At 37.8% G+C, this 144,179-nt stretch overlaps 1 protein-coding gene across 6 annotated transcripts; it reads right to left on the bottom strand.

The window, feature by feature from the left end:
* Window positions 1-30,754: 30,754 nt before the first annotated feature.
* Window positions 30,755-124,048, bottom strand: COL11A2 (collagen type XI alpha 2 chain). Of its 6 annotated transcripts, XM_072429577.1 has the most exons (67): window positions 123,802-124,048; window positions 93,279-93,446; window positions 92,610-92,820; window positions 90,088-90,250; window positions 86,870-87,001; window positions 84,154-84,270; window positions 81,334-81,549; window positions 80,343-80,489; window positions 79,769-79,957; window positions 78,756-78,815; window positions 77,810-77,851; window positions 77,652-77,714; window positions 77,468-77,542; window positions 77,028-77,114; window positions 76,883-76,939; window positions 76,372-76,425; window positions 74,952-75,005; window positions 74,584-74,637; window positions 74,438-74,491; window positions 71,440-71,493; window positions 71,298-71,342; window positions 67,470-67,523; window positions 67,336-67,380; window positions 67,141-67,239; window positions 66,986-67,039; window positions 66,098-66,142; window positions 64,663-64,716; window positions 64,416-64,460; window positions 63,976-64,029; window positions 62,091-62,198; window positions 61,948-62,001; window positions 61,803-61,856; window positions 59,672-59,716; window positions 58,839-58,892; window positions 56,412-56,456; window positions 56,069-56,122; window positions 54,603-54,656; window positions 54,458-54,511; window positions 54,178-54,285; window positions 53,660-53,749; window positions 52,594-52,647; window positions 52,368-52,475; window positions 50,008-50,115; window positions 49,432-49,485; window positions 48,071-48,124; window positions 46,852-46,959; window positions 45,450-45,503; window positions 45,309-45,362; window positions 44,619-44,672; window positions 44,122-44,175; window positions 43,869-43,976; window positions 42,550-42,603; window positions 41,239-41,292; window positions 40,803-40,856; window positions 40,666-40,719; window positions 40,456-40,563; window positions 38,532-38,585; window positions 38,397-38,450; window positions 38,182-38,289; window positions 38,023-38,076; window positions 36,539-36,574; window positions 36,287-36,340; window positions 35,326-35,575; window positions 34,057-34,169; window positions 33,601-33,669; window positions 32,897-33,130; window positions 30,755-31,904 (listed from the first exon to the last, which is right to left on the bottom strand). In XM_072429577.1, exons 1-67 carry the CDS (start codon window positions 123,908-123,910, stop codon window positions 31,758-31,760), a joined length of 5,628 nt encoding a protein of 1,875 aa, XP_072285678.1. In that variant the 5' UTR covers window positions 123,911-124,048; the 3' UTR covers window positions 30,755-31,757. The 6 variants fall into 6 exon arrangements, with proteins under 6 accessions (XP_072285678.1, XP_072285674.1, XP_072285673.1 ...); XM_072429573.1 differs by lacking the exon at window positions 81,334-81,549; XM_072429572.1 differs by lacking the exon at window positions 84,154-84,270.
* Between the last annotated feature and the right edge of the window lie 20,131 nt (window positions 124,049-144,179).

Genomic DNA, 144,179 nt, shown 5'->3' with positions numbered 1-144,179 from the left:
ACTTTGATTAGCAGGTTGGGTTAGAGTGAATCACACTGTGATTCTGATTGTATTTGGTTGAGATCAGCTAGAAGAGCCAGACCCTCTACATTGTAAATCACAATTCCAAAAACAATCCCTGAATCCTTGCTGTATGTTTCTTGAGAATAGTGAATTTTGTAGGTTTGCACAAAGTGTATGCAGGGAATGATGAGTAGGAACAAACACAGGGAAGTTTATAAAACTTGAAAATATTTATCTTCATCAAATTAGATTGTGTGTTGTATACCAAATTTATAGTAATGCTTTCCCTGGGTAGAAAAGAGCAGCCCCCTGTATTATAAAAGGCTTTAGGCTAGCTTACCCATACTTATTTTGATTGGCACTTAAAAGTATTAAAACATTTCTAAAAATGGTCCGGTGTAGAGTGACCTGGAAGGTGCAAGTCCTGGAAGACAATAGAAGCCCATTCAAAAAGGCAATGCAAGCAGTACAGCGCTTGTGCTTCTCACTTCATAGAGGTCTGTACATTGAAACTTCATTCTGTTAAAGGGCTTCAATGTGTATTAGATGGCAAACCATGGACTCTGTATGTCATTACTTTTTTTTATTTCTCAAATAGTTTTTATTGTGAAAAAACATCAAGGATCATACAAAAAATAAAACAATCATACAGTATGGGTCAAAGTAATACAACCAAAAATACATGTAAAGTGCAATAATAAAACCATAAACATGATTGTTGGAATGGAAGCTGAGTAAATTTTTAATTTTTTTTTTTTGTAAAACAAAGGAAGGGTATATAGAAAGGAAGGAGAGAAAAAGTAGAGATGGGGAGGGAGGGGGGATAAATCTGATCAGTTACATAAATCTACTCACATTCAATACATTAACCACCAAAAGTATACCATTTAGTTAGCAGAGGTATGTAGTGAAGCAGGCTGAGGGGGCTGCAACAACCCATTATATTCCACTGATGTAGAGAAATGTATCCAGTGGTACCAAGTCTGCTCAAATTTGTCCGCTCTCTTGGGTTCAGTGGATATCATATCTTCCATATGATAGAGATCAGTTACCCTTCTCAGGTGGGGTGACATAGAGTCAGGGGAGAGGAGCTCTTCCAGCAAGCAGGTATAAACGCTTTAGCAGCGTTCAATAGATGTCTCAAAAGGGAATTCTTGTACACCTTGAGCGAGAAGTCAGAGACATGAAGAAGCGCCAGGGCTGGTTTGGCTTTAATATCGAACATCCGTAAGTTTAAAGATAAATTCAGCCACATTTCAGTTCTAATAAAATTGCAATTTGAGGCACTCCAGAAAAATATGCAGCAGCGTGCCCTGAGCTATACCACATCTACAGCAAATTCCGTCAGTATGTGGAAAGAGCTTGGCAAGCCGATCAGGTATCTTGTACCAGTGGATAGCCAGCTTGTAGTTTGTCTCCTAAAATATATTTCATATAGATGCCTTAAGACAAAAGTGCAGCATCATGTCTTCTTGTTCGTCTGGGAAGCGCATGTTTAGTTCAGCCTACCACGTAGACACAAATGGGGGGGATTCAGGGGCATCTATGGTTAGCAACGTCTGGTATGCAAAGTGTGCCCCTCTGGGATCATTTGGAAATACATAAAGACTCAATAGGCAATAAGGACCGGGCGAATAAACAAGCCCTCGTAAGTGACCGCAACACGTAAGAGAGTTGTATTTGCCTCCAGGGGGACAATGATGGCAGCTCATTATCTGAATGCAAGGTCGGTAAGTGGGCCCATTTCCCGCTGTGGAGGAAGTGCATAGCTCTGTAAATTCCAAGTCTACGCCAATAACGAAATATCGGGTTGGAGAGTCCAGGAGGAAACTCCGGGTTGCCCAAGATTGAGAGGCAAGTAATATGTAACTACTCTCTGGGTGGTAAAAATGTGGAAAATATTCTTACTGTCTCACCAATCAGAGGATGTCTGGACATAGTGGCCTTAACAGACATCGGTGCCCACACCAATGAGTCAACTGGGGTTTCGGAGCATGCGTCTTCTAACTCCACCCAAAAACTGGATTTAGCGTTTGTGCACAATACTGTTTTCTGTAGGGACATATCAGTGAGCAGTTGGGACTACGGTTTCATGTTGGGGACACAGGCATCTGACACTTCTAAAAATGTTGGATAGAAGGGGCAATCAAAGCCTGCCCGAGAAGCAAATATAAAGTTTCCTATTTTAGGGGGCTGTTGACTTTTAAGTTTTTTGTTTGTTGTTAATTTGAACTTCAAATCTATGCTATGATGAGACATCATAGGAATAAAAGAAAAGGTATTGAGCTCTAGATTTCTTAGACAACTTCCTCCATAATGGTGGTGAACGGAACAGCTTTGTGCTCCAGTAAGGACTGTGTTGGCAAGAAGGCAAGCACCAAAAATAGAAAGTCCATATTTAAATTATCTTTATAAAAAATCACAACAAAACTTTTATTACTTTTTGAAGTGTCAGTTTTGTGGGGTGGGTTTCCCCACTTTGCCTGCACCTGCTAACAAGTCTCACTTACTAGAAGTGAGATTTCCAATTATTAATCTCTGCTAACAACAGCTTAATGAGAATAAGTCATTGTGCTCATTCAGGGCAAACTGATTTTTCTATAAAGTTTACCCCCTCATTCTACTTATACTCACATGAACAAAGAAAAGACAAGAGGATGGCTTTGTGGCAAACAAATTAATGTATTTCACAAACTCAAGTCATCAACTCAAGTCAACTCAAGTATTCAAGTGAATGAATACATACATAATAACGGATGATCGATTTATGAGGATTTCCCAATGCGTTTAAGGTTTATTATATTCACCTTTACATTGTTCCCCTGATGCTTTTACTCCAGTTTACACAAGTTTAATGACATGCTCCACTTTAACCAAATGACAATCTTTAGGCTGGTCATTGGCAAACACAGAATCCTGGGAGAAAGGGAAAAGGGTCAACAAGCTCTATTACATGTTTAATTATTTTTGTTTTTGCTATCAGAAGTATAGTTTGTAACTTAAATAAATGTCTATCCTACCTGCATTTGTATATGGAAGAAAAATATGTGGTTATCATAAAACCTTGGGTCTTTGCTTATTATGTTTACATCACACTGTTTAAACCATGATTCAAACTCCATATCCATCTTATGTGGTTTTCCACCAATAAAATGGTGATAATCTGTGGCTAGAGGACAGTGGATAGCGTCTTACATATCTTTTACCCGCACTTACCCGGGCACTGTGAATGTTGACATACAGGCATGCTTCATCTCAGTTGTAAAGGGGGCAGAGGAGACACTTTAGCATTTTTTTGTTGGGTGCTAGAGGACTATGTACCAGGCCTGATGCCCATCTGATACAGTTACACAACCTACTCCTCTGTTCAGTGTCTACAGTTGGCTCTGTATTTACTCAGGGTCCCCAGGGAACCCCTTCTATATCTATTATATCACAGCCCACAGTACATTAGTGTGGTGGTCAGAAGGAAGGTTCCCTTTTACATACCTGGCCAATGGGAAGAATGTCACCCTTAGCTAAAAGGATCATTAGTTTAATTTAAACTGACCTGAGAGGCACACATTGCTCATCGCTTAAGGAACCCCCAGTATCCTCTGAAGGAACCCAGGATGAGAAACCCTGCACTAGAATGTTCTCAACACTAAAAAAAAAAAAAACAGAACACCTAAAAAATGTAAAAGTAGTCTAAATTAAGGATGATTAACTTGGTTTTAAAAACGTACCCGAATAACAACTTCTCTAATGAGCAGTCAGGTGTATTGTGAAGGGAATTTAATCTGTTTAAAGAGAAGTTTAACCACTTACAAATAAAGGGTGTGCCTGCCACCATTTTATTATTACTGTATTATATAATATTCCCAAATTGGTATCTGGGACTGTGATTGATGGTATAGTTTTGTATCATGTGAACTTGGGTTTTATTTCCAGCTGTGGTGTTGTCTGTATGGACTTTCTGTGGGTTTCCTCCCACGGTCCCAAAACATACTTCTCATTTATGTGGCTTGCATTGAAACTGTCCCTAGCATGTATAAAGTTTGCTAGGGATGTTAGATTGTAAGCTTCTCTGGGTGAGCCACTGATGTGAGTGGTCCATCTATTTTGTGACTAATATGTTAGTAATATAAAGAGATAACATTAACACATGCATTTCTTGCTTACAAATTCTAGATTCCAGATTAGCTGTATACATTTTAGGGATATAAGAAAGCTCCACTGCTGTTTCCTGTATTAGTTCTCTAAATATTGACATGGAACATTCACAGGCATTAATACAGTAATTTTAAACAATGGAGAATTGTTAGGTTTTGCCTTCATAATATCCAGATACAGAGTGCTCCAGGGTTTTATCAAGTGATAATGTACCTCAGCAATCTCTTTTAAACATAGGATATGGGGGGTAAGAATATTCACATAGAGGTAACATAGATGGGAAATGCCCTGAGCTGTGCTGTGTAGCATTCCAAGCCAAAAGCAAACATCCAGAGTCCCTCTTATCAGCTTGGCTGGGAATATAATATTGTGTTAGTTGACATTCTAATGCCAAAACAAAATGTGAAATTTCCCACTCCAACCTCATTTTTTAGTTTGTGTGATGGCTCCCCCTATTTGTCCCCACTGGAACAGCAAAAAAGGCTCAAAAGATGCAAGTTGAGTCAGCCTCCTGCCTAGCAACAGGTGACAAGTTAATGTATTATTTTCCCTATTGGTTACGAGGCTTTGCGTTATTGTTTTCACAGACAATGTAGTCACATGGTGGACTAGGTGTGTCTGTGCCTTTATTTTTAGCATGGGACTTTTCGCTTGAAAAAGCACCTTCCTTTCCCGTAAACCGCAGACTGCAAGAAAGTGCAGCTGCCTTCCTTTTTTATTGCACAATTGTAGAAATGAAAGTGAGATGTTTTTCTCCAGAAACAAGAAGTCTTTGATTTACTGTATACTTTGTAACCCTTAAAAGGAACCATGTTAAAATATTTAACGGAGACCTACACAGAGAGAAATAGGTGGGATGTCATTGTTAACAGTCCAAAAATGTTACCAAATGCTGCTGTGACTGAGTCTACGTTCCAGATGTGCATAGTGCATAGCTAGCAATCCAACCAGTGGAGCCAGACACACAACATTTTTGAATAGGTCAGTAATGTTAGCCAACAATTTTCTTAAAACAGGTTTTTCTCAAGTATTCTTTGACTTCTTTCTGGTAATCCTCAGCCAAATAATTTATTCTAGCTCCAATCTTCTTTAAACATATTTGCCTGTCTGGCCTTTTTTCTGCATTGCAAAAAAAAGTGTACTGCTTACAGAATTCAATAGCTCAATAGATAGCTACAACGGAATCCGAGTTCACCAGTCTTCTCTACTCAAATGCAGAATGTGGAGTTTTATTAAGTGTGACAAGGTCTAATGGAATATTGAGCGGTGAAACCTATGCTTTAGGAAGCAGAAATAATCATAAGAGCTGACTCCTGATTGGTCACAATACAGATGCAGGAAAAACTCAGCAGCTACATGCCAGTGAAGAGAACCAGTGTTGGATTGCAGGATTGCAAGAGAAGTACTTGTTACATTAACAACCCCCTCCTTCCCTCTCCAGAGCCTACCCACCTCTCAAGGACTTGCTTTAAAAAATCTTTACCAGATGGGGGCTGATAAATCAAATGACCAGACCCAGGATTCTTCTTAGGGACCAAAACCTCTTTATACCAAATATCATGTAACAGATCTGGAAAAGTACAGAATTTGGTGAACCTCAAATTTTGAAATAGGCTTGACAGCAAAAGTAGGAAGAATAGAAAATCTCTTCAGGACTAGCAATCTGAGCAGTGAAACCTTTTAAGAATTTGGCCAATTTTGAGATGCCATTGTAGATAAAGCTTGTAGCAGATTGAATCAATCTTAGCAGGAATATTGTGGAGAAAATGTAATGGGGGATCTTAAGATGAATGTTTCAAATGCTGTTTACAGAATGAACTAGAAGTAGAGAAAGCAGATTTCCTGTTAGCTGTGGCCAAGGGCAGAAATTGAAGGGGCAATCAATTTTGGAAAAGCAGAGTGCCGCTCCTGTCCAAACCTGGAAGGAAGAAGAAGCTACTACCTGGACTAGCCTTGATGGGACCGTACAAAGCACCCATTTCATCTTCTCACCCTAAACTTTTCTAACAAAAAATGCAGAGTACAAATCCCTCTTTGGCTAAATAACTGTATGGCACAATTACAACCCTTTTCAGAACAGTCACACCTTCTACTTTTACACAACCCCTGTTGCCACCTTTACGCTTCTTCAGGGATCATAAAAAATAGCTGTGCTGCATCATTCAATTAAAAACTTCAGCGACAAAACTAACCTTCAGGTCCTTCAGATCAGACCTTTATTATTAATATTAAACAGGATTTATATAGCGCCAACATATTACACAGCGCTATACATTAAATAGGGACCTTGGCTGGAGTGTTCCCACTTTCAAAAAAATTAACCTGTAGCCAATGACATTGTGGCAATTTTAGGTTTCCTTCAAAAAAATCTTCAATGTACCAGGTCGAACATATGAAATTCTTTCCTATGCCTCCCCCAAAGTTAACAAAGTGGCCTGTGCCGGGGTTTACTAGCCTGGAACAATATAACTCTCACAGCTACCTTTAGGCATGGTTTGTTGGAGCTAATTAAAGACAGACTGGCTGGACATTAAGTTCCATCTACATTTAATGACCTGGTCATTTTTGGCCATACAGGGTGATATTAGCCAAAACTGCACTATTCAGCAGTTTCACCAGCACAAGGATATCACTATTAATCTGATACATGCTTTCCAATGTTACCTTAAGAAGTAACTAAACTCAAAAATCCCCCAAAACAAAAAAATACACTTACCTTCAATCCCACAAGGCATCATCCCGGCATCCATCTTCGGGCCGGCGCGCCAGGTGCTGACATCTTCGCCTCTTCTTCCAGGTTCTTGTTCCTTCCTCACCCAACCTAGGCACGAGATCCAGTGATGTAGATGGGTAAAAAACTTTTTTTTTAATTTTGATGAAAGGGCTCCTTCTGCGCATGCCTAAGATGTGCAGAAGGAGCAGCCAAGAGTGCTGACGTAGGTATCCAGGGAGGCTTTGTGCCCCTATTCATTCTCAATCGCCTGGGAGAAGAGGGGGTGCTGCAGCCTTTTTTTTTTTTTTTTTTTTTTTTTTTTTTTTTTTTATTTTACTTAAAATAATAATAATAACAAACAGAATTTTTACATACATAAAAGGATTGTCTACACTTTAATGTAAAGTGAAAATTCTGAGTTAGGTATGCTTTAAGCAACCTAGAGTTTCACTTCACTTTCACTTGAGAGGAGCCTATGCGGCTTGGCAACTCAAAACTATCATTTGACCCCACTTGAGACTCAAGGCCTTTGTATCCATTTTAGGAAAAAGTTTGTACTCCCAGGGATTACTTTCACTTTCAGTTATGAGATACACTTTATCAATTCAAGGAATTCTTTATTGCCATCTTGTGGTGACTTGAGATATAATTTAGGCCACATTTTAAAAATGTTTTAGACCAACAGAGATTTTATTTGTTGGTCAGATATGGTTTGTACATGTTTAAATGTGATTGGTCTTGCAAGAGATTCGTTTGCTGCCATTGCTGACCTCATTCTGAATATGTAAATTGCCAGGCTGTCATGCTGACTTTAACAATTTATTAAAATATGTTTAACTGACCTGAAACAATAATTAAATAAATAATATAATAGATTTTCTATGATACTAATAAATATAATTTTCTGACTTACTTGCTATATGCCTGAAGCCTACTAGTTCTAATATGTTATTCAAAAATTGAAATATAAATTAACCGAGCTGTGTATTATCTGGGGAATAAAATATAAGTATAAAAGTATATAGAATGTATCTTTTATGGGCCAAATTTGTTTGAACGCTGTATTATAGCTACAGAATAACTTCTTATCTTTGGATTCAAGCAATGGGGGGGGGGATTAATCAAATGTGACCAGGTAACACCCAACGTGAAAATGTGTTTTTACACATTTAGACTTTTAGTCAAGAGAAGGAGATACTGATAATGTACCAGGCCCTGTCAAAACAATGGGTCACTGCACTTACAGGGCCACTATGGCTAAAATAAATTCTAATAGCTGTATAAATGTCAATAGTATAGTAAATACCTTTTTTTAATTCACAGCGTTGGATATATTGTTTCCTCCAAGTTTCTATGCAGATCAAACTGTCCAGATAGGTGACATAAACAGCAGAAAGGTACTGATGCCAGGATTGCCAGGATAGGTACTGATGAAGGATTTCTGTATGTCTACACCCTGTCTATGTACCATGATCCTTATGAAGGTGTTGGGATAGATGAACTCCCATGCATCACAACATGTTGACCTCACAAATCAAAGAGCCAGAAAGAGTCGGTTGTAAGTTAAAGCTCCGGTTCCCAATTGCACCTGATTCTCTTGCTCGCTAGACTGGATGCACCTGGCTCCCTTGCTGGCTAGCCTGGCCCACCTTTGCACCTGGAATCCCAATACATGCAGCACCTGTCTCCCTCACTCTTTTAGCTCAGACGCTCCATTTGCACTTGGCTAGCCAGCAAGGGAGCCGTGTGGAAGTGTTTAATCTGGGCTAGCAAGCAAGGGTGCCAGGAGGAAGTGAAGGGTCTGCTCTAGCCATAAAGACAGCCAGGTGCAAGTGTGTTTAGCCAGCAAGGGTGCAATGAACACGTGGATATCCCAAACCTAACAATTGCAACTGGCTCAAAAAAAATTCTGATGCAGAACAAACCTGATAAGAGTAGTCAAGGAGTCTAGCCAGATTTGCTCCAGAGGTAAAAATGATAAAGTGCATGAAGAGACAAAACATATTTTGCTTTTGTTTAAGTTGTGAAGAGATAAGATATTTAAAGTAAAATGCATGAATTACAAAACTAAAAAAAAGGTTACAGAATGGTGGTCCTGAAGTGCTTAAAATGGAACTAAACTCATTGGTGGTTGTTGACTTTCTGCCATAATCAGCAAGTATGTACAGCATCCTTGACGATTATGGTACCTTGTGCTGTCGCTTTGCAGTGATGTCAGGTTCATTTGATTCAGAGCAAGTCAGGAACATCTTTACAATGGATGTTGGTAAAACTGACTGACTTTTTCAGACTCCTTCTTTTTCTTCTAGAATAGGTTTGCTATCCTTTTTTTGGTTTAACTCGCTCATCTCTTGCCCCTGTGTTCCTATAGGCAACCGAACTGCATGTTCTTTGGTAGAACAATATTTTTCATTGGTATACTTTATACTATTAACAATATTTGTCATAGCTGTCACACTTGTCATACGAGTGAAAAAAATAAAGTGAAATATGTTCCTAAGATGCCCTCTAGTCAACAGATTTTACCAGTTCATAGTCCTCTGCCCCAAACTTTGTTTCAAACCTAATATTGATGGTCTGATCATACTAATGTGATATTACAATACACTGCATCTAGAGAGACACAAACAGTGATCCCCCTTTATCACTTTATAGTTAATCATTGGTATTTGTTTGCAAGGACTACTGGATGTTATAGCTGCAAATGCTCTCCTATCCAGGGAGACATTGTTGTCCTGGGACACAACTCCACTCCCAACATTCCACTCATTACTTTTATGTCCCACATTTTTAGTAAATATAAGAATTTTGGCAGTCTCAGATGAACTCCTTCTGCATATTGGAATAGGGTCCAGGTGATGTGGAGTGGGGGGTACCATCTCTCTGGGCCCATTCTTTGCTGACATCTTCTCCATGCTACTATAGATTCTTTAAACAGATCATTTGGAGCACCAATGCCCTGCCTGTAGTATCTGTAACACAGCTCCCTCTGCTGGTCAATGCACCACTTGCTCCACGTTAGATGGTTACCAACAGCAACAGGCAAGACAAAGGATATGAACAAAGAGGCTTAACAAAGTCGGAATATCTTAAGGCAACATAATAATTCAGTTAAAAATTAAATATTTTTTTTTTTCATTTCATTTAAAATACATCAAAAATGTGCTTTAAGAAGATACAAAGTCTGCATATTCATAATACAAGGTTGTAAGGTAACCTTACAATCGTGAGTCCATATATAACCCCTCTAGAATATCAGTCATGGGAAAATAATTCAGTAGAAGTTTAAACACTTTCACTCAATGCGTTTCACAGAACTTAGGCTGCTTACTCAGAATTGAATTGTGTATATTGAGGAGTCTAAATAAGAACATACAATGGTAAGTATATAAACAATGAAAATATAAATACTGACACCAACAAACACAATGGTACCTGCTTGTGTCCAAGGAGCATAGGTATAACAGCAACAGGCAATATAGAATTCCAAATGGCTTGCAGATAATTTGCGTTGGGCCCCTGGCCATGATCCTCTCACACTGCTGATCCTAAAATGGTAGGTTCAGGTCTGGATTACACTGGTTGCCCCTAGCAACAGTAACCTGGGTATGCAGTCATGTGCAGTCCCAAAACCCTGGGACTGCACATGACTGCTTCCATCTATAAAATCCATGGTGACTTTGATGGAAGTCATGTGTTAGGGATGGTGCAAACTCAAGTCCCTTCGCACAGCTGGCTGCAATCACAATGCGAGGCCTGTGTCTCTCAGAGTTTACAAGAGTTTACTGTGAACACTCAAATGTCTCTTCTGGGAAGGATTCTCTCTGTCCTTTATGTTCCATTTCTTTTCTCTTCATTTGTATACATAGTCTTGCAAACCCCAGCCAGTTAAACAATGGTCACCTGATTGGTTTATGACATAAAACTTTATATAAAAGTCACTTATACAACAATGATGAATCTTTGATGCCAAATAAAATATCAGTCAGGTGTTCCTCCTGCTAACCTACCCAGATGGAAGAAGGTAATCATAAATTGTGTTAGGTATAAAGCATTTTCAACCTAAAATGAGTTCATATACAGGTCATTTTTAAACCCCTTTAAAGTGTACATTAAAGGGTTTGTGGTGTATATACCTTTCAATAGTCTTTTTATCTCTTCTTTCCATTTGGTTGTAATATTTTCCAGTTCCTTTTGAGCATTGGGCCATCCTGGGTTATATGATGTCCAGTCTTCCCCTCTAAGAAGAGTCATTACAAACGCCTTCTGTTTCTGCTTAGCTTATTCCTGTAAGATGTCCTAAGTGATCTGAAGCAAAGTGTTTACATTCATCTTCCTATACTGCTCCGATTCTGATTCATATTTGCAACCAAATGATGAGAGGATGGGATACAGCTTTGATTCCCAAAATACAACCACAATAATAAATAGAAGAATTACCATTAGGCCAATAACCTGCAAAAAAGCAACATTTTGAATAGAATTGCACACTTTCAATATTTTGCAAGAAAAGAAATATCACACACTTGTTAGGATGTGTGGAATAATTTAATCAAAATAAAATTTGCCCCAAAAGTATGGATTTTGATTAAATCAAAAGTGACATGGTGATTACAAGAACGCCTCATCTTTTCTTCCACTGTTACTGGTCCAACAGTTTTTTTAATGTGTGTGATATTTTTCTATACAATACATACAGGTATTTACTTTATGGGTTTTACTGCTTTCTCATTGCGCATGCCCAATCATAGTCTTTGGAAAGTTCATTCAGCTCACTACTTCCTTGTCTGACTTTGCCTGAGTTATGGGTTGATACACTGTTTGATTCTTCGATTGGTACAATCTGTATGCCCGTACTGAACTCTGCTTCTCTTATTTTGGTATCCCCATCTGAGAAATCTGGTTTGTTGCTTCCAAGGCTAATGTATGGCTGCCAACTAAGCCATTGGCAAGTTAAAACTTAAGCTTACCAAAGGCCAATACCCAGCTTGCCAATCAAGAGATTTGGTGAGGTAAATTGAGTTGGTCTGGGGCCACAGCTGAAGTATAATTGCTTGGCACGCCAAGCAACATTTACAAGCACTGCCCACTGTGTACATTGTTTTTTCGTCAGTTTTTACCAGTCCTGTGCCTTAACGACAACCAGACCATGAAAATGTCATCACCATTTTTACTCGACTATAAGCTTACATTCCGTTTTTTAGCTTAGCAATGAGCAGTCAGCAGCTGCCCACTGTGTACTAAAAAAGCTAACTTCTCTTAGATTTAGATTTGTGTTGGTTTATCAAAAAAATCACTGATCCACAAGTCATTGCCAATGTTAAAAAAAACAGTGCCATGTGATTTCACGCAAATTTCAACAACACAATTAAAGATAAATAAATGACAAATATGAAAAACATTTTATGAAAGTATGACATCAGTAATTTTGTTGCAAAATAATTTGAGCATAATCACTCAATTTTGGAAAAGCAGAGTGCCGCTCCTGTCCAAACCTGGAAGGAAGAAGAAGCTACTACCTGGACTAGCCTTGATGGGACCGTACAAAGCACCCATTTCATCTTCTCACCCTAAACTTTTCTAACAAAAAATGCAGAGTACAAATCCCTCTTTGGCTAAATAACTGTATGGCACAATTACAACCCTTTTCAGAACAGTCACACCTTCTACTTTTACACAACCCCTGTTGCCACCTTTACGCTTCTTCAGGGATCATAAAAAATAGCTGTGCTGCATCATTCAATTAAAAACTTCAGCGACAAAACTAACCTTCAGGTCCTTCAGATCAGACCTTTATTATTAATATTAAACAGGATTTATATAGCGCCAACATATTACACAGCGCTATACATTAAATAGGGACCTTGGCTGGAGTGTTCCCACTTTCAAAAAAATTAACCTGTAGCCAATGACATTGTGGCAATTTTAGGTTTCCTTCAAAAAAATCTTCAATGTACCAGGTCGAACATATGAAATTCTTTCCTATGCCTCCCCCAAAGTTAACAAAGTGGCCTGTGCCGGGGTTTACTAGCCTGGAACAATATAACTCTCACAGCTACCTTTAGGCATGGTTTGTTGGAGCTAATTAAAGACAGACTGGCTGGACATTAAGTTCCATCTACATTTAATGACCTGGTCATTTTTGGCCATACAGGGTGATATTAGCCAAAACTGCACTATTCAGCAGTTTCACCAGCACAAGGATATCACTATTAATCTGATACATGCTTTCCAATGTTACCTTAAGAAGTAACTAAACTCAAAAATCCCCCAAAACAAAAAAATACACTTACCTTCAATCCCACAAGGCATCATCCCGGCATCCATCTTCGGGCCGGCGCGCCAGGTGCTGACATCTTCGCCTCTTCTTCCAGGTTCTTGTTCCTTCCTCACCCAACCTAGGCACGAGATCCAGTGATGTAGATGGGTAAAAAACTTTTTTTTTAATTTTGATGAAAGGGCTCCTTCTGCGCATGCCTAAGATGTGCAGAAGGAGCAGCCAAGAGTGCTGACGTAGGTATCCAGGGAGGCTTTGTGCCCCTATTCATTCTCAATCGCCTGGGAGAAGAGGGGGTGCTGCAGCTTTTTTTTTTTTTTTTTTTTTTTTAAGGCTATTTTACTTAAAATAATAATAATAACAAACAGAATTTTTACATACATAAAAGGATTGTCTACACTTTAATGTAAAGTGAAAATTCTGAGTTAGGTATGCTTTAAGCAACCTAGAGTTTCACTTCACTTTCACTTGAGAGGAGCCTATGCGGCTTGGCAACTCAAAACTATCATTTGACCCCACTTGAGACTCAAGGCCTTTGTATCCATTTTAGGAAAAAGTTTGTACTCCCAGGGATTACTTTCACTTTCAGTTATGAGATACACTTTATCAATTCAAGGAATTCTTTATTGCCATCTTGTGGTGACTTGAGATATAATTTAGGCCACATTTTAAAAATGTTTTAGACCAACAGAGATTTTATTTGTTGGTCAGATATGGTTTGTACATGTTTAAATGTGATTGGTCTTGCAAGAGATTCGTTTGCTGCCATTGCTGACCTCATTCTGAATATGTAAATTGCCAGGCTGTCATGCTGACTTTAACAATTTATTAAAATATGTTTAACTGACCTGAAACAATAATTAAATAAATAATATAATAGATTTTCTATGATACTAATAAATATAATTTTCTGACTTACTTGCTATATGCCTGAAGCCTACTAGTTCTAATATGTTATTCAAAAATTGAAATATAAATTAACCGAGCTGTGTATTATCTGGGGAATAAAATATAAGTATAAAAGTATATAGAATGTATCTTTTATGGGCCAAATTTGTTTGAACGCTGTATTATAGCTACAGAATAACTTCTTATCTTTGGATTCAAGCAATGGGGGGGGGGATTAATCAAATGTGACCAGGTAACACCCAACGTGAAAATGTGTTTTTACACATTTAGACTTTTAGTCAAGAGAAGGAGATACTGATAATGTACCAGGCCCTGTCAAAACAATGGGTCACTGCACTTACAGGGCCACTATGGCTAAAATAAATTCTAATAGCTGTATAAATGTCAATAGTATAGTAAATACCTTTTTTTAATTCACAGCGTTGGATATATTGTTTCCTCCAAGTTTCTATGCAGATCAAACTGTCCAGATAGGTGACATAAACAGCAGAAAGGTACTGATGCCAGGATTGCCAGGATAGGTACTGATGAAGGATTTCTGTATGTCTACACCCTGTCTATGTACCATGATCCTTATGAAGGTGTTGGGATAGATGAACTCCCATGCATCACAACATGTTGACCTCACAAATCAAAGAGCCAGAAAGAGTCGGTTGTAAGTTAAAGCTCCGGTTCCCAATTGCACCTGATTCTCTTGCTCGCTAGACTGGATGCACCTGGCTCCCTTGCTGGCTAGCCTGGCCCACCTTTGCACCTGGAATCCCAATACATGCAGCACCTGTCTCCCTCACTCTTTTAGCTCAGACGCTCCATTTGCACTTGGCTAGCCAGCAAGGGAGCCGTGTGGAAGTGTTTAATCTGGGCTAGCAAGCAAGGGTGCCAGGAGGAAGTGAAGGGTCTGCTCTAGCCATAAAGACAGCCAGGTGCAAGTGTGTTTAGCCAGCAAGGGTGCAATGAACACGTGGATATCCCAAACCTAACAATTGCAACTGGCTCAAAAAAAATTCTGATGCAGAACAAACCTGATAAGAGTAGTCAAGGAGTCTAGCCAGATTTGCTCCAGAGGTAAAAATGATAAAGTGCATGAAGAGACAAAACATATTTTGCTTTTGTTTAAGTTGTGAAGAGATAAGATATTTAAAGTAAAATGCATGAATTACAAAACTAAAAAAAAGGTTACAGAATGGTGGTCCTGAAGTGCTTAAAATGGAACTAAACTCATTGGTGGTTGTTGACTTTCTGCCATAATCAGCAAGTATGTACAGCATCCTTGACGATTATGGTACCTTGTGCTGTCGCTTTGCAGTGATGTCAGGTTCATTTGATTCAGAGCAAGTCAGGAACATCTTTACAATGGATGTTGGTAAAACTGACTGACTTTTTCAGACTCCTTCTTTTTCTTCTAGAATAGGTTTGCTATCCTTTTTTTGGTTTAACTCGCTCATCTCTTGCCCCTGTGTTCCTATAGGCAACTGAACTGCATGTTCTTTGGTAGAACAATATTTTTCATTGGTATACTTTATACTATTAACAATATTTGTCATAGCTGTCACACTTGTCATACGAGTGAAAAAAATAAAGTGAAATATGTTCCTAAGATGCCCTCTAGTCAACAGATTTTACCAGTTCATAGTCCTCTGCCCCAAACTTTGTTTCAAACCTAATATTGATGGTCTGATCATACTAATGTGATATTACAATACACTGCATCTAGAGAGACACAAACAGTGATCCCCCTTTATCACTTTATAGTTAATCATTGGTATTTGTTTGCAAGGACTACTGGATGTTATAGCTGCAAATGCTCTCCTATCCAGGGAGACATTGTTGTCCTGGGACACAACTCCACTCCCAACATTCCACTCATTACTTTTATGTCCCACATTTTTAGTAAATATAAGAATTTTGGCAGTCTCAGATGAACTCCTTCTGCATATTGGAATAGGGTCCAGGTGATGTGGAGTGGGGGGTACCATCTCTCTGGGCCCATTCTTTGCTGACATCTTCTCCATGCTACTATAGATTCTTTAAACAGATCATTTGGAGCACCAATGCCCTGCCTGTAGTATCTGTAACACAGCTCCCTCTGCTGGTCAATGCACCACTTGCTCCACGTTAGATGGTTACCAACAGCAACAGGCAAGACAAAGGATATGAACAAAGAGGCTTAACAAAGTCGGAATATCTTAAGGCAACATAATAATTCAGTTAAAAATTAAATATTTTTTTTTTTCATTTCATTTAAAATACATCAAAAATGTGCTTTAAGAAGATACAAAGTCTGCATATTCATAATACAAGGTTGTAAGGTAACCTTACAATCGTGAGTCCATATATAACCCCTCTAGAATATCAGTCATGGGAAAATAATTCAGTAGAAGTTTAAACACTTTCACTCAATGCGTTTCACAGAACTTAGGCTGCTTACTCAGAATTGAATTGTGTATATTGAGGAGTCTAAATAAGAACATACAATGGTAAGTATATAAACAATGAAAATATAAATACTGACACCAACAAACACAATGGTACCTGCTTGTGTCCAAGGAGCATAGGTATAACAGCAACAGGCAATATAGAATTCCAAATGGCTTGCAGATAATTTGCGTTGGGCCCCTGGCCATGATCCTCTCACACTGCTGATCCTAAAATGGTAGGTTCAGGTCTGGATTACACTGGTTGCCCCTAGCAACAGTAACCTGGGTATGCAGTCATGTGCAGTCCCAAAACCCTGGGACTGCACATGACTGCTTCCATCTATAAAATCCATGGTGACTTTGATGGAAGTCATGTGTTAGGGATGGTGCAAACTCAAGTCCCTTCGCACAGCTGGCTGCAATCACAATGCGAGGCCTGTGTCTCTCAGAGTTTACAAGAGTTTACTGTGAACACTCAAATGTCTCTTCTGGGAAGGATTCTCTCTGTCCTTTATGTTCCATTTCTTTTCTCTTCATTTGTATACATAGTCTTGCAAACCCCAGCCAGTTAAACAATGGTCACCTGATTGGTTTATGACATAAAACTTTATATAAAAGTCACTTATACAACAATGATGAATCTTTGATGCCAAATAAAATATCAGTCAGGTGTTCCTCCTGCTAACCTACCCAGATGGAAGAAGGTAATCATAAATTGTGTTAGGTATAAAGCATTTTCAACCTAAAATGAGTTCATATACAGGTCATTTTTAAACCCCTTTAAAGTGTACATTAAAGGGTTTGTGGTGTATATACCTTTCAATAGTCTTTTTATCTCTTCTTTCCATTTGGTTGTAATATTTTCCAGTTCCTTTTGAGCATTGGGCCATCCTGGGTTATATGATGTCCAGTCTTCCCCTCTAAGAAGAGTCATTACAAACGCCTTCTGTTTCTGCTTAGCTTATTCCTGTAAGATGTCCTAAGTGATCTGAAGCAAAGTGTTTACATTCATCTTCCTATACTGCTCCGATTCTGATTCATATTTGCAACCAAATGATGAGAGGATGGGATACAGCTTTGATTCCCAAAATACAACCACAATAATAAATAGAAGAATTACCATTAGGCCAATAACCTGCAAAAAAGCAACATTTTGAATAGAATTGCACACTTTCAATATTTTGCAAGAAAAGAAATATCACACACTTGTTAGGATGTGTGGAATAATTTAATCAAAATAAAATTTGCCCCAAAAGTATGGATTTTGATTAAATCAAAAGTGACATGGTGATTACAAGAACGCCTCATCTTTTCTTCCACTGTTACTGGTCCAACAGTTTTTTTAATGTGTGTGATATTTTTCTATACAATACATACAGGTATTTACTTTATGGGTTTTACTGCTTTCTCATTGCGCATGCCCAATCATAGTCTTTGGAAAGTTCATTCAGCTCACTACTTCCTTGTCTGACTTTGCCTGAGTTATGGGTTGATACACTGTTTGATTCTTCGATTGGTACAATCTGTATGCCCGTACTGAACTCTGCTTCTCTTATTTTGGTATCCCCATCTGAGAAATCTGGTTTGTTGCTTCCAAGGCTAATGTATGGCTGCCAACTAAGCCATTGGCAAGTTAAAACTTAAGCTTACCAAAGGCCAATACCCAGCTTGCCAATCAAGAGATTTGGTGAGGTAAATTGAGTTGGTCTGGGGCCACAGCTGAAGTATAATTGCTTGGCACGCCAAGCAACATTTACAAGCACTGCCCACTGTGTACATTGTTTTTTCGTCAGTTTTTACCAGTCCTGTGCCTTAACGACAACCAGACCATGAAAATGTCATCACCATTTTTACTCGACTATAAGCTTACATTCCGTTTTTTAGCTTAGCAATGAGCAGTCAGCAGCTGCCCACTGTGTACTAAAAAAGCTAACTTCTCTTAGATTTAGATTTGTGTTGGTTTATCAAAAAAATCACTGATCCACAAGTCATTGCCAATGTTAAAAAAAACAGTGCCATGTGATTTCACGCAAATTTCAACAACACAATTAAAGATAAATAAATGACAAATATGAAAAACATTTTATGAAAGTATGACATCAGTAATTTTGTTGCAAAATAATTTGAGCATAATCACGTCTTCCCTGTAATGGCAAGAAATAATAAAAAGCATATGCAGAGAACAAAAAAGGTAATGAATTGTGAATGTATAGAGTTGAGGATGGGCTATGCGTTTTATCCGGAACACACATCTATAAGTAGACATCTATTTGCCACAAAAACTACACACAGAACACACACAGAGCAGCATTTCAAATATTGGAGAAAATATTTACCCCATACTATACTCTATGAAAAGATAGGGATATTGGAATGCAAGCTTTACTAATGCAGAGACAGATATGAATGGCTCACTGTTCTCTGTACAGTACTGTGGAATGTATCAGAGTTTATATAGCTCTGATACATTCCACAGTGCTGTACAGAGAACACCTGGGATACATGTATTAAGTAATTATTTCTCACTTCTGTCCAGCTCAGCAGAAGTTCTGTAGAGATATTTGATTTCTTTATTTCTATCATTTCATTCAGAATCAGTATCCAGAACACAACAACCTTAATTATAGGAAAATGAGTATTTATATTTTCACAGCATCTGCTTTTTTACTTTTTGGCTTTAGCCGTTTTTTCTAAAGTTTCCAGAATTTATAAAGACTCACTGCTGATTTTAGTGTCATCTTCCCGAATGCTGGTTATGATTCTACTGTTATTCCCTTTTATTCTTGATTTGCAGCACATCCCTTCAGGGCTTAAAAAGCATGCCACAGTCCCGACAATTGTAGTTGGTATGATAAGAAACAGCATGCTGTACACGACTGCCAGGAGTTTGTCAGGGGGCATTTAAATTCCAGGTCTTCTTCTTTCTCTTTTATTTCCCACCTTTTTTGCTGTAAAATATGACTGCATAACCGCCTCATCAGTCACACTTTCTGAACCACTATGACAATGCTGCTTTTGCCCAGCCCTACCTCTATATTCTCTTTTTTGTCTATTCCTGCACTTACACACCATTACTCTTTTGCCCACTTCTTTTTTCAAAGTCGCAGGTATGGTAGCCCTATTTTTTCCAAACATACCTACTCACTGTTGTGGAACAAGCGCGCAGCTGTTAAACCCTGAACATTATATTCTGCACATTTGTTCACTATTTCATTATATGTTAAAGCAAGCAATAGAAGAGAATATAGCCTGCAACTTTAAAAACAAGTCAGCAATATCAGCTCCATTATTAGTGTACTGAAGGAATTCATACAACTTTGCTGTGTTCTGCCCAAACATGCAAGATTAATACATGTTGTGACAGACATTAACATGCATTGCATTAAGGCACATTTATTTTTTTTAAATGGGCAGACAAGGCACAGGAATGGGCCATAAAACAGAAATATTTGTTTTAAACACGTGTGCTGGAGTTGCATTGGGTTAGAGTGCGAAGGTGCATTCAAAAATAATATCAGTGCAACAAAAGTGTAAATTGGTATATTATAGTATACATATAACTAATAGTCCTGCAGAGGAAGGAGGTCACAATCTAATCTAAAGAGAGTTTCATGGGGAATTCCAATAGTCTTTTAGTATATTTTTGAAATGTGGGAGATAACCTACACAACAACAAACTTTAGGAGAACATAGAAAAAACACCAACCGTTTAAATGTCCATTCCTGGGAATTGTTTTAAGGCAAAACAATTAGGGAATGGTGGCTATGAGAGGGTGAAGAGGGGACTAATTGTCTTCCCTCTCCCTTCAGCCACTTTCACCTTTAAGGAATAGAAGTACAAGAGCGTGTGTTTGTTCAAAATCACTAAATTAAAAAAAAAACTGTCTAGGTTATCTTGTTGGTGACCGAGTTCTGCCACTGACTGATTCAATAACACTATGTCAAAAACAACAAAACCAATGCGTATGCAGACTCTAAAACAGTACAAGAACAAAGAGACCTGATCAAGTGTATTTTCCTGGTCCTAGATTATCGTCATACAGCAAATACTCCTAGTAGTAAAGAGGAAGATAAGCCAAGATAAGTGTCACCTTCAAACCTTATAATTAAAGGGAAAGGAAAACTAAAATGGGAAAAAATATGCAGTGTCTGACACACCATGGCAAAAAATGAGCATGCCATGTGCTAAATGTTGTGCGTAAAAGAATCACAGACACCCATATACCTCAGAACAAAGAGTAATAAAAAAGAGTAGAAAATAAAATGAAAGCTAACACTTTAAGTTTGGTAGCTCCCCCAAGGTGGCACACATACCAAGTATAAAGGTCAGATCCCTATTGCAGTCTGAAGACCATACCTGTGGCAACAAATGTGTTGCTTTTATTTAGGTCCCTCAGAATTAAAGTAATAAGACATTTTTAGGACCTCAATCAAAAGCACTTTTATTATCATTCCATAACAGAAGATAGTCAGAGTGGGTAGCCAAGATAATCCTCAGTGTTAATAAGACCCAGGCATCTAAACCAAAGAGTCAAACAGGGAAGTAAAAGGGATATCTTGAGCACTACCTATGTCCAGGTTCTCTCTTTAGCAATACAGTAGATGACTGCTATAGTGATCTATTGCTGCCATGTTGCAATCAGTGGAGGCTGGAAGTTTTTAATGATAAAATCAAAACCTCCAAAGAAGGTAAACATTGAATTTACTACACAAATTTGTAATATCTTAGCTATTTCACTGCCCTCTAGACATGTCAGGGGTGGCTCCTAAAAACCGCTATGTTTAAGTTGACCACTACTTCTGAATAGCGTTCAACCCATTGGCCAATGTTTTTTTTTATATCTTTATATAGGTATACCAGTTGTACAACAGATTAAAACAATTGTGATTACTTTGCTTCTTTTTCTAATAACAGACTGCTGTTTACTGCTTACAAAACCTCTGGTCCAATTAGAGACATCAGAGACCATAACTTGTGATTTGGCCTGTGTGTTGGAATGATTGGAATCATTGCAGGTGTTATTCTGTTCATGAACAAGACACGACCCAATACTGAAAAAAGAAGGAGTAAAAACTACCAACATACCCCCCAGAAAAACAATTTGGCAGGGTCATTTATTAGGAATACAGGTCAACAAGGATGAAGTGCATAAAACAATCTTCAATTAAGTCTCTGAAGGTTCTAGTTTATTTAGATCACAGTATACTGTATCTAGTAGTAGGTAGTATGTACAACTGGACTTGTTCTCCTGTAGTTATCCTGTGTGGTGCAAAAAGGGCCTGGTGGGTCCTGCAATAACAATACCGAGTGGCCTAAAAAATAAAACCCTTTCCCCTTTACATTGGTGATTAGTGGTATTGCTACTAACTCCACAACTTATTTGGTGCTCAGTGGTAGGTGTAGTATCAAGCCCAGGAAACAGGGCTGCACACCAAAAGTCTCTCCCCCAGTTTTATTGACATCTCAATGTGAATGTCCTATGCTGACTTTCCCTGGAGAAGCAAAAACTTCATGATGGCCCGTAACTCCAATGACATGAAACGTGCTTGTGCCTCTGCCATCACAGCTTCTCACTAAAAGAAAAAACTGGTTAAAAAATCGCAAAGACCTGATATTTGCACAGTAACATACTAAGATATTGGGCTGTCATATGCCCCCACACTAATTTTTCTCTTTCATCTGGAAGGAGGCAAAGGAACTTCTCAGCACCTCCTCTTAAGTTTAAATCCCCTTTAGGCAATTTGGTTGCAGTGAGGTTTTAGTGCAATTTTAATATGTTTGTGCAGTCTCTTAGGGCTTCTTCAGCAAACCCTAGCCAAAATCGCTATAGCAGTTCCTGGGAGTGGTTAAATATGTAGTTGACAAATGACGATCTGATCTTAGCCTTACCTGGAAAATCTACCCACTTCAGAGCTGAAACGGTTGCAATGTTCCCCCTTGTTCCATTCTTGTTGCTGACATCTTCACCCAGTTCAGCCAATTAGCCTTTATTATCTTTGTTGGCCCAGGGCAGGATGATGTAGTTCATTTATATAACAGAGGTATTTACCATCTGAATGCACAAAATCACAGACTAGCAGTAAATAAGGTGAGTCATTGTAAAGTGGCCAACACAGAGACAAGAGACATTCCCTCCTTGGGACCTGTGTGCAAACCTTCCAAGCTCCCAAAGTGCTATATGTATGAATGAAGGTTGTGCACTGGTTGCAGTCTTTATTCAATCATCTCTTTTGTGATCTGGAAAAACTACTAAAAGTGTGTAACTTTTTTTTTTCATTTTTTTAACCGTTGTGTTTTTTGTGCTTTGTAGTAAAATTATAATACATACAGACAGAAAATATCTTCACTGCTTTGTAAAAAAAAAAAAAAAAAACAGAACGTTAATTCCTATTGCAATGCCTAATTTATCATAGTTTGTGGACAGAGCAATTTTTTGGTTAGAAAAAATGTTAAAAAAACCTGTGTTCAATATGTGTCAATCACAGTTTGTGGAGGGCTGGGGGTCATTGTGGAACCTTTTTCTTTAGTCCCAAAGGACCTTGTTGAGCACTGATGATAAGGATGTCTATCTGATAAAGTAACAGTGCCCACCTCTCTGTTCAATGTCTGCAGCTGGCTCTATATACACATGTAGCAGAAGAATGAAAAACTATGACTATAAATTAGGAAAACAACTTCTCTGGTGAGCATTCAGGTGTATCATGAAAGCAATTCAAAAAATTCACTGACAAGTTCAGGCAAAGCTAAAGGTGTGCAAACTGACTTTCTTTAACAAAATCTAATTAGGTACAATCTCACTATCAATATGAATGGTATATATCATTTTGCAACATACCTACAATTAGGATCTGTGACTGTGTTTGATTGTTGGTTTTGGACTTTGATTTCCAACTGAGGGTGCTGTCCTTATAATATTTCTGTGGGATTCCTTCCATGATATATATAAATATACTCTAGAATATATAATATAACATCAAATTCTATATATATAAATATATATAGACTGTGACAATAAATTAATACAGTAGCCAGTTTTAGAAAACACACATTTGGGTGTTTTTTTCCATCAGAATTATTTGAATCTCTATTCAGTACTCCCTTTAATGCATATAACAATTAGGGTTCATTCTGCCACCAAGTGTCCAATTATTAAAAAGTGCAGCAGTCAATAAAGTTATAATAAATAAATAAAGCCCTAAGGTTGTCTATATACATTTAAAAATTTTCAGTTTTAACATTGTGGCATTCGTATATGTCCCTTGCTGCACTGTGTACCGTATTTTTCGCCCTATAAGACGCTCTGGAATATAAGACGCACCCAATTTTAAAGGAGGAAAATCTAGAAAAAAAAGATTCTGAAAGATTATTCCCCTTCTGATCACTCATGTGCCATTCATACCGGTATTCCCCTTCTGATCACTCATGTGCCATTCAAATTCCCTTTCTGATCACTCTATGCCTTTCAAATTCCCTTTCTGATCACTCTATGCCTTTCAAATTCCCTTTCTGATCATTCTGTCATTCAAATTCCCCTTCTGATCACTCTGTGCTTTTTTTCCACTGTACGGCAGTTAGGACAGGGGAACAGCAGGTGGCGCTGTGCCGGCTTCTTTCGCTCTGCTTTACAGACAGGAGAAGACACGTGCTGCTGCCAGAGAGAAGAGGAGACAGACGCTGCTGCAGCCAGAGACACACGCAGGATCGGGTATCGGGTGAGTATATTATTTTAGTTATTTTATCACACCTTTGTCGTATAGAACGCACTAACTTTTCCCCCCCAGTTTTGGGGAAGAAAAAGTGCATCTTATACTGCAAAAAATACGGTAGCTTTCTTCTCCTTCATTCATTGAAACTGCATTCTAACAATGGTCAGAGTAGAATTTACAAATATGGACCCTGCAGACTTCTCCACAGTCCGTGCAGTTTTCAAACATCAAGCAAAGAGAAGCAACCCAAGCAGAATTGATCATCCATTTTAGACATTAACAGAAGATGGTACACAGATTGCTTGAACCAGGACATTTTTCTTTTTGTACAGTATCTTGAAAAAGACATTGGCCCAATCCAGGAGCAGAGGAATAGTTTGGGAATTCCTGTTCACCTAGTTAAAATAAAGAAAAAGACTCCCAACATCTTTGAGCAATTTCAGTCCCATATTATAGGTTGCTTGAAGTTGCAGATTAGTTATTAACTACCTGAATAAATGAAAATATACAAAAATGGCCAGCATTGGTGGTAAAACCCCACACTTTCCTGTATCTAATTCCAAGCCAGCAGCAAACATTCTGAAACCCTTTGTCAGCTTGGCTGGGAATATTATATTTTGGTACAAAACTTTTACAGTTGACAACCAAAGTATCAGGAAAAAAACGTGACCCCCCCCCACACACACACACACTTCACACACACACACAATGGCTTCAGTTTTCAGTTTAGGTTCCGGCTCACCCTATTTGAGTTTACCGGAACACCTAAAAACCTATGCAAATTGAGTCTCAAGACCCTTCACAGCATTTTGCTCCTAAGTGGCTAAGAAGCTTTGAATTGTTTATATGCACAATGTAGTCACAAGGTGGACCAGTGCATCAGTATTTTATTTTTAGTTTGGGGTTTCCTGCTTGAGAAAGCACCTTCCTTTCCCATTAACCGCACACACTGCAAGAAAGTACAGCTGCATTGCTTTTTCATTGCACAAATGTTGAAATGAAAGTGATATATTTTTATCCAGAAACAAGACACCTTTAATTCACTATTTACTGTGTCTGCCCACACTTACAGGGAGAAATAGGTGGGCTGTCATCACTGACCTTGCAGAGGTGGTATAAATGGTTCTGTGATTTTGGTACTTTTATTTTTAGAATGCAGCAAGTGAAGTCTAAATTACAGTTCTGCATTTATATGTCAGTAACAGATTAGGCATTGTAGCCAATAGAGCCTTGTGGCAGCCAAAGTTTCAGTTAGAGAGAGAAGGTCAAAAGGCAAACAGAGTTCTTTTTTTTAAAAAAACAGGTTTATTAAATCTGTCACCTGTTTCTGCATTGTACAACATTAACACAACATCATATTTCATTCAATATAATTTCATCTTGCTTCCTAAAAAAAAACATCATTTGTTTAGTAAATGTTGCCTTATACCCAGGAATAGGCTGTATTCAATAGGCTAATGAACTCCTGATGAAGGGGACGTTGTTCTAAGAAATGTGTTGATTATTCATTAGCCTATTCATTATGTACTAACTTCTGGATTGAATATGTACCAACCAATTATAAATTAATAAATCATTGGATTATTTCTAAATATATTGTTTGAGGTGTTTAAGAAAATTATATGCTTTAAACGTCCCAAGGCCAATGACCTAGCCAAAACAAAGTGTCTTGCAATGTTTATTATGTTTAATGCGTTTTTGTATATTTTATGTATTTTATTAATATAATATTTTAGGTTTTTATTATCGTAAAAGAATACATTTTGTCTGAAGTTTAAAATGAACATTACAGGTTGAGGTTAAATGCTTCAAGCGTGAGAACACATGCAATTTAAAATCATTTGTGTGGAAAACACAAATGTGTCAATTTTGTAATGGAACTCCCCTGGCACATTACGCACATGATGGTTTTCAAAAGTCTAAAAGTAACACACCAATTTATTTTTGTCAAAAAATCATTTCCATTTATTTATTAAGCTTTTCTGAGCAAATTCCTAAACTAATTTTCATCATCTGGTGACTACGATATTACTGATAATTAAAAATATTTGCCAATTTATCATGCTACCAGAAATATGGTTTACAAATTTTCTTTATTCCACCCATAAAATAGCCTAAAACTAAAGTTGTGGTTTAAAGCTAGAAATAGATGCATAACTGGTTCTAATCTCATTTAGCTGGTCTTGTGATTCAGCAATGGAAAGGGTCTTTAACCCCCTAACCGCTAAGCCCGTAATTTCTCGCACTAAATATTTTTGCTCTTTTGGTTAAGCCCGTATTTTTTCGCCTACACTAAAATCCCCACTTACCTGGTCCCGCTGTGCTAATCCAGCGTCGGTTCCGTGTTCCAGCGTCGGGTCCATGTTCCAGCGTCGTCCTCCAGCGTCGGGTGTCCCTCTCCTTAAAAGAAAAAGCCGGCCGGCTTAGAGGAGAAAGCCAGCTGGCTTTCTTTTTTAAGCCAGCCGGCTTCCTCTCCCTCCTGTCCCTGTCCCTATCCCTGTGCCTGTCACTGTCCAGCGTCGATCGCTGGACAAAAAAAAAAAAAAAATACTCACCTTCTCCCTCCGCTCCTCCGGACACGTCTGTCCTCTTCGGTGTCCAGCCGGCGAGTGCAGAGACGATCACCGGGGTTTCCCGGTGACGTCGCTGCGTGCGTCGGCGCGGGAGGGAGGCGGGGCGGCAAATTCAAAATTTTGCATTGAGTTCCTTTGTATTGAACTCAATACAAAAAAGCTGTATTGAGTTCAATACAAAGAAATCCTTATATAATATATATATAATTGTACTATATATATATTATATAAGCTACTGTACATTACATTTTACACTTTTTTTTTTTAACTTTTTTTAGTTTTTTTTTAAGATTTTTTTTTTTTATGTTTTATAAAAAAAAAATTTAATTATTAAATTTATAAAATTTTGGACATATTTTGGTGAGTTATGCGGTAATTCGGTGAATTAGAGCCTACAATCCAAAATAAATTTCCATGCAAAAAATGTAACACTTTTTGCATGGAAGTTTGGAAAGAATTAGAATACCCGGCATTTGCGTACGCGTCCCTCGGCGATTCCTGATGATGCGCGTGCGTGCGCCCGTCGATGAGGGTCGTAGCGGAAAATTCAAATTTTTTGTATTGGATTTAATACAAAGTCCTGTATCCAATCCAATACAAAATAATAGAAAATATATTTATGTGGTTTTGTCTATAGGTATGTGACGGACACTAGGGAGGTGTTTTAGAAAAATATATTACTATACATTATACCGAATTATCGCATTTTCAGTATTTTTCATTTATTTATGTGTTCTTGTTTAAGCTGATTTTTGTGTTTTTCCTTTAATTTTATTAAAAGTATTTTTTTTTTTTTACATGATTGTGTGTTTCAAACATTTTTTATATTCATGATATCTACTAGAACCCTATTCGGACATATTTCTGTAAGTTACAGGTCTACAATTTAAAAAAAAAAATTTCATGAAAACCTGTGACGCTTTTGGAACAGAAATCTAGAAATCAGTGTAACGCTCAGGTGGTTAATGTCCTAAATGATGCTGGGTGTTGCCTAATCTGGAATACTGGGGACATCTTGGGGCAGAAAAGTAGTACTGCAGGAGACAGCACTGGGGAGTAAGTACGTATTGCATTTTATTTTAATCAGATTTGTGTATAGCACAGTGTATGTTTTGGTTTAATGTCACATTTCTTGGTACATGCGCATTTGATTTCCTACTTTACCAGAACAAAAGGCACTAAAGCAGGATTTGTTGCTTACAGCACAGCTGTAACAACAAAGTACTACAATGTGCTCATTAAACATTAGTATACAGTTGTTTAGATTGGTTGATCAAAACTGAATATACATAAGACCACAATGGTCCTATTTGGCCAGTTGTCAATAAGCAGTTTGTGTGACTTAAAGGAGAACTGGGCTTAGGAATGGGGAAAGGGGCAAATGTCTGCTGGCACAGCATTATTAGGATATGTTGGGCTGGTGGCCTTGAGTGGTGCTTTCACTGACCTCTGATCAGTTGGAGCAGTCTGAACCTGCAGTCCATCACACGTTCCAGGCATTAGATATCTGGTGGAGATGAGTCTTCAGCTCTTTATTTGTGTCACTGAGATGTCACATAGATAATTGTGGAAGATGCGTCAGCATCAGAGTTGGTTTTTGGTAAAAAGGAGCTAGGCACTCACCAAAGGCCTTTATGACTTTAGGGGCATTTTGGCTCTTTGATGTCTGATACTGGACCCAAGTAGACAATGCCTAAGGCTTGCTGTCTGTGGCACTGTGCCCACTTTCGATTCCATCTGCAAATCTCTTCAGTGCTGAGCTGGCATTCCTTTCATAGGGGTACAAGTATGATTTAGAGAAAATCGCTTTAGGTAATTGAGGTAATTTTTCATTACGTCTGGTCTGTAATTACATTAAGGTCCTGATAACATTTTTTTCTGTAGGTTTCAATCAGCATCCCATAGAATGTAAAAATTAGCATTTAGCAATATTTGCTAAAAAAAAACTTTATTGAAAACCCCCTTGACCTTCTTATGTGTTTCACCCCGGTCAGACTTGGTTATAGCACTTACAGGGAATTGCATGGGCATAGGAGAAAATTAAAACCCTTGTAACCAAAAATAACCTTACCATTAAGAGATGCCCATGTTGTAAACTTAATCACTTTTTGACCTCATCTGCTTAGAAGCAAACCCATATTTTTGCAGCATAGTGGAACACAAGATTCATTCTATTTTTAAACTCACCTTAGGCCCTATTGTTCTTTAGGTCGAAACGCTTTTACCTATCCAAACCCTTGTCGTACCACAACACCCTACATAGTTCCCATAAAGAGAGTTGTTTTAGCCCCAGACATTAAATGATTCCAGCCTTCCCTGATGTGACCTTTAAAAGATAAATATCAATAAATAGCTAACCTGCAGGGACATCGGTCAATAGAATCAATTTATAAAACATGGGAAAAGTGTCTTGGTAAAAACTAATAATTTCCGAGATGATTATTGTTCACACTTACCTGTAAGGATAGATGGATACTTCAAATGTGTCAAATGCCACAGCAGAAGAATCTCTAATACAGAATAGAATCTGAACTTCTCTGACCCAGGGTCTCAATAAGTACTGTAAGTAATGAGTTTCAGATAACTGAATTCATGGCAAATCTATTGTTCATGAAAACTATTTTGACAAGACTGCTGAACGAAGACACATAGAATGGTGTACAGGGCACAGATACAACAGTCTTCATCAAGGAATAACAATAATATGGTCAAATATATCTTGTTTCATCCTATTTCTTACTTTCAGGTTGGATTTTGTTAATGACTAATAAAACATTTAGGAAACCTTTCCTAAATTCCTAAACTCTTCCCTTAATGAACCTCAAGTTGGGATAGGAAGATATCCACTAAAAAAACTGACAGGGTTTTAACCAGTCTTGACCACATATTTATTGAGTTGTTACTGAGGTTGCCTGTCTCGGTCACTGCCACAATTAGGACAGGATGAGAGTAGAAATATAGCCACATACAGCAATCTGGATGGTTCCAACCATTTACCTTTTTATCTTATACGTAAATATAATGTGGGTGCTGATGAGCTTCATTTTAGCATTCACCTACTTGTAATACCTGGAAAGCAAACTGTGTAGTAAAATGTCACCTTCTGCAGTACCAAACATTTTTTAAATATCTACACCACTGATAAACTCATATAATGTTTGCTTATTCATTTGTAAATTGGACATGTGTTTTCTCCACTGAACTTTGGCACCCGAGGAAAAGTGCTGATCTCTGCATTTTTTTCCCCTCAATGTAATAAAGTGTATTCAAATATATTAAAATGTCCCTTCTGCACATATCCTTCTTGGATGTACCTAGGTGATCCACTAAACCTGGACAGATTTCATAAAATGATTTCCTATTATTTGTCAAATGTTTTCAAATCTTGACCAAATCCATTCCGAGTTTGCTGAAACACCTAGGTTCACCCTTGATAGTCTATCTTCTCCATTTTTGGAGAGCTTTAGGAAATCAGGCCCAATGATTGTGCTTCCCATAAAGAAGTCTACGAGTCTGCTGTTTTAAAAAACAGTGTATTCCTTATGTGGTTAAAACTTCAACCGTTGATAACCACTTGGTTAAAATTTCTGCCCACTGAGAGTAAACCATACCTTTCTTTTCGACAAAGCTTTGTGTAAGGTGTTCAGTAAGTAGATTAAATTTTCAAATGTCAAATTTGATTTCTGACTTGATTGTGTAGGGCAAAGCCCAAACTATAGATGAACTCTAAATCTTTGGCCAAGTAGTCCCTCAAAGCTAAGTAACGAGATTGACTTCACTCCAGCAGCATTAAGTACTTAGCACTGCAACACTGGTGGGTGTTAATGATATGGCAAAGGCCATGTAACTTTTTATTTACTTAGTTGATGATATCTTCTTTTGGATACCTGCCACATACATTTGGCATTTCTTTTTGGAAAAGGTTCATTGCAATAAAATGTGCAACCTGCAGCAAGTTGTATTTCCAAATTCCCCCCGGTTATAAAATGCACTCATCCTGCCATTTTATTCCTCTGTGGATTTCACCTTTTGCACATCATTTATTTAAATAAAAGAGAAAATGGGAGACACAGAGCAGGCTAGGGTACAGGAAGTGGCAGTAAACAGGTGGTGGAGGGGGACACAATGGACAGGCGCTGACAGGAAGTTGATAGTCCAGGCAGGAAGTCATGTATAGACATGCGCAGGAGTAAGAAAAAAAACAAATAAAAATAAAAAAGCAGCAAAATATAGATTATATATTACAATACAAAAAATACTTACAAACATTACACAGTAATACTCTGAGCACCTGTGAGGTTTTTTTTTGTTATATATATATAATCTTGTTGGTCAAAAAATAAGCTTTACTCCAAGCACCATAGTGAAATCTTGTTCACAGATAATTTTGTCTTCATTTCTGTTCAGGACATTTGTTTCAAAAAACATTTTCCCATGTTTTTTTTGTGCCAGGCAGAAGGGGAACTTTATCACAAATTTTATTATTTTTTTAAATAAAATTTAAATCTTTATATCCACAGAAGAAAAAAGTCCTGTTTGTATGCATCTGCATGTGTTCTTTTTTTTTAAATATTGGAGACGTAAGAGCTTGAAAGAAAATGTAAAGAAAGAGACAGCTCTGTATGGGTGAAAAAGTGGCTTGCAATGTCCTCTATGTAGATTTTGATAGGACATTAACACCATTTTATATTTTTTCTGCATGGGAATGGTGTTTCATTTACCATTTATTAAAAAAAAGCCTCAAATAATTCTATCTAAAAGTCTATGATAAACTCTTTCTTTGGTCATCAGAAGATCCACCCAGCTTTAGGTCATTGTCACGAGTTGACCAGGTTCTTTTGGTCTCTTGTTCCATTTTGTTGGAGGGGCTTCCATTCAGCTCCTCAAAAGCTGAGCTTCTTCAATACTGGTGTACAGGAATAAAAAGGGGAGGGGGTCTTCTCCTTTTTTTATTTTCAAAAAGGGATACAAATGGGTAGGGGGAATGTCTCTAGTTTTGTTTTGCCTCAGCCCAGAAAACATACAGGTCCCACTTCAAAGCCAAATTTCTGGTTTGGTTCTCCAAAGTCCATGAACATAACGTCTCTCAAAGGAAGCTGATCCACAATGGGAGTGTGAACTTCTAATACTGTCTTGTCTGTGCCCTTCCTTGCCTGTAGCGGAAGAAAAGAAATTATCATGGTGAGAATTTGATAAGTTAAGACCCCATGGTACATATGGCATCTCTATACTTGATAGATTATACAAAACTTTCACCTCCACATCAGGACAATGTCCTCTGGCACCGGACTAGGATGCCAAAATTCAACCACCTCTAATACGCCTGAGATCCTTTTTTTACAATAGTAGTTTAATTTTTAAATGAATCAGGGCCAGAGTTGTCAAAATGATAGTTCAGTTCTAAGTACTGAACAACTCTTTTTGTGTACTCATCAGAACTCCATGACAGCCGGGTGCTGTGCTAATCAGAACGCTGGAGCACGCTGAGCTCCAGGCACAGAATGACCGGCTGTCATACTGACAGCTTAGTGGACTGTTGTTGATTACAAATGGGGAGCAGTAATCTTACAATGTAGTTTCGTGGGCTGTCTGTTTGATAGATCATTCCTACACAGTAAAGGACAAAGGTGAGAAATTTAGAGGCTCAGCTGCCCCTTTCTCCCCGAACTTGCCCTATAGTGCTCTAGGCAGGTGGTTATTCGTCCATGGCCTGCATAGAGACATAGTGTTTAGGAATCCAGTTTGTTTATGAACACACGGGTATACAAGCATGCTAAATACAAAATCACTGTAAAAATCTTTTTAGCCCCAAGTTATGCCCTCTTACACATTATGAAACATTACAGCTACACGATTAAAGTACATGTCCATCCAAAATGTTTTCTTGGATAGAGTGAACATTTAGACCCCTGGGTAGAGTTTGAATTTTATCAGGGGCTGTGATAGAGTGATTTGCCTTTACTTCCTGTCTTGCTCATAATGTTTTACCAGACAGGAAGCAAGAGGAACTCCTCAAAAGCAACACAGAAAGAAATACAATTTTTTTAGCAGGGTAGATACAACCAATGTTAAAATTTTCTCTGCAGATTTCTCTCCGTATCGGTAATGTTTTCTATACATAGATCCCATGTGTCTCCCTACTCACCGCACAGCCATCTCTGAGGGCCTTGATATATGGACTTGTGTGGAAGGAGAGATCCTCATCATTAGAGCCCATGAAGTGCAATGCCTTTTGATAGGTGTCGCCTGAGGCCAGGTGCCAGGCGGCAGAGCGGTGACAGTGATAGGTGAAATTCTGGCGAGCGCCTACACTTAGCAGGCGAAGGAAAGTCAATTGTACCACACCAATGGGGTTATCGTCTAAGTCCACATAGGTGAACTGCAAGAAATGAGACAAAAATATGAGTAAGGTATCATAAAAAGTCAACATTTTACAAACAAAACATAAAAATCCCAGAAAAAGGGTGTTATTTTATCATGGGAATCCTGACTACATGAACAAAGTGACTGAAAAGCTTTTACACTTAGTATTATCTAGACTTGCCCAGTTCCTCCATCATTCCTATTGATCAGTGAGGCAACCAAATATAGTGAAGGCACAATACAGTTTTCTAGGTAGGGCATAGAGTAGCATTGCTTTAATACTACCCGAAGATGTTGAAGCCTTAAAAATCCGAACAGCTCAAAATTTATGGAAAGCAGAGTTGTATTTACTAAATTATCCATTATGTACACATTACAGCTTTCCTACCATAATAATAGACTTTTCATACAACTGAAGGGGATACAATGTGCACATTTACAAATACCATTGTACAAAGCATTTCTAAAGCATTAATATTCTCTTACCCTACTACCACTTCTGAATCTGCTGTACCAAGTCTCTTTCTTTTCAGAGCTCCAGGGAGACATCTTCACCTAAGTGACAAAGAAAAAGTTAGTAAACGGGCATTGTACTTCTCCTATCCTAACCACCAATGTTTTATATATGATTGTTAAAAAAAACAGCCTGGTTAAAATCTTTTTTTAATACTTGTGTAAATTTTAGGTGTATAATTTTTAATTTTTTATGTCCACAGAAGGAGTCATATTTCCTCATCACATATATACGCTATGTCCTGCATAGGTTGCTACATATAGTTACCGTCTACTGCTTCTTGCAATTATGAGCAATGGCTGACTTATTGAAAACAATGCAGTGACAATTTGGAAAATGTGAAAGTAACAATAACTTTAACATTAATTTACAGTGCTCCAATAATTACTACAATATATGAACTCAAAAGTTCTCATTATTTTTCTTACCTTCTCCATGCGCTTGCTGGGGTAGATACAAGACTCTGCCCCTGCAGTAAAGTTACAGAAGACCTTGAAGGAATCCCGTGCACAGCCCTTGTTAGGATCGATCCAGTATTCACCTAAGAGAACAAGAGGAGTATATTATGGAACATCACTATATTTAATAGAGCTCAATTTTAGTTTTTTATAGCTTTTAGGATTCTGTTTGGCTGCCCCTGGCACAGAACAAGGTAAGTATACCAAACCAGAGGTTAGTGTTGTGCTATGAAACTTAATGCAAACGTTTTAAGAAACATTTTTTCATTATCTTATTTTAGTCAGGTTAATATTGCATATACATAGTCCATATTTTCATTTTAAACCAGCAGGTGGAGCACTCGGCTCTTTTTCACATGTTTCTAGGCCATCCTTTTCTACTATTAGAAAGCTCAATAAAGAGTTCAAAAGCCCAACTGAGCTCAATAGTGCACAATTACATTTACATACATAATTAATCAGAGTAGTAAATCCTCCTATTCCCTTTCCTTCTCTATTGCTTGCTGTGCTGCTTGCAGTCATCTCAGTCTGAGGTTTCAATTAGAGAGAGGGACAAACATGCAACCAGTTCCTCATGTTTCTTGTGTAAAAAAAACTATAATTCAGTCATGCATTGAATGTAAATGCACTGTGTAAAAAAAATGTACCTGTTACCCTGCAAAATGTAAAATTTTTACCTAAAACAATTAAAGTTTATTTCAAGGTGCAGATAAAGGATTAAGTATTGGGAGGTTAGGTTGGGATTGGGTTTATGCAGGTGGATGATCAAAGATTTAATAGACTCAAAACTTTTCGTTGTATTAAATATGTTTTTATATCAAAACTTTTATTTGGATAGAGTAAGGAATCTTTGGATCTTCTGTCAGATCATTTTGTGTGTCTCTTTGGGCATACCCTGTCCAATAAAAACAACTGGAAGTAGACAAAAATCAAGGTGCGAAAAATTTCCTCCTCATCACCCAAAATTTTGGAATCTACATACTTTTTTTGAGTGCCATAGCATCATTATCCTTATTCTACTGCAACCTAAATGATTGAAGGAACACAGCAGATAAACCTAAATCCCAGAACATACATTTCATAAATATACCCTTCAGATTATCTACAGCAAAGTGAGAATAATGATGCCTTATAACTGTCAGAGCAATGCTCTCACCCTCACAGGTTATTAGCCATCAGTGCTCGTATTAAGATTATTATAGGCAATGCGTGCACCAAATTTTGCTTGGTTTTACATACCATCTGGGAGATCTGGATTGGACAGTTTAAGGTCCAGACATGTCCGACCTGGATGTTCCTTTGTTCCCTTTGGTGTCCTGAATAGTTCAATGTCCTTCTTTATAGCATCAAGAGATCCATAGATTTCCTGCATGCCATCAGCATACTCTACAGCTGGTTCTTCTCCCATGATCTGACTGGCATCAATGGAACGCTTGTTTTTCTTGGGCATTTGGAAGGGCAGTGGTTGGATGACCTCTCCTGGGGGGCCCTGTTTATCAGGCACCGACAGTTAGCATTAAAATAAGTTTGCTCTATGTTCCACAACAACAAAGTACAATAATCACATGTACTATAAGATATTTTATTAATTCTTGAAAAACATACAGTATGCACATGAAGGCAGCCATATTTGCTTATCAAGTATGCAGGCTTATTTACAGTGCAACTCAGCTGATTCTTTCAAAACAATGTGCTACCTTTGCCGACTTTTTATCCCATCCAATTAAATACCAAATTCTTCTGTCCCTTTGTTTCAGGTGATGAGCTAATTTACAAATAAAGAGTAGTATTGCAGATTGAGACAAAATGCAAAAGGTTACTCAGTACCATATATATCCACCCATACTTAGTATCAGACTGAATTAATCTCTGTACATGTGTAAATTACCTAATTCCTTAATGGCCATTCAAAATAGCTGAAGATATTGTTGCCATAGAAGGAAATGAATTTAGTTCCACTTTAAGGGAATACATGCTATTTAATGTACAAGTGTGCAGATATTTATGACCTCTCGTAGAGCTCACATCTCTTCCTATGACTATGCCTTATTAAGCCCTCTTTTTAGGATGGCGGTGCCATCTTTGTACTAACACTGTCCAGGTTTATTACCTACTTTCTGGACTAATATGTCTGTGCAGTTCTTGCTTGTGCGCACACATATCTAACACAGATTAACCAATTCTGCAGATTTTCACTTACCGCAGGTCCAGGGGGACCTTGTACACCCTTCTGTCCCTTGGGTCCAGCTTGTCCCTATGTTGGCAAAAAGAAAAATGTTTAAGATAATGTGATATGGATGGGTAACTGAAAAGATGTAAATGAACACCTTTTGCAATATATTATTGAAACATTCATCACGACGCAAAAAAGGTATTGTTTGTAAGCTGGTGACATACTGTAAAAAATGAAGATGTGAATCACATAATTTAGAGGCGGAAAAATCTTACTTACCGAAGATCCTTTAGAACCTTTAGGTCCTTGAGGTCCCTGGAAAATGTAATAAAAGAAATCTTAGAATGTATTAGCAATAAGTTAATTATTTAAATACATCTAAATACTTTTTGTCTTTCAGGTAACAAGTAAAGTACAGCAATGACCCATGAGGCCTTGCAATTGTGCCTAAATATCAGTTCACCTGGTTTAACCTCCTTAGTGGTAATGCTGAGTGTGGCTCGGGGTGAATTATCCATACCAAAAGCGGTAACGCCAAGCCACACTCAGAGTGGCATTCCCAGGGAGTTCAAACAGCTTACCTGGTAAGCGGTGCCCGCTGCGTCCCTCAGTGGTGCCCGGTATCTTCTTCCTCTGGTGATGCCGATCGGTCATCTGTGTGCCTTAGCAATGCCTAGCCAGCATTTGCGTCCCTGGTGTGTGAACGTTGGGGATGTAGGGCAAGGGGAAGCAGATGCTGGCCAGACATCTGTGTGCGAGTGTGTGGCTGGGGGGGCGGGGCCTTGTTGCTGGGAGGCCGGACCAATCGGGAAATTTAAAATACTAAGTATTTTTAAATGTACTACTTTTACATTTAAAAATACCTAATATTCATACCACCAGGAATGTTAACTAAAATCTGCACTCATCTGCACTCAGCAGGTTAATGAATAAAATAGTGCAACATTTTTGTCCCATAATTTTATTTTTGCTCTAAATCCTACTATGTTGCATTGTGTGTGGGTGAAGCTATAGTAGGCCCAAAGAGAGAGAGTAGTATGTGAATCAGTGAGTATATTTGTAGCTAAATTCAGAAATAGATCACACAGAGGAAAAACAGGTTTAAGACTGTACCAAGACCTATTACACAATTTTGTGCTCAACAGATTTACCAGTAATCATTTGATGGTTAGCCCCAGAATATGGAACGCCCTATTGGTTGTTGAAGGTGGAGATGGGGTGAACCACATGGCTATGCTGGGGATGCAACAACCAACTCAGAAACAAATTTGCTTATTATTGTGCACTTGGGATAACTCCACATTCACCACTACTGAATATATCATTTACAGCAATATCCTGGCAATCCAATAATTTTATTCAATGTGAAAACTGGCCTATGTGTACTAGGCCTAACACATTGAGATCTGCTAGTTTGCATCCAGAATGGACTGGGCAATGTCATTCTAAAAATTGGTTCTCTTCAGCCAACGTTCCACATTCCATTGGTAACTCTAATGTAGATAGGTCTCTTGAGCCAGTTTAAAAAGAAAATGTTCATGTCCGCCTGTAGTGTAAAATCAATTCCCCACTTCTGTGTATTATGCTAATAATAGATGCTTAGTTTTGTATGTCTGTTTGGTTAATAAAAAAGATAATGTTTGATACAACTTATAGTTCACATTTAGCAAAAGAGCCAATCCAGCTATTTTTTGAATACTCGCAAACTTCTTTCAAACTTGACAAATGGTAATAGTTTGTTATTATCAGAACAAGAAACTTACAGGGGGGCCAGCAGATCCACCAGGACCAATAGGACCAGTAACACCAGGAATACCCTGTAGATGGAAGGGAAGCAGAATCAGACGCCATTGTTTGTAAATCCATCAAAAACATTACAATGACACAAAATTATGCCATCGAAATGATAATGTAATACTCACAGGCTCTCCCTTTTGTCCTGTTGTTCCCTGTGGTCCTGGAAGGCCTCTGTCTCCTTTCTCTCCTTGCTCTCCAGTTGGTCCAATAAGACCAATAAGTCCTGGGTGACCCTAAGGAAAGAATGGAACATATAGGTAAAGTCAAATGATCAATGTAGCAATGGCATAAACATATTATGCATCTTTGGAGCATACACACCGTGATATTAAGGTCTTACCTTCTCTCCTTTAGCTCCGGAGTCTCCCTTCAGGCCTGGCAATCCAGGAGGTCCCTGCGGAATAGCCAGTTTAGTATATATTCTCCTAAATTATACATAAACATAACAATATGGAAATTCAGACTAAACCCTTACCACTGGACCTGGAGGTCCGGCTTGACCTGTTGCACCCGGACGACCTGGTTGACCCTGTAGGTAATGAAAGAAGATGTAAGAAGAGTTGTTCTGTACACTATTGGATATTAACACCATTTGCAAATATTACACCTTTTCTTTACCCGTTAACATATAAAAAAAGGTTAAATATATTTTGATATTACTCTTAAATATTTAGCTTTTTTTATTAAAGCATCACAAGTAAAAACTGGTTTATGGCATGATAATAGCCATATAGTTTCACACCTTGCCAAAAATAATTATAGAATAAGGGGTTTAAATTTGACTGCTGTAAAGCAATTCAGAGAATATGATAACTGAAGGACACTCAGGTATAGCCCCTGATTTCTAGGTCACACATATTATTTAGTAATTATAATGCTACAGAAGGTTGTCAAAGAATTTAAACATGACAAAGGAGATGGTCAGACATTCAGACATACTATAGGAATTGTTGTAAAAGGAAAACATGCTTCAAGAGGGAATCATAGACTGGAGATCAGTGCTTTTTGAGCCCCTATAAAAAGCAATGCATATATGTGCCACCTACAGCACAATTAAAAACTACTTGTGCCATATGATGATATACATATGAATCACTGGAACTGTAAAACACAGACAACAAAGGCAGTCAAAAAATCTAATCATTCCTCGGTTATTTCCTTTGTTTCCTATGAAAAAATGTTATGTTTTGTCTATTCAAAATACAAATTAAAAACTTTAAATGTAGTTGGACTTTAGTATATGAAAACAGTATGCAATGATGGAACAAAATCAACAAAGAAATGGAGGTGTTGATCAGGTCAAATGTTTCTTTTTAATGAAGCACTAGGGTTGCCCCAGAAAGAATTGGTAAATTTTGGTAATGTTTAGGTTTTTACATCTTTGTTGTGAAAGTTTAGGTTGGTGTTTTAGAAAAAAGGAAATAGGAACACATTTTGCAGCTGTAATCATTGTCAAAGATGTTTAAAGAAATAACTCCATAGTAATCAGACTGTTCGTTTAGTGAGATTCTGGGTAGTGGTGGTGACTAATTACAATTTTTGAAGAGAGTTCACCTAAAACAGTGGTGGTCAACATACTGAAGGGCAGGGGGGCTGAAATCTGTTCCCTAAAATTGCTAGATAAGTGCACATAATATTTAGCATATGTAATGTGGTTAGAGAATGCAGTTATGCTACAGGAACAAAAAAGCTTTCAGAGAATGCAGACATGCTGCAGGAACGGCTCAGAGATTAAGAACATTCTATAGAGATTGTGGGAGACTGGCGTCATGCAATAGGAGTTCTTGGACACTGGGAACATGCTTCATACACTGGGGACACATTACATAATGCTAGATTGCATTAAAAAAGAGCCAAACCTTTAAACCACCAGAAGCAAGTTGGCATTCATAAACATCAGAACTATTTTCTGTAGGGGCCTGGGGGCTAAAAGGGCCAAAGGGCTGCATGTACAACCCAGGCAGCAGCTGAATACTAAAAGGTCCTAAAAGCTAATCCAACTAATATTCTAATAATACAAGGAATGGCTGGGGATTAAACCAAACCTTATATACCATAACACATTATGCATAGATAAAAATAATAAAGTGTTACAGTCTGACTATTGGATCTGTCCTGTAGATCCACCAACAACTAAATAACATCAAGTCCTGTTTGAACATTACATTGAATTTTTTTCAGTCAGGTAGGTTCCCAATATTACCTAGTTATTAGTAAAGGCAGATTGTAACATGAGTGGTCAACAAGTTTCGTACAGATCTTTTATTATACCCTATAGGCCTAAAAAACAAAATTACTACCATTTAGATGTTCCATTGCTAAGTGTAACCTGTACATTGTTTAAATTATTCTTTAAAACATAAAAAATTAAAAACATTTTTTTAGCATATTTTACTTACCACAGCACCGGGCAGGCCTCTCAGTCCTTCAGTACCTTGCTTTCCTGGAGATCCCTGAGGTCCAACGGCTCCTGTCTTTCCTGGAGGTCCCAAAGCTCCGGCTTCTCCCTGGATTGAATTATTGTGACAATTAGATATTTTATATATTAACAAAACTATACACACATGTCATTAATTGCAAGCTTTAGAGGTAAAATACATAAAAAATACCTTAGCTCCCTTCTCTCCCCCACGTCCTTCAGGACCAGGTGGACCAGCGGGACCCTAAAAGATGAGCAGAGAGTAAGACCCAACAGCACACAATTTGAGAAAATTAAAGTATAAGGGTTTGATGTTTATCCACTTACTCTCTTGCCAAGAGGTCCTGGGGGTCCATTCTCACCAGTTGGACCAGGGGATCCCTGTTAAAGAGATTAAAAGAATATCCCTAATGAGAACAACATAAAACATGAATGGATAGACAAAGAGTTTTTTAGATGCCCAAGGGACAACCTACACCTGCCTGGTGCAGTGCTGTGCAATAATACACCTCATTAATGCACCGTATGTTAATATTCTGCTTCACATTAGAGCAGTCTATTCCTTTAACTCGGCTGTCCAACAAAGCAGCAATTAGATTAGTGATATTTTTATCAGCAAAATCCAATACATTTTTGTACCCAGTAGATTGCACGCGTAAGGTGCATGCAAGATATCTTTTTATCATCATTCATAGAGAATATACCTATATATTCTACATTTATTAAATGATATAAAAGGTCCGGAAATGTTTATGTCACTTACTGCCTCTCCTTGTTCTCCATCTTCTCCTCTCTCACCCTTGGCTCCATCTTGTCCCTGTAAGATAAAAAAAAACATGAATGGGTTAATGTTCCAAAATATTAAAGAACCCAAAAATACCACTATAGAAAAATGGAGGCAACCCTGAACCATGTACATTACATTGTTATGTAAGGCTTGTGCTGTAAGCCCCATGGTCTCTCCTTATCGTAGGCAGAAGATTCCTTTAACCAATGCTAATCTTGGAAACTTCACTGCTCTGTAGCAGCATTTTAATGATACTCAGCCCTTTATTTTATTCAGCGAAAACAAATGCATTGTTTATTACAAACTGTGAGGAGTTCTGAAAGTTATCATTGTAGACCTAACTAATAACTAAATTATAATAATTTAAATTGTTTCCACATTGTCTTGTTTTCAGCAACTACTATAGATTGCTATAAATTATAATAATTTAAATTGTTTCCACATGTGGTTAATGACTGGAATGAGGGTCATCAGAGGATCAGCAAAAGCTGACACTTTTCTGTCAATTTACCAAGAATGGGTTTATATACTTTTCCTATTTAAGAAACCTTTAGAACTATATTTGAAAAAGCATAAAAAAGTTGGGCAATGGTTTGTTGACAATGTATCTATCACCCTCAAAAAGGATTTTCAAATATAAGTGTTATTAAAAACAGTAAAGTGAACATTTAAAACTTGCTGTGTATCTTACTGTCATTTATATTATCAGCAGTAAATGATTGTATATTGGATTGGTAGTAATCAATCCTGTTAATTTAAGGCTTGATTAAGCCTTTATCTGAAGTAGTATTGTCAATGTCATAAATTGTGTATTGGGGTCCTTTTTGCATGTCAGCGACATAACGTTTTTTGCCTAAAATATAAAGAATGCTGCTTGTCATATGTGCTAATAGTGCAAGTATTATGAAATGTTCTGAAGTTTAAAAAAAAGATAAGTAATATATATGACTTAAAAATCAACACTGAATTTTTTTTTTAGACTATATACCAGTGTTTCTCGACCAGGGTTCCTTCAGAGGTTGCTTGGGCTTCCTTGAGCCATAAGCATTTTGGACCTCACATATCAAAATAACTGACACCAATGATTTTTTGGCTATTTGTAAGGGTGACTTTCTTCCCACTAGTCAGCAATATAGGAGGTGTTCTTTACATTGACCACCACACAATCTGTGGATACAATCATTATATACGGGGTCCTGTAAGACCTGAAACTTATTTCAAGGGTTCTCCTATAATAAAAAAAAAGATTGAGAAAGGCTGCTCTATACATTTAAAGTCCATACTTACTCTAGGTCCCATCTCTCCAGGGGGTCCGGGATCTCCAGGGAAACCTACAGGACCCTAAATTAGGACAGAAATAGAAAAGTAAATTACCTAAATTCATTAGAATAAAAAACTCCTAAATAAATAAAGAATATGTTTAGTTTTGTGAATATCCAGTTCTACATGTTGGGCCATTTCTTTGCAATGCCACTATAAATCCGTTAGACTTCCATTAGCAGTTTCCCTGTCCAAAATGGGTGAGAAGTCCCAATCACCTAATCTAAATGATCATTTGTAAGGCTAAAGATAAATAGATAAAGCTGCAATTTTAAATGTGGTTTTAATGCTAACCCCAGAATTTTATCATAATCATTTTTCAAGAGAGATCTTTACCCATGTTCCAAATCAGGGGTGTCAAACTCAGGCCCGCACTGTAATTATATTTGCTCCGCGAGTAAATACCAAATGTCTACTAGAGCTGGTCTGCCGGTAGACAGTGCATACACCGCTAATACTAAAAATCCCAGAATGCTTTGCTGGCGTGTCAATCAGGACCCACAGGCACCCCCCTCTGTTGACACTTATTAGTGATCAGTAGATATTTAGTGATCATAGTGATATCACGGTTGGCCTGCAACATTGTCAAAATTTTTCTTTTTGGCCCACTGTGTATTTGAGTTTGACTCCCCTGTTCTAAATGAAAAGACTCCAAAAATTTGCAAGCATCCTACAATAAAAAATATAAGAAACCTCACTTCAGACTATAACTGATAATATTCTTCAATACAACTTTTAAAAATCAAATTGGAAGTCCAAAGGCAAATAATGAGGACAAGGCTATATTTAGATGCCATGTACTCCTGAACGATGAAACAAGTTCAGGCTTCTGTATCATGTGATTATTTTAGTGACCTTTGCTGGATTGTACTTTTAGAGGCAACATATGCTCGTCTGTATAGGCAGATATTTTTATTATTTTATTTATTATTTATCTCTAATTAGGAGAAAGATTAGTTACTTCCTACATGCAGTTACAAGTATCAAAAGGTGAACAGAAGAGGGTATTCAAAAAAGAAATGTTAGTATGTTTGTCATTTTTGAGGCTGATCCCTCTTATCATGCTACCAGTAATCTATTCTGTGTCCTGGAAACTCAAAAATTCTATTTCTACACTGATCAGCTGAAGTGTATATTGCTGTATTTATATCAGTTTTGTATTGATAGGCTAGTTAAACTTTTTTTTCTACAGGAAGACATTCTGTACTGCACTAAATATTTAACTAAGTGCTAATTTCTAAAAATAAATTGATTTCTAAGATGTGGGGGTGACCCTTTATACTAACTGGGTTTCCTTTAGGTCCATCATCACCAGGAGGTCCTTTTCCACCTGGAGGTCCAGGGTCGCCGGGTTGACCAGACTCTCCCTTTTCACCTCTGTCTCCACGTGGTCCCTATAGAGCAAAAAACAAAAAATCATGGTGATTTCAAGGTAGAGAATGGTATAGGACACACGTTGTAAAAAAAAAAAAAAAAATATTATGGTTTTTCTTTACATGTACTTCCAATAAAATGACAATATAATAGAGAAAAACTCACCTTAGGTCCAGGTTCTCCTTGAATACCAGGAACACCTGTCTCACCAGGTTCACCCTAAATGGAAAAAAGGAAGGTTACTTTGATATGATGATATATCACATGAGGCATAAATTATCCATTACATTCCCTTTCATTATGATCCACATTCATTTTTAATGACCAGCCACACCTAACATTGATTTTTATGCAAGAAATTATATGACAAGAAAACCTTCCAATGTAGAAAGTATTTTTATCAAGGCTGACTACAGGTAAGAAAACACCTGTCTTCGGAATTTCCTGTAAAACTATGCTTAAGAGACTTCTGTTTGAAATCTAACTTGTATGTTCCAAAAACAAAAACACTTGTAGATCATCTAATGTTTTTATTGCAAGGACATATGTGCCTGTCTATGTTTGCATTCTATATATATATCAAATAAATATATATCATTCCACCATTTACCTATACCCAACTGTCAATAGAAAACGTCTAAAATGTGGATATATGATCTTACCTTCTCTCCTAGAGGTCCCAAGTTTCCAACTCCACCAGGGGGTCCTTGTGGACCCTATAAAAGACAAATGAATAAATGAATGCTGCCATGATACATCAGGATAAGAAAAGGTGAGGAAAACAGGAGATGGAACTGACAAACTTAAACTATTAGGATTTCTTTGCTAAGGCAAAATTATTTATGCTCAATACAGCCTGTTTAAAAAAATACAAATGTTTGCCAATCAACAGTACTCAGTGGAAAGTATGAAGATGTCAAAAGACATATTGGGTTGTAACCTATGCAAAGTGGGGAGAACTGTCTTTAAAAATTCTTCTTTTTACATTTTTTCCATAGGTATTTGAGGATGGTTGAACATGCAAACACAACCTGATCATCCAAAAATTCTTCTTGGCCATTTGCAGGTATGAATAGAAATTTGGAAGGAAATGGCGGATGCAAGCCCATGCACTTTCAGGAATAGTTTATCATGGGAAAAACAACAAAGAGTGGACCAGTATTTTCAACAGGCCTGATTGCTAAAATTCTTCTAGTCTCCTGATCTGCGGGTGTCATAGGATATAAAACTTTATGTCTATCCAACCAAAATCAGAGTAATTACATTTTTAGGTCTATGGGAATCTGTAGAGTGTTTTGATCATGCAGATAAAGGAAGTATCAGAAAAGTGATTGTAATAAACAATAACTCACATCGGCTCCAGATGGGCCAGCAGGTCCACGTGGTCCAGGTGGTCCGGGTGGGCCCTAAGTTGAGAAAGAAGAAATATATCATATAAATATTATCTGTATTGGAGACAAAGAAATACACGTTATTGAAAAATATGCACTTACCATAGGTCCAACATCACCAGTCTCTCCCTTTTCACCTGATGGTCCTGGCAATCCCTGCAATACAGCAACTCATGTGTTATTAAATAAATATAGGGCAATAGATCTAAATTTGTAGCTGTCTACATTACCATATCTGCTAGATAAACTGTTAATATTTTAAAGGAATTCTACTGTATTTTAAAGATAAGCCTTTTTATTATTACATATTGTGTTTCTACAATTTTCTTTTTTGTCTTATTTTTTTTTAGCATTTTTACAACTGCAAAAATTGTATTCATTAGTTATCATGGGTGCCAAAAAATAAGTCCACTCGACCAGCATGTAGCGCTTTCAGTCTAGAAGAGTGTATAAGGTTGAATTCTCCATTCTGCCACCACTTAATAGGCGGTTAGATGCAACTGGCTTAGTTAGAGGCTGGCCGAGCTTTGAGACTACATGGTAATGGCTTGCCCCAATTCACTTAATAGTGCAATATTTTGATGCAATGGGCCTGATTTATTAAGCTTTAACTAGAGAAGATAGACTATCATGGGAGATCCAGCCAACCTGGAAGAAAAATCTATTTCAGGTTTGTTTGATCATCCATGTTCTCTTTTGATGGTCTATCTTCTCCAGCGTTGGTGGACTTTAATAAGTTAAGCCTGATATATGTTTTCTTACACATTATACAAGATAGAAGGCATTAGATCCTAAAAAGACATAACCATTTGTCCTGATATATTGCTGTCTTGATACCTATAAATAAATGTAGCTAAACATTGTTTTGATCCCCTATTACAGGGGTAGGTAAACTTTCATGTCCACTAGGTCATTTCAGGGGTCGGCGGGAGTACACTAAGTCGGACTCTAGGTCCTGCCCACCACCAGGGAATGCCCCCTGTAGTGAAACCCCTAAGCATCCATATGCATTACGGAGGAAAGGGATTTCCCTTCAGGGAGCCTTCCCTATATACCGCACCAGCAGAATATCAACGCCAGCCGCCGTAAATAGGGGAGCAGCAGGGGAGGCGGCTCCAGAGCTCCAATGGTTCTGGCTCCGGTAGTTCCCAATGCCCCCTGGCAGATCCGGCCAGCTCCGGAGCCGCAGGTTGCCGGCCTGCGTTTGGCCGAATCGGCCAGGGGGCGTTAGGCCAGAACAAACTACCAGCTAGGCCCTATCTGGCCTAAAGGCCAGAGTTTGCCGACCCCTGCCCTATTAGGTCTAATGTATTATACTGTTTTCCAGGCACACAGATGTGCTGCATGTAAAAATAAAAAATGAGTATAAAAAAAATAGAAACTTTTCTTTTCATACAAAGCACACCAATTATTTTTTACAACTACTGTCCCAATAAATATTTGCAGTAGAAGCCTGCCATAACTGAACTAATAAAGTTAAACCCAAGGGGTGATTTTGTCTTACCTGCAGCCCAATAGGTCCAGGAGACCCTGGGAATCCTCGAGTACCTTCATCTCCTTTGGCTCCGAATATTCCCTGCTGACCACGTGGACCAGGCTCTCCATCAGCACCCTTAATAAAAGAAGATTTTGTTTACTGTAAATGTTTTTAACACAGAGGTTTCTTTAGTAGTACATGTTGATGTAAATTACAATAATTATCATTTTCAAAATCTTATTGTCCAAAATTACCTATTTTTTTTTAAAAAAAGGAACCTTTATTTGTTAGTGGTCTATTTATGCTTTCACCCAAATTTCACCTAACTTTTACACACAAATCAACATTTTTAGCATTAACTTAGTTAATATGGGGTAAAATAGTTAACTTTGGAAATCATAAATGTACTATGAATAGAGTTGATCCACCCTTTTCTAATTCAATGCATTATGACAAATATTTAAATTTTGGTTGGGTAAATGTTGGGTGAACACATTAAAAATAGACCCCCTTAGAATATGTGCAAGTTAATTTATTAATTACTATGTTTAAACATCGTAAACGCTCCAATATTCTAGTCAATCAATAACTGAATGGAATTCTTAATATATTCTGTGATTTTGGAAGTCCTGAAGTATGTTTGTGCTTGGCTGTTCAGTTTGTAGGATAATAGGGAATTTTTCTTCTTTTTTCTTTAAAGCTTTTGAAAGGAAGAATCAGATTATCTAACTTTACCTATTAGCGATGAATCGTTGATGTAAAGTCTGATGCAAAGATTAAAAAATTGTAGATATTGGTTGTTTCTATTCATTGTTGTTATTGGTATCACAACAGAACTGAATTATCCAAGTGGTATAGAAGGTCATTGCTATATACATCAGAGAACAGGGATAGGCAATATTATCTAAGTTAGGGATCCACCTTCCTCTTCGAGAAGAATAAAGATGTCACAGCTCAGATAGTCTCATGAGGTACAAGATGATTGACCAAGACAGTTTCTAATAGAATATCCAATTTTTAACCATCTGAATATATTAAGCATTTTCATACTTTTCAGTAACAAGTTATTTTAACCACGATTCTTGCTTTGCCCTGATAAACATTATATAGATTAGTATTAAATGTAATTGCATTGTCATCAGTATCCTTTAAACTTAAAACTACGGCACAAAAATACAAAAAGTATATTTACAAATATTTTACATTTATTTATATGTGTAAAAGTAAAATGTCAAATCATACTCACCGGAGTACCTGGCTGTCCCACAGGGCCAATACCGCCGGGTGGACCTGGAGGACCCTGAGTAAAAGAAATGAAACATGTCCAATGAATTATCATAATAAAATGCAAGTGATCAGTTATCATTTTGAAGTTTCCATTTGGGATCCAGGTCTCTTCATTCTTTTTCATAATATCTCTCTTCTTTAGATAGATATATATAGGTATTATAAAGAGTTTTTGTCAGTTTTTTGTTTTTTTTTGCTAAACTCTCTGCCTTTCTCAATAGGACTAAAACGGGAAACATTGTACAGCTGCCACCATGATTATGTTCCCCATGTTATGGGGGGGAATCATTTAATGATCACACCTATTCCAAGGATTCCAGTATTCATAATGACTGGAAGAGATATCTTCTCACTTCCTGTCATATTTCCAGGATAACAGGAAATTAAGTGAATCTTCTAAAGGGATCCAGATAGCATAAAAAACATGATATAACACATACTTGTTTCTTACACTTCCAATATATATATATATATATATATATATATATATATATTAAAAAACTTTTTAAGCTGTGTCCAGCTATTGGCAGGTGAAACCTGAGTACAACAGACATTACTATACCTTTGTGCCTTATCACCCTTTATTTGGTTGTCATAGACTACTATACACTTGTATGGAGGCAGGAATGGGCTGTCTCCTTAGATGGGTGGTGTCCATATGGTCTAGTTTTTGGCTTTTGCTATATATGGAGGGAAGGTTGTTTGGATCTTTTCCATAACGCTGGGATGCATGCCCCAGACATATAGAAAGAGAATAGGGAAGTTTCCATAGAACAGAATGCAGGCCCAAGTCATATATATAGAGGCAGGATTGAATGAGTTGTTTCCATTAGGCCCATGGGCTGTGTAAGTGTTCAGACCATGGCCATGTACTGAGTGAGAAACGTGTTGTCTCTGTTAAACCACAACACAGACTCTTGCCATGTATGAAGGGAGACGTGGGCTGTTTCAGCAGGCCAGGACAGCAAGCCCTGGACATTTATGAATGAAGGGATGAATATATTGCCAATGTAAGGCCAGGATACAAACCCTGACCAGCAGGTGAACTTTCAAGAAATTTTTTATAGCTTTTATGGAAAAGAAATTCGGACATGGGATAGGTAATAATTGCAAAGGTAATGTTATAAAGGAAAGTTAATCAGTTAAGGGTTCAGGTTGTAAAGGCTTTTGGGAGCTATAGGGCTGCACAAGAACATTTTGGGCCACTTGAGAAAATACTGGAGTCCTGGCCCCAAAATGTAAATAATTATCAATTGGTATATATAGAAGATCCTTTAACATTTATTTATTCATAGCTCAAAAACAGGCACAAATACTCACATGTTCTCCCTTGTTACCCTTGGCTCCCTTCTGACCATGCTCTCCAACTTCACCCTGTAAAAAGCAAAGTATTACACCATTTGTATAATTCAAAAATCTGATAAATTAGACCAACTTTCTATGCCTAGACACAGTCAGCATCTCTTTATGAGTAATAGCAAAAAAAGGGGCTGTACATTTTATGTTGATCTTCATTCCTAGCTTATTTAAGCATGCAATGTCACAAATAGCAAAATAAAGATTTGGGACATGCTATTCATATTTACTGGGCCAGGTTTAACATGAAAGCACAAAATAAAACTAAATTTGGTATATTAGTAAAATAAATCTTTTGGTGGTAGTAATACGCTTTACTTATTGCCCCAGTGTGGCTAAGGCTATTTTTAAAGACAAATGAAAATTGAACTTGCCATTTTAATCAAGAGTCAACAAAAACAATCAATAAAATCCAGTACCAGAATTGGGACCAATAATTATAGAAAACTTTATGTTAAAAACACTGAATCAACCTAAAGGCTGACATTTGGGATGCTGTCATTTGGACTAAACACACAAAAGATGTGCAATAATCTTTACCTTATCACCATCTTCTCCAGAGATTCCAGGTGGTCCAGCTGGTCCCGGAAGACCCACAGGTCCTTGCAAGCCATCTCTACCAGCGGGGCCAATAGGTCCTTTCTCTCCCTGGATAACAAAAGAAATTTTGTATTTAAGGTTTCTATTTCAAAAACATGCAGTTTGGTCAATTTGGCCTTAGTATTAATAACATATGACTATGATGAGGGAATTAGATTGTAAGCCCTCAGACAGACAGTAAAGCGCTACAATATGGGCATGATTTATTGAAATTCTCTAAGTTTGGAGATGATACACGTTCATCAGTAAAGCTGGGCGATCCAAAATCATTTGCTTTGATTCAAATGTTTTGAATCCTGGACCAGAACCATTTCAGAATTCCTGGATCACCCAGCTTCAGTAATTAAAATGTATCCTCTCCAGTCTTGGAGAGCTTTATTAAATCAGGCCCAATATGTCCTTGCTATCATGTGCAGGGCCCAAAATGTTACAGTAGCTACAAGTTAAATGGTGAAAAACATTTTTTAGGCTACATAGATGGCTTGTAAAATTATCATGGCTTAAACCAAAGTGCATTTTTTATTCTGCTACAATAATACTGAACACTGGTGTTCATTTCCTGAAAAGGTTTAAGCTATTTATGTGCACTTGTTCACTCTACAAGACATAATTCAAAATACTGTTTTTTTAAATATTCCTTGTGATTGGTTTTCCAACACATCCAAATTGAATACTATGCACAGTGAAAATTCACTTTGCTGAGTGAAAAGCTTAAACTCTATTAGTAAATCAAATCAATTGAGTTTGAAGGTTTACATTTTTAACAGCATCATTGTAAAGAGAGGGGGCATTCTGGGAGGTAATAATGTGTGTATAGACCTAACTACTCCTTGTCCTGACATAAATATATCTTCTGTTGTAGATCTGGAGTTAGCCTTTTGACCAGGAGGAATATACATTGAAACTCTTGTAGTAAACAAGACAAATTCAGCTGCTGCTTTTTTGCACTTTTCTTATTTTTTTGTTTTTCCTATTTTATTTTCTTGACATGCACACAAGTTAACTTTGTCAAAACCTGGAAGCATGTAGCATTTGCATGTTTTTTTTTTTTTATTTTATACTAGTAAAGGCTTTTCCTTTTGTGATTGGGTTTGCATCTACTTTAGAATCCAATCAAATTCATCCAGAGATAAAAATGTATGTATATGTTTTCTTTATTGTAGTTCTTGTTATCATGAATCACACCCATTCCCATCATGCATCAATATTTTTTCTTAACAGCTGTACATCCAGCACAGTCTGAATCTCATTTACAAATCCTCACCAATAGTATTAAATGTTGTTTAAACTTTTACATGTTCTTATAAACTTTTTTTATGTTTTATAAAGTTTTACAACATTAGCATAACATGCATGCAGGAGATAATATTGTATACTTTGCATGCAAAACCACTACAGGAACTGATGCCAGAAGCGCAAACACAAACAGGACACAGCAGGACTGGGATCCAATAGAAAACCCTATGCTTGATAGGCAATTCACACAGGAGATATCCAAAAAATGAGAACATTTCCAAAACATTTCAGACAACTAGTGATGAGATGTTCCAGGTAAATCAAAAACACTACCAGGTTCTTCTTGGTGTCCTGAATGATTCGCCTGTTTGCTAATGTAACTATACAGGTTTTTTTTTTTGTGGTTTGTACTTTTTCTAACCTTTTTTCTGCCATATTGTTTTTTATTACTAGCTCACTCTTTCTTATTTTATCATCATCTTTTTAGTAGATATTACCTTAACATTTATTATTATTCTACATTTTCCTTTTATCAGGATCCCCTCAGCTGCTTGCTCTATGTAATCCTATGTGCTGTATATCTCTAAATCTTTAAAATTCTAGTTTTGAGTAATAATTTTTAATTGTTCTGTGTGATCACCTGTTTTACAATACACCAAGTTATGTTAGGAAGCGTCTATATAGCATGACTTCAGACTACTTTTTGTTTCCACAGATTATTGCATAGCATTGCACCATTTAGATTTATTTATTTTGTGCCCTGATCCTAGAACTACCTCAGGCATTCAACTTCCTAATATCTGATAAAGCATAAAGCTATTCAGAATATATATAATAGCAATAGAATCTCCATTTCTCATTCAATTTCAATCACCCAGGGGATGCCTTGTAAGTTTTAAAGTCAGCTAAAAACCATAGCTGCCTGATCTTTCCAAAATCTGCAGGCATTTGACCCATGTTTAGAATCTGTGGTGGGGTATAGTGCTTACACTCATACCATACTATAGATCAAATTTAGGAATGATTATGTTCAAATTTTTATTAACACCCAAATTTATACATACGGGAACACCCTTTTCTCCGGCAGCACCTGATGGTCCCTGAGGGCCGGGTCGTCCAGGAGGCCCAATTGGTCCACCTTGGCCTGGTCCGCCTCTTTCTCCGGGAGATCCCTGCAAAGTAAAGTTCATTTTGTGTTATGTAATTTGTACTGGCTATACTTCATATCAAAGCTTTTGCTAGTGAGCATAAATCCTTTTAATAATTAAAATGTTGAAGCTGATTACTTACTGCGGGGCCAGGTGGACCTGCTGGACCTTCATTACCCTTCAGACCTGGACCGCCCTATATAAAAAAGAAAGGTGACATATAAATTTGTAGGAAGAGCTGGAATGCTGAATAGGAAGGTGGATAGAGGATAACAGAAAACACAAAAATGTGACTTCTAGATATTATAAATGTCAGCTATATACATAACATAGGTATCTTATGGTCAGTATAAGTCTAATAGTTACTGTGCGGTGTATATAGGTTAAAAATGTCTGGTTGAACTGGATGGTTGCTAAATATTCCACATGATTTAATCTTTACATATCTAAATTACACACAGATCAAATATCCACATAAAATGTTTTGATCTACATGAAGAATCACCAAAGCTACTAAATGTTTTGAAAATGCACAATCTTTGTCTTATAGTGCAATGACAGTATCTAACACCGGTTTTTTCTGGTGATCCATGCTTCTGGTGCTCTACCTATATAGTACAGAAAATGTTTGTAAAATTAAAGCTAAATTCTGGGCAAACAACTAAAAACACAATTCAAATACATTTACTGTATATCAACTGTTTTACGTATTAATTGGTTTAAATGTATGTCCTAAATGTATGTCCCAGAAACCCTTACCAGGAAACAACAGTAGGTCTTTGACCTCTACTGTAATGCAAGTGTGCTCAAGGAAAACTCCAAGTTTATTGCCCGGACAGTGAAAGTCAGGAGTGCCATGATGTGTGTTTTATTGTTTGGCCATTCTCTCTGCAAACTGCCAAAGACAGACTGACAGCGCCATTTGTTTTAGCATAGCTTTATTGGTTTCAAGTGATAAATATGAAGACAATGCATTGGTATGTGTTTCTTGTACATTTAGTGATTTTTAAAGCAAAACTTCAAACTGATGTTTTTCTACCTGTCCGTCTGAACTATAGCTATAACAACATAATATAGGGACACCATGCATGAATTTCAATCATCTCTCTCTCCATGTATCTCTCGCTTCATGTATTTTTCTGGTTAAAGTGATTACAATGTACAACAAATAATAACTGAATGACAATTTAGAGTGCTCGATTACTCACTGGTGTGCCAGGCAGGCCTCTTTCTCCGGGGAAGCCTCTTAAACCAGCAGGTCCATCTTTACCAGGAACACCAACAGGTCCAGGGTCTCCCTGTTTGAAACAGAAAGCAAATAATAGAAAAAAAATAAAAGGATGACATGATATAGCCTTCATATTGTGGCATGAATGAAAACATTATGTTTAAAAGTAACAACAAAGAAAGCCTTGGACTAGTATTGTATTATTGACAGCCAAACAGTTCCATTGTATCCATTGGTTGTCAACCAGCAAGTAAAAAAACTCATTATTGTTAGAAGACTTATATTTTACTTTACATAATGTTCCCAGCTTGGTGGCCTGGGCTTTATCACCAAACGTTATATTGCCCAATGCAATTGGTAAGGCTTAATTTCTTTAAAAAGCATGAAGATAGCAGAGAAAGGGGCTCCAGGCCATAAAATGTAATGCAAATCAAAATTTGCTCCCCGAGGCCATTTGTGGATAAAAAAAAAAAAATAAAGTGACATAAAATTGCTTACCTTGGTACCTTCTTTTCCAGATGGACCAGACAACCCTTGCTCTCCAGGTGGACCAGGTGGGCCAGGATGTCCTCTCTCTCCCATAGGACCAGCTTCTCCTGCAGAACCCTAGTTAAGCATAAATGTCTTAAATATCAAATGTTACTAGAGCTGTATATAACCATTACATATGAAAGACTATAACTTCAAACAAAGGTTTATTTTAAATGTTTTATATTACAACAACAACAGCAACAATAATAATACACACATAAAATACAATTTATCTGCTGATTCTTACCTGTGGTCCTACAACACCTGGAGGTCCAGTGGTTCCCACTTTACCTTGGAAACCCTGCAAAAAAAGATCATATGATGTTGCACATTATTACATCGGGCTGGCATTCAAACTACTATAACATGAAGAATACAGATACTTTACTCACCACTTCTCCTCTCTGTCCAGGATGTCCGGGAATTCCATCTTTACCAGGAGGACCCTGCCAGAGAAGATATGAATATTGGTTATGTAGCATATCTAGTAAATTGTTCAAGTAAAATATCAAGAACAGCACTATATACTGATATAGAGGGCCTGATTTATTAAATTTCCCAAACACTGGAGAAGTTAAACTTTCTTTGGTGAACTTAAGTGTGCCAACAAATATAAAAATGTTTTAAATTCTGGACTAGATTCATACCAGGTTTGCTGGATCATCTAGGTTTTTCCACGATAATCCATTCTGACTGCTGTGGACTAGATTGCTACCCAAAATGCACAATATTATAACTCAAAAAAATTTGTTTGTTCTTGTCTTTCAAAATCTTTTGGCAGCTACCCTCATCAATTAGTTATTATTTTGCAAGGGGAGAGTGACATTTACCAGTTATTCTAGCCAAAGAAATTGGTGGGCCATTGGACATGCAGACATAATCTATCCAAAAGAAGCACTTTGTTTTAAAACATGGCTAATGTCTATAACATGACACCTATGGTACCTTCTCTTGAAGTCGAGTTTAAAATTTGCAGTAGCAATTTAAATCATTAATAATTCTACTAGCAAAAAAATTGATTAATTGGTAAAGTAGGTACTACACTACACTATAGTAGACTATACTACTTTAGGCCATACATGTGCCCTTTGGTTGCTCTTCTGAAGGGAACCTGCCAGGATGCGAAAAAAGGAACAAGCTGCCATTATTGCTAAGATTATACAAGAACAAGCTTCGCAGCTGTCATCCCTATTCTTATTATACAAGTGAGTCCCAAACTGGAACAAACTAAGCTAGAACACAATATGTAGAAAAAAACTCTGGCATCACTTTAAGCTAATTGAGTAGTGACATATTATGACGTGAACATACTTAAGCTGCGCATACATGCTGGATTTTTGTCATCTGGGACACATGTTCTTGATTGTCTCCAATGAAAATCTAGCATGGCTGTGTAGCTGTCCTACAAATACTTAGTAACCTGTTCTCTTTAATTCCTAAACGACTTACAGGAATGACGGGGAACTTCCTACACATACAAAACCCCTCTTTTGGTCAAAGCACTTAACATCTTTATTCTATTGTCATTGGAAATTATCACTACTGATCTTTTCTAGTGACCACTATTATTGAAGGTATGTACTAGGCTTTATGTAGATTGGGATCTGTGGTGGGCATAGCAATTCACCTTGTCCAACCTGGTTTCTGCCTGATAATGTCACATCCCTCACTAGAACACAGGGGGTGGAAAACGCAGTCACCCTGCTCAGAGTGATGATTGTGCCCTACCACTGTATATAGGCACATTTTTAATTGTGCAGGAGCAATTATTAGTTAAATAAAGTATATTTTTGTAAAAGGTGTGCTGCAATCTTAATAATCAAGCCCAATGCTATAGTGACACTATCAATATACTCACAGGAGGTCCTTTTGGTCCTGGGAACCCATTAGAACCTTGTGGTCCAGGAAGACCCTACCAAGAGAAAAAAAATATTTATCAAAAGTCAGAAATATGAAAATGTAATAGATCAAATACAGTTTACATAACAAATGAATAATTGCTGGCAGATTACCACTAAAAATGGTAATCTGAAGAAAGAAAGATAAAGAAGAGAACAAATAGATAAGCTTGGAAGGTGAGCATTAAAGGTAAAAAATAAAATCAGAAGTGGCAGAAATGTCATTATCTCAGATTTTTGTAAAAGAATAGAAAGGATTAGGATATGGAGCTATGTCTCAAAACCCTTTCAAAATGGACTTACTCTCTCCCCAGGTGGTCCTGATGGTCCATCACCACCAGATGTACCCTGCAAAGTAGACAAGAGATGGTTAAGCAAACAATGTGCTTGAAGAAAAAGGATTGTTCAATCCATATAAAGAAGTAAAATTCAAATATTTATCATATTAAGCTTATGTTATGTACTTATTTTTTTTTTTTTTGGGACATTCACAACATGTACAAACATGCAAACCTAATGTTCAGAACTGCCATTGCAATGGGCTATACAGAACTTACTGTTCTTGTTAAGTAAATATCTAATCAGCCAATCGCATGGAGGCACCTCAATGCATTTCGTCACATAGACATTATCAAGATGACCATCTGAAGTTCAAATTGAGCATCAGAATGGAGAAGAAAGTGGTTCAGATGACTGAAAGTTACTTGATTGTAGGTACCAGGCAGGCTGATCTAAGTATTTCAGAAACTGCTGATCTGCTGAGATTGATACACATAGACATTTCTAGAGTTTGCAGAGAGTGGCCCACAAATATCCAGTGCATGGTGTACTGCTCCACAATATTTTTTTACTGATTCTACTGATAGAATATGGCATAATATGGAGCATTCCTTTTGTTGGAGTAAGAATCTGGCGACTTTATTTATGGCAAAGTCATTAGATTCTTCAATAGTTTTGCCTGATTACTCCACGATAAAAGCTGCTTTTTCAGTTTGATCCGGAGTTACTTTTCAGGATTTACATTTCTGTCCACCTAATCTATCACCTATCACAAAAACTCAATTATTTTGGTATGCCTATTAAAGATACTTTATGTCAGATACTTTACTATCACAAGACCCATATACACTGATTTATACGCAACCTCAGATAGCGGGTTTCTTTGCTGGATCCTCTCAATTACATAGAGGAATTCCTAAAATTTACCAGGCTCTTCAAGTTTTTTTATAAAGATTCCTCATATTTTGAAATTTTGAGAGGTTGAATTGAATAAATCTTTTTCAGATGAGCAATGGCAACAGGCTATTCATTCTGCCTTTATATATACACTATGTACTTCCTATTCAGAATCTTAACTTAAGTTGTTACTTCGATGGTAAATACGATTTGTCGACATCACAACATTGTTGGCAGTTGTGTGGCCAAATAGGCTCTTTGAGCCATATATTTTGGCATTGTAAAAATATTAAAAGCATTTGGAATTAGATATTTCAGTTGTTATCAGATGTGATAAAGTTTACAACCAAAACCTTCTCTGGCTTTTCTTAATTTAGGGATTGAACAATATCCAATAGAACATAGACCCATTGTCACACCTTGTTTATGTGCAACCAGACAGATCATAGCATCTTATTGGAAAAGTACTGATGTTCCGAATATATCTGACATACTGCGCAGGTTTAATTTGTTTAAAGTTTTATATGAAAAAATGTTTGCTGAAAATGCAGTTAAAAGAACATTTCATGCATATTGGCTTCATGCTTTGCGCACCCAAAATGCACAGTGCGAGTATATTTGAATGTGTTTGATTCTGTATTAGTGTCCACTGTTTTTTTTTTGTTTTTGTTTTTTTATTGTATTTGATACATGGGTTAACTGACTCAGGTTGATTTATGGCAGTCTGTTCTGTTTGTTCAGGTATTATTTTTATTTCTTTTCTTTTTTCTCTATTCTTTGTATTTCATAATGAAAAAAATTGTCAATAAAAATTATCTTTTAAAAAAAAAAGGCAACGGTATCCCACACAATCGTTCATTACAACTGTGGCATGCAGAAGAAATCACTGGGCACAAGTCAAGTTAAGACAAACCTTAAAGCCATATCGGCAGTAGACCACTGAAGGTTCCACTCTTGTCAGCCATGAACTGGTACCATCTTCTAATGGCTACTTCCAGACAAATAATGCACTGGGCCTGATTTATTAAAGCTCTCCAAGGCTGGGGGGAATACACTTTCACCAGTGAAGCTGGGTGATCAAACAAACCTAGAATGGATTTCTTAAATGTCATTTGCTATTTGCTAGCAAATGCTTTGAATCCTGGACCAGATCCATCCCAGGTTTGTTGGATCACCCAGCTTCACTGGTGAAAGTGTATTCTCTCCAGTCTTGGAGAGCTTTAATAAATCAGGGCCACTGTGTCACAAAGCTCTAATCATCTCAAACTGGTTTCTTGAACAAGACAAGTTCCCTATAGTGAGATGCCCTCCACAATCAGAACATCTCAATCCAGATGAGCACATTTGGGATGTGGTAGAACAGCATGGACAATAAAAGCTGCAACATCTGCTGCATGCTATCATACCAGCATAGATCTAAACACAGAAATGTTTTCAGCACCTACTGAATATGTTCCCCATTATGGCAGTTCTGAAAGCAAAAGGAGTTCCATGTGTAGCACACAGACACACAATAAACACTATTAATAAAGAATAAAAAATGCAGACAATAACCTTTGGTCCTGACTTTCCTGTGGCTCCTCTTGGTCCTCTTTGTCCCCTAGGTCCCTGAAAAAGAAAAGAAGAAGTTGTACATGATTACTACAAGTAAGTACGAAAAAAGGAAAACACATTTGTCCCTATCCTGCAATGCAACTTACCATCTGGCTGAATTCAACAGACTATGTTGCCCCTCACTCACCCCAAAGAAAGCTACAAGCTTGCTATCATAATACTCTGTTAACCACCCCCATTTTCAAACATGGACACTAAATTGGATTAGTTTAAGGTAATATGGTAAAAAATAATATGAATTTGGGAGTATTGTGTAAATTATAGATACATCGCGATAGTATGGAAAAAAAAAGTAATTAAGGAGTAATATTGATTCATTTACTAAGTAATTTCTTCTCCATCAAGAACAAGTAAAATGGCTTCTGGTGCTTCACAATTGTATTGCACAAAATTTTGAAAAGTGTTAAAATCTTAACATTTCTAACATGTATTTATACTATATACACTTATTTTATACGTAAGATTGTGTGATTATAATAATTTACAACTTTATAAAAATATTTTTACATAAGGTTAATATGGATTGGTTCTCTTTAAAGCAAATTGTACAATAAATGCCAAAAAACATGGATTTTATCAAGTTATATGCATCTACACTTTGGTAATACTAGTGAGCTGCATTATCTCTGCTCACTACAAATCCTTTAAAGGAGCAGATTTGTTGTTGTTAGAGGAAAGGGCTATTGTTAGATGAAACTGCATTGTGTATGCATTGTTAGGTGAGCACCAATGAGAATCAGAAATGTTGAGTAGACACGATTAATGTTACTTACAGAGGGTCCTCGTTCTCCTCTTGGACCTGATTTTCCAGACAAACCCTAAAGAAAAAAGAAAAAATCCCAGAAATAAAGACAACCTATTGTCAATTGTAGGCATTTCAGATATATTTCAAATGATCTTTCTAAATGAACAAAAAAAAATCAGTGTGTAGTTTGCATTAAGTACAGTACATAAAGTAAGCCGGGGGTGTTCAAACTTTTTGCAAAGAGGGCCAGATTTGGTGAAGTGAAAATGTGTGGGGGCCAACCACTAACCAGGGTAAGTGTGGGTGTGGTCTGTGCGGGTCCCACACAGCACACGCCCGCCTGGGTGACGTGGGGGATTCCCTGTGCACAGAGTCCAGTGTCAGTGCGGGCTCCGTGCAGAGCATATTCTTGGAAACTGAGTGGGTGTGGTCCGTGCGGGTCCCGCACAGCACACGCCTACTATAATGACGTGGGGGATTCCCTGTGCACAAACGGGAACTCCCGCCCTGCTGATTATGCCCATCGAGTAACGGGCCGATAATTGCAAGGCAGTTGATAAACTCTAATGAAATATAAAATAGCTTTTTTGTATGCATGTATTTTATACTGTGATCAACAGTGCTTGCAGGCCGCATATTATTGATTTTATTACAGAGGCTGCAGGCCGGTGGAAATCTGAACACAGGCCGCAATTGGCCTCCGGGCCAGACTTTGGACATGTCTGTAAAAAGCTATATTTGTTTGTTACATAGGGAAATGTGTTTTTGGCAAAGAAGTACTGTAAAGTGGTTTTGTTTTATTTTGCCCACACACTGATTTCTGATCAGTTTCCATAAAAATGATCACAAAGAAGTGACACATAATTGAATAATATATTAAATAACGCAACGCCTGTTTTTTTTCACACTTTTAAACTGACTGCTTTTGGTTCTCCAACACACATGGATATTTTGCACTCAACAAAATTACACCATGGCCAATCACCTTGGCAAAGTCTAATTTGATTAGGAGCTCACTGAATCATTTGTATTGAGGGTCTTTAGCTGCAGTTTCTTTTTCAGTTTGACCAGTTTAGTCACACTGAATCATCAACTGCTTTGTCATATTAATATGTGTGTGACTACCATTAAGGAGCTTACAAACATGGAGTGGCAGGTGGCCTTTTATCGTCAGATTGGGGAAGGTTCTTAAGTTTTTTGGTGCTCTGCTAACCCTGCTTGGCTATCGGAAGCACATTGATTGGTCAAGTTGGAGGTCTTGCCCCCAAAAACTGCTAACTAATTAAGAGTTTAGTGGCTGGCAGGAAGTCCAACAGGAATGTTCTGCTAATACATTTTTATTAGCTATGAACCTGTGGGTGATAATATCTTTCAAGCATGTCTGAAGATCCTTGTAGGTCAATGAGCAACCTTACGTCTCTGTCTCAGTACAGGTCAATGGGCCAGATCTAACTCCCCCCAAGTATAAGACATATTTGTTCTTACACATACTTTAAAGTAAATCTATTACGGTATATGTTGGTTGCCACTTTTGGCATTTTCATGAAAATACAAATTGTTTGATTGCCATTCTGACCCATTGGCTGCAAAACTTTCCAGGACAAGTTACTTGTTCAAGCACAATGGCTCAAGAAATAAAAAAAACAAGAAGGTTGCCATGACAGTCATTCAACAAAAATTTTGGAGGAGGCCTTCATGTGTATCTTATTTCTTTCTAGTTTTGTATAGAGAAGGGAAACATTAGTCTGTTTTTTATTCTTGCATCTGTCTTCACTGGAAAGAGTAACTCCCGGTGGCCATTTTTACTTGGACTTAAAAAGATACATTTTACAATTGTTTTGTTAACAGCAGTATAGGAGAGAATTTCTCCCAACTGTGGGGAGATTTCCTTTGATTTCCTTCTGCATCTTTATAAAGTGAAATCCCCAATGGGACACAGATCAAAAAATGGTAAACCTTTTGTTATTGAAAAAATATTGAAGATAATAACACTATAAACAATAAAGTAAAAATATAACGCTCCACTAAACAACACTTCAATTAATATTTTCCCCCGCAAACCACGCATAAACAGATAGTAAATAATAATTTAAGTAACAGCAGCCCTCCTTTACAGATGGAACGGGTTGTGCTATATAAATAGGTAATGTTTCCCATACCCGTGCTCCCTTCTCTCCGTTGGCCCCTGGGAATCCTGGGAAGCCGAGAGATCCCTGTAACGATATAAGGTGGAGTTGATTATAAGCCAGTGTACAGTGACGGGTGCTGCATACCCGTTATGTTCCGCTGTAAACCCTCCTTCACCTTCGCCCCTTGACGTCCTGGATAGCCTGGTAGACCTGGAACACCCAGCTTGCCCTAAAAGACACAGAAGAGATACAGGTTATATTAGGATTCAAATTGTTTTTAAGATTTATAGACACACACCAGACACTGCCACATCTCACCTTCTCACCAATCAATCCAAGGGGACCTGGGTCACCAGGGGGACCGGACCTTCCCTTAGGGCCCTCAGAGCCATCCTCGCCTCTTGAACCTGGAACTCCGACCTCACCCTGTGTAGACATTAAATAAGGAGTCATGCTTAATAACAAATTAAATATGTCTACATTTTCTCCTAAAACACAGTAAATAGTGCCATAAAGTCGATTGAACCAATATCTCTGCAACCCACCAACTACCTTTATAATAGAAGCAAAATAGGTCACATAGCTTTAAACAGAACTGCACATATTTCTGTTTATTCCTGAAATGGTTACATAATTCAAGTAAAATCACAAGTAAACCACAAAACCTTTCTGTTCAACAAATTCCTAAATTGCTGCATCAGAACCCACAAGGAGATGTTGACATTTTTGTTTCAGGCCTGAACATTATCATTGTCATATATAGTAGGTTTTAGAACAGCATTGGACATCCAAAGGGGTATTTTTTTCATATGGTATGTGTCTTATATAAGCAAGAATATTCAAAATGGACATGGTTTGTTGCTGGTCCGGTGTTGCTCTGTTTAATTAAATAAATGTTGGACCAGCCATTAAACCGACCAAAAGATTCTCTGACAGGCTGTGAGAAATGCTAACTTTGTTTGACAAGTAAAACATACAAAAATGAAAAATAATAAACAAGAATGAAAAAATTATATTGAGTAGTAAACTGATACAACTGTATATAATTAATATATATTATATATATTATATTATATTATATATATAGTATTACTATTATTATTTCCGGTTCTAAGCTGTAATTATAGGCCTCTATATTCCATTCTGACACTGGCCATATAAATGCTGGTCCAAAAGACCTTACAAGCATGGCTAATGTATATAATAGGCCAAAAATCTTTTTTTTATTTTGGATAGAGTAAGCAAGTGTTAAAACCTCCAGGTTTTATACTGCACTTGTCCCTTCTGGGGAGATTTACTCTTTATTAGTTCTTGTTACCATTCTCCCCATTGCACAAAAAAAACTTTTTACCGGAACAAGAGAAGATAAAACTTGCAACAAGGATCATGTTTGGATGACAACAGTTCTTGTTTTGGACAGATTTCCACCTACCAACTGTAGTTTCTTTGGAACATAAACAAAATCTACCTGGTAGGATACAGACGGCGGAAGAACGGGGTGTGGGATGTATTGTTCATTGCAATTAGAACGTTAGTTCTGAACATGAAAGTACAACCAACATGTGCTCTTCATAATGAAGAAATTAGATTGTGAGCTCCTTTAGGAGAGATATTGCCATGTCTATGGACTCTCGATGGTGCTTTATAAATACATGATATTAAAAATTGTAAGAAATTTGTGTTTTGATTTACTTGGAATGTATTATCTGATTTATTCTCAGGCTTTAAATATTTTTACTTTACTTTTTTTATACTTTGTGAAACCATGATATGGCCAAGGTCTCAAAAAATCTTGATCACTTCTATAATATATTTCCTTCTGTTTTTAATTTATTTGTATCCCTTGTTCCCTTTAGGGATATTATCTATGTTAATCATTCTCTACTATATTGTTATCTTCTATTTTTGTTTATGACAATGGGGTATGACAATTGCCCTTCCATAATCTTTCTGCAGGTGCTAAGATTTGTACCTAATTTTCAATGTGTATTTATTCATAAAAGCAACCTATCTTATTTCAATTGTTTATAATAAAAACATCACCTGTGAACATGGCAAATAATGGGCATTAGTAGAGCCACAAGTGTCTTAAATATTTAGGCAAAAACAAATTCAGTCACATAAAAGTCAAGTTTCAATGTTTCATATAATGTAACATTTACATTTACATTTAAGTGAGAAATAAGTTTGTATTTTCACTTACCTTGTCACCCTTTACACCCATATCACCTTTGAATCCAGGGAAACCCTCTTCACCCTAAAACAAAAACAATAAAGTAAATCTGACTGGAAAGATCAGAAGACCCCTGTCTTCCACAGAAGGTCATTAAGGGATACCATACTTACATCATCTACAAATCCCTTCCACAACACTAATCACTAACCTCTTAGGAGTGTAGCCCTTCTAGACATGACATAGTGATGAGCCTATCTCTTGCATTATGGTACTACCGTTATATCTAACCAATAGAACTATCACTTACAAAGTATGAATGAATGAATAAATGAAATGCATAGTCCTCAATATTACAGTGATATTAGCACCACCAATAAAAATGTTGGAGCTGCAGCAAAATGGCTATCTGTGCTATGCTTGGCCAACAGCTTTAAAAGGCAGTGATTATTATTTTGTTTTCCACTCACCTTCTCTCCTTTGTGTCCTTTAAGACCCCGAATTCCATCAATTCCCTGTAAAGGTAAAAACGACAAATGGGAGGAAGAAAAATATTTTTTTTTGTGCACAGAAGGAAACAATTACAAGATATATGAACTAAAGAAAACATGGAATCAGTCAGGTGTACAACATGAAAATGTTATCAACCAAGTTTCAGGTTGAAATTCAAGACAAAACACCATTAAAGAGAAAATATATACTTTTTTTAAAAGGTACCTTAACACCTCGAGGCCCTGGATAACCAATTGGACCTTGTGGACCAAGTGGACCCTAGATGAAAAGAAAAAAACAAGTTAATTGCTTACAAAGAAACTTTCAGCCAACATCATAAAGTTCTTACATCATCAGCTATGTTTATATGCGAGTTAGACAGCCCACATTGGTCCATATTTTATGGTAACAGACAATTGGGTGATTAATATAAAAATTGTATAATAATTACAGGACTATTCTGAATATTTTTTCATAATAAATATAATAATAATTGAACTAGAAAAACACTTAATTTAGAAAATAAAGTTCCAAGTTTATTATGTGTAACTAATTTAATGATCTAAACATAGGAAACCACATTCAAACCTGCCCACTGCTTTGTTTTATGCAGCACCTGTTGTCTGTTGGTGTTTCATTCTAAATGTTGTGTCATTTCAACACAAAACCATGAAGTAGGCCTTATAAAAAAAACATTACTTGATGTTGCTAGTTAAAAAGTAATATCTTAGTATGTTAGATGACTGGGTTTTAACTTGATTTCAATTGTTTTCGGACAAGACAAACCACAACCATGGATATGTGGCAATGTAGAAAATTGTATTCATTGAGCCACAATTTGAAATAGCTGTTGATATTATTTGATTAAAGAGAAAACATATTTTGTCAGCCTCAACTAAGGAGACGGAAGCCATCTATAAAGTAAGCTATTGTTTTCATTTATTTTCAGAGTGGAAATTAGATGGGTTAAGTAGGGGTTTGGGTTAATGGAAAAGAAAAAGATTTCATTGCTATCAATAATTAATTCTAAATATTGCCATTATACAGCACCATTGGCTAAGTGTGTTATTGGTGCAATTATTAAGGCTTGACTTGATGTAATAGGCAGAATCATTTATCGAGTAACTCAAAAAAAAGATAGCAGCTAACTAGATGAGCAATGAGAGGACCAACATTGTCCATGAAAGCTTTTACATTAACCTCCAAGTCCTATTCTCTATTGCCTATTGCCCCAAACAAAACAGTGCAGTTATTATTCTCAAAATATCATCAAATGACAAACCAAAATTTCTATAAATAAGCTAGTCTATTTGGACCAGTATAGACCTCTGAATCCGACCATGTCCAGCACAATTCTGGTAAGGTCATGGCTATTGATTTGTTTAATGTAAACAAAAAATATTTTTGTCTTTTTGGAAAGGTAAATCATATTGTGGGCAATCCATCACAAAGCTGAGTTGTGGTTTATCAATTGATCAGAATTCTTCTGCAGTATAGGTGTTCTATGCAATTGAAATGTAAACCTGACTGGTTGCTAAAATAAAAGTTCCAAATTTTAGATAATGGTCTTGGCACCAAATTTACACACTCGCTGTTTTTATTGTTTTTTTTACCTGATCACCCACGTTTCTCACATTATGATATAGACACTGAAACTCACCTGGTTACCCTTGGAGCCTGAATAACCCTCTTTGCCAGGATGACCCTAAGAAAAGAAAAAAATGAAACATTATAAGGCGATATAGTGATCATTCTCCTTATTTAGCAGCAATTCATCAACACATGGAATCCTATTGTGTTGTACTAGATATTGATGTGATCTACTCTCAAATTCAGTTTGTTTTGTTGCAATTTGTTTCCCTGAAATCTAAATCTATGTAGCACAGAACACTCCTGCATTTTAAAGCAGGGAGTTAGGGGACAGACAGCCAGCAAATACCTTTTACCAGCATTGTTCAACTCAAGTCTTTAGGGTCACAAACAGGCCAGAATTGTCTAAATTATAAACTGAGCATGTTCCGACTCTTTAAAAATTCTACTAAAAATGTATGGATGAGTAAATGCGTGGATCCTGGCCCCAAGGCCTGGAGGTGAACAGTCCTGTTCTGTACTTATTACAAAATTACCATTTTGTATGTTAACATTTGTTGGAGTAAGAGCTAAGCAGAGCTGTGGCATTTGTTTGTGTGACACTTATAATTATTTAAATACTTTTTGAAGGATGTAATACACTAATAAATCATATTCAAGCTTTGTTTCCAGTTGTCCAATTAGCCACATGAAAATAATAATTCCACCAGCACTTGATAACAATAATGGTGGAATTAAAGGTTTTATTTGGTTTGAGGAAAGTGGATTCTTTTTGATTTGGTTGATTTGGTTTTACAAGCAAATGAGCAGCCAATATAACACTCATAAGTCATAAAAAAATCAACATCTTCTTTATAGAGATGTTGACATCTTATTGCTAAACATTAACGTTTTAAAATGAACTGAAATGTAGATTATGTCATTTGTGTATTGTTGAGCAAACCCAGTGTGTACTTACAGGAGGTCCATCAGTGCCTGGAATTCCGGGAAGGCCAGGTTTGCCTTGTGGGCCCTGTAAGCAAATATGTATGAGTTAATTTGGAAATTAGATAAGTGCTCCTATAAACTAACTTTACAATTGCTTTATCATCTTTTAAACTATATCATTCTTACCCGCTCTCCTGCAGGACCCACTGGGCCCTGTGGTCCGGAAAGACCTTGTGTGCCAGGAGCTCCTTGCTGTCCAGGAGGGCCTGGCTCACCTTGTGGGCCCTAAGAGATAGACAAAATTCAAGATAAGGTCATGTACTGCATAGACACAGTGTTTACATTGTGCAGAATCTTTGATATGTGAAGAACAGAACTTACCAGGTTTCCCTTTGGTCCCACTGATCCATCCATACCTCTTACTCCCTGTAGAAACATGGTAAACAGTGTCATATGGCTAAGCAGTGTGCAAAGTAATAATAGTAGCATAGATAAGATAGAAAATGGATACTTACAGGTGGGCCAGAAATACCAGGTGGGCCTTTAGGTCCCAGCAGCCCTCGGACTCCCTAAAAAAACACAAAGGGACCAATGTTCACTATTTATCAACATTGTTCATAAATCGTGCTTATAAATTAATGAGGTCCATCACTTAAATCTACATAACTCAGCTAATGTACAGCATGTACATACATTTATTAGGATGAAGTTTTGCTCTTGAAAGAGGACTATCCCATTTGTATGGCCAGTAGCCACTGGCATTAAAAACAACACAGACCACATGACATGTTTCAAGGACGTGTGATGCAAAATCACTAATATCTTTCTATATAAAATGTGTTTTTCTCAACAGTAGTTCTTTTATCTGAGTCTGAAATTAAATACGTACAATCAAGTTTTCTTAAAAGAACTGAAAATAATAACACTTGAGTAGTAAGTAGGAAATTGAGTAGTAAACTTAACTGTCTGTATGTCAGACAACAAAGAGGGGCATTTAATGCCATAGGGAAACTACTTTCCAAACAGGGATATCACCCCTAAATAAAAGACAGTTGGAAGGTATAAAATAGTAGTTGCCCCTAACACCCTGCGCATTCTCATAGGATAAGAACCCACAGCTGGTTGTTCTCCTCAATATATCATATGGAGTAAAAGCTGTGTACTTCTAGTTGTCATTTCCCATTCCTATGTTCTTCCTCTTTGCAAGTCATTTCACCACGACCAATCTACCTGTTCCATGATGTTACTACAAGCTTACAAAGTGGCATGGCTGATTTAAACTACCAAAAATTTCATCTTTTGTGGCAACCTTTACAAGAAATATAGACATAGTATGGTCTGGATGGGTCTGCCATTTACCATTTTGAACAGGGTGCTACCAAACCTACAACTTGGTCAACACACCCATTGGTGGTGCTTTAGCACCTTAAACATCTGGGTGTTTCCTCTCCTAAGAGACAATCATAGGAAATTCCCATCGGAATGACAGCACCGGCTTTACTTTCATAATAAGCGGAGATAAGGGGAATATGTTCAGAGGTGCTTTATGAACCTTTGGTGGCTTTTTTTATGCAAAACTATTACATCCCTATAAACCCTTATCACATCCCTATAAATATAATTTCCATAAATTGGATAGAGTTCTAGGTATAGTAGAAAAATATTTCAAGTTTTAAATAGTAAAAGGGTTAGAACCCATACCATGTTTGTATTATTGTTGGTGTCCTCTTTGGTTTTACTGGTGACCATTGTCATTGGTACAAGAAGTGATGGGAAACCTAAAATGTGACTTGTTCTGGTGATAAATGTAAGAAACTCTTAGGTCTAATATGTGGCTAGATATGCATTGTAGCCTGTTTACGGGGGCCATTGTGGCTTTATAAACAACAACTGATTTTTTATATATTCATGACATTGAATAGGATTTCAGTGACCATAACCTGCTTTACTAAGAGTTGAAGCCACCTACAAATGTCATTTTTTGGATAGGTCACCTGCTAATTTCATATATACTCTCATCTCTTGGGGAATCCTATAATAATGTTGCAATATGCAAATATATAAGCAAATACATATAAGCAAATATATAAGAAACCAGATGGTATCAGCTGAAATATTAGATTTCAATGTCCTCTGTCCTTACTAGAATGTATACACCAAATAACCCACATTTGAGACAAAACCTTCTGCTCGTAGTGCAGTTTTTAATGGTTGGTTCATCTAAAATATAAGATTACCTTAGGTGAAGATAGCCTTTGTAGCTATTCCATCCATGCTAATAAACATGACATAGATACATAGACTGAGTGAGGTGTCATTATGATTTGTAAGTAAAAAAGTGCAATATAAAGTTTTCCAATCCTAATCTGATATGTGAGCTTTGGAAAATAGTACAATAAATTACAGGCTAGTTTCTTTAATATCTCCCTAGTACATCTCATATATATTTACATATGTGAGTCTCTGAAGTCTCTGAGACTTCAAAGGTAAGATTTCTTATAGCTGCCTGTGTCCTTCAAACAATGGCAGAACAAAGAGATCACTTTTTCATGGCTGTATCCAATCATTTATAAAACTATTTATACATTTATTTATCCTATAGAGGACAATCTGGGGGAGGAAAATATTATTTGGTTTTGTAATTGTCCTATTAGTTGGATGCAACTGTAATCTTGGGGTAAGGAATCTAAATTGATGTTTGAATTACCCTAAAGCTGTACTCCAGGCACTGCAAGATTTAAATATATATGAATTGTTTTATTTGTAATTCTGTACAGCCACTCATATGATCCAAACACAAGGTAGTTTACATCACAACTGTCCGCACTGCAAGTAAGCATTACCGAATGGTTCAGGTCCCACCCTGATCTGTGATTGAACCATATGGGCATAGCAGCAAACTGATTAAGTTACCCGTGTGTCTTCTACTCTAAGCAAGTTCCCGGTGAGCAATGAAATCCTAATCAGAGATCTGCCGTCCCTTTTGTAACCAGCTGTTTAGAAACAACTGGTGGCTAATACCTAGATAGATTTAGGTATGCGCTAGTTCTATATAAAATGACACAAATTATTCTTATACATATACTTTATGCAACTTGATACACATAATGATTTGTATTAGTGCCCACAATTTGCAGTATAAATTATTTTAAATAAGGGTGTGTTGCAATTCTGAATACCACCTCAATAATACCTATTCTATATAAACAAACAGGCTTTCCCTTTACTGCACTACAAAACACAGATGTTAATGCAGTGTACGATATTGATCAATGTGTTTTCCAAAAAAAAGTGCAATCTGTTTTTTTCATGTTTTCAGGCTTATTTAGGAGACATTCAAAAGCTTAAAAAATGCAGAGAAGCATGCATTGAATAGGCTGCACTCTGGGTACCATTATTTTTATATAGAGAGTATTTGCTAGACAGCTTTGCTTTTTTTTTCAGTCTTTTTTTCAGTTTTAGTGCCTAAAAATCGAGTTAGTCATTTCTTGAGATTCAACCACACCACTGGTGCAGGTGGGAAAGAAATGAGCACTGGTGTCATATCTGCCCAAATACAAAACACAGACTGGTGGTGCCGAGGACATGTTTCATGAATGGGAAAACATGCACAGGGGACTTGGGCTGGGTACACACGTGCAATATTTGTCGTTGGAAAGGATCCTTCACGATCTACATACAGCACCGTTCTGCTCTACGGAGAGGGCGAGAACGGCGGAGCAGCACCCCGCTGCGCGCTCACCCCCTTCACTTCTATTACAATCGTTCGTCGTCCATTGTCCGTGGACCCGCCAGGACGGTCGTTCGGACGATGGACAACGGCCGATGTACACATGCCAAATTCTCGTCCAATATCGGCCCTGAGCCGATTATCCAACGAGAACCATTGGACGTGTGTACGTAGCCAAACTCTGCAGCTGTTACTTGCATATCAAAGCACATCTTGCTCCAGAAGTTAATGAATGTCCAGGCTCTATTTTTTTTTTTTGCTCTGTTTGTGATTACCTAACTGGGAAGATTTTACACAGTAAAAGTAACCTAATGTTTTACACAGTAACTGACAACTTAAGAAAAAACCTACAGTCCCTATCTCAGATGTAACCCGGAGACTACTTGCATTACATCAAACTGAGAAAGGCAGTGCAAAATCACACTACCTATTGTTTCACACATGTACGGTGGTCATTTTCACTCATTTGGCAAGTATTGAGCAGTGTTGTATTAAATAAAAAATATTTTACATACATAAAAGTTTAACCTACAGTATTATGAATAGTAGTGGTGTGAAGTATTGAGGTTGGGTGAATTTAAAAATGAAAAGGTTTTAAAAAAAATGTACTTACTGGTTCACCAGGGAGTCCACGAGGTCCAACTTCTCCATCACTTCCCTAGATGAAAATAAAGAATGAAATCAGGCGATGATCTGACACTATGATGATCTGCAGTACTTCCCTAATGTAGAGAACCCTCTCACAAAGTTTTTACCCTCTCTCCGTCTTCTCCTGGTGGACCCAAAGGACCTTGAGCTCCGGAATCTCCCTGCAATGAAACATGTTGATGTTAATGACTTATTAAAGAATATAAAAATGATATTTATCCATTTTATCTAAGAGAAATAAGGGTAAGTAAGGATGAAGAGAGTACAATGAAAGTGTGGTGATCCAGTTGCCTGGCTAATGACCACCATGCCATACAATCAGAGGACAATACAAAGCAGGATAACCTGCACTTCTGAGAGAGTAATTTCACAATCAAGTTTAGAATGGTTTTGTTTTTATCCAATCATATTTTTGATCCAATCCAGTCTATGTAAATAAATCATCCTAGCATGATTCCTGAATTAAAAGCAACAACACAGCCAAATTGATGAATTTGTTTTTGTTAACAATTTTGTTGATTTTTAATGCAGCACTTTCAGGGAAAAGATAAGTTTTTGCTGCAGAAATTACTTAATGCAATTTGGAAGATAAATTTGGCAATGGCATCCTCCTTACCCATGTTTTTTTAGGCTAATGTGTAGGTGATTAGTTTTTAGCGTTAAATTGATTATGTAGGTTCACAGTACTGAAACTATTTCTGACAAATAGAGAATAGAACCCTTTTCTGCATTGGTGTTTTCCATAGTGACCAGTCTTCTAAAAGTGAAGAATAGAAGTACCATAGTATTGCTATTCTGGGGATCAGAAGCTCAAAGATTCATGTAAATGTAGTCATTGTTCCCTTCTTTGTAATGTGACAACCTGCTCCAAAAGTGGATAAATTGGTGTCAGATCCTTATTGTGACCCATTGTGTTCTTCACTTTCACAGTACTAAATTCTATCTGGCAATTTACAAGTAGCAGGCTGATCATCACTTTCAAAATATGGCAAACAGAACACATAAATGCAAAAACTGAGTTAACTATAAAAGTGGTCATTAGGTTGAAATGCAGTTTTATTTTTGTGTAAATATTGCCATTTCTGATGAACAGCATTTTCACTTGTTTAATAAAAGGCCACATAAGCATGAGTTATGAGTAAAGGTCTCATCAATTGGATTAAGTGTTCATGTAGGGTGGATGTGATTAGTGTCAGTGTGTGCCTTTTAGGGATACTTTAGACTTCCCAGAACTTTAGGATTTTATCTCAACACCAAGGTACCTGTATTAGGAAGTTTTGTATACAAGCCCAGACATCAAAAGCTAATGCATAGTAATGTTTATTTGCAAAACTAAGAGAAAACAACAGAAATGCACTAGATAGGACAATTTGTCTCTTCCTGTTCTGAAACTACAGATAAAGTTTTAAAATATGAAATTACATTTTCATGAGGTTTTTGAGTTAGGTTTTTTCCAATTAGGGCCTAAAATTAAACCATATGTAGCTCAAAATGTTGTGCCATCCAGGCAATGTCACCTAAACAAGATGTGAGTTTTAAATGTCTTTATAAACCAAGGTGAAAGCCTAAGTTAATTAGTGTAAAGCCTTCAGACATAAGGGCCAAGGAAATACTGGATTGTGACTTATGCTCAACAATGAAGTGGTGGCTCTTTTTATTATATTCTGCTAGGGATAACATTTTGTTAGTTTGCCTCCACTTTCCCAGTGCATTCGATATATCAGGAACCTTGCTTGGGTGGGGGCACACCAGCCAGAGCCGCAGACCATGTCTCCCGGAGACATCACATGCTCAGGGTGGTAGGTGAGTTGTGTTTCTGAACACAACCCGCCCACTCTACCATGGCAGTCTCAGACCTTCATTGGGAGAGTGGGTTGGTTCTGGCATCATGACGTCACTCTGGGGCCCTTTGAGTAACACACGGCTCCCTGTGCATGTGCGGTCCAGATGTCCGTGAGATTAGTGGCCCGTGAGCTCCAAAATGTTGGGGACCAGTACTTTATATGGTACTACTGCCAAGAAAATAGCAAAAAGAGAGGCTACATAGGTATTCTTGTCTAGCAAAGGTACCCAGCCATTGGCAAAGCACAGGAAACAAAAAATATGGACTGAGATGGGTGCCAAATTGCTATTCCTTAAAACCTGTCCTGACTGCTTTTTTCCATCCATGCTTAAGGCTGAACTATGGCTAAAATTATTTTTTATCATAACATTTGACCGACCCCTCCGTTTAAAGATCAATAGCTTGTTATGTCAATGATGCCTCTAAAATAAATCTTGCCTTACTCCCTGATCCTGAAACAGCAAGCAATCTACTTCTCCTTTGCTAGGCCAGTCCTGCACTAGTCATGCCAGAAGCCTTGCTACCCCACCAGTCTGACCCCCAACATTATTTCCTTCTGTGGGTCTGAGCCTAGAACTTTGCCAGAACCCTGCCCACAATCTAGAGGTGAAAACGGTCCTAGCTGTAGGGACAAGGGATAAGGAAAGTCTTTGTTAAAGGAAGGTGAACCCACTGCAAGGGGACAAAATTATTTAGGCAAGGAGTTTCGCTTTAACAACAATAACTTTATCCAAATAATGAAAAGAAATAATGAAAATAGAAAATTGTATAGTCAAGCATAAAACTGACTGTGAAATGGTCAAAATCAATTTATACTCTAGGATCTAACAATGCACCAATAATAAAAATAGCATTCTAATTCGAAGATACTCTTCTGTCTGCTTCTGTAGCCTTACAATTCTCTTAGAGGAGCATAATTAAGATGAAAGGGTAAAAAAGTTTCTGTTTATGTAGAGGCCTACGGGTTTTTTTTCTGACTGAACATTAGAAGGCAGCAGAGAAGCTGCAATGCCCGCTTTCTGCCAATACACCTGTCCCATGATTTTCTGCATTGTGTATCATGGATGTGCACAGCACAAAACAGTGGCTACAAACAAGGATTTTCTAAATGGAGCACACATGCATAAAGGATATGCAGTTCTCTGCAAAAGATATAAAACATTTATGGGCACTAACTTAAAACAAATTTTTAGAACAGAAGGAAAGATTTGACTTTAAAACATAAAACAAATATGATTTTTTTAAGTGACACTTTAACTCACCCGGTTACCTTTCTCTCCCGGCAGTCCAGGAAGTCCATCAAAACCCCTCTCACCCTACCAAGGAGAGACAATGTATAAAAATGTACATGATAAGATGTAATGACAATAACAAGAAATCACAAAAGTCAAATGGACGATGAGTTTACCTTGCTGCCAAATTCACCAGGTAGGCCACGAGCCCCATCAGCACCAGAGCGGCCCTGCAAAATAAGATATGAATGTATATAAGCTCTTAGATTGTAAGCTATTCAGGGCAGGTTGTAACCTCCTCCTGTGTCACTGTCTGTATCTGTCTGTCTTTTGCAACCCCTATTTAATGTACAGTGCTGCATAATATCTCCATGCTATATAAATCCAGCTAATAATAATAATAATTAAATATCAAAACCTAAAGAAAGTAACATTCATAAGAATAAAAGCTTGTTGTGTTTTGTCATAATAGTTGCTAAATTTAAACTATTTGTAGTATTTATTATTAATAACCAATATCAACATCAGGAAGATGGATACTTACCCGTCTTCCGGGTTTTCCGGGAGGTCCAGACAAGCCCTGTGGTCCTCTTGGTCCCTAGTACAAGTAATAAAAAATGTTAGAAATATTGTATGTTCCTTTACTTTACTTGTATCATGGTTTGTACTCCATTGCTACAAAAGTTTTAATTTTACCTACTGGCAATATTTAGCAGTGCTACATTACATGTTGTTGATGTATATATTAAAGAAAATAAATATTTATTGTTTTTTTTCACTACTCTCCTTCAGTAGTGCTTTTGCAATGGGCTGTACACAAATTCTGAATTTTTCACAGTTATACCCATTTATAGAGAACCATAATTTGATATCTAAAATTCCAAAATTATAAATATACCATTCTCCTAAAACATGAAAAATACACCAATCCGTAGGCAACCCAAGCACTGGAACTGTCCGCTTTTGCAGTAGAATATCTGTAGTCAATAGATCAAAGCTTTTCTGACTTCAATCATTTAATCATAAACAAGCAAAAATCATGTTTTTTGTTTTTTTTATGAATATGAATTACATACGTATTTTCACTTCATTCACTAAGCTATGTAGAATTTCTTTGAAAGGATTATTCTTCAAAAGTTCAACAGCCTAAACTCCAGATACCTTCTGGCCTACATTTCCATAAATACTGAAAAGAGCTATAATCTGTATATTTCCAATGTCATGTCTTCTATTACCACTTGTTAGAACAGTGGCATGATTTCTAATTTTAGATTCGAATGTGAGCATGGAGGCCACATATCGGTATTTGCTTTTTGCCTAAGAAGGTTGTTTTTTGTTTTATAGTAAAGTTGCACAATGGCTGGGCCTCAGCAGGCAGCCGATAGATTATGAAAACCAATAATAGTACATATTTTGCCAGCACTACATACTTGGGCATACCAATCAGCATACCAATCATTCTGAGCAATGTTTGATCCTATTGGTATTCCTGTGGCGCCACAGACACAAAATCATAACCCAATCAGGTAGAAAACAGCAAGCTATTGAGTCTGCCTGTCTTTTGTGTGATAACAGAAGTTTTTGGGATTTTTGTATTTCATCCAGAGGTGAAGTTCATTTACAAGGAGGCATAGACTATTTTTAAATAGTTATCTAAAAAAAGGCTAAAAAGAACATTATAAAAGTACTAGCCTGGAGGCCAGGAATGACAGCACCTGACAGTCACTCCAGACTTATTAGAGGATTGTTTGCATCCTATTCATCTGACTAATTATAAATGTATGGCTTTTAATTTTTCACCACTTTAATTTTCTGTGTCTACTTTCTAATTCTCCAGTCTGCCCAACATTTCCATCACCAGGTATAAAAACCAGTGCGCATCAGTGTTGTACAACAGATACCTCCACATTTTTACATGTGTGTAGGTAAGTTAGACAACAATGTTTATGTGCTTACTTAATTACCTGAGAACCAATATCTCCAGATTCTCCCTTTATTCCAGGACTTCCTGTTGGACCCTGAAATGACAAACCAAACACAAAGAAAAATCAGGAAAAGATACAGACAAATCTTCTAGCTTCATTGGTAAAGAGACCTACAACAGGTACTTATTTGCAAACCTATAAAGAGATGGAAAACGTTGAAATTCAAGAGAGGATGTTTTAGTTGTTGGAATATCTAAAACATAGATAATGTAAAGGTGGATTGACCATTTAATTAGGCTGGACACTCAAAGAACATAGATCATTCACCGTGAGAGATTCTATAACCCAACCATTCACATGGATATGCAGTAGTGCAATTTGGGTGGAATCCAAATAACCTCTGATATTATTAATGCCCTCAACCTACATTTAAATGTTGACAGTGGATCACTGAGCCAAGGGCTTCATAGCTTTGTGTTCACACTATCAACAACTTTGTGTTGCTCATTCTAGGAGTGTGGACTAAAAGCATATAGGTAGAGTTGCTTACCAAAGGTCCAGATCTTCCTGTATAGCCCATTGGTCCTGGGGGTCCACGTAAAGCCAGCTGTCAAAGACAAAAAGGTAAGAAAGAGAAGACATAGCATACTTTTTTACTGGAAAAACAAATTAGTTGTGAGATGTTAATGACTTACTCTGGCCTGCTGTAATATAGCTGCTGCCTGAGCTTCTTGTGCAGACACTACTGGGCCTTTGTCACCACCGCCGCTTCCAAATCGGAACTGCGGAGATTAAGTGGAAAAATTATGAGCTAACTCTTGATGTGGTAGAGCATTGTGATTGTAATAACATGTCATGGAAAAACAACTGTTTGTAAAAAATTTTAAATAGAAAAAATAGGAGTTAGAGGCTTTGCTGTCCCTACTTGCAAAATTGATCCTCATTTCCGGTTAGGATAAGAAATGATTAGAAAAAAATTGGGGAAACCAAACCCCACCACCACCTTCCTCCTATTTTCTCCAAGTACAGGTCAACATGTAAGTGAATATTTCCCTAATAGATTAAAAAAACAAATAAAAAAACTAACAGAAAGTGTAACTCTCTTTGTCTTCTAAATTTCAACAAACAGACTTACCGGAAGCATGACAGAGCTCCCAGGTGGTCCAGGCAATCCGTTGGCTCCAGGGAGACCAGCCCGACCTGGGGGACCCTTTAAGTGTAAGGAAAACGATATCAAAGTTAAAATACTGTGCTATGATGGTAGGTGAGCTTTAAAAATGTACATACATATTTTTAACATTCAAATTCCAATTTCTTACCCTCTCTCCAGGGTCACCAACAGGTCCAGGATGTCCTTGTATTCCAGGGGGACCTGTGTGACCCTAAAATGACACAAAATACATTTTCAAATATTTTAACCAGTTACATTACTCTTATACACCTTCACATCTGGTCCTTATAATGAAATGATACTTACTGCAGGTCCTTCTGGCCCTGGTGGACCTTCAACCAGCATTCCCTGGAAAAGCAGACAAATAAATGGCAATCTATTAGTTTTTAATGACGATAATCAAAGAAGTAACCAGCATAAAAAAACATTATTCTTAAAAAACTGATACAAAAGCGTATGTGGTATATTAACCTATTTGTATTTTTACCTTACTAAATTATCAGCTTGTGATTGATAAGATTTTTATATTTGGCTAGCATATTAGTGTCCGCAGATATAGAGCTATTTCATCTGCAAAATATTTCAGCTATCTTAAGTCTGGACACATTTTTGACCTCTACAGGCAACTGTAGACTGTTTTTTTTTTTTTTAAGAAAAATTGATTAGCTCCCATGGGTTATCTGAGCTAATCATTACTGTTGTCTTCTCAAGCAAGTTTACCTTTAACCTCTTACCTAGAATGCACTATAACTTTCTCAGGATTCAATATGCTATCACTACTTTACTTCTTATATCTTCAAATTATAGTTATGGTGTAAGGGCCAGGGAAAATTATTAAGCCTTAGTTCATCCAAAAGATATATGATTGTTATTGGTAGGGTTGCGTGGACTGGATCATCCCTCAACTTCCAATATGCCTTCCTGCAACAGGAAGATCTCCTTACCATAAGTTACAATAAGTTTTTGTCCATATTGGGTGTTACTACCTACCTGTGCATGTTTCAGCTCTAACTGTTGCATTTTCCATAAAAAAATATAAAATAAAATAAAAAATTGACTATAGAGGACACCCCTTTAAAAATTCTGTGAAAGGAGTGCAGACCAAGGAATTCTAATGCAAATCTTTTACTAGTGGTAAGAGACAAGAGACTGTTTTGGGCAACCATAAAGAGTTGTATTGAGGCAGGTACAGTTAGCACTTCATTTTTTGGTTTACACGCTGTGTTTGAATTGAATAATAAATTTCACTTACTGGCTCTAGGGCAGCGGGTTCTCCTTTCTCTCCTTTCACCCCACGGGGCCCACTGACGGCCTGAGGGTAGCACACATATAACCACAAAGATGTAGATATTTAATATCACTCAGACATTATAGTTCACTTTTCTACTTAACTAAACTAAGTCCAGTTAAAGTAAAAGAAAAAGTCTAACAAGTACAAATATAAAAACCTAATGCAATTCCATGATGAATTTGCCATGTTATATTATATTTTCAGATAGAGAGGAGCAGTTATTCAACAATACCAAATCACAGTCCTTGGTTTAGCCATTGTATAGGCTTCTAGAACATGCCAAAAGCTATCCATTGATAATGCCAAAAATAATCCATTGAGGGCACAATGGTGCTATCAGAATTGTACTTTTATCAGCAAAGCTGCAATGCTCAAGGCATCAAAAACACTATTAGGATCATAAAATTCCAGAAAATGTTGAGAATTCTATGATGCCATAAGCGGGAGTCAGAACTAATCCATAGTGGACCCCAGTGGTCAAGGTGTCATTGAGCAGCATGACATCCTTTGGTCACACAGGGCTCTAACTGGATTGGTTGTTTTCTGACAACCAATAATAAAATGTTACATGACAGCAACATCATAAAATAAATCTGAGCAAATGAAAATGACAAAGTAAAAGCAGCAGGACAAAAGACAAAAGACTTCCAGTTTGGAGGACACCAAAGTATCCATCCAGAAGAACATGTAGACGCACACAGTGTAAAATGTGTGATCAGCTACGGAGGATAGTAGGAAGTGAGAACTAAACACAAGAAGGTTACATAAAAGGAGCAAAATGATTTAACAAAGTTATTGGACAAAGATATAATGATGAACAAGACAAAGGGGACAGACATGGACAGGTAACACAAAGAAAGGACGTAAGGACCAGAGAGGAGACGAAAAACGTTTTTTTGTATTGCTCAGAGTCTCACAAAGTTTTTAGAACCCAATTTATTGAAGTTTAAAGGACACTATACAGGGAGACTTACACCTCCACTCTCAGGAGTCTCTGCAGAGAGGACTGGGCCAAGTTGTGAGCTTTCCGAGCCCTCATGATAATCCTTGTACACATACTCATAGTCCAGACCGACAGTTGGATTTTCCTCCTCTCCAATTACATATTCCTCTATGAAGGAATCGCTACCCTTGACATCTGTAGAAGGAGCTTGTTCCTTTTCCTTCCAAGGGGGCAAATAAGTCAAGAATAAAGATAATGGAAAGAGTGATAAAAGGAGGTACAAAAGGGATCTAGTAACAAGTACTGAATACAGATGAAAAGAATAAATATTTGGCCCAAGCCTTTTGTGAAATGGGTGGCTATGGGATGTTAAATCAATACAGGTAAAATTTTTTCATGATGGTGCTCTCTTTGTGAGATAATGAGGAGGAGTAGGCCATAGCTTGAAATCATAAAAATAGGTAAAAACTAAACCTCTGAAAATGACATTAGGTTCCTCCAGTTCCAGTTAAAGGCTAAAGCCTGAACGATAGGTGGCCAATTCTTGTAAAGCCACTACACTAATGTGTGATTATTAAGCTTGTGGTGGAAAAGCCAGTTATTACCTTTGGATCTGGTATAGTTTCAGGTGTGGGCTCTTCCTCCCAAGCCCCATAAACTTCCTCGTCATATGGCGATACAGTATAATCAAGGCTTTGCTCTACTAAGGTAGGTTCAGGGGTCATGATAGGTTCAGAGGGAAGGGCAGGATCCTTGGTAACCACAGAGAATCATAAAGTTGAAGATGCAAAGAGGAGTCAAAGCATGAAGAAACAGCAGTGGGAAACAATGGAGAAAGATAGTATGAAAAGAAAAACAGAGCAAATAAGGCAAAGTTGTTTGGATTTAGGGAATGAATCAAAGAGAAATGGGGAGAAAAGAAAATTTCAAGCATTAGTTTATTATCAACTTTTGCCTCTCGTACTAGAGGACAATAAAGTCAACATCTCATCACTGATTCACTTAAAAGGGTCATTATCAGCCCAGTTGGCAAAACATATCAGAGCGTTGTGATGATGAACCCCATGGTGAATCAATTCATGTGATGATCACCCATTATAAAAATTGGGTAAACAGAGGCATTGCAATCATTCATCTAATGTAACAAAACAGTTACACAAATAGCAAAAGAGAGGCCTCTGAAAGAAACAAAACAGGACAAAATGTGATAACAATAAGTAATACACAAACAAAATCAACCTAAAAGTAACCAACAGTGGATAATTCTTTTCTTTTCCCTGTTTATCAAAATTTTATTTAAATTTAGTCTAAGAACGTGTAAAGTAAGCTGGTTTTACATACTGTTCTGTTTAGAAACAGAGACCTCATCTTTTGCATGAACAACAATGAATGAGCCCCAAGCATGAAACAATAAGCATAGAGCAGGCATCACTAACAAGTTGTATAACACAAACATACACAAACAACATCTCCAAGTAGGTTGCCCATATCCCCTCTGTAAAAAGGTCATGGGATGATGGGAGTGTGGTGGGGCAAAGGGGGTCATGTATGTCAGATCACGCCAATGGGATCTGCATACTTTGATTTTTTCTCTACCTGCTGGTAACTATTCCCCACGTTCCTCCTCTTGGCACCAGCGAATTTTTTCTTGGGTTGGGCTTTGCCCACAGTATTTTTCACAGGGGTGTTTCGCTTGGCGGGGGCCTTGCCTGCAACACCGTTTTTCGACTTGCTGGTAATCTTGGCAGGAGGAGGCACCTTTGGCTTCGACTTGGTGGCTGGTGGCTTGTTTTGCTTTTTGGCTTTGTTTTTCTGCCAGTAGCCAAGGCAGATATGATAGTAAGGAGGGTATTGTTTTATTTTCAGGGCAGGTGGTAATAATTGAGAACAAGTGACACACAGATAAAAATGGTTTGGAAAGAAAGAGAGAGAGAAACAGGCATGAATACAACATGTCATGACCAGACGATGTTCAAAGGATGTAGAAACTAGGTGTCGCCCAGCAAGGAAAAGTAAGGGGACTTCTTATTATCCCATTCAAACAATTCCTACAAGAATTTCCACCAACAACAGGTGGTTGGTGTATTTAATATTCTGCACTACACTGCTAAAAAGTCTAATAAACAATTACTGAAGCTAAACTTAGGAATTAGAAACAATGATACTGCATAATATAGAAGATATTCATTATAAAAAGTATTTTGATAAAATGGTAATTCCATGTCTATAGCAAACATGATGGAAACAGAATACACAAGTAAACTGAACCCAAGAAACAACTACATGCATAAAAGCCAAACTGACACATTATGCATAATTCAACAACAGAAAATATTTTATATTAATAGCCACACAATGCTGAAAAATATGCAGCTAAGAAATGGAAAACAACACATATAATGGATGCAGAACATGGCTAGATTCATAAATCAATGTACAATTTCATATGCAGCATTCTTCCATGCAAATATGCACACAAACAAAGTGGAAAGTTAAACACAACGGTCCATAAAAATGCAGAATTAAACAAATTATTAGTATAAGAATCCATGTTCTAATTGTGAATAGGTGAGAAACAGAAAACATTACTATTAATATATTTTAAATTTTAATTAATAATTACCTACATTATACAAACAAATACACAAAAATTGGAAAATGTGAATATTAATATTTTTCCTATGAAATGTATTTAAAAATAAAGTTATGGAATGAAATATTTGCAATAATTGTAAGGCAGTTCTTCTACACAAATAGGTGCTTTTGAAATGTTTTGAAAATTAATTTTTTGAAAAAGCATGAATAAAACTTATCAATGTGTATTAGTTTAAAAGGGACTAGTATTTTATAAATCACAAGTGAAAAAAAGAATGTATTTATATGAAGCAAAAATGGCAAAATAGTTAATTGAATGCAAATTGTTAGTAGGTTAAGAAATATTAAGTGAAATGTATGATTATTAAATGGCTACATGGGCCAGTTACACTTAGAAATAAATAATTAATCAGTCAATAAATAAAGATAAAGGTAATATCTTTTTTTTATTATATTTTATATTTGTATTTATTACTGACAGATTACTTAATGAAAAAATTTAAAAATCGTGTTTTTACTACTTGACCTTTGTCAATCATTTAAAAAAAAAAAAAATTAATTTTATTTTGGAAATGAATTATTGCAATAGGCATTAATATTATGAAAAATGAATATGATGTAATATTATTAAAAAATCATGACAAAAGTATGATCGTTAATACATTAAAAAATTGACATAATTAAAACAGGATGAAATGTATTTATTAACTATAATAAAATATATATAATAATTATAATAACATAGGAACACTAAGTTATTTAGGGAATAATAAATAAATAAAAATGTAATATTTTAATGAACGATAAGTGGATGAATCATAATCATAATATTTGAAACTGAAGAGAAAGAAAAGTGTGCCATAGTGAGAATGAATGGAGAGCCAAAAAAGATGAATTGGTGAAAATATTATTTCATGAAATACAGAGCAAGAGCATAAAAGAAAGAATGTGACAAATGTTAGTTAATTAACTAATGAAATTAATGAAATGCATGAAATATTATTCTGAAGGAATGAATGAATGAAAACCAGAACTTGAATGGTAAAGTGTAATTTAACATTAAAAAGTAATGATCCTTAGATGTCTACATAGATGTTTGCCTAGTTTCTTCAAAGACTTGAAAGCACCTACATCTGAGGCATTCCGAAATGCAAACACTGTATTGTTGCAAGGTAAGTTAAGGTCTGGCCCAATTCCTTTGGGTTCCCAGTGTCAATATCATTAATGTGCAATAAGAAGTTGCCAAAGATGAAAGAGTTCAAGCTGGGCTTAAACATGAGATCTGTGCCTTGGTTAGGTGTTCCTGTGGCATTACATCTAGGTGGCTACTTTGTATTATTTTAGGAAACCACAAATAAATATTCACATTTTACCAACTGTAAAAATCTACCTGATATTTTATGTCTCTAGTCGATTCACTTTTTGATATTTTAACATGTTATTGAGAAAAAATAGTAATATAAGACATGCAAAGGATTGAAATTAAAACAATGAAGTACATGTGTAATAATAAACAAAAAAGACAACACATAACAAATACAACAGGGAACACAAAACATGCGATGACATACCCATCATACAACTTTGAGAATAGACCTCAATGCACCTGCTGGATTTCGGACATGGGTAAAAAGTTTTATAGTTTTAACCCTTTACAGAAATTGAGCTAATTGATGTTTTTGCTTTACTTTTGCTAAAACGTTTTTAATCCCCTTTATTCCTGGCTGGGCAGCCTCCAGTTAACAATTAAACATGGCAGATGGAATGGGATGGACCAACACACAACACCAGGATGCACAAACCAACACATCCATTGGTTACCTTCTCCACTGTGTCCCTCTCAGGGGCACTGATTTCAGTAGGTGGGATAGGCGTCCCTTCCTCCTTATTGTCATAATAGTAGGGATACTCGTAATATTCCATCTCTTCCTCTGCATACTACATATGGCGGGAGGGGGAAATGGGGGTTAAGCATAGAGAGAAGACAATAGTGCCATTCCATGAGGGAAGTTTATAAAGACCCACACAATATCATTTTTTCGTATAATCTCTACAACATTTGATATTAAGTTTTGGACATTTGTTTATATTGTTTCAATAAATTTCTGCACCAAATACACATTACACACCAAAGGCACATCCAGATCTGAATTTAATATCTACATGTTAAGTTAACGCAATAATGTGTGAGTCTTTGTAGATTTCCCCTGTTAAGGGATTGTTTTATAGGGATAGCAAAGCCATGAAACATTGTAAGGAACATAAATCAGTTTGAAAATTTGTATTAAAAAAATCAATCAAATTTTTGTTGGTTTTCAAAATTTGGAAGAGGGTGGAACCCCTATCAGGATTTTATTGTCAGCTATATCTGTGTTGATTGTTGTTACAGAAAATGAGAGTAATTCATGTTTCACGGCCAGCTTCAGTAAGATCACACAAGGTTCAATCTTACTCAATCTCTTAACACAGTTAACAAAGTTAATTTACCATGAGCAACAACAACAAAGAAAGAAGCTTGAGAGGTGGTCCTGTTGTTGGAGGAAGAGGTGTGTTCTTGTGAAAAATTAATATTACATTATTTCATGGCATCAACACAATGTCCACAAACGGATTCAAAGAGCATCAAGTGCCACAGAAATTCACCAAGAATTGGTTCACATTAGCGAGCGCACCTAAACTCTGTTCCTAAATTACAGGAATGAACGGAAATTGACGAGGGACATAGTCTCTACAAGGATATACACTTAATGGGCCTGATTTATTAAGGCTCTGGAGAAGATAGATAATCATGGGAGAACTTGGGTGATCCAGCAAACCCTGAATGGACCAGATCTATGCCAGGTTTGCTGGATTACCCAGATACATTCAAGATAGCCTATCTTCTCCTGCCTTGGAGAGTTTTTGATAAATCTGGCCCATTATTCTCTAGTCTTCTGCAAATTTATTTATTTGGTTATGTGGAATACTTTTTACTTGGTTGTGTTTGGAGTAATGTTCGGAGCACACCAACATTAGCATAGATGGCAAACTGATTGTTACAACACTATAGTGCAATGTTTCTGGGCCTAAAGGATCCCTTTATCAACAACGACCAAAACAGACCAAATTAAATTTTTAGTCCAGTATAAGATCTCCTACCTTTATAAACACCTTCAAGTAGATTAATGGTTATAAGTATTTACTTGTTAATTTTACTACTTGTGTTTCTGGAGGTGAGGAGATCTGTGAACTGTGTTATGGTATTGTCACACTAAAATACGTATAGTTTCACTGATGTCTTTACATTTGTTGTGTTTTCTAGTCTACACAATGCATTAGGAAGATTTCTCTTCACTTCCTGTCCTGGTGACTGGTGCTACTGGAGGATAGGGAGGGATTTAAATCTTTCCACTACATAAAAACAAAAATAGCAAATATAACACATTTCTAGTAGTAAGAGAAGAGAGGCTTTTATTGCTGACTTTTTCCCCAAAGGCTCTTTATCTTGTCCTGCTGATGCCAATTGCACCAATTACTGGAAACTCAAGTGAAATCTTGCCAACAAGGGGCAGTGATTATAAAATAAAAATAGATTCTATCCATGTCTTATGCCGCTTTAAAGATAATTTGTTTGCCATCTCTGCCCTTATTGGAGAAGTAACCCCTCACTTCCTCAAGGTACGCTTCATCCGTTTAGGAAATTATTGTTTAATTCCTGGAATGGTAGAAAGACAGCTATAACAAGCTGACAAGGCTTATATATATATGTCTAAAAAAATATTTCAAAAAGTCTTATCTGGAGTTAAGATTTCATGTTAAACTAAATTTGAGAAAGAACAACATAAATCATGGTAATTTGTTGGGATGGGAGCTTTTGTGGAACACGTACACACGTCCCTACGATGACAAAAGTGATTAAAATAAATCTGTTTTAATAAAGGGTATTAAATGTAAATCAATGTATATTAGGAGTATGGGGTGGTATTAAATGTGCTCATAATGTTTTTTTTACCTGTATGGTAAGTTAAAAGTATACAAGACTTTGGTAAGCAACAGGAACAATATATCTGGTGCTAGCTTGCGGTTTTTTAAAGGAAAAGGAAACTTAACTACTCCTCTTTACTGGATAGTAATATTCGTACAAACACAATGTACACTATATTTACACCATATCCGAGTTTGTAAGGAACTGAATTGTTTAGAGTGTTAAAAATCATTGTCCATCATGTTGAAGGACAAAACTAATTCTACAAGAGATGCTGAAACTTGGCTTTAAATTCTCTTCTAAGTGCTCAGGTTTGCTACAAGTTTACTTTGGCATCACTGACATGGTATAAAGGTAACTGGCTGACCTATGTGGTATTCAAGATAAATCTCTAGATGAATCACAGAAAGAAATTTATGAATAACAAATCTGAACAGGTAGAAGGTAATAAAACCTTCTGGGTTTTCCCAGCCTCTGGACATTCTATAGAGCAGTTGTACAATAAAGAATATGGTACAAATCCCGGATCCCACAAAACTGCAAAGGACTCCTGACCACCCACAGACTACTTACATCTTGCCTGGTGTTGGGGTCCTGGGCTTGTGGTGTGTTCAGCAGAGCCGAGTCGCAGTCTGGACTGTAATGTTCACAGTAGTCGTAAGCAGCCTGAGCATTGCTTGCCACAAGAAGTTGTTGAATATCACCCTGGGGAGGAAACCACCATAAGATTATCACATTTCAGTTTCATTGGCCAAAAACTTTACTACCACTAGCTCCTTTTTGGATAGCAAACACAATGGGTGTGATTTATTAAAGATCTGCAGGGCTGGTGAAGATATACTTTCATCAGTGAACCTAGGTGATACAGCAAACCTGGAATGGATCTGAAAAACATTTGGACTGAAAACATTTGCTATCAAATCGCAAAGACTTTTAAGAAATATATGCCAGGTTTACTGGATCACCCAGCTTCACTGATGAAAGTGTATGCTCTCCAGCCCTAAAAAGTTTTAATAAATTAGGCCCAGTATACCTAAATCTAGTGACTGGTGTATACAAACATCACAATTAGGTGACAGATGTCAGCACTCATATATGGTTAGCACAGTTGTCTTGAAGCCCTGAGTCCATAGGTTTTAGCCCCACCATGAAGTGTGTAGATTCTCGGCATCCTTTGCTTTCTTCCCACAATCCAGAAATACATTAGCAGGTAATGTGTATATTGCACGTCCTATGTCATTCACGGATCCATCCTGGCGGATCTTTCAACTAAAGACTATGAACTATCGTAATACAATTGAAGGGGAGAGAGCACAGCGGGGTGTCACTCCGTCGTTCTCCCCTCTCCATAGAGCAGAACGGCGCTGAATGTCCAAGCTCATTCACTCTTTTGTCGTTGGAAAGGATCATAAAAGATCTATTCCAATGACAATTATTGAACATCTGTACTCAGCCTATGATAACTTGCTTAATAATATTTTTACTATATAATAATAATAATAACAATAATAATATAAAATAAAAGTAAATACTATTATAGTTGTAGTTCCTATTCGGGACCACACGGTGGTGCCAGTATTTTTAAAAAAATAAATTGCTCTTCTTTACCACAAGATGGCGCCTAGTATTATTCCATAATTACTTACGTTCCAGTAATTGCACGTGTGTCACATGGTGGCGTTGGTGTTCAATTTATTTCTCCTTTATTTATTTAATAAATGGCGTATTTAAGCAATGGCGCAAATGTTTTGATATTATTATTATTATTGTGTTGAAGTATCAGAATGCAAGTCATTCTGCAATGTGACCACACGGTGGCGCCAATATTTTGTTTCTAATTTGGAATATTGTTACACCAAGTTTCTCCCTTTTTGCCACACGATGGCGCGCACGCTCAATTATTACATTATTGGAATGTTAGCACACAAGTCATTGCAAAAAATGGCCACACGATGGCGCAAGTAATATTTTTCTTCTAAATTGGAATTGAACGTGACAGTAGTTTCTTATTTCTGCCACACGGTAGCACCAATATTCATTTGTGCAGTTAGGAATATTTTCATACCAGTAGTTACTCCTTTCTGACACACGGTGGCGCGCGCGTCCCATAACTGTATTAAATGTTTTAAACTTCGGCATATTCCGCAGTCATTCCGCAAAATGACCACACGGTGGCGCAAGTATTTTTTTTTTAATCATACGTAACAGTAATGACTTTTGTCTGCCACACGGTGCCGCCAAGATTGATATTTTTTTAACTTTGAATGTTGTTTAAGCAGTAGTTCCTTCTTTTAGCCACACGGTGGCGCCAATATTTATTTTTTCAAATGTGAAATAATGGTAATATTGTAGAGTCATTTTTCGCCACACGGTGGCGCCAACGTACACTTATTAAACATTTGAATATTTGCATGCAAGTCATTCTGCAAGCTGGTCACATGACGGCGCTCAAAGTCTTCAAATGTCCAGTAATGCGCTGGTAAGTAACTGATCATGAGCTGCAGATTGCCATTTCGCAGCCATTCTATTCAATGCTACGGTAAACTAGCAGGTCAGGAAATTATCAGATATTATCAGATATGCAGTGCACAGTGAATGCTGTGCTGGTATGATAATACAAGTAATTCCATACTAAAATAATTCTCCAAGAATTAATTCGTAACAATTTAACAACTAGCATTCGAAATGTGTACCACAGCGCCACTTTGTGGTGAAGAAAGGGAATGACAAATAGATGCTTTTTAATCTATAAATATGTTTACAAAATTATAATTAAACAAAATTTTGTGTAAAAAATTAGCTATTTAAATTTATTAACTGCTGTTTCTCAAACAACAGCAATTTCTGCTGCATTTTTAATGATATTCTGGATGTTTGTAGTAGCTTCAGGCTAACAAAGGCCCCCTTATGTCAGGATTCCTGGGCTGTATGGAGTCCAGGGTTCTCATCCAGCTCCCATGCTGCAGTTGTACACATGAAAGATCAATAGGAAAGCAGACAAGCCTTAGGAGGGGAATCTGGCGCAGGTTGCTGCTTTCCCACTAGCTGTTTGCAGTCGCCAATTGGATTGGGAACATTTGCCCCCCAGCCAACCGCTGTCACCAGAGCCAGCGAGCTGGGCCAGGTTGGATAGGCGGCTGTACAGTAGACATATTGGGGGTCTGCTGGCTGAGTCTCCAATGTTCCAGCAGCAAGTGGAAAAGCCAGGTATGTCATTTTATTTAAAGGGCACCATTACTCTGAGAAATCAGAATGCCGCCATTGCTGACCGCTCACTAATGGGTGCACCCAGCTCCCTCCTGCTAATATACACAGGTAACACATGAAATGCAACAAATAACAAATTTATGTACCTCCAGGCAAAGAGAGTGAGAAACGTTTAGTGACTTCACGTCATCAGGCTGTAACAGGAAGTGTTGCTACTGGCAGGATCCAGAAACTTGCAACAGATTTATAAAAACATTTTTCATACAAACAATTTGGTTTACATCCACTTAAATCTGCATGTACTAAACTACAAAAAACATTTGTAGTTTTGTGATGGGAAGGGTGAAAACTTTCTGTCTGTCTATTACTGTAATAATTTCCCCTGGCTTCCTGTCCCAGAGGTACAACAGGAAGTTGGGGAAAATCTCCCAAATGGAGGACACATTGGGTGGATAATATTTATTACTTGTCTCTAACATTCTGGATTTCTTTCTTGGGGAAAACAGCCACCAGAAAAAGCAGAGGGTACATTTCCTCAATGGAGACACTTTTTTTTTTTGTTTAGGTAACAGTTCCCTTCTCACCTCAAATGATCCTTCATCCAAAAACCTCATGCCGAATACAGTGATTCCTTTGGTGTCTACAATGGGTTTGTTCCCTCGCGGCAGTGATTTGGTTATCTTCTTCTTACAGTCCAATATTAAGGTGACGGACTTCTTCTGAACGCTCAGAGCAATGCGGTGCCATCTGGATTTGGGGACACAAAAGAAGGGAGAAGGTGAGGACACCCCGGGATATGACTGGGAATGCCAGATTCCGTACAACTTTATAAACAGAACACAAATTTTGATCCAATTTATTCTCGTAATTTTCTTTCCAAAATCATTTTACTGTAAGATTCTGAACATTCACCAAATCCTCCCCCCATTCTGTCACTGCCTTGTTAGAATTTGTGTAACAGTTAAGTTCCTGTATGCACCAAATCTGCAATTTACCACACTTAGGGGCTTAGCAATGGAAGGAAAAGAAAAGAGAAAGAAAACTGAAAGTGACAAATTTACAGTCAAGTTGAAGCAAATGAGAAGAGAAGTCAATCATAGAAACATAAAAAATGATACTTGATGATAAATGTGATGTTATATTCATGCTGCACTTATAAACTATCACAAACTGGATCATAAAGGGAACCTATCATGAACATGCAGCCAAAACAGTCACCTGGGGTTCTAAACTGCCCCCATGATGGGTGATTAAGGGCGGATTATTCCATTAACTGACAAATTTTGTGTATTATCCAACATAAAAAAATAAGTATTCTATAAAGTATTCATCAAGCCATTGTAAAGTACAGTCAGGGTTCCAGTCCTGAACTATATACATGTTCTCTTTATACAGAATGTGCCTGATGTTCCCACACTAATTATTATTATTATCATTATTACACAGTATTTATATAGCGCCATCATGTCACTAGCTGTCCCTCGAAGGAGCTCACAATCTAATGTCCCTACCATAGTCATATGTCATTAATACAGTCTTAGGACAATTTTTGGACGAAGCCAATTAACCTAACTGTATGTTTTTGGGATGTGGGAGAGTACCCGGAGGAAACCCATGCAGACACGGGGAGAACCTACTAATCTTCATACAAATGGAAACTATATTTGTTTCTATCAAGATTTCATCATTTTTGCTACGTTTATATTGACATCTTTGTGATAAAAGACTCTCTGATATTTTTGGAGGACACTGGCAAGTTCACTGACCTACTTTCTGTCTCAGCTGAACTATTTGGACACGCTTCCCCTGCTGGACCATACGCAGGAAATAATAGAGAGTCGCCAAAGGGTCACTGAGGACCACATGTTAACGTGTGGCCCGAGGACTTACTAGGGCAAAGGGGAAAGCAGAACGCACTGGTGAGATGTGTCCTTGAGGGTCCTGGATTGCTGATTAACGGCAGCACAATATTAAACCCTACAGCGGGCAATTTTCCCCATAGTCTGAGATAAAGGGCCCGATATATTAAAGCTCTCCAAGGCTGGAGAAGATACACTTTCATCAGTGAAGCTGGATGATCCTGGTATGGATTTCCTAAAACTAATTTTCTACGTGTTAGCAAATGTTTTCAATCCTGGACCAGATCCATTACAGGTTTGCTGGATCACCCAGCTTCACTGATGAAAGTGTATGCTCTACAGCCTTGGAGAGCTATAATAAATCAGAGCTAAAGAGTTCAATGTTGGGAATTTGCAAAGTCATGGATAATAAGTTCTCTTTGAAGGTCCCTGCTTGCTACAATAAATCACAGCAACAAATGACTGCAGGAAACCAATAATAATTTTTTGGAGAGGTTGAAGAAGGCCTGTCAAGTTCTAAAAGCACAATTCCAACATCTCCAACTGAATGATATAAAATGTATAAGCAGAGGTTAAGTTCTTCAGGGCAGGGTCCTCTCCTCCCTCTGTGTCACTGTCTGTATCTGTCTGTCTTTTGCAACCCCTATTTAATGTACAGCGCTGCTTAATATGTTGGCTCTATATAAATCCTGTTTAATAATATTAGGCAGAAGTTACTTTAGGTGATCAATACATGTGAATGTGAAAACAATCAATGGATCCAAGAATCTAAGAAGCTGAAATTATATGCAAATTTAGACTTTTCTTTTATGTCAAGCTTTGCCCTCCTTCCTTCTGAACATTTGTGCTACAGGCAAGCAAGACAGGGACTCTTTGGAAAGCTTTCTAGTAAGTACTTATAGTGACAGTCTCTTGATTTTTGACCATTTGGTAAGAAGAAATAGAACAATTAGCTCGTCATTAACTTGGGGAGCTGCACCTTCCCTGACAACCAGTCTGTACAAAGGTTTTCCTGCAGTCCACAGCTATTCAATACAAGTTAATGAGTTTAAGTCTTTGACTGCTCATTTCATCAGCAAGATAATGGAAAAATAAACTTTTTTCATAGAAATCTTTAGTAAACAGCAGAGAAAGGTGAAATTAGCTGGAGTTGGTAAAAGACAATATATGGAGTAGAAGATAAAAGAGAGACGAAAGAAGCAGCATAGGAAATATTTAAGAATAAAAAGTGAGCCATGTTTACTGACTTTCCATCGGCCAGATTGACCCCGCTGAATATAGCATAGTCTTCAGGTTTGGGATTTCCATGCTGGTCTTCATACAGGAAGACAGGAGATTGTCCCACCTCTACTCCGATCTGTTGGGTTCCATCCCCATTGTAAATAGACAGAAGGAAGGCCTGAGTTCCAGGCTTCGCCCGGAATAGGGCCATAATAGAGAAGTCCTCTGGGAATTTACCTGCAAGAGTATAAAGTGTTAGCTCTGGGGACAAATGAAGGTTTCCCAATGGCAGGCTACTAACCCAGATGGGTTGGCTGACCTAATGGACCCCACCAATGTTTAGATTGAGATCATCACACTATATAAATGACACATGGACATCCAGCTAGGCCAATCATTATTGGTTATGATTCCTTACATTGGATATTTATTGGCAAAGGCCAGGCAAGTTCCTTATATTCTACCCATTGCTGAAATATCTACAGAATCTGATTAATGACTGAGCGAAAATCCTTGACAGCAATCAGCTTTCTGGAGCATAAGAAAATTCTCAGCCAAGTATTTGTCAAAGGACGATTGACCATAGGGGCGTTATCCTTCATTCCTGCCAGCCCTGTCCCTATCCTTCATTCCTGCCAGCCCTGTCCTCCTTTCATCCTTCCCCCCCACCAATGGTATGGGTAATATGCAGGTACCTGGGAATAACTGCCTCGTGGGGGCGCTAATCTGAGCTTGCTTTGAAATCTTGTAAGCCACATCTCCACCAGTGCTTGAACGGCGAGCCGGACAAAGGCCAGAGGTCTTCTTTACACCCTCGGGTTGTGCGTTAAATTTCAGGCCCTTCAGGATATCAACAGGGTCAGCTGTAGGAAAAAGAACAAAGAAGGAGATGAGCAAAGAGACACACAACTGGAGCATTTTCAGCACTAAAAAAAATAGTTTTCAGTTGACAATCCTATTGCACAGACAGATAATAGATTTCCTTTTACTTCTTGGTATGTGTTCGGGATAGGAGAAGATGGGACGCCTCCCCATTGGAAATATAGACAGTAAGGCTCAGACATGAAGTGCTATTCACATTGACGCATAAACAGAAACAAATCTTCGTAATATTTTTGCTCGTGTGCACAAATGACGTTGGCTTTTTATAATGTTCATGAAGCCTCAGGGTTCAGTGACCTACACAATAGCTTCCGTAGACCTGAATGGTAATACTTTCCAATGTCCAACGTCAGAGCAAAATGATTGCAAAGCCAGTGAAAGTATTCTGAAGGACAGCAGATGACCTTTTGCTGATATCCTTTGCTGTAGAACCCCAATAACATCACTAACATTCATAAATGCATCTTAACACCTCCTCCGAACCGCTTCCCGGATGCATACATTGGATTATGAGCCCTCTGAGGACAGTTAGTGGTGTGAACATGGACGTTGTAAAGCGTATAGGAAGATAAAAAATGGCGGAATATAAAAAAGAGATACAATTTTTTATTGAGTTGGTTATAACCCCCCCCCCCCCTTCCTTCCCTGGATTGGAGTCACCCCCTGTGACCTCTTTTCATATTGCCTGTGACACTATAATCCTACACATAGTGCTGAGCAGAGGTGTCCGTGGGGTCACAGCACTCTACAGAGAGTCATTGTTGCAGAGCATCGTAGATGTAAATTCTAACTGAATGACATTTAGCTTGTTGAAGTTCTGTGCATCACAAACAACTGACTGTTCTTTACATAAAATCCTTTATTTCACTTTTTTTTGTTGCAGATTAGTGCAGTTGATATTCTGCAGACTCTTTAGTGCACTTCCTATCTCCATGCATGTTAGTGGTCTCCATTGGAAGAACATGTGAACAGGTAGCTACAAAAAAAAACAATTAGGAGGTAGGAACTGAGTGTTGCCACCCTATAACAAGAAGTGCCTAAGCTATGTTCTTCATGGCAGGATCACCAGGGATTCCTTTAATCACAGAGTTGCAGAGTATTGCAGAGGGAGTATTAATATGGTACGGTGCTGCAGAATATTGCAGAGACAGGGCGTACATACACCCCAGACTATGGTGCCTCATGGAGAACTTCTGAGGTTTGCGGAGCCTCACAGGTGTCTGGACGTCGCAGGGCTGAGAGAATGGAAATTGGCAGCTGTAAATATTTCACAGTAAAAATGCCAGCAAAGTCTGTAATATCCATCAGCCGGGGCCTGAATACACCCTTCCCTGTACCCATCTGAGGAAATCTGCTTATATAGAGAATATCTTGTATACTTTCTATGGTCCTATACATATGAATCCCACAATGTATAGCACCAACACCTCCTTTGCACCCCATTACGTTACATGGGAACAGGAACACAGGTAGTTGTTTATGTATAGAAAATCTTTTTTCATTTTTTTTATTTTTTTGTCCTATACATTATTTTGAAGTTCTTCATGCATGTTTACCAATAGCAAATTCATGCTTTTTTGCTTCATTCTTTATAAAGTGTAATCTATAATTGTTTTGTTTTGTTTTTCAAAGTAAAACACCAGCCCGAAAAAGCAAAATAAAAATTGAATAAAAGATAATAAATAAAAAATAAAATAATAAGTAAGAAAACAAGCTGCAATATTCAACTTTTTTTTGCATGTCCATGTCCTCAAGTCTGATGGCCAGTATCAATCATTGTACTTCTTCTGGGCCCAGGTTATCCTGAAACTTTGATTGGACAGTATTCAGGTACTTTCACTTCCTTTTAAATAATAACTAAAAATGCTATATTAAAAATCAAAAAGCAGCATTCATGTTAAGTTATGGAAAGATGGATGGTTTGTGGATGCTTCTGAATAGAACAGGCAATGATTAGAACCCCTATTATGTTATTTTTCTCTGACATTTCACCCTTTCTACTGGGTCCTGGTTGCCATTATCACGGGTAAAGAAAGTCATGTGAAAGTTCAAAAAAATTGCAATTGTTACCAACACAGGACATAGGTGAATGTCTTCCAATAGAGACACTTGTGCTGGGGAATTCTCCCCATGTTTTGCATCTCTTGGTGAAAAAGTAAAAAGAAATGTTCCCAATGGAACACTTGGTTTTAACCCCTTCCCTACCCTACTCCAAGATTAAAAAAAGAAAAACATGTTAGCTTATTTAACCTAAATAGCTTGTTATTTGTGTAATTAAAAACATGTTTGATAGATATAGGATATATGTTATATTTATTTATTTAGATTTATGAACCATATTATAAAATAAAAATTTTGTTGCACACCTCTAAGGGACCCAAGCCAATGTTCTGATCACTATTTCCTGCTGTGCAGCATTGTATATCAATCATTTTTTTGTATTAGAAAGCACATAGTACCCAAATGTTTCTAAAAATTTCATATAAAGCTATATCAACCATTTAGACCTAAAAGCTAGAATCATAAATGTGTCAGTACCAAACTTACAAAAACAGAGCATAATCGTGCATCTGATTGGCCGGAGTAATTTAATTTACACTAGAGCATCTAACATTCGTAGCATTCCCTTTAATTCTGAGTAATCTGTATTCAGTGAATATTTGTTTGATGATTCACTTTTCAATCACAATTTAGGCTGTAAATGAATGTGGAGTTCATGGACTGTACACATGGGCATAACAAAAATATTGTCTTTGAATTTTTCAGCCAATATTTGGAAAGTGTATGAGTCACCACCATCTGTCTAAGCCAAGATCAGATATTGGCTACGTATGGAAGTAGCCATCATTTGAGGTCTGCATTGGATTTATTTTGTCTTCTTTTATTATCCAAAAAAAAAAGGAGTTATTTGGTGGCCCAATTATAGAGGTTCATTAGAACAACATCCTAGGTCAGATTTCCCCCCTAATAGAGATCTTATAATTTCGCTTTCTATCATAAATACTTAAGCAACTTGAAATATTTTAAGCAGTGATTTTCATATGCAAGCTTTAGGATGTCTTTCATATATTTTATTATGTAAAAGAAATGTGTGATGGCACAGCTCCAAGATATTGAGACAGATCTGGGAGACAGGAATATGGATTACATACACACAACGGTAATATCAGCCGGCTACTGCCTGACATTCCTCTAAACAGACAGCAGACAGAATGGTGAAAGCTACAGGTGAAAAGGGAAGGCCAGGTGAATAGGAAGGGAGATAAATAGGCCCGTTAAGGAATAGTGGCAAAGGGACAGGTGATGATTAGGAGAAAAATGGGACAAAGAAGGTGGAATGGCCAGCAAAATTGTACGGAAGAGAAGGAGGAAGGTTGGGGGAGCAGAGGGGATGAGTAGATGAGAAGTCAGCAAGGGGAGACAAAAGTGGAAGTTTTGGGGGAAGACAGTAAAAATGGAAGATTATAAGAAATGATGGGATGAGAACATAGAAGGGCAGTTGAATGGAATGAGATAGGAAGACACAGGGCGAAATGGAAGGGATAGCAGAAACATGCATAAGAAATGCTGGGGAGCAGCAGAGAAAATCAGGTAGGTACATTGAGATTTAGGAAAGACAAGGAAGAATTTTTGTAAAATGGAGCAAATAGGAAAGTGTAACTTTGGAGAAAGGGAGAGTAACTGTTTTAGGACATTGGGGGGAAGTTAGGGTAGAAAAGCAGGGAAATTGTAGAGAAGAGGAGAAATCAGAGGGATTGACCAGAAAAGATGGCGGGTCAAGACAATTGTAGAGAAGAAGTAAAATATCAGGACAATTGTAGAGCAGAAGTGAAATATCAGGACAATTGTAGAGAAGAAGTGAAATATCAGGACAATTGTAGAGAAGAAGTGAAATATCAGGACAATTGGAGAGAAGAAGTGAAATATCAGGACAATTGTAGAGAGAAGAAGTGAAATATCAGGACAATTGTAGAGAAGAAGTGAAATATCAGGACAATTGGAGAGAAGAAGTGAAATATCAGGACAATTGTAGAGAAGAGGGAGAAGGTAGAGAAAGGGATACTTTAGAAGGTCAGGGGACAAAGGGAAGGTTAGTAGAGTATCTGTAAAGAAGGTTTGAAGGGTTATTATTATTATTATTGCAAATGACAGACTAATACAGACAGTGATACAGGAGGAGAGGACCCTGCCCCGAAGAGCTTACAATCTAGTAGAGTTGGAAAAGGGAAGGTAAAAGATGGAAGATCAAGAAACAGAGTAGTAGATAAGGTGGGAGATCAGGGTAATGTGAAGGTAGAGAAGGTTCAGGAGACTAGAACAGCCCAAAATACACAGACATAGAGGAACGGCGCAGGGAAGGGGGGCAGACTAATGAAAGGAGTTGATGTGAATGGCAGACATTGAGTAACACGATTCTCTCAGTCTGCAGGACTTCCAACCAGAAGCCAGAGAGGAAAAACTCATTACCCTTCACATACTTCAATCCAAGAGGGAGCCGGAGACAGAGAGAGGAGGAGAGGGATGGGGAAAGGCAAAGGAAAAGGAACAGTCTATACACAATAACAGAAAAGTGACAGCAGATTCACTGGAGTGAACTTTTCCATCTTTTTTCAGACAAACTGCCTCTTGTCACTTTCTTTGATATATTAGGCCCCAAGACATGTTGTGTCACCACATCTTTGGAAATTTATAGCATGAGTAGCCAGCTTTGAAAATCTATTCCCTAGAAATATTGTACATAAAAAAGCCCTGGAATATCACTTGCCAGAGTCTGTAATCAATCTCAGTTGTCCACATACTTTGGACCTACAAATCTAGGAGTTGTCATTAACCAGGTCAAGTCAACCTGGCCCAGACGCTTTCCAGCCAGTTCTGTATCGCCTTCCCACCTTCAAGTCTTGTGAAAGTGGATGTTAAAAAATGTCTTGGTTGCCTATAATAATTATGGGGCTGTTTTTGCCCAGTCGAGAATGCTCAGACATCTAGTGCTCAAGTTCAACTGGTTTGCGAATTTCGATTCTCTAAAATTTCCCACGCTTTATCCTAAAATAAATAAAATATCACATATGAGAGCAGTACTGTACACAGCATCTACATACAGCATAACAGATATATGCCATGAGGCTAAACAAATATCTGCCATGCTTTCACAGGTAGCCATCCCTGGCATGTGTCACTCTAGCCTTGGACAGTGAAGCTGAACCAATTTTGTACCAGAACTAAACAGAAAACTATTCTTAGGAGCCCAATCCACTGTATGCTTTATAAGCCAAGAGGAACTAACAGTACATAGATACTTTTCTAATAAATCAGATCTTATGGTCACTCTGAAGAACAATGAACAACACATATAAATATATAAACACATATTCACATATACATTATAGCTTAAGGCTTTCCCAGATTTGTGATTGCAATTTTAGCAAAAAATCTAAAGATCCACATTAGTATTTAACTTGCTTATAACACTCACATTTCAGACTTTGCTCCAGGCTGCATATTATACTACAAATTGTGTAATCAGCACCAAAAAAGGAGCAAATGTATAAAATCAGAAATTGGAAGCTTTGTTAAAAACTCCACTGCACTTCAGGAACTCACAGATATAACAGAGAAATACAATATCGATATTATGTAAGTTTACTGGCATTTTGGCTTTGTTTAATTTATTAATAAGTGATACCAAGTCAGCACTGCAGGGAAATTTGAAGTGTATCAAAATATATTTCAGGCACTTTTACTCCAAATAATGGAAAAATCCCCCATCCAACAATCCTCATAGGCCAAGGAATTCAGTCCTACTTTTGCACTGTTATAGAGGTTGAAGATTACATGCAGCTTCTACAAAAGTTGTAGAACTGGCCCTCAATGCCCGGCCAGACTTTTATGGCTATGTTGGGACTTGTAGTCCTTCAGCAGATAGAAAGGAGCCATGACAAGTGTATTCTCATAAAATCAAAATTTTGACTGCCTAAAGTATTTATTATTAAAGCGAGATGCAATGATACAATGGGACATTGCCCCTTTTTTGCCCGTCCATTGTAGTTATAGATTGAACCTGGTGGGCTAAGTCTCCTTTTTTGCTGCACAACATTCCTTAATTCTCAGTTCTTCTCCTGTCTACCTGGGAGTTTTGTAGCACCTGCAAAGTTGTGATGTGGCAGATGTGAAAAACCTGTATGCTTCCTTTCTATCCTATTACTATGCATTATAGCACCCAAAAAATTGATACTATGACGCTCAAGAAGGAGTGCTTTGGTAGGAGGGACTTTTAAGGTGCAATTAACACTTAATACAAAAAAAAACAAAATACAAATCCTGGTTGTTTGGGACCTTGATTGCTGTGCTGTGACACCAATACCATATTCACTATTTGTTATGTGCTTTCTTAAACCGCTGCATATGTGTTATGAAGACTTCAATTTCTTTTCATGCCTTTAAAAGAATCATATAGGATCCACTTTCACAGGTTATTTCAAGCAAAAAGGTGTGCCAATTTGCAGCATACCCTTCCTTGAGCCGGGGTTCCGTGAGCCATTTTCTATGGAAAAAAAAAGTTTACCCAAGTCTACAAAATGCATTAAGATTAATGGAGGCGATATTGAAGGCGCCCCTTCAATACCTTTTGAGCAAAATTGTTTTTGATCTTTTCATATGTTGTAGAAAACCATGACAATAGGAAGTGTGTTATAATCAATTGGATGATTTGTATTTTTAAGAATGTTTTTATTAGCTAACCTAAATAAAGTTGTCTATTAAATTTTAAACCCCCCTCCTTTTTTTGTAATAAGTGTTAATTGCACCTTAAAAGTCCCTCTTATCAAAGCACTCCTTCTTGAGTGTCATGGTATTTTCCAGTCTCCAGTAGGAGACCCGAAGGTATGCCTAACATTTTGATACCCAACAATTGTTGTATAATTATCTGCAGAACCTTCTTTAGCCATCTTAAGTTTATTCAGAAACTGAAGACAAGTTTCATATGCAGAAGACACACCAGGAGATTTATGGCAGAAGATGGAGCAGGTGGGGGGTCTACATGAAAGGTACACAAACCATTTATATTCACACTCACTGTAGGCCCCACAAGAAGAACCTGGCTGACAAACATACAGATCCCTGTTATCTGACAAAGGCTGACCGCTGCCTGGGGTCAGGGGGCATTTCCTCTCCGCAGTCATTGAGCTGGGAGGCCACACACAGGCCCGGCTCTGCTGCAGGTGAATGGCTCATTAAGCAGCTCAGCTTGTCACTCATATGAAACGCTACTGTGTGCAATGTTTCCCCATTTACCATGTGTTCCAGAGGATTAGTAAAGGCAGAAATGTCCTGCAGTAAATCTACAACAGGGTTCCTGCCTGCGGTATCAGGTAAAAAGCAATTCAGTAGATTGGACCTGCGCCATTCTAAAACAATATTACTTCTGTTTGCAGTTGTAACCATGCTCAACAAAACAATGGTCAACAAGCACTGTTGGTTCAAAACTTGGCCAGGACACAATCTGCATGGGGTTTATATTTTCCCCCCTGGGCAGTCAGTTTCCTCACACATGCCAGGAACATACTGATAAGTGAGCTGCTTTTCCCCCAAAATTGTCCCTAAATTATAGTAGGGGCATTAGAATGTAAGCTCCTCAGGGAAGACCTCTCAGTAAACTTTTAAGTGAGCTTGGATACATTTCTGACCAGTATTTATTGCAGAAAAAAGTAGGGTCACCAAGCATGGATGTGCTGACAGGGGTGCCTGGATCACAAGATTGCTTAAACACAATTACAAATTCTCAAAAAAATTATGCAGCATTTCTGAAAGTAATGGCGTAGCCTGGCATGGTGACGATTCTAGTGTGTTGGTCTGCATTGCACTGCACTTTCATGTAAGTAGTGCATTAAAAGGTTCATTGGGAAACCAAGAATGAGTAGTACCATATTACACCAACAAGGATTATGACCATTAACATGTACTGCAATAACGTGAACATTCCTACAACACATATGCATGAATAGGTCCATAATCTTCATTCATTACTGTCATAAATATAATAGATTTTTTGTTCTTCCTTTTAGTATCACAGTTCTGTTCCTGCTGATAACCCCCTGGGTGAGGATTTGTGCTAATTCTGCTTTGCTTTGAAAAACAGATAAATCTCTGAAGTTGAAAAATGAAAAATAAATTCTGTATAATCTTTTGTAGCTGCGGAATGCAGAGCTGTAAAATGAGATTTGGTGACAAATAAATTATATCATTCCTTTCTCCATACATTACCAACCTGAGAAATAGCTTCCAGGGACAGTGACTGCTACAGCCACGTGCCAATGTTATATGTGACATCAGTTCAGAAGATTGCACCATTCCACTATCACATTATTTTATACATATTACATTTCCTTTATAAGATACTTTTATTTCAGCTGAAACATTAAAGTGTTAGAGTATAAATTTAATCTTTCATATAAGATACCTGACTTAAATAGGTACTGTCCTTGCCTTGGTCTTTTTGTGCACCCCATCATAAACTGTAAACTCTTTTAGCAATGTAGGTTGCAAGTCCTGTTTTTTTATGCACCCATCGGTTGGGTTGCAACTGCCCCTTTTGCTACCCCTTGGCCTGGCTTTATATACAGGCAATGAATAATGACAGTCCATGTACTGATCACTGGCAACTGACACTAGGGAGTATTATCATTAATCACCAATGAAATCATCATCATCAGAGATCATTAGTCTTTGTGATAGTAACTAAAACATCTGATTATTGGATATGGTTCAGATTTGATGGAAGAAAACACATCCAGTGCCATGTTATAGCAGGGGGTAGCTTATATAGTCAATAGTTTTTGTGCTAGCTGTGCCGAGTCGGAGCTCCTCTCGTCCTCCCCTCTCTGTGACACCTGCTGCTGTTTACAGGGAGCTTTGCATGTCAGTGGGACATTGTGTGCGCCCAGCAGAGGACAGGCGTCTGTCTGGCTTTTTGGGAGAGGCGGTGAACCCGGGGAGGGACGTCTCTGCTGCCATTTGGTTCTCATTTGGAAGGGGAAGAGAAGCAATATAATTCTGGGATGTGCTGGGCACAATGAGACAGTAGTTAGACTATAATTGTAAAAATATCTCAGGGGAAGCAGCGGGAGGGGGAGAGCGCAGTGCAGACTGATGGCTGTTAACTGACAGCCATAGGTGGAAGAATCTGTACATTTGTTTTATTATTTTTTTCTGGTTTCACCATTAGGAATGGGATCATTCTGTGGAGCAAATGCCTTGGTGTTCTACGTAAAGGGATATGAGACGTCTGTGGTTGGGGCCTCTACGGCTTTCCTAATCACACAAGCTAGACAAAATTTATTTGTGACCGTTAAGGCGAAATGAAAAATTAAAGGGTCAGTCTAATCAGAGTTTATTTTATGATAAATGCTGGAACTTTAAAGTTCATCTAATGTAAAAACGTTTAAACTTATTTATGGATTGGGCAGCTGTTCTCAACTTTTTTACCCTAGAGGGAACAATTTTCAGCTCTCGGGGAACCCCTGATAAAAATTAGGTCTACACCTTGTTATACATTAGTTCCTCAGGACTAATATTCTGAATAATAATACCCTTAAGTAATAATAATAAAGTACCCTTACATTTTAATAGAAGTGACCCCTTATATTGATAGCTATTGTAAAGGTGTCCCCTTACACTGAATGTACATTGATGGTCAGAATAGGATTGATATCCACCAAAGCTCAATGAACCTCTGGAGGAACCCTAGGCTTTCCCAGACCCTCGGCTGAGAAAGGCTGGAGAAGTCTATTTGTCTTTGTTGGAGAGATTTCTCTTTACCTGTCCTGGACATACAACATGACGTCAAAGGAAGTCTCATAAAAGCGAAGGAGAATTTCATCTCTTACACAGCTGTCATCAGAACGTGTGCCTTCACTGAATGATTCCTGTTCTGAAAAGTTTGGAGTGATAATGGTCACCCAAATAATTAGGATGCATCTTTACCACTGGAAACAGTCTGCAGTGATAAACACAGGAGTTCTAAACACAGACAATAGGTATCCTAACCTTTCCAAATACAAATGTAATGTGATATGCTTTCACCATCTGACAATTCCCCTAAAGTTTTTTGGTGAGATAGATAGTTCCCAGGATTATACAACTGCTCTTCCCATTATGAGATGTTTCTACCATCCCTGCACTGCGTTCCCAGGTCTGTACACCTGCTATGCTCATTATGAGAGGTTCCCTTTATCCCTGAGTTCCTAAGGCTGCACACCTGTTGTGCCCATAGAACTTTATTTTAAACTATTGATAGAAAAATGCAAGTGAGGAAAGCTGCAACAGCTGGAAACTCAGAGACAGAAGCCGGTGGGGGTCCCCATGACCAGACCACATCCATAACTGAGATATAGGTGGGCTGACCAAATAAAACACATCTGTGGCTATGAAATGCCATTTGAAAAACCCAATTTAACACGGTTTATATCCATCACCGCTGACTTTCCAACCATGGGGAAGCCAAAATCTGAACAAAGTGTTATAAACTGATACCTGGGCAAAACTGGTAGATATTACTACTGATGACTACTGATATAAGCATAGATGGTAGGGGGAATGATTCAGACATTGCTCCCAAATGTTCCTCACTTGGAGAGACTGTCCTTTCCTTTTTTTTAAAAAACACATTAAAAAAAATGTTATGCAACACAATAAGATACATTTATATAGTGGCATATGTATTTGAAATACATACAGTTAGTGTCAGAGGTCATTCTATTCTCTGCAAGAGCAACTTCCTATGAGATTTCGGCTGCTCTATGTTCAATGAGACTCGTACCAGAAGGGCGGTGTTGTCATCCTCGTCAAGGTGCTGTGGATGGACAATAGGGGGTAGATATAATAGGTGATTTGGGGAGATGGCCCCCAAATCATGGATCTTATTTTTTATCAGAATTTTAGGGGGAGAATAACAGAAGGAAATGATGTTACCACGGTTCTTGCTAATGGCTGTTATTGTCTTCATCTGATCTCACATTCTGCTGGTTTCATTAGTGCATAAACATCTAAAAGCTTGGGAATATTTAGAAATTCTTTCCACGTCAGTCCTGTGAGCCATCTCACCACATTACACCAGGAACAATGTAAACAAAAATCTACAGCTCCGCAAAATACAAATTCTGCATCTCGCTCTTTCTGAGCGGCAACTTCCACAATAACAAACCACGTCACAAAATTCTACAAAGGACTCCTCACCTCTTTTGCGGCTGGGACCTGGCCCGTCTGAGCACAGTAGACAGTACAAACTAAGGTCATGGTGCCAAATGGGGATGAGAAAAGAGAGGAGGGGGTATTTCTGTGCTTTCAAGCTGAACTCAATTAACAGCTAAATGAATAAAATGAATCTGCATTGGTTACGGTTAGTAAGTTGTATTTGTATGTGCATAAAATTAATAAAAACAGTTTGAAAAAAAAAAAAAATGAATCTGCATCACCTGCAAAAGGATCTATATGTATATACATCCAACATAGGACGTATGCAGCACTGCATTCAGTGATTGTCAAAGCCAAATGATTGACATCATAGCCGAGAAACTAACATTCTCAAAGGAAGATCATCATGGACGGTCAATGCAACTTTCTAAGGACAGGCTACCGCTGAAGTGTTTTTCCTAAATGATCTACTATTGAATATGTTTATTAAGGCTGAATTACCTATGTTTGTAACTTCTTTTGCATTGGCTTAGAACATCATAGATTTTGCCGACCTAATTTGCCTGCCTCACCTTGCTTCCTCAGGGCCTGGTTTAAAACAAAGTATTACATTTATATCCACCCAACATTAGATGACATTTATGTATAATATTTTCCAGGAGCCCAACTTTCCAATATCTTTATCTATCCTGGACTTAGCTTAAGCAATTGAAAAAACTAGGGATCGCCAACTGGCAGACATTGTTAATTAGATTTCCAATTGGATGTAGGGTATTAGTTAGTGTTATAAGGCATTCACCATCCAAACTTTAATAACTATATATGATATATCTTTTAATAAAGCTTCAACATTAGATCTTGGGACAGTCCCAAAAAAAGTTTGTTTGGATATACCTTCATCAAGATAATTATGGAGGAGAAAGATACCATTGCTGAAGAATTTCTATCTTATTGCTTTTTAAATTACATTTAAATATTGTATATATACTATATTAATACTGCACCGCTATATAGCAGCTATAGATCATATTCTTTATGATTAGGGTTATTAACTAAATTTAATTACCCATAAACTGTATAGGCAGATGTCATCTAGGCATGAATGGCTTGCTTTTTAATGTCCACATATTTTGGTCAAACTTTCTTCCAGATGTAAAGCAGCTTAAATAGGGCTGTTCACTGCAATGGAATTTGCCTTGTGTCAAATGACTGGAGACTAAATAGAGACATTCCTGTCCCTTTCCGTACTGGGCAGATGAGTAATGACCGAGAAACTGGCACTTTGCTGGTTTCCTACGTTTTTTCAAGGGTTATACATATATAAACCTTATCTTTCAGGCAGAGCTTCCTTTTCTAATGATCACTCCATTTGGACATAAAATATTCCTTTGGGTAAATTTTTGGGGAGGCTGGAATTACCTAATCTTCATGTCACATTTCTACACATTATTATGACTTGACCAATTAATTGCAAAAGTTGCCGTAGAAAGTGGAGATTTTGGGTTACACCTTTGCCACTGGCTGAAAGGGGATGCCGGTAACTGTAGTTAGCAGTAAAATGTTAGCACTAATTTAAAAACCTAAAATCAAAAAGTTTTATTTCACAGACATAAATCAGCTGTTATATCCTGGACCCCTTATCACATGGATAGTGCCCAGTATATATGAAAAGCCATACAGCCTGGCACAGGTCTCTGCCATACTGAAATCAGGTTATCACTGACTGCCACCATCCACAGATTGACAATACACAGGCACTAATTTCCCACTGTGATCTTAGAATTCAGATACTCAGGATGGGAGGAATAGAGGCACCGAAGAGGTGGTGGTTTAAATTACAGGAATATTATACATACGGCGCACATAATATATACACACGTCCCTCACAGCCTTTCACTGGCTGCACAAATATCCACTTCTGGAAAATCACTTTGTAGACTAAGAAAACTTTAAACAGATGGAAATATCCCAAATCACTAAAAAGTGGGAATAAAAAGTAACACTTTGTGCTCTGAGGAGGAGATGGAATTTTTTGTAGCAAGTACTACTACTACAATTGCTATTAAAGGGTCCGTCCCTGCAAAAGGGATATTATAAGTGGGATGAATCTTGGGAGCTGCCATCTTTGACCTCTAATTTTGTGTTAGGGTGCAAATGGTAATTTCTTTCAATTCTGGTTCTTCATGTCTTGCTCTTTCAGGCTCTAGTCCTTCAAGCTCTAGTTTTCATGCCCTGGTCTTTCAGGCTCTGGTTCTTCATTCCCTGGTCTTTCAGTCTGTGGTCCTTCAGGCTCTAGTTTGTCATGCCCTGGTATTTCAGGCTCTGGTTCTTCATGTCCTGGTATTTCAGGCTCTGGTTCTTCATTCCCTGGTCTTTCAGACTCTGGTCCTTCAAGCTCTAGTTTTTCATTCCCTGGTCTTTCAGACTCTGGTTCTTCATGTCCTGGTCTTTCAAACTCTGGTTCTTAATTCTCTGGTCTTTCAGGCTCTGGTCCTTCAGATTCTGGCCTTTCAGGCTCTAGTTCTACAAGCTCTGGTCCTTTAGATTCTGGTCTTTCAGATTCTGGTCCTTCAAATTGCAGTCCTCCAAGCTTTAGTTTTGCCTATCTTGGACTTTTGAGTGACTCTACTCACCTTGTGATGTCCCTTTCTCGCCTTGCGTTCTCCAAATCATGGGAGTGGGACACAATTCTAATGGCCATATCAGTTGTGCAGTCCAAGGAACATAAGTCTGGAGATCTCGCCAACAAAGACTCAAGACATCTGAGATCTTTTTCCTGGATTGGGCAAAATGCCCACTAGCAACATGTTTTAAATTGTGGTGGAGCTACCTTTGACTGATGTGGGGGAGTCCAATGTCGCTTTCTGACAGTGTCAATCAGAGAGAACTGAAAATTCCAGCCTGGCCTAATGGTCTAAAATGCAATGCTTTTTGCGATAGGGGGACCTGGGGATTAATTCTCCTTCACATGCCAATATTGTGACAATACATTTATAGATCCAGAGCTTTCCACCATCTACATGACCTGTCTGGCAGAGGTATATGGACAATAACAATTAATGCATTTGGCTGTTCAGCCAGTGTAGCTTGATTTTTGGGTTCTTATTATTCAGAGCAAGTTTTATAGCCAGTTGTGTTTTGACACAATTATAAGGAAAATTTAGGATTACGAGATGACCTTTAACTTGACTTGTGAAATGAAAGGTCAGACTGAGTTCTGCAAGACAATGGTGCTGTTGATTGTCGGAGGAAGAGACAGAAACACCATTATCTGGGGGAAACTCATTAGAAAAAAACAAAACGGAAAACTTTTCACATATTTGTACAAAGAAAGAGAAACTCCATCACTGCAGCTTCAAATGCCACATGAACACCAATGGTGTGATATACAGTACAACCCAAAGAAACCCGCTAGGAATCCTCTTCTGAATTTTGACCAGGATAGCAAATTGTAATTTGTATGGGGAATTCTCAAAATAAAAAAGACAATAATGCCACCCATCCCCATGTCATGGCTGTCAATGGGGGGTTGGAGTTAAGCTTTACCATTGAAGTTTTAGGTTTTACACAACCCTATGGTGATGATTTATATTTTGTTCTTGAAGACTTCAAAAACAAAGTCACTAAACTGAAAATAACATTCTTTTGTTAACACTAGATACTTTAATTTTTATTGGGGTGGATTTATTCACCACACATTAGCCAGCAACATTCACAGGATATACAGAATGTGTTGGCAGAGTTTTGCCCATTAGGAAAAATACACCAAATGCTCATAGAAGCTGCTTGGTGATCATTCAACCAAATGCACACAGACCCAGCGTATATAAAATACAGTAGCACGAAAAGAAAGAAAACAAGGATTTTATGACATTTGGACTTCCTGTTTAAAATTCCTAAACCTCCCCAACATTTTTGTAAAGAGCACCACGTTCCTGTAAGGACGTTGCCCCGTTTGTGTGTTTAACGCCGAATTCCAGTGTCTTTTTCCACTTTGCCACTTTGAAGGCTCCGGGGAGGGACGGCTGCCAACGTCTTAGAGCTGGGATGGGATTAAATGGCTTTGGGGTTCTTGTGGATTAGAACCTTTTCAACATTTCCTTGAGAAAAACACAACGTTTCTTAAAGGGGCAGTGTAGGTAAGAATTAATTATTAATGTTATTATCTTCTATTTCTATAGTGCCGACGTATAATGCAGCACTTTACAACGCCCATTATCATGTCACTCACTGTCCCTCAAGAGGACCCACAATGTCTCTATCCTAGTCAGATGTCATTATCACAGTCTTGGTCCAAATTAGGAGGAAGACAAATAACTTATCTGGGATGTGGGAGGAAACCAAAACACCTTGAGGAAATCCACACAAACACGGGAAAACATGCAAACTCCATGCAGATAGTGTCGTGGCCAAGATTTGAACCTGGGACCTAGTTTGGAAAAAGAGTGGCCTAGGAAGAGTTAACAATATCACCAGAGATGTGAATTAGTGGTGGTTGGGTAGTTCTGATCAGAGTCGATTTAGACTTGGATCACAGCTATTTAGACCTTGTAGACCTTGTATAGACCACATATACCTGTTAATGACAGGTGTGTTCCAGGATACCCAATGGATGTTTTGTAACATCATTATCAGGTGTGTTTGGACATCTCTGACGCCTGTGTTTTAGATTTCCCAGCCGGTTGGGATGCGGGGAGTGGTAGTCCCAATATTGAGCTACAGTGGGTAATAGCATTAAAGTTGCATCATAAAGGATCATAGACTTTTTTTCGTTTTGAAATTCAGTGCTTAAATCTGGGGGAAAAATACATTCAAATGTATTTGGTAAGGTCAGATTTCTGTGGGCTAAAGATGCACTAAGCCAGCTTTGCTATATTACCCCATTGGTGGCCATATGGAAAATTGTATGCTCATAAAGAATATAGTTAAAGCTTTTGGCACCTTCCAGCATCGTCTTCCTTTGTTGCCTTCAGCATTGAGTCATATGATGTCTCATATGAGTGCCACAATGAAAGTTAGTTGCTGGAGGACACTCTCTACCAGATGTTGTGATCACAGGTCTGATTGGGGAGCGGGCAGCTGCATAATGCCCAGCAGATTTAGATTGATTTTTGGGGTCAATTTAGGGTCACCAGCCCAACATATATTATTAGTATCGGCCAATAAGGGGGAAACCCATAAATGTAACAACACAATAAGGCAACCCCTTCCCCCCTTATCTTTATCCTTAGAAATATCATTTCCAGCATGCTTTGTCCTGCTGGGTTTAGTAGTTCCTTGGCAGCTAGAAGCTTGCAGATCAAAGATTGGAATAGAGAACTTGGATCTAGCAGCTTCCCAGAGACCTGCGGACAAGCTCTGTCTGGGATCCAGTATAAGTTAAAAAACAGACAGAGATGATTCTGAAAAATAAGTTACAGAACACTCTGCATAGCATAAACTCTCCTGCAGTGACAAGCACTTTGGCTCTGCTGCTCTCGGATAATATAAACAACGGTCTTTATTAAAATCGATATAAAAAAGACTTTAACACCACAAGTAGAAATTTTAGTAGCACGTCCAGATTTATTGCATTTAGAAATGTATTCAGCAGAGCTTCATAGATCACACCGTCAGGACAGTGACAGAAAAACAAGCATGCGCCACTTCTGCAAGGGGATGACCTGCGCTGTCACATCATTGCTCAAGTTGGTATTTACAAGAAAGATTATGAACTGGGGAGGGTGGCAGAGGTCAGAGGGGGGACACAGACTGGTGGAAGCAGCACAGAGTGTTTCAGGAATTAGGAGGTCCAACCTGTACAAAGAAGCAACCTGTCCACTTATCTGAGTCTAGGTCCATGGGTGACATAGAGGTTGGAAGAGTAAGGCTGCATACACACGTGCAATAATTATCGTTGGAAACGAACGATTAACAACTGATCGTCCGATAATCATTAACAAAAAAAGTGCACAAGGACTGGCCAACAACGCCAATGAACGAGGATTGTCGCTGGAAAGAAACAACTGTCCCGGCAGGTCTGATTGGGTGACGATCCTTCGCAATCTATTGTGTGTAAGGTCGTTCAGTGAGCTTGCATTTTTCTGCAATGCACTTTCTCCTTTACATGTCACTTCCTGTATCGTTCAAACAATCGTATCTAGCGCGTGTACACTATTGTTGGATTATATTTGAACAATCTTAATGTTAAAGCATGTACAGATTCGTGCACGATCGTTCAAAATAATTGTGCATAATCGTTCATTGGTTGTTAGTCGTTCGTTTTCTAAGCACAAATATTGCACCTGTCTTACACCCAACCAGACAGCCCATTGTAATGATTATGATTAGAAAAAAATAGTGGTGCAGATGGACTGGTACTCAACAAACACTTCTAATGATAGAAAATCCCTGACGGAATCCCTAATTGTTCTGCTTGAGAAAAGCCGAGGAAGCATTGACCATTAGGGATGAGCGAGAATGCCTCTCGAACTTCCAATGGTTCTGCAAAATTTTGGGGAACCGATTTTGCAAAACCATTGGAAGATTGAAGAAATTATAACAGGAGGTCCCCGAGTGATCCCCGGGATCGCACACCCTTCTCAATGAATGCAGCCACAGCTGCAATCATTGAGAAGATGCCCGGCAAAGGAGAAACTCCTGACATTGTATTATAAGTATCTCTTACAATTGATACAAATTTATAATTTGTAAGATATACTTATATTACAATGTCAGGAGGTTCTCCTGTGCTGGGCAGCTTCTCAATGATTGCAGCTGTGGCTGCATTCATTGAGAAGAGTGTGCGATCCCCGGGCACTAGAGTTTAAAAAACCTCTAGTGCCCGGGGATCCCAGAGGATTTCCAGGGCCGCAAGATCGAACTTAATATTCTCGCTCACTCATCCCTATTGACCATGTTCACACTTTTATCCAACTGGGAGTTACTTAAAAATGATCAGGTCTGGTCAGAAAGCTACACCAAAAATACAAAATAACAAGGCCTCTATCATACATATGTGAAATGTGGAGCTGCCAAGCATTTCCCTAAAGCCTGTTATGGATCAATATTTGCACACCCATTATAGCAAAAACAGATGGACACGGAAAGACCCTTCATCGTGTAGACACTTTTTTTGCACACATTTAGATGGTAAATCTATTATAAAGGCCACTTTAAAACAGCCTTCATTTGTCTGCTATCAGAAAACTAAGCTTTGTAAATCTAAACCTATACAAATGGCATTGTCGATGTGAACGGGAAGTTGACTGAGATGAAAAGTAGTACCTTGGTCTTTCCAGATGAATATAGCAACTAACAATTCCATTCTAATAAAAAAAAAGTAATAGCTGAGAGGCCAAAGTAAGGAGTACGTTTTATAAGGTATAATAGCATCCACTCCTGGCCAGGGCACTATCTGCATGGAGTTTGCATGTTCTTCCCGTGTTTGCGTGTGTTTCCTCCGGGTACTCCTCTCACATTCCAAAAACATGCAGTTAAGTTAGTTGACTTCCCCCCAAAATTGACCTTAGACTGTAATAAAGACATATGACTATGGTAGGGACATTAGATTGTGAGCTCCTTTGAGGGACAGTTAGTGTCATTACTATGGATTTTGTACAGCACTGAGTAAGATGATGGCGCTATATAAATACTGTATAATAATAATAATATAATGCTTCTGAGAGGGGAACCTGAAAGTTCAATTGATAGCAGGAGTATGGCTGCTCCGGGGATGCAGAGAGAATCCTCCACCAGGACAAGTGACTTTTTCTGTAGCACACTATTTTTTTGAATTACAGAATGCAGCAGGTCAATTTACGGTGCACATTTAATTTTACATGCACCATCAGATAGTAGTGGATATCCCTCCGGATCTGTAACATTAATTACAATCAGGAAATGTATTGACAACATTGGCCCACCAGAAAGTAATAATGCAGAAAGGCTGTTGGCACCAGGGCTGCTATCAAAAAATTCTGGGCCCCATACTAGGTAAACATTTTTGGGTCCCTTCCCCATGTCTAAAAGTTCATACATTGCAAAAGTCAAGTTCTTTTGTTTGATACCCAATATATAGGTAGATATGGTGGTAGCCTTGGTTGGCACCCCTACCTTTTAGCACTGGGGTTCTGTACATAATCTGTATGGATGTTTTTTCGCTGTATATGTTTGTTTCCTACAGGTGCTCAAATTTTTCCTCCACAAACTTACTATCAAATGATTTATCCTTTATCCATATAGAGCATGTGTGAGAATGGACAATAAATGATTCAGTGTATGAGATGTAAGGTGGGGAGTGCAAAGACATGGGATATATATTGGGATGGGGGCCCTGAAAGTTTACGTTGGAATTTAAGGATCTTTCCTAACAGGCTGCATTTAGAGATATTCACAACAATTGTATTACACTGATGTTTGTTACAAAATACAGACATTTCTGCATTTAAATCCTATTCAGTTGCTTTTTTTTATTTATTAAGGTCTTTTATCTATAATTATTCCTAAAAGGCCGTTGAAATAAAATACATAAATATGCATATTAATCCAATTTGTTGATCAAAAAGCTGAACAACTGTTAGTTCTGGTGCTGACCTGTCAATTCTTTTACAATCTTATCAACATGAGATCAGACGACTTAGTAAGAGAAAATGAATTACTTTTCTATGATAATAAAATATTAAAATTTTGCTCTAAATCTTTATAAATAAACAAAACTGCAGAATTTACAGTTGATCTGCTACAAACCATTGGCTGAATGGCTTTAGGAGCAAAAGCATAAAGCAAATAAAATATATTGATCTGTGTTTAATACCTACTAAGAATGACGTCCTCAATTTCAGCCAATCAAAAGCCATACTGCAGTAAATTGCTACCATCTGATTGGCGGGTGTGGATCATTGCATAGCAGAGCTCCCTACCTTGGAATAAAAGCCTATTCTAGTCTGTATCAGAGGACAAGCTTGTCTCGCACACGGTGGCTATTTGACAGACAGGCTGCTCATAGATTCTGAAAGCTATCTTCTTAGTTCTGACACATACTTTCTAAAACCAAACTAAATATTTACCTCCCCCGCTCCCTGGGCTTCAGGCCCCCCAGCTTTACCAAAACTGAATCCGTTCAATAAACAGAGGAGAACGGGGCACTGTACATACATCCAGACACACAATGAGCCCTCTGTACAAGTCCTCGCCCGGCCGCAGACAGAGGGTGTCCTTACCGCTTGCAGGAACACAAGCTGAGAAAACTCAATGCATTTCCATTTCAAAGTGGCCTTTTCTTAAAGTGGGGACAGCAAGGCACCCAGAACACACCCAATTCTTCACTAATAAAACTTACTTTGTTCAGCAGGTCCCAACCCATTGCTCTAATTCTACGGTTCCTAAATCTTAGGCCTATGGGGGTTTCCTATGCAGTTAAATACCAGGCGGCGGAAAATTGAGGGGGAAACAGTAGCGATGTGTGTCTCTGGAATTAGATCCATATGGTTTTGAGTGGTTATGTGGCACGAACATTCTCTGCTATTTGACACATTCAATCTCATCTCTGACCAGTGAATGCCTTTGCTTTGACACCCTGCCAGCTATGTTTTTTTATCTACAGCTGCGGGAGTTCAGGTAGTATTACAGGACGAACCTGGCTGCCTGGAGAACCAGCCAAAATGACAGAAAGGAAACACTGTATGAATTCTCCGTACTTTTTTCTACAAAAATGCTGCAAAAACTTGTCACTGTAAATTTCAGAACATTTCCTTTACTGTTCTGCAAACACACATAGACATTCCTGATCCTTGTCGCCAGAAGCAGCAGGAATTCAATAAAGTAGCATTGTTAGCCACTAAACTACCAGAAACCAGTGGTAAGTTGGCGGCTTCCAGCAGCAGTCCAATGCCTTTCTGTGTAAATTAGCAGCCCTAAATGACCAAAGTACTTTTTAATTATCAGGGTATTTTGTGGCTATTTTGAAGTAAAATAGAGATGTTGGGAATACTCCAAAAAGGGAAATAGCTGAGGAACCAAGGGATACCTATAACACTGAGCTATTTCTATTATTAGAGGGGTTACCTGGTAAATTATGATTTAGTCACCATCTACTACTATGGGGATAACCAAGCTGGTTAAAAAACATGTTCCTTGCTGATGTGATACTGCCAGACTTCTGCTCCTTGTGTAACCTTCTGTGCCCTCTCTACTCAAGCTACTTGTAAGCTCAGCTGAGCCAAGCTTAGAGGCTTAGAGAGTTCTTCACAATCCCTAAATCATAATACGTCCTGGCCTGGATCATGCCTATGCAAAGGACCAACCTTTTAAGCCTATGGGTTGAATTGTGTTTGCTCAAAAAAATACTAGACCTGCTAAAGATGGCATCCCCATAATGTGGCCCACTGGTGACCAATCTCCTCAAATGACAGAAAAAATGATTTCTGCAATTGATTTAAGACCCAAACTAAAACAAAACTGGAGCACATATGATCTGGTCAGTCTAAACACTTCTTAGGGCCTAGGCACCTAAAGCTCATGGTGTCATACCTACTTAACCTTATATGATGTATTTTTCCATTTGAACTGGAAGTGACTGTCCATTGCACGCTCAGTCAATATAAGTTTCAGTATCTTACATTACTTAAAGGGTGCCCTAAGTGTACTTTTTTTCATAACTCCAAGAAAGGGTTTCTTGTAAAAGCCACCTTGCTTCACTATATGTTGATTGTAGCTTATACATGTTCTTCTACAAGAGAGGGTTTGTTCATTGTACTCTATACCAAGGAGACAACACATGTTCAGTAATACAGATAGGCTGATAAAATAACTATAGCTAAGCCTATAGCTGGAGAGTTTAGGAAGGTGAAGCTAAGGTCTGAGGAATAAGGCAAGAAGAAGATGAAGCTATAGAGCCTTTTTTGTAAAATCTATGCTATCGATAAATCACAAGTAATATAAGGGCCAAAAACCTTACGTACCCAGAAGACCATGCAGTTCTGGGCTCCTACTGATGTCTAATTAGGTGGATGATCAGTCAATCAAAACTCTAAAGCAAACACCTAAGCTTTGATCATTTGGCCAACATGTAATGGTAACAGCATTTTCCTAAGCAAAGGTAAGTATCTTAGCCCTTCTATAAAGCTTTATGTATTAATGGAGACAGCAGACATATTGCGGGTTGAAATAATGTTTTAGCTACCCAGTGATCCTTGGTGGAAATTGGTGACAAAACCAAGACTTTTAATATAAAAACTAGAATATTTTTTCGCACCTGCACCACAGGTAAAAGTCATTTGCTTTTCCCAAGCAGTATCTGCAAAATTAAATACTGACACAGCTTTTTATAGCTGCCAAAAACTGGTCTAATTTCATGCTAGCTATGGCTTTAGCAATGGTAAAATGCAAGACAAGCTAAGGAGGAAAAATGGGAAGAAGAGTATTGAACTTCAGACAATAAAGTGACCCAGACACCAGTCAATAGTGTGTGATGAGCAGAAAAATACTTCATACAAAAGTGCATGCAATGAATGTCATTCTACTGAGCTGTGTTACATAGTTCTAGGGCAAGTACCAGAAAATACAGCATGCAAGTACAACAAAAAACAGGGCCACAAGGATGAATCCTCCCATCATTCCTGATCATCTGTAGATGTTTTTTTTTATCATCTAGCTTTACCGCATGATTGTTTTAAAAGGTATGTCTCTGTATGACTAACATGTACATGTATTATATCTGGAATTCATTGCTTTTGGACATACTTTTATGGTATAAAGAACCACTCAATATCATTATTATCACAAAAAATCTTCCTGCCAGGAAGGTTCTTTGTTCAAGTACCTTCTGTCTACTAAAAGTCAAGACCTGGCCACATCCTATTGTCTAACCAACTCTGTTGTGGGCACTGAGGCTGCTTATCAATTTGGGAAAACACTACAAGATTACATGAAGGGGCAAGCCAGACCTTGACTTTCTGAAGAAAGTCAAAATTTCCATTAAAGAAGGCATTGGAGGCCCTGCCATGCTTGTGAAATTCATGAAAGGTGTATCCCACAATGAAACAAGTGAGATAGAAATTAAAGATGGTAAAAAAAGAGGAAACGTTAGAAATGGGCCAGGAGGAGGCCACTGGGAAGAGAGATGGAAGCCAAGTGAAAAAAGTGAATAGAGGGCATGAGCAGAAAAAAAAGAGAGGTGAAGGAAGTTTTGATAGAGAAAAAACAAGTAAAGGAATGGATAGAGAAAGGGAAGGAGGTGATAGAAGTTGAGAGGATAGAAAAGGCAAGCAAAAGTGGATAAAATATCAAGAGAGAAAAAGGGGGACAGAGATTGGGATGAAATTACGAAAATGGTTAAAGGGAAAAATAGAAAAGAGGAAAGAAAAGGTACAAGGAGAAAAGAAGTGATAGGAGACAAGGTAGAGGCTGGACGAGAAAGGAAAGGAGAGATGAAAGAAGAAAGTGGACAGAAGAGAAGATATAGAACATAGAAAAGATGGCAACAGTAGGGGGAAAAAAGCAATGGAGACCTAAAAGATGAGAATGCATATTGCGGCCTATTACAGGGAGTGTTAGCACTAGTAAAGTGATGGACGGACGTCTTATGTTAAATCCCATAGCTGCTATTTCTGTAGGAGAGCCAAGACACGGAGTATAATCTGAGCATTATGCTTTATATGAAAGGAGCACTCTCAGCCCAGCTCACACCCACAGTCATTTCCTCTGTGACGTTTCACATTGCAGATCCCTCTCGTCATTAATTCAAAGAGCAGAGACATCTCTCCGGTTTCAAACAATCTGTCATGAAAATGAAATGAAAACACAGACATCATGTGCTCGGACAGCCTCAATTATTATTGTATAAACATTAATACAAGGACTGTCTAAGGCTTCCCAACACTGCAGCTCCTCTCCATCATACCATCACTCAGTACACAATGGCTCCAAATAAGCCATGAAATCCCCCCTGTAAATGCTACTTTGTGTGACCGATATAATTCCGAATGTGCATCCAAATTCAGTATATGACATCATACTCAAGCACTAAGTAATACTCCATATAACCTTTCCCCTTAAATTTTTATAGCACTGGCCTATAAATTATTCTTACGCCATGTTTCCATTAATACTGTAGCCCATATATCACCTATAAAAATCCTACAGCTTTCTAGGGGCTATTACTACAAATTATTCCATATATCTTCCCTCAAATATTTCATTATATCAGTATAACCACAGCCAGATGTCTGCAACTGATGCTAGATAGTTTAACTAACCAGCCTCCATTTTCCTCAGTAGGCTTGGGATTGGTGACCTGTATAGTCCAGGACAGCATATAAAGTAGAGTGTATTTTTTTATTACATTAAAATCATAGATGATCACAGAATACAGAGTGTATCCTTTGTACTTGTTCAAGGTGCCATAATTATTCGATAAAAATCCTCCAAAAAATCCAATTTTACTTAGAAGTGTCCCAAGTTCCACTGGCCGAGTTAATAGGATTTTATGTACAGTTGGCACAGCCATTGCTTAACTGTCCAGATTGGGTTTTAGGCAGCTCAGGGGTGGGGTCCAGTTTGCCCAGACATTTTTACCTGGAACCCTGACATGGCTGTAGAACTCCTCCTTCTAATCCTGTAAAGTCCTTCCCAATAACCCATCCCTTAGTCCTAATAACTCTTTACCTTTATTAAGGAATATAAGGATAAGGATATATGCCTGCCAATGATTGCTTTTAGGGTGCTGAATATATATATATATATATATATATATATATATATATATATATATAGAACAGTTTTTTTAGAGTAAAATTTGTAAGGTGGCCAAACCCTGCATGATGGGTTCACACCACGTAAATTATTATTATTCCTGATGTTGATCATTTACCTGGCATCACCACCATTGCCGAGCCCAATCTGTGAACCATCAACCAGCTGTGCTCCATTGACCAGCCCAATCAGGCACCCCAGATACGCTACTCCACCTTTACCCACTAAATTATTGTTCATTTCAACTGTCAATAAGCTTTCAAATTGATCCATACAAATCATTCTGGTATGTCATATACCAGATCATATTTCAATCTCTTTCAACCAGCTCTCAATCATGCAAAAAATTATTAATGCAATGTGGCACCAATGGTTTCCATTGAGCTGATGTTTTTTTATGAAGTTTTGGTCGATGTTTTTGCATTTAAAAACTCTTTGAAATCGCCTAAAACTGCTCAATTTTTGGTCAGCATTGGACACTCCATTGGTGGGATTTCCATCTTTATCACTTCCTGTAATGAAGTTGTTACTCTCCCATAGATATACCACCAATTTATTATTGTTATTATTATTGTGTATTAGGACAGCCCAATATCATTACAGACGAGATTCTATCAGGTGGTGGGGATAAATTTCTGATGAAGCTTTTGAGAATTTCAAGCAGGTTGTGCGTCACTTAGCTTTTTCCCAGCTATTTAGGGCTAACATATCAGTCTGGGGTTGGAGTTCCAGCACTGTTGCTTTCTAAAGTCATTAAACATTTCCAGTAGTGTTGAATACCCAGGCATTTACCGCTCCCGGAGATGTCCAAAGCCAAACATGCTTTCGGAAGTTGCTGCTCTGGAATGGAAGAAAAGTTAGAAAGTTGATGGTACTATATCTTCTATTGTAGGGATCCAACTGTTTTAATACCTTAGAGACCCTGGCATGATTGCTTCAAAACTGGTGGCAATTTCTAAGTGCAACCAATCAGAATTCTCTCTGCTAGCGTCATGATATCAATTGATGAACTTTGATTGGTTAATATGGGTTTTAGCAATTAGCAATTTTTTATTACTTAAGCCGGCATTCATTTTGCACCACAACACACACTCAGGTGCCAATGCTGCAGTTCTATCAGGAAGCAACAACCTTGTCCATGATTACAGGTGATTTGATCAATAGTTTTCCCAATGCTAGTCATCTTTATGCAGCCTAATGTGTTTTTTTGCTGAGCAACTCTACCAATACTCACATATACATACCGTGATAACTGCATGGATCGCTTGGATTGATGTCAAGAAAACTCAGCTGCATCTTGACTAGCAAATTGGTTCATGAATCACAGCAAACTGCCTGATTAATCACCAATAAATGTTTATTTCAGATATTTGCATTCATGCTAAATTATATGATTTGAATTTGTAGACTGATACATTTATACATTACATTGCTCTTTAAACTCTGTTCTATTCAAGATAAATCCATGGGATATTTAAACAAACAAAAGATGACAGATAAGACAAAAAGAGGAAAATATACTCATTCCAGACATAACAATCTTGTAGTGGTTTGTATGTCGTGCCATAAAGAACCAGATGTCTGATTTGTGTTCACAACGCAGTTCTTCTTATACTATAGAGTGATCTTATTGTAGGACAAGTGTGGTCAGCAACCGGGGAAGTGATTGACATATTACTCTCTTCCCTAAAATAAGGACATCTTGAGTCCTTGGTCGCTTAAACAGGCTTTGCTTTCATACTGAGCTCCTATCACCCCCTCCACTGCCTTTCACTGTAACAACTGACACCTCTTCCAAACTATGCAGCAGGCCTCCTCCTCCTCCGCTGGCACCCACTGAACAGGTAGAAAAATGAGGACAGTGGAGCATTGATTAAAAATCAAGAACTCACCAAGGGACAGAGGGAACAAAAAACTTTCTAACACCAGAGCCTTACTAGAGAAAGACAAAAGTCAGAAAAGTTGACTTGTGGGGGAATAATTCAAAAAGTCACCTAAAACCTTCATGATGAAGTGCAGTTTTAGCTCACTGCACTTCTGATTTTTGAATGGACCCCAGCTGCAAGCTGCAATATACTTTAAAAGTTCCTGGACTCGTTACTTGCTCTCCAGTGCCTATAAGTCACGCCATACTGTCCCTGTCCTAGACTAACCCCTTTCTATCACAGTACATAGTTTGCAGCTTCTGAAAATTGGCATGGTTGTTTTGGCACAGAAGCATTGGCAATGCATCTTTGTGTAAAAGAGTTTTCAGCACCAAAGGAGTATATGTGAGTGAATTTTAATCACTCATTTGTATTTGGCATTGAAATTTTTGTGATATTGTTGCCCATTAAAATGCAGTTCTTCATTTTGACCTGACCATATCTTTTACCTCTAAATCTAAACCCTAACTTATCCAACCACAACCTAATCCCTAAGCGTAACCCTACTTTTCATCTCAATCTAACACACAACCCTAATTTTTAACTAGAACCTAACCTCTATTATCCATAGAGATGCATAAAGATAACTAATCAGATTGCACTCACTAGCATCAGAAACATCAAAAAGTGACAAAAAAATCTATGCTGTAATATATCAAGGATGCAAATTTAGATGCCCATTAATCACCAATGCTACAAAAAAAAATCTTTCCAGACCTGTTCTCATCAAGTTGACATCTGTTGACAGATACTAGTCACAGTTTCTGGCTCTTTTTTGGGTTTATCCCAAGAATAAATAAATATTGCCAAAAGAAAATACATTTTATGGATGATGCTATCTGTTGTCCCAATCTATCCCTTTATTTGTTAATATACTGCACTTGAAATATCATAACCGTTAAGGTTGTCAACCAGATTTCCATTCCCAGCTGTCCTCTCTGATTGGAAGCCATTCCTTAAAAAAGGACCTTTGTTCTGATCCAAAGCTTCCTCTGTTCCACCCGCTCTGTCACCTCTCCTGAGAACCTGCAATATTTTATTATGTGTTGCTACTTTCTGTAGAATTTTGCCCTTTAATTTGTAACTGGTATGGAATTCATAGCCAGACGAAAAGTCTCCATCACAGAGAGAGCATGCCTGTTTGCCAGCCAGTACCTTTTATATGATTTTGTGCTATTGCGATTTGATTCTCCCTTCATGGAATTTTCTTAGCTCTCAATAAAACGTTTTCTTGTTCCATCAGCCAGTGCTGAGCTCATTAAAAACAAACCAAAAGAACAAAGAAAGCTCAATCTGGCCGGTCAAACAATAAAATATCCTTATTGTTAGGCTCAGGCAGAAGACGTCAAGGAAAAGTTAGGAGGGATTTTCTTTGTCAAAATATTTCAGCTTCAGAAGCTCCTAGGATTTCTGCAAAGTTAAGACTTTGTTTTTTTAAAAAAGATATGAAACTTCAAGAACTTAACAAAATTAAAGCGCATCTCAAGTCAGAGTCAAAGTTAGACATTTCCAATAAATCATTGTAGAAATCAGTTCTATAACCCTATCACTGCAAAAAAAAATCCCTATAGCTATCATGGCACTATAAATTCCAGCATGCTTTGCGATGCTCAGGTTGTCAGGGCATAATTGTAATTGTCAGAGTAATTTCTACTGAAAGCCATTGTTGTAGAAGAAGGGCCAGGGCAATATAATCACCTTATAAAAATATCAACTTTTTTCTCTCTGGGGTAAATGGCCCATATTAAGGTGGGCATGTCAAGAGCTTGCCCACGCCCATCTGGTACAGTACTGTCACCCAATTTTTTGAACACAAATTGATAGCCAGACATCCCCCTCTCCCCCCCAAATATTTCAGGACCATATGCAATAATAATAATAGTCTGAAAGACTTGCCCTTTGCATGCACCATTTGCTGTGAGATATGAGTGAGCTTGGTGTGTGGGGGCCACACTGCAAGTCATACCTCACATCCCCTGACTGTAGCGTCTACCTGGGCTCCTTGTGCGCCTGCTCCCCCTGCACACCACACACAAGGACCTGCACAAACACCACTATTCACAAACACTTCTATACATACATACGACATACCCAACCCAACGCCCACAATACACTGCTGTGTTGGAAGCCAAAGCAGGTGGTTTGCTGAAGCTCCATCAGATCATTTTCACAATATATGTGCACTACAGATATACAATATACAAAAGTATAAGACACCTATAAACCACTTTGCACAAAACGTAAGTTTACCACTTGGTTTTAAGAAAAACTTGACATCGGATAACGCCAAAGAAATCTTCTAAAGATTTATAGCTATGACAAGAAAGAAAGCTACTGTGTATCTGACAGCTACTGTGTATCTAACAGCCATGAGACTTTTCATTTCTTGGCTATACTTTGTGTTCTCATCCACAGCAGTAAACCCCAAGTTTAAACAATTGCAAAACTTGGGCTTTTGAGATATCATTCCTTAAAGGCTTTAATCAAGATTGATGAACAAATAAGCTACAACAAATGTTCATTTATTAAAGGCTGTAAAATATGCAAGCATCTCCCAGGAGCTTTTCCAAGCTGACCAACCACACAGTCAGTGGTGCTGAGGTTAAATTTAAACACAGCTAAATATACAGAACCATCCGGATTGTATCCAAAACCAAAAACCGAGGGTAAAGGGCTAAGAAAGCCGCAGCAGGTGGTTTGTGCTTGTCCTGTAATTCAAGAGCCTGAAATATCCTCAAAGCACCCTGTGTGACTTTTAGGAGACTTGGGAGATCAGGACTCCATGGGTCTCGTCTCCTTTAGGTGCTGCTCAATAAGCGTCAAAACTTGCAACTTTTATTGTATCAGACCTTACAACCAATTCTGACCATCTGTTGGACCGTCAGTGCTTGGCTTTAACACAAACAGTGAGTGACAGAAAATGACAGCAGCCTTTACAAATGACAGCTAGAAGTGCCAAACTTCAGGAGGAAAGTATTTAACTGATATTGCAAAAGTAACCACATAGTATATCTTTTTAATCATTTGCACCTGTTGCCTTTTCTGTCTGCACAAAAGTATATTCACCAACTGTTATTTTTTACGGCATTATCCACAGATTGGATACCTGGAATCAGAAAATTATTTAAGATTGCTCACAAAGATTGATTTTACAGCTTAGATCTTTTTTGGCTTCCAAAATGCTCCAGGAGTTGCTTTTGGATGCCAATAAAGTGCAAATGGCATCATTACCGTACCCCAAATCTAAGCACAGATTAAAAGGATCCATGTCGGTGATCTGACACCTTGGAGAGCCCATTTTGAACTTTTTAGGTGCATAGCGTCAATATATTGCTATCCCAAAGCATTCAGTTCAGTGACAATTTTTAGGTTATGAGACCTGCCAGGTGCCATTGCCTCCTGCATACCTCAACGTAGCATGCAACCCACTTGCCAATGAAGTTCCCTGGCATAGTTTGCCCCCCAAAAATGGCATGAAGTATGCCAGTCTTACCTGCTGCCTGGGTCCTCACCAGCTGCCAGAGGAGGAGCAGCGCCAGGCTGCAGAGAGGGGGCACCCCGGGGACCCTGCATCTCCTGGGCTGCCGCTGAGGCCGGGGCATGGTGCCCAGGTACAGGGAAGGGAGGGGAGAGGAGGAGGGCCGCAGGATCAGTAGGAGCGAGCTGCAAGGGAGCAGGACAGGACAGGACAGGAGAGGAGAGAACAGGCTGCAGCTACTGCTGAAAACCCACTACTTACACCATGTGCAGACAGCCTGGGGAGGGGAGGGGAGGGCTGCCCAATACTGGGAGGGGAGGAGGAGAGAGAAGAAGGGGGGTGCCTAAGGTGAGACCCTGTCCAAGATCCCATTCACTAAACACACCCACTTTCACCCACTTTCCCCTCTGCTCACCCCAACCCTTTTTTTTTTCCAAATGTAAAAATTTTACAAAATCCCAAACTTTTTCCTGTAACTTTTTGTCTCCTGGCTGTCACCTATCCTGCCTCTACCTTCCCATTCTCCATCGCCCTGTGTCAGCTGTCACTTCCCAATGTTTCGGCCCCTCTGCCCTCCCATCTGTCTTCTCCCACATGGTCCATCACTCCTTGTCCCAACCTCCTGGCTCTCCCCATCCATCTGTGCTCCGCACACCTTTCCCCATCCCTCCCACAGCACTGTGTGAAATTCCTCACTCTTCCTCCTGTGGACACAACAAGGATTCACATTCTACAGAAAAGCTGCCTAATTGTCTTTATCAGGCAACTCAAAAACTAATATTTACTATTAATTAGGAGGAGATTTTTTTTCCCTTGAGACTTTTACACCCAAAAATGCACTTAAAGCTGCAAATGCAAATCAAATGTTATACATGCATGATACTCAACCAATGCTTCCATACATACAGATGAGATAAGCTTGTTCACCAAACTCGGCAGACATGTCAGTTGACTACTAGCGCGTTTCTGCGTTTCTGTGGTAGTTGTTTTGCAGACGCATGAAGTTGAATGATAGTTGCTAGAATGGATTCACCAGACTGAATCCATCATGGCACCAGGGAATCAATGCGGATGGTCATCTATTGATGTCTTTCGCCAGTTTTTGTATAAATGAATATCCAACAATGAGGTGGACTTTTTTTTTATGACATTTATCTAACCTGTGGACACAGTAATCTAATGGTATTTATTCTGGACAGCACTCTGCCTCTTAGATTGTAAGCTCTTTGGGGCAGGGTCCCCTCCTCCTGTGTCACTGTCTGTATTCGTCTGTCATTTCTAACCCCTGTTTAATGTACAGTGCTGCAAAATATGTTGGTGCTATATAAATACTAAGAATTATTATTATTATAAAAAATAATACTGTGTTATTAAATGATGATAAATGGGTAAAGCAATAAATGTTGCAGGAATATTTTAGTGTTTTTGGTTATTTTTAAATGCAAATAAATAAAACTGTTTAAACTTTGTTATTGTGCTGTTAGCATGCCAGGGATTGTTTTTTTGTTTTTTGTTTTCTTTTGTTTTTTGCATAACTTAACACCCAGACCACCCATAAATGTTATTTTAAAGTGGAACTCCTGCTGAAAGTACAAAAACAGCATTTGAAGTAAAAACTTTAGCAGTTATTGCTCAAATAATATTCTCTGGTTGAGATATTTTCCAGCAGAACTTTATTTTCTGCTACTAGATGTAGTCAGTCTGGAAGCCAGCAGCATTTAACCCACTTCCTCTGAGCCCAGGTCGTTCTGGACCAACCCAAGCCTAAGATTGGACAGTGAAAGAGAATGCAAATGATTAGTTATTCTCTCTGTCACACCGCTTTCTCCTCCTATCAACATGTTGCTTGTCATGTTATTTGTGCTGCTTCTTCCTCCCACTCCCTAGCTACACTGTACATGGATTGCAAAAGGGTAATACCAGGTCATATTCAGACACCTATACAAATTATATTTTAAAAATACATTTAAAAATGTGTTGATGATAACCAGGGTGTGGTGTTTGGTGTCCTATAGGAACTTTTATTACAACTGAATTAACCTGACATAACTTCTTTTAAGAATATTCCAGCAGTAAGATCTCCCTGCCTTATTTCCTGACTCTGTTGGATGTTGGCCATTGCTTAGAAGTTTTAATTTTCTAGCCTGATAGTGGTAATTATTTTGCCCAGTATGGGTTTTAAGATTTATGGCAGACTCACCTGCAAAAGTGCCCCCTCTAGCAATGTGCCACTTCTTGCCTTTTCTGCCATCTTCTACTAGTTCTTCTGCCAGTTTTCTCCATTGGCCTTCATTGGTACATTGGCACACTGCTTTTAAGCCTCATACAGACAACCAATGGATGTCAAATGATTGTCAAGGCAAACTATCTTTTTTTGATTGTTTCTTTTGACCGATAAAGGAATGAGCACTGTACACGCAGCACTATTCTGTTCAATGAAGAGGGGAGGGGGTGGATGAGCAAGCAGCACCCAGCTGTGTTCTCCATAGAAATGCAGTTGTTACCGATCGGTAACTCTTGTTGTGCTATTAGCTGACGTGTTTACGTATCTTTACTCTTTACATCTTATAAATAAAAACTTATTATCAGTCAGGAAAAGGTTTTATTGGCAGATGAGACTTATAGACATAGAGATACCTGCTAACTTTTTTTAAAAAACTTGACTGTAATTCCACTTTCAGCTGCATTCTTCCGGGCTGTCATGCTGTCATCACAATATCGATCCTAAACTGTAAAGTAATGACGCAGAATAATGATGAGAACAGCAAATAGAAATAAAAGCTCCTTTTGATCCCTTTGTTTAAACACATTTTTGATTTCCTAAGAAACCCCTAAAATTAAGGACAGATACAAACATTATTGTATCTTGACAGGTTCCATTGGAGACATCACAAAAATCATAGGAAGGGTAATAAAGGGCAATAAAATGCATTTATATATTAGGTCTCCTGCTTTGCCTGATGGGACTACTGTGCTGTTTGCCACAGCTGTGCACACCTACGTACTGGAAGTAGGGGAATAATGAAGCATTTGGCAGGTAAACAGCTCACTTTTATGTATTTCATCTATGTAGTTAGCTTGTTGCATGAAATTCAGCTTTAACTCCATCCGTCAGCTACTAACTATTGTTATTACTGAACACTGCCAGTTAGCTTTTGACTCCAATCATACCTAAATAACATGAACTTTTTATTATTAAAACATGTTGCTATATTTAAAAAAGTTCTTCCTTGATTTAAAAGTAAGTTGTCCCTGAACTGGCACCATGTGCAACAGCCCTCAGCCCCTCTTCATACACTGACCAATATCAGATCTGGGGAATGGCGCTGGGTCCTGGCAGTCCTGATAGTGGGTGGAACTGGGGAATGGTTTTATTTTTTCCCAGGATTAAATCCAAGAACCGGAGTTATTCCATTGTGCTTTGGTTCTGCCTGTTTATGCTTGAAAGTTATTAAAATAAAGGATTAAAACCTAAATGCCAGTCACAAGGGTAACACAGGCTCCTGTGCTGCTTTGAGGTTGCCATATTTTTCTGTGATTATAAAAATATGGAATCAGAGATGTGTTTCTGCAAAAAGCAATATGTGAAGTACAATTATAACTCAGAGCAGACACATTCTGGTGTTATCAATGTAGTCAGTAAAAAGAATAAATATTTTTGATGGGTTGATTTGGGTTACTACCTAGCTTGCTCCTGGGTAGGACTTTGGAACAAAATTCAGAATTGCAGTTTGAGTTTTTTGTCTGTAAATATATCATGGGTTATGTTAGGTATACACTATGTGGTTTTGTCAATGGTATTTTTAACATTTAAATTGATCCTTTGCCATCAACAAGTATTCGATTTGCATTCTACTTGTTTAAAAAAAATGCTTTGCCCTAATTATTTGAAACATTCTGCCCAAATACCAATCTTAAAGTATCAGTTTAAATGATTCAATGTTATCTAATCCATCATTCGAACAATCTAAAAAATTGCATAGCCACTTGCTAGTGTTAGTAATATACTTAGAACACCACTGACCCCGAAGTTTCTTCTCTTTTAGGCTGGCTCAGTGGGGCAACTGAATGATAAATCTGCACCAGGTGCTAACAGGAGTTGCCAACCAAGGGCATAACTGTTTGTTTGTTTCTGCAGGAGCAGTCCATTTTTGTCGCCTTCTTCTTGGACACGTTCTTGTGCATGTTTACCCTAACCTGTAATCTGTATGTACCTGGGGCCTAGCCAAAATTTGTCCCAATGATTTTGGTGGTGATCAACATTCTTGATGCAGGGGGCCACACACACACATCGCTAAGGGGGACATAATGGTAAGTAAATACACTGCAGACATGCAATAGGAGATAGTCAAAGGCTACAAACATGCTACAAGAGATGGCCAGAGACAGCAGACATATTATGAGTTGTCGGAGACTGGAAAATAGATGGATAGCAGAGAAAAAGTATGAAAGTGGGATATAAATAAGCCAAACTACTTAACTTCTAATATTTTGGCTAAGGATTTTGCTTCCTTCCTTGGCACTTATGCTACTTACACACTTGCAACAATTGTCATTGGAAATGATCTTTCATACCAGGATGGTCGGTCGGACGATGGACGCAAGATTCTCATCCGATATCAGCCGTGAGCTGATTATCAGACGAGAACCATTGCACGTGTGTATGTAGCCCAAGTTAAGGAAAACACAGACTACCATCCGTGGGCATTCTTAGAGCTGCACAACAAGTGCCAAGGGTTCACAGATTGAGCACCAGGATACAATGCAAGAGTGATGAGTGATGACCAAGGCTTCGTCCAAGAAGGAGGGAGAACGTTTGGTCCAGTAAACAAAGAGGAGATTGTTAGGATTATAAATAATGAAGACTCTTGCATAAAATTAGCACAGTCAAGATTGAAAGATTTGGATGATTGGGGCATATTTCATGAATAAAGGAAGAAATCCAAACAAGTCTCTAAAAGAATATCAGGACGGAAGGAGAATGAGAGGTTGTCCTTATATGAGTATATGAAAATGGACCTGGAGCTTGAGGTTCACCAGGATGAAGATACATTGAAGACCCTTAGAAGACGGATATTTTGGGAAAGCTGTGATAAAGGGGGTCAAGATCCTCAATAGACTGTAGAGCCATGGAGTAATTAAAAAATGCCAAACATACTGAAAAATTGAAGTGTTTTTGTATACTTTATTGATAGTCAAACTCTAGCATGTCTTCATATATATATATATATATATATATATATATATATAGCTGTGCTCCTGACTATATAAGTTCTCTTGGGAGACAGAGACCGATATGAATGGTTCAGTGTTCTCTGTAACTTGCTGTGGAAAAGCAGGCCGTGCTATATGAGAAAAATAAATAAATAACAGTATATGCGGCAGAGAATGGTATGCATATAATACTGTTTTTAGTGGAATGAGCAAAAGCAAAATCTCTAAGTACAAAGAACTCTAAATGTAACTCTTCAGAACAGTCATCGAGCTCCTAAAATACCTCCACTCTGTCATTGTGAGGGATAATGTTTCTGACAGCACATGGAAACCAGAAGGAATGTGGCGACCTCCCCCTTTTTTTCTTGCAGTGAGAATACTTAGACAGCACATGACACATGCTTCACCTCGTCTGGATTCCTCAACGCAAGCTACCTGTGGCTGCCACAGCTATGGAGTCCCAACTGAAAGCAAGAACAAATTCAAGGCAACTTATCATAAGGAGACAGAACTCTTGATCTGCAAATGCGTTATAGGTCACTGTTTCATCAATCAGTTTGACAGCCAGGCAACAAGTATTTTCAGATCAATTCAAAGGAATTATGTTGTTGATTGTCTGTGTTGTTGAATTATGTTACTGGAGTGTAAAGAATAACACAGTCAGGCCATGTTTCCTGGTCCTTTGTATGGAGATATAGTATGATTTAATAAATACAATACAAAAAGTCAAGTCTGGTGTCACAAGCGCTTCCTCAAGCATTACTATTACATTTCAGGAGGGGAGAGGTTCAAAATCAACTTGAACATGAACTGTTGAGATTTGCATCCAGCTGCTCATATCTCTGAATCTACTGATTGTTTTGAAATTCTGAGATCACTGTGGATTACCTGTCCACGGCATCGTGATTAACATGATGGTGTTATATCTGAGCTGACATCCCTGCTCAGAATGTAGATACTGATCCTTGATAATATGCTTAAACATGGAAAATAAATAAATATGCTCAATTCTACACCAATTGGAATAATAGTAAAGACAAAAAAATTAACATATGGTGCTCCTTAAACTTGCCACATACATGAGCCTAATTTGGTTCTTCCTGGTGTCATGCAAAATGTATCTCAGCAGATCCAAAATTAAAAATCAGAATGAATAAAACAAAAAAAGTATGATAGCGTGAAATGATTTAACCAACCCATTAACCTACTAAAAGGATTGGAATTCCGGATAGGATTTGCATTTAGGTAAGGAAAACACGGTCTGTATGCATTCCTAGTGCTGCACACTAAGTGCCAAGGGGTCACAAATTTAGGACCAGGGTTCAATAGAGCATGATGTCAAATTATGGATGATGGCCAAGGCTTTCGAATATATGGGAGAGGAGAGTTTTAAGGATAATTTTTGGTCCTTTTTGGTAAAGGAAGAGAATATATAAAAGATTAAAAATGATAACGAAATTAGAGCTTTGTACAAAGAGCCAGATTTAGTTACCAGAACCAAGACTGGAAGAATTTTGATGGATAGGGCATGATTCAGATTCAGGGGAAAGAAGAAATATGTTGAAGGCTCTATCTAACAAGACATCCAGGTGAAGAGAGAATCAGATGCTGTCTTGATATGAGGATTTGAAAGCAGACCTGGAGCACATGAAATCCACCAAGAAGAAGAGATGGATGGAGAAAGGAATTTGAAGAAGTCTCCTAAAGGCGTATTCAGATGGAAGGAGAATGAGACATTGGGCCCGATTTACTAAAGTTCTCCAGGGCTAGAAAGGATACACTTTCATCAGTGAAGCTGGGTGATCCAGAAAAACTGAAATGAATTTCTCCAAAATAATTTTCTATTTGCTAGAAAATGGTTTGAATCCTGGACCAGATCCATTTCAGGTTTGCTGGATCACCCAGCTTCACTGATGAAAGTGTATCCTCTCCAGCCTTGTAGAACTTTAATGAACCAGGGCCATTGTCCTAGTATGGAAATGTGGAAGCAGAGTTGGAGAAGCTGAAGAAGAACCTGAAGTCCACCAGGGTGAAGAGATGGATAAGGAAAGGAATCTGAAGAAGACTCCAAAAGGGATATTCCGATGGAAGGAGAATGAGACATTTACCTCGTATGAGGATGTGGAAGAAGACCTGAAGAACCTGAATTCCACCAGGGTGAAGAGATGGATGGAGAAGGGATTTGAAGAAGGCTCCAACAGGACATTCAGATGGAAGGCAAATGAGATATTGTCCAATTATGGAAATGTGGAAGTAGAGTTGGAAAAGAAGAAAAAGAACCTGAAGCCCACCAGGGTGAGCAGATGGATAGAGGAAGAAATACAAAGAAGGCTCTAACAGGACATTTAGATGGAAGGAGAATGAGACATTGTCCCCACATGAGGATATGAAGCAGACCTGGAGAATCTGAAGTCCACCAGGGTGAAGAGATAAATAAAGAAAGGAATCCGAAGAAGGCTTTAAAAGGGATATTCAGATAGAAGCAGAAAAAGGTGTTGTCCTCGTATGAGGATGTAGAAGCAGACCTGGAGAACCTCATGTCCACCTGAATGAAGAGATGGATATAGAGATAAAGAAAGGAATCTGAAGAAGGCTCCAACGGGATATTCAGATGGAAGGAGATTAGGATGATGTTCTCATATGAGGATGTGGAATCAGACCTAGAGAACCTAAGGTCCACCTGAGTGAGGAGATGGTGCAGACGCATGGAAGATGGAGAAGACTGGAGAAGCCAGGGTAGAAGCCAGGGATATTGTCCAATTATGGAAATGTGGAAGTAGAGTTGGAAAAGAAGAAAAAGAACCTGAAGCCCACCAGGGTGAGCAGATGGATAGAGGAAGAAATACAAAGAAGGCTCTAACAGGACATTTAGATGGAAGGAGAATGAGACATTGTCCCCACATGAGGATATGAAGCAGACCTGGAGAATCTGAAGTCCACCAGGGTGAAGAGATAAATAAAGAAAGGAATCCGAAGAAGGCTTTAAAAGGGATATTCAGATAGAAGCAGAAAAAGGTGTTGTCCTCGTATGAGGATGTAGAAGCAGACCTGGAGAACCTCATGTCCACCTGAATGAAGAGATGGATATAGAGATAAAGAAAGGAATCTGAAGAAGGCTCCAACGGGATATTCAGATGGAAGGAGATTAGGATGATGTTCTCATATGAGGATGTGGAATCAGACCTAGAGAACCTAAGGTCCACCTGAGTGAGGAGATGGTGCAGACGCATGGAAGATGGAGAAGACTGGAGAAGCCAGGGTTTTCAGTGGACTATAGCACCACAGAGTAAGTAAGTGATGCCAAACATTGATGTAAAGTTTGTAACAGTAATGGGATAATAAGAAAGACAAAAATGAAAATGTATAATGCCCCTTAAACTTTCCTGCCCCAGGCATGAGCCTAGCTGGGCTCTGTGATAAATTGCCTATCTAGCTTCATGGAACAGGAAAGCAACACAATAAGAACAGGTTCTTTTGGTAATTATGGGCTGGCTGAACACAGGCTGTGCTGAATCCTGAGGTTTCAGCTATTTCGGGTATTTAAATTACAGGACAACAACCTTTGGGGGAGCAGTATGGCTCAGTCGCTGTCATGTCAGTGGCACCTGGTGCTTCCTGATTTAAGGTTATACCTCTGTTCCAGTATACAATCCTCATCATAATCACTGCCATTGTCACTTGTTCTATGGGGTTACAAAGCCAAAGAATCACAGATGAAATAAGGCAATAAAATGTAGATCTGAATACTTTTAGTGTGGTTCTCCTCCCTCCATAATTATAAAACCCATCTTAAAGAACTTTTTACAGATTCTGACATATGGTGCCTAATTATGGGGGTCTTCCTACAACATTCATGGTACAAGACAGACAAATTAGTAGTTTCTGATCCCAAGCCTAAATTTAGTTAGGAATATTTAGAATAGACTTGTAACTGTACATTGAATAAACGAGACGTGACCACTGACCTACACTACAGGATGTATGTCACAGTAAGGATTTAAAGCTGAGCTACAACCAAACAACTACATAAACAGATGTTGTACATGTATGGGAGCAATTTTACTTTCTAAAGGATTTTTATTTCTGCCTATCCGGATGTAAGATTTTTATAGCTCTGCCACACCACATAAGGCAGAAGACCTAATTTTCCTTTGCTGTATTATAGTAACATTTAAAAGTCCTCTATCTCATTCATACTATGAATGGACAGTGAAAAAATAAGCAGAAGACTGATGAGGTTGTCTCTGTTATCTGCCCACTCCTCCTATCAGCACGCATCTTAGCACTTATTGATTCGCTGTGCTGATTCTCCTTTTCCTAGTCTAACCTTTGCAATACAGAGACTACAATCGCGTCAAGTCAGAGTCACGCTGCTTGCATTTTAAAATACAATAATGATGTATGAATAAATACAGGAGCTTTTGTTTCCGTGTTTACCTTTCTTATAGGAAATCTCAATCATATCTTTTCAATCGTTATCGGCAGATGGTATGTTTACCATGTTGTGTGTTCGAATGTGGAAGAAATGCGTTTCCTGGTATCAGTTGGTAGCATTGCGATATAGGATTCCCAAACTTCATCAAATCATTTCTGTCTTTTATATCTCCCTGAAGTTAAGATTTAAAGCAGACCCCCAATTAAAGTAATGAGCCTATGTTAGGATGGACAGAATTTTTGCAGTATCAAGGACCCACGCAATGGAGCAGTGCCCTGGCTTGGTAATTGGTTGTTCGAAAATTTATCATGGAATAAAAAGGAGGGAACCAAATGCTTCCCTATAGTGGGAGAATTTTATTAATATTATTATTATTATTATTATTATTATTATTAATAATAATAAACAGGATTTATATAATGCCAACATATTATGCAGCGCTGTACATTAAATAGGGGTTGCAAATGACAGACTAATACAGACAGTAATACAGGAGGAGAGGACCCTGCCCCGAAGAGCTTACAATCTAGGAGGTGGGGGAATTTACACACAATAGGAGGGGAATTTTACATTGTTCTAGTGGCAAATTGGGGGTTATGAGAAAAGGCTGAGCCAGGGGGTAGGCAGAACAAGGAACCACTTTGGGTTTTTCAGCAGGATTACAGATTATTATGATTATTAATCAGCAGAATTACAGATTAACCTAATAAAAGAAAAACAAAATCTATATAAAGATAGTTTGAACAGTCCAAATACATTTATTAAACAGGTGTGCTTCAATTTCACTCTATTTGTACAGCAGCACTGTCTAACACCAGTCCTCCATGGCTAAGATAAGCACACATTTTTTTAAAGTTTCACAAAAAAACAGCTATAAATTTACTAAAGTATAGTTTACAAAGAGAAAATGTTGTTTATATGGCGTGTATATAGACAGGAGCTGGACACCCACATGAGTCCCTTGGCTAAAGTTTAGGATACAGAGGCATAATGTAAGTTAAGTTTGTAAGTGGCTCTGCTAGTGGTCCAAAGGACATGACTTTCTGCAGGACGTTGGCTGACCTCAGCAGGAATTTACTAACCATTTAGGCTTTGTTGACACCACCATAAAAAGCATATGTTTGGAGATTGCTTTAACCCCTGCTGAGCTTTTCCATAATGTTGTGCAGTTTTGTTCTAAGCAGTACATTCACATCGGGACTTCTTCCCAGCACAAAGCCCAATGCATGTGTACTGAGACAGAATAGGTCAGTTTTCTGCCATGTAGTGTACCTAAGCCAGAGGCATCATTTAACTGGTGACCTTTTTATTGGCCTAGTGTTTGTCTGTAAATATTTTCCAAGGTCATATATTAATGAAAAGTAAAACCCTTCGTAATGAGATTGAATAGTCTGGTAAAGTGTATCTGAACCCAGGGACAAAAAGTATTGTAGCCAACCAGTCCTTAGATATAGTGGAAGCATTTGTTTTCTTTTTAAGGCTTTTTCTCTTTATTTTTTTGTGGTAATCCTGCAAATAACCCACTTTCTTTGTGAGGGCAGCTACACATACTGCACTGTATCTATAGAGGTGATGTACCCACCAATGGACAATAGCACATAAAGAGAGGGAAGTGTTAGATGGACTAATAGATGTAGACAGATTTTACAATTACAGTAAAAAATAAATTAAAACCAATTCTAATTAATCCTTTATGACAGTTGCTGCAGCAGCTTTTATTTCCTTTTGAATAAAATAAAAGTTTTAATGTAATAAATAAAAGCTGATCATTGCAAACAAAGTACAGTATGTTAAATGTTTTTTTGCAACCTTCTAACTATTACTGTTGCTTAACAACTTGGTTTTCAAAAGATGTAAAAAAAACAATCAGAAAACAGATGGAGTAAAACCTTGTTACAGAGGGGACACAGAAAAATGAAATATTATTATTATTATTAATAATATAATAATAATAATAATAATAAACAGGATTTATATAGTGACCAACATATTACCCAATGCTGTACAATAAATAGGGACTGCAAATAACAGACAGATACAGACAGTGACACAGAAGGAGAAGATGACTCACCCCGAAGAGCTTACAATCTAGGAGGTGGGGGATACTATCACACAATAGGAGGGGACAATGAGATTTCTTTCAAATCTGCTGGGGGAAAGCTGTAGAGAGACTGCTTTATGTAGTTTTTTTTATTATTTTGCTTTTAGTTACACTTTAAGCTTCATCAACTGGAAAATAAAACAGAAATGTAACATGAACCATTACTATAATTTTACTAAAATATCTTTATCTAGAGACAATTTGAAACAATAATTTCATCAATGTCTGCTATTTCTTTAGTACACCACTCTTCTATCATTGCATATGAATCTGTTATATGTGTGTAGAAGAGCAGAGTTGAGTGAACCTACCTCAGTTCGGTCCTAAATTAAAATTGTAAAACCCGAACTTATCACTAAACTCCATTGATGTTTGTGGTGAACAATTATTGCAATATGATTATTTGGAGCTAATAGAAAACTACTGTAAAAAAGGTTACAGGAAATGAAATACTGCAATAGGAGGCATGCACCAACGGAAATAAAAATATACCCAGCATAGGGAAGGCTTTCTCAGGGGAAACATTGAAAATAGATTCACCCTTTATATACCATGCTTGGTGGATGCCCTAAAATAATACATGGCTTTTTTTAATAATAAAAAATGTAGTGCCCTTCCCTTTAAATTCCAAACAGAACCTTATCCAGGCATGCAGCTTGGGATAAAGGGCAGGGAGTGTGCGGGTACCCCATCCTGTACCAGGCCGCATGTATTTAAACAATGAAGGTGTTTTTTTGCAAGTAGGTGCTTCCCCTTTCCCTGTCCTGCAATGTTTTCAGCCAAGAGTCTCTTTTTCCACATTTGGTCCCCAAAAAGGAGGGAGGATTGTTGAAGAATATAGAAGACCAAACATGTGCCCAGTTCCAGGAGAGCTAATAGCCCTCTGATTTCCACAAGTAATTTGCAGGTACATATTATTAAAGAACATCAATGTCAATCACCCCACTCAGTGATTTTGTTTTTGGTTTCGGGGAAATGTGATAAAGCAAACTCCAAGATAAACCCATGCTAGTCCCGATCTCAAACATCATCTCTAGTGAAGGATTGTGAACTGTAGACGCAATTATACAATTCTATTTATTGTTATTGTTATATTCTTTTAAAAATTAATTTTGATTGGTTGCTACTTTTTCCACTTGGCATTGTTCTTCTTGTGAATTTATTGAATAATCCCACAGTTGATGGGAAAGTCACTGATTCTGAAAAAGAACTGGGTGGAGATGTGAATAAAGGCGCCTACAGCTGCTGTAAGCAAATAACATATCTTACATTCCAGGGGAATTCTATTTGGGCTAAGGATCACCTGTAAACTTACATAACAAAAGGTTACAAGCCCCTCCTTATTTATTTAATAAAGAATTACAAAGATTCAGCACAGTATGCTGGATTGCACCCATCTGACGTAAGTAAAGTGAATTCTGATTGGTTGTCATGTGTTACTCCACTTTATTTAATAAGCCAGCATAACCCTTATTATGGAATTCCACAGCTTCAAACATTGCACTAAAAGAATTCCTTCTGAGCCAAAGCAATGGAATCCATTCTTCAAGTACAAAGGGATATCCTGTTATCATTGGTGTGGTCTGAGCTATGAAAACTTCAGAGAAATTTGACAAAGGCTGTGAATGTTAATGCATTCTCCTACAAATTATTCTAAGTAGTGCCTAATGCCATTGATTGAGGGTTTGATTCCTATAACGTTTCAGAACTTATTTATTGAATTGGGCAGCATAGTGGCTAAAAGGTTAGCACTCTAGCCTTTAGGTCCCAGGTTCTTTCCCTGTGTTTGCATGGATTTCCTCCTGGTACTCCACTTTCCTCCCACATCCATTGACTTCCCCAAAAAAATTGCCCTTTGGTAATGACTGTGGTAATGACTATGGCAGGGACGTGAGCCCCTTTGAGAGACAGCTAGTGACATGACTATGGACTTTGTACAGCGCTGAGTAATATGTTGGCGCTATATAAATACTGCATTATTATATTGAATAGCATTTGAACAATAAGAGCTTGTTCAGATTGTTATCTTTTTCCAGCAGTACTGCTGCAGTTTATCGCTGTCATCCAATCCTCAATTGCCCCTAGCTATCACCAAAACAATAGGGAGTAGCAGAATTCCCTTCTTTTACAGTGGTGCAGTTGTGTTGTATTTTTTTGGGACATTTCATGCATCATCTCTCTGCCTCTCCAACTGCTTCCTTCTGCCTCTCCACAAGCTTAGCTTCCCGTGCAAGAAAACTGCACTGCACCCAAACAATTGCAAAAAAAAAAGAACGCCTGTCAGGCACCATGTGGATGAAGTAAGCACTAAGGTCTAGGTGGTTAGCCGTGCAATTCCACAATGCCAGAATAAACAAACACATTAAGTAAAATTCTGGGCAAATACATTTGTTGAAAATTTAAGTATTCATGGAAAAATAAAAATAGAGAATTATCTGCACCCCTACTCAGCTTTGCTGCTTCCTATTTTACTATCCGTTGATCCTACCAGTCCTTTTTTTTAATTTTGATTAACAGAATGACAACATTGTTCATTCTGCAGTAAAATATTTCAGCAGAGTTGTTATTTTTTGCATAGGGAAATCTTAAGCTGCCTATGCACTAGACATTCAACCAGGTAAATGATCCATATCTGCCTGATATTGATTATTTACTTGGACTGCCAACATACAGTTTATCTATTCACCAACATATCAGTTATTCTAATATAATTCAGTGTAAAACATAACTTAACAAGCAGTTCTCTGCTGTTCACTGTAAAAAAAAACACCTCATGGATGAAAAGCTCAATAGGCCAGGGCTCTCTCCTCCCGTGTCATTGTTTGTACTTGTTATGTTATGCAGGCTTGTTATCTGCAGCCCCTATTTATTGTACAGTGCTGGGTTATATATTGGTACTTTATGAATAGGAGATACTGATATTAATGACAGATGTATGTAAGTTTTTTTTATTTGGCTCATATAATAGGTACATATTTACCAAATTACCTTCTATCAGCTAAATGATATCTATGATCATTTGATGTCTGATTTAGAATTAGCAGGAACAGTCTGCAGCTATGTTATGTCGTTAGTGTGGAATCATCAAAGGTTGTCTCTGACTGCTAGTCCCGAGATTCAGAGTGAGACTTATTGTTCTCCATGCTGAAGAGGAAGCTGTACCTGAGGAGCTGCAGTGCAAGGATCTCCCTGCTTCTCTATCATTCATTCCATAAAGCTGCCCTTCCTTCAGCTGTCCTGCTTCTATTTTCCTTTTCATAAACCATATTTCTTCCAACTTCAACAAGAGGAAGAAAACCCCTATTTATACTAAGATGGCCATCTATACACTGTGCAGAAGAAGGCATGGTATGTCAGTTATAGGAAACTCTTTGGATCCCGTCTGGAATCATTGATTATTCAGCTCACCTGTTGGAACCTTGGTTGCTGAGACTCTGCCCGTCACCTAATTCCAGTTTCCATTTTCACTCACTTCACCCATTCTTTCACAAAGTCACACCAAAATCCTGGATATCTGTGTTCTCCTTTCCACTGTTTTCCATTAGCAGAAGATTCAGTCACTGATCCCACACTGCCTATTCATCTGCCTAACCTTTCCCCTCTATATTTTTACCACTTCACTGGTCACACGATTACTTTTTCCTGCCCAGCATTCTACATCGAGACACCAATATTTTTAGATATATAGTCAGGGACGTACAACAAACACAGGTTCTCTTGTCTGCTAGTGGCGCAAAAGGCTGGGGAAATCTTTATTTGGCACTTAGCAAAAGAGTCGTCAGCCTCTATGGTCCTTTATGGCCTTCAGTGGCAGGAGCTATGCCATTTAAACTATTTCTATTACTACTTTAAACAGGTAAATTGATATTCATACTTTCGGTAATCAGATTGTATTTTAAGATATCCCGGAATTTTATTTAGTTTTGCAGCAGCTGCCTGACAGGGGGGATCCATTAACAATTTACAAGACTCTGGCACAATGGAAGATATCAGTATTGATGCTAGCTGTACAAATATTAGATGTAACTGAAACTTTTTACAACTTAATTTCTATACGTCAAAAGGTACAGGAAATCTACAGTCACAGTCCTTACATTAGAATGAATAAAGAGCAAAGGCACACAATCATATATGAGGAATATATTTAATAAATGTGTTATTTTGTAGAAAAAATTGTTACAATCAAAGATACATTCAATCTGTGTAGAGTCTGCTAGAAGTTTTCACTATTTGTGGTTGAATACTAAAGGCTTTCTGCCTATAGGAAAACCACATGTGCCATAATTCCTTGCTGTATCCCAGCTGTATACAACACAATGCGGTGGCTACAACTGAAGACATTCTGATTGGAGCATGAATTGTAGTCACGGCCATTAAAGATATGCATTTCTCTGCAAAGAACAAGGTGTTTATATGGACTAATTGAACACATATTTTTAAAACAAGAGGTAAATGTGTATTACTAAAACATAAATATAAACCTAATATACATAAAACTTGCTGAACTAGCTCTGGACTTGGATCCTCAGACAAATCGTTTTTTTAATAGATGGTTTAAACCTTATTCTCAACTCTTTGGTGTCCAAGATGGAAGTCCCTCCTTACTCCATTTTGTTATACAACACGTTATGGCCTTGAAACATTGCAAGGCAAAATGACATTTTAATGTACTCCCATATAGCAATCTATATTGCCAAACTTGTGTAACTCTTGTGAAACAATCCTTTTACTTCCTTATATTTGCCTACTTAAGGACCAGGTCTTGCACGGACACACCTGTGCATTTGGACTACTTATCATTCACTGCTCCCGTTTTTTCTTCTTTTTTTAATAATGTCATTCTTTTGATTCACGCGTCTTTGCAATCATTTTATGCAATTGTTCTTTTTTTTGTATTGTTAATCAGTCGGGGTCTTTGTTCTTTACTGTCGTTTTTGTTTTTGTTTAAAATTACAAAATTCAGTACAATGTATTAAAAAAAAAAAAAATATACATTTTTATAGTTTTTGACTTTAACACTAAAGTAGCCACCAAATATCATCTAACAAAGAATGAATAATTGCAATTAAAGCATAAATGTATAGTAAAAATTGCACTACAGTTAGGAGGAATTTAAGGCCTATTAGGCAATATCAGTTTGAATTTAGGAAAAAAAAGGACTCCAGAGACAGACACATTAATATACTGTGCAAAAAAGTATATCATACAAAAATGTAATAAATTCTACCTTAGATGTGTGGCTGCATTAGTTTTGTGGGTTTTTTCCCTTATTTTAATTTATTAATTCTGCTGGCAACATACTTCTTCTCTACGTACTGTACTATATCTATAAAGCAGCTGCTTTGTTACTTCAGAGCACTTTCCGGATTTATTCTGCAAAAGCCTCTCTCTATATTTATCTCTATCACAATTGAATGGTGTAGTAATTTCCAGGCATGGAGACTGGGTGGCTCAGAATAGGTCTCTTCCTTCAAAAAGCACAGAAAATATTTGCCATCTCCTCGCAGAACTTTGTGTTAAAGCCAAGGGTTGCCCCTGGACCAAGATGTGTTGCTGACGTGCAATTGGAGGACCTGGCTTTGCCGTCTGCAATGGTGCCACCATTACAAGATATGATAGGCATATGCCAACTTTTGCCATGCTTCCTACGGTATGTATGTATTGAGCATTGAGCTCCTTGTTTTGAGTTCAGCTTTATATAGAGTACAGTAAAAGTGTGGATCCTAAAAATAAAGTTGTACAGGTGGCAGAACATCAAGGTTAGGCAATTCTGGTGCAGCTGACTAAACGTTATAAAACATACATGCCTGCCCCATGTAATTTAAAGAACAACAAATACACTGATCTTGTTACATAATAAACATATGAAAAAAGTGCAGGCACACGTCACAAAGATATTCAGTATACAGCACATGGGTATTCACAAATGCAACCCCCACTCAACAAAGAGAATTCTATGCTTAATTACCGTGAGTGACTTGTAATAAACTTGGCCAAGATTGAATGGTGAAAGGAAATTATTTATTGAATGTCAAGTTCAAGGTAAAGTTGTCCCTAAAAACACAATTTTTAAGGGCTAATTGGGGTTAAGTGGGGGTTAATTACGGGTTACATAGGAAAGAAGATTAAAACAACACACCATTTTTCACATTCAGGTTCACTGTAGCTGCACAGCAAGGTTGTGATTTGCAGTAACAAAATTGTTACATTTTTCCAATCTATGATCACTGCCAATATTTGGATAACCAGACTGAAACTGAGGATCATATGATGCCTTAAAGACAATCTGGCAACTAAAACTAACTAGCATCTGTTAGCCGCCCACCCAAAATTGCTAGTTACATTGGATTCCGGCTTTTAGCCCATCCGCCCAGGTGATGGGGATGTCATACAACCACCTGAGAAACCTGAGGATCCCAAATGTAAAGTGAACTCTTTTCTGTACCATGAAGGTACAGATACTAGGGGTGTGCAGGAAGGCAATGTGAGGTCTCCGGGATTTAAGGGGACTTTACAGAAGCCTACATAGATAAGTTTTTTTGCAAGAATGGCTCTCTGCAGATCAGGTAACATAATAATCCAAATATTCAGAACGAATCCAAAATTGACAAATCCCAGATTATCCTGATGTCATCATCAATATTAAGGCATTATGGCAATTCACAAGAGGGGAGCACAAGAAGAATTACAAGAGGAATAAAAAAAGTTCTTTCATATTCTTTTAAGCAGGCAGCTGACAGCAGGAACCAGAAAAACTGCAACAGTGAATAGTGTTGTCACCTTCTCTGGCATGATTCAGAAAACAGTCTGAACAGAATTACAAAAATGTATGCAGGTAAAACAGTTCTCAAATAGGTGTTTGTTTTCATCCAGCTAAAATTGTGTTAGCTGTTTAACTCTAAAGCTTTTTTATAATCTAAAGCAGCCTTCCCCGACCTTTTTAACATGAGGGAACTGTTAGAAAAACTTTCAGGTCTTCTGGGATCCCCTGCTATAAATAATATATCCTCTGCTCACAGTACATTAGTGTGATGGTCAGTAGGAAGAATGCCTGTTACATTATTACACTATTTATGTAAATGGTAGATAGAATAATGTCCATTTGGTAAATTTACATGAAGGTTAGATAGAGATCGGATGAATAGTTTGCCTCCGCCAGCCTGCCTTCTTCCCACACTGCCATATCTTTTCAAGGTATATGTTGAAAACGCTTCAATCCATATAACGGAAAAAAATATGATTCATTAGAACCCCCTTCTCCATGGTCCACTTCTGATACTCACATGACCATTGTAGATGCTTTCAGTGGTGGACAGAGGTCAGCATGGTCACTATGGGTCTGATTTAATAAAGCTCTCCAAGGCTAGAGAGAATACACTTTCATCAGTGAAGTTGGGTGATTCAGCAAACCTGAAATGGATTTCTTTAAAGTCATTTGCTTTTTTCTAGCAAATGTTTTGAATCCTGGACCAGATTTATTCCAGGTTTGCTGGATCACCCAGCTTCACTGATAAAGGTGCATCCTCCCCAGCCTTGGACCCTCTGACTCTAAACAGCAAGTTGCAATGCCCTGTGTGCTCTGGTTCCTTTCCCTCATGGATAAGTGTTTCAGCAATTTCAATGGGACCGGCCCAGGCTGGCTAGCCTCCCCACATACCTCTGAGCTTTGGATGCCCATGGCAGTCTTGCAAGCTCACCAGTTATCCTTCCTTGAACAATTTTTAGCAATTGCACACCAGGAACGAACTACGGTACAAGAACTGTTTTTTGGAGATGGTCTGACCCAGTTACCTATTTATAATAATCTGACCATTTTTAAAATCACTCAGATCTTTACATCACAATGCTATTCACTTCACCTGTCAGTGGTTTGGCTAATAAGTGTAGTAATATAATAGAGTTAGACAGAAAGGGCTACATTTACTAAATGAGTACAGGCTGTTCACATAGCAATTTTTTCTCTTGCAAAGGGTATTTCACTTAGCTTAGTAAATGAGATGAAACTCTGCTGAATTCAACCTTCCAATCATGTGCAAGGAAAAATCTTTTTTTTAGATTTCTTTGCACATTAAAAACTATTCTTTGCAAAGTGAACTATGAAACCATTCTTTAAAATAAGCAAACATCTGAAATTCCTTTCACAAATCAGCCAATCAGGTGGAGAGATCATTTAAAATATAAAGATGGTGGATGCTAAGAATTCATCTTACATCAGAAATTTGGATTGCTTACATTTACATTTAATAAAAGGAAACAAATAACTTTGTTCTCAGTGACATTATTTTCTTTGCAGTTTATGAATTTTATAAAGCACTCACTTTAATCACAATCATACTCAAAACTTGAATTACTTAAAAAAAGAAAGAAAAAAACGTAGGAAATGTTTCAAAGAGCTTATTCATATAGAAAGCCATTGTTCCATTTAGGCTAAGTGGAAATGATCACAGGAATAAAGTCTCATTCTCCAAAGCATAAGAGAATACTGTAGTCTAATATTACAGTAAGTGAGGGGTTTGTTTATTTATGTAGCTGTCCTGGAAAAAGATGTCTCTATACGGCCCCTGTTCTGCCTCTGATTCATGAAAGCACAAGTGTTAAATATTTGGCTGCAATACTCAGACAAAGCAGCTATAGGCACCCCGC

The sequence above is a fragment of the Pyxicephalus adspersus genome, chromosome Z (genome assembly GCF_032062135.1).
Source record: "Pyxicephalus adspersus chromosome Z, UCB_Pads_2.0, whole genome shotgun sequence".
NCBI classification, from domain to species: domain Eukaryota; kingdom Metazoa; phylum Chordata; class Amphibia; order Anura; family Pyxicephalidae; genus Pyxicephalus; species Pyxicephalus adspersus.
Note: the sequence above shows the minus strand (reverse complement) of the source record. Positions and strands in the feature narration are given on the sequence as shown.

Coding starts and splice junctions, on each gene's coding strand:
- COL11A2 (XM_072429577.1), bottom strand. CDS start 123,910: ATGCCCCGGCCTCAGCGGCAGCCCAGGAGATGCAGGGTCCCCGGGGTG. Junction 78,816..79,768: donor AGACTCCTGAGAGTGGAGGT/GTAAGTCTCCCT, acceptor TGCTACCCTCAG/GCCGTCAGTGGGCCCCGTGG. Junction 45,504..46,851: donor CTGGACCTATTGGGCTGCAG/GTAAGACAAAAT, acceptor GCTGTATTGCAG/GGATTGCCAGGACCATCAGG.